This window comes from Triturus cristatus, chromosome 1_2 (assembly GCF_964204655.1).
Source record: "Triturus cristatus chromosome 1_2, aTriCri1.1, whole genome shotgun sequence".
Taxonomy (NCBI): Eukaryota; Metazoa; Chordata; class Amphibia; order Caudata; family Salamandridae; genus Triturus; species Triturus cristatus.
In genome coordinates, this window is record NC_140580.1 from 478,345,275 (window position 1) to 478,489,453 (window position 144,179).

At 44.0% G+C, this 144,179-nt stretch overlaps 1 protein-coding gene and 1 pseudogene across 1 annotated transcript; one reads left to right on the forward strand and one right to left on the reverse strand.

The window, feature by feature from the left end:
• Positions 1-10,227: 10,227 nt before the first annotated feature.
• BNIP3 (BCL2 interacting protein 3) lies at positions 10,228-102,738 on the forward strand. Its single transcript, XM_085606203.1, has 6 exons — positions 10,228-11,047; positions 68,435-68,612; positions 72,924-73,008; positions 87,263-87,369; positions 87,459-87,608; positions 101,370-102,738. Exons 1-6 carry the CDS (start codon positions 11,002-11,004, stop codon positions 101,413-101,415), a joined length of 612 nt encoding a protein of 203 aa, XP_085462329.1. The 5' UTR covers positions 10,228-11,001; the 3' UTR covers positions 101,416-102,738.
• On the reverse strand, positions 35,342-35,688 carry LOC146867517 (large ribosomal subunit protein eL39 pseudogene; annotated as a pseudogene).
• Positions 102,739-144,179: the final 41,441 nt, after the last annotated feature.

Consider the following 144,179-nt stretch of genomic DNA (forward strand, 5'->3'; position numbering starts at 1 on the left):
ATAACAATTTACAACAGGAGCACTTGCACTTAAACACTGAACAGCAGTGAGAAAGTGCGCAGAGACACTAAACCAGTAAAAACGGAGTCAAAACTGGGAGGTCAGAAAGCTAAAAGACATGGGGAAACACGCCAAAAGATGCCAAGTCTAACATCCATAGTTATGAGGAAGAGGTCACAGCAGCAGAATTGCATAATCCTAGTGGCCTTGACCTTAGTCCAAGGGTGTAAGCATTCTGTCAAACATAGGTGCTGCACTGGAAGGGAGCCTTCCAGTATAAAAAATATCCTTTAAGACCTTTCCCATTGTATGTGTGCTGTACATGTGCAGAGTTTGAAAAATATGGAGACTTTTAGAAGTTGCTTCACTGTTACCCCTGCCTCAAGAAATCGCCCATGTACCACCCATGGTACAACGCTTTGATGTAAAGCAGCGCAAGGTAGGGCAAACTGCTACTTTTCGTTACTGAGGACAACTTTCCTACACAAATCATGATTTGCTTTGGACAGTATATTCTACCACTACACTGTGCTAGGTTTCTGTCACTTTTGTGATGCAAACTCAGCGCAAAGTGTTAGTAACTCTGGATAAGAATTTCTAAATAGGCACTTGTCAATTTTATTAGGACGATTTGTGTTCTTACTGCAAGCTAATGCACATGGGTGTCTTTTAACACCAACCAAAGAGGAGAGGGGTGGCATTCTTTTGTGGTTTGCATTAGGGCCCATGACACCCTTACCACTGATTTTGGTAGCTTGCACACCGCACATGCTTTCACATTAAGTTATTGCTGGTTTTCAGCGCACGGAGCCTTAGCTGCAGTGCACAGAGCACCTTAATTGCCGCACATAGAGGGAAAAAATTAGAGGGAACATTGATGGAACCCCCTTTTTCTCAGTCCTGATTGACTTATCATCCCGAAACTTTCCAGGAAGAACCCTAGCTAAAAAAACACTTATTTCGAACGTTTCATGAAAATTCGACAAATGGAAGCAATGGGATTAGCCAACAACAACAAAAACAGGCATTGGCACAGCCAATAGGTCTTGCTTTTGGAACCTTATTAGTATTTAGCTATGCAGCACAATATCCTTGGTGCAACAACATCAACTATTGCATGGCTAACCACTTATAAGGTCCCAAAGGCGAGACCTATTGGCTATGCCAATGATTGTTTCGGTAGGCACGGGGAGATTAAGTGAGGTGCCCAGAATTACAGGATGTTGAGCCGACGCCGGGACTCGAATTCAGTTCCCCAGCTCCAAAGTTGGCAGCTCTGGCTGTTGGGAAAACGTCAAAAATCCATGCTTTGCTGCTCACGTGTCTGCCTGTACAGAAAAGCCCTCCAGACTAAAGTGTCAGCACTGTCTTCATAAGAGAAAGGAACAAGAAGGCTGTGTGGCTTAAACGGAAAAAAATGCCTTATGTATACTTATTTAAAATCTATCCACAATTTCTAGCAAACACCGGTAGCATTTGGAACGAATGAGGCGGGTCTCTTCAACTCCCTCTAATATATTAGGTTTTCATACTGGCTGAAGTCAGGTGGGGGCGAGGGTTGTCTTATGACTTTTGCAAATTTTGCCGGGACAGCAACATGCGGTCATACTTTAAAGTCTAATTCTATTAACCTGTCTGATAAGTCCATGGTGCATGGACAGCGAGGTTGCTCTTTCGAAGCTAGGCCACACTGTTTTAGGGGGAGATGTCTAATGTTTAACCGGGACGGCGAACCCCAATTTGGGTATTGACTTCTTTACTTCACTTATGTTCCAAATTGTATCTGCATGACCGACGATGTGAAACCGCATTCCGATCTTGACTGCTATAGCTTAATTGTATCATATTACGTACAGGTCCCTGACATAGTTTATGGTTGTGAAACATTTTAATAAAAAAAAGTTTTAGAAAAATATGTAATTCTGTTGCTGGACTTTCCTTTTGTAAATCATTGTCACCAAATGCCTTGGTCTAATTGGTTGATGTAAAGCTACCAATGACGGAAACTCCGAGAATGCGCTGTTTTAATTAATGACCATCCAGGAGTGTTTCACTTAAAGCATTGCCTCCCACAAGTGGAATTACTAAGTTTTATCAACTTAAAAATGTAAATTTGCGTAAGAAAATTTAAATTGTAATAGTCTTATTATTTCTACACTAGTGTAACGTCCTTTTTCTTATTGCCCATATCTGAATACACTGGGAAGGCAATGGTATCCATTAAGTATATGTATTCTGGAACATATCCTGCAATCTGTCAGCTGTTGGCGGAAAGAAACCTCGAATCTCAACTATTGAAATATGAAAAAGGTGCATTAAAAAAATATTGTCTTAAAATCAGTAATGGCATACAAGATGGCGAAGTCTAGCAGGAACCTTCAGTCAGAAAGACGAAACCAAGGTGAGTCATCGCAGTAAGTAATCAAAACACCAGCAATACACCTCTTCATGCGAGATGATCAGTCGGTCCTGTCCACATGTGAAGGGTGGTTATTGCAACATTTGGAAGCCAGTAAGCTCTGTAAACGATCAATGTGAAATCAAGTGTAACGGTGGAAACCACAATACACCGAAAACCGAGGAGCCCTGCTTCAAGGCGCTGCAACAAGAAAAAAAACAGGCAGCCGCAGCACCCGTGCTTTACTTTTAACATTAAAAGTAAAGCGCGGGTGCCGCGATTATACCAAAAGTATAGTAATAGAAAAAACATCTATTTCTTTACTTTTGGTATAATCGCCGCACCCGCACTTTATATTTATAGTCAGTTTCTCTTTGTTCTCTCAGGCAGAGAGTGTCTGGGCTTAGCCCAAACCAGTTCTGCCCTCTCTGGCCCAGCTTCTCAGCAGGATGTAGAGACAGCATTGTTCATGGCAGACCAGACATATTCAGATGCAAGGAAATCACCTCCCACTACTCTAAATGCAGCCCAGGTCTATTCAGCCCAGACCTGACTCATCCAGACTCTCTGTAGCCACTACACATACCCAGCCCCTGTCCCTCCAAAGCCAGACAGTCAATACTCAAACCCAGCAGAGACATGCAGGATGGCTAAGCAAGAAAATACCTACTTTCTAAAAGTGGTATTTTCAAACCCAGAACATAAAAATCATCCTTACTAAAAGATGCATTTTTACATTCTGAGTCCAGGCATACTAAACTCCATTTCTCTATCTTGTCCCAATGGCAAGTTGTGCTTATAAGATGTTATAAGTATAGCTCCCATTCTTTCCTATGGGACAGATGGCCTTACAGTGGAGAAAAACGAAATACACTGTAATTCACCACCAGGACATGTCACACACACCAGTACATGTCCTAACTTTAACATAAACAGCACCCTGCCCACAGGGGTACCTTGGGCCTACGTTAGGGGTAACATATGTAAGAAAAGGGTAGGTGAGGGTCTAGTAAGCGGGTGCACTTGCCAGGTAGACATGGCAGTTACGAATCTGCATGCAGACCCTGCAGTGGCAGGTCTGAGATACCTTTTCAGGGCTACTCATATGGGTAGCACAATCAGTGCTGCAGGCCCACTAGTAGCATTTGATTTACAGGCCCTGGCACACTCAGTGCACTTTACTAGGAGATTACCAGTAAATCAAATATTCCAATCATGGAAACTGCAATCCATAATAACAATTTACAACAGGAGCACTTGCACTTAAACACTGAACAGCAGTGAGAAAGTGCGCAGAGACACTAAACCAGTAAAAACGGAGTCAAAACTGGGAGGTCAGAAAGCTAAAAGACATGGGGAAACACGCCAAAAGATGCCAAGTCTAACATCCATAGTTATGAGGAAGAGGCCACAGCAGCAGAATTGCATAATCCTAGTGGCCTTGACCTTAGTCCAAGGGTGTAAGCATTCTGTCAAACATAGGTGCTGTACTGGAAGGGAGCCTTCCATTATAAAAGATATCCTTTAAGACCTTTCCCATTGTATGTGTGCTGTACATGTGCAGAGTTTGAAAAATATGGAGACTTTTAGAAGTTGCTTCACTGCTACGCCTGCCTCAAGAAATCGCCCATGTACCACCCATGGTACAACGCTTTGATGTAAAGCAGCGCAAGGTAGGGCAAACTGCTACTTTTAGTTACTGAGGACAACTTTCCAACACAAATCATGATTTGCTTTGGACAGTAAATTCTACCACTACACTGTGCTAGGTTTCTGTCACTTTTGTGATGCAAACTCAGCGCAAAGTGTTAGTAACTCTGGATAAGAATTTCTAAATAGGCACTTGTCAGTTTTATTAGGACGATTTGTGTTCTTACTGCAAGCTAATGCACATGGGTGTCTTTTAACACCAACCAAAGAGGGGAGGGGTGGCATTCTTTTGGGGTTTGCATTAGGGCCCATGGCACCCTCACCACTGATTTTGGTAGCTTGCACACCGCACATGCTTTCATATTAAGTTATTGCTGGTTTTCGGCGCACGGAGCCTTAGCTGCAGTGCACAGAGCACCTTAATTGCCGCACATAGAGGGAAAACATTAGAGGGAACATTGATGGAACCCCCTTTTTCTCAGTCCTGATTGACTTATCATCCTGAAACTTTCCAGGAAGAACCCTAGCAAAAAAATCATTTATTTCGAACGTTTCATGAAAATTCGACAAATGGAAGCAATGGGATTAGCCAACAACAACAAAAACAAGCATTGGCACAGCCAATAGGTCTCGCTTTTAGGACCTTATAAGTATTTAGTTATGCAGCACAATATCCTTGGTGCAACAACATCAACTATTGCATGGTTCACCACTTATAAGGTCCCAAAGGCGAGACCTATTGGCTATGCCAATGCTTGTTTCGGTAGGCACGGGGAGATTAAGGGGCATATGTATCAACATCTCCATTTGCGATTCTCAAATAGCGATTTTTTGAGATTCGCTATTTGAGAATTGCAAAACGGGATGTATCTAAAAATTCGCACAAATTTTGCGAATTCTTAAAATTCCTTAATTGCGATTAGCAAATTGCAAAATCGCAATTAAGGAATACCTTCCCATTCATTCCTATGGGCCAGGAGGCCCATAGCAATGAATGGGAAGTCTTGCTCAATTTGCGAATCGCTATTTGCTAATCGCAAATTGAGAATATTTTCAAAGGTGCTTTATTTTTAACGTTAAAAGTAAAGCGCGGGTGCCGCGATTGTACCAAAAGTAAAGAAATAGATGTTTTTTCTATTACTTTACTTTTGGTATAATCGCGGCACCCGCGCTTTACTTTTAATGTTAAAAGTAAAGCGCGGGTGCAGTGATTATAACGTCATCGCGATCACGATCGCTGTGAAAGCGAAAGTGATCGCGATGACGCTCTCCTGAGTGCTGCTGGCTGGCCTAGCGCATGGCGGCTGCGCGCGTGCACGCTCACATGCACGCAAGCGCTAGGCCAGCAAGCAGCACGTAAAAAAGCGCACATACAAAATGTCTCTCCGAGCCAGCGCATGCGGTGGGCTCAGCAAGACCTAAAAATTCGAATGTAAAGGTAGTCCTGACTTTAGCTACCCAGTGGCTACTTCCACTGGTAATACACACACACACACACATACACACACACACATATGCATGCACACACGCACACACTTTTCATGATTGCCGATTGTAGAGAGCCCCGCCAGTTCTATCTGTGGGCTCTTAGGTGCAGAGTCAGATTGGTAAGGCGGACACTCAGGCAATGGGCCGGTATCTGATTTGCAGCTGTGGGTCGCTTTTTAGGCCAGCGTGGTGGCTGATTTGGGCTGTGACTGTCTGTTCAGATGCCACCAACGGCGAAGTCGGGGCCTGAGCGGCCTTTCTGGAAGCAGATGGGCCTCTGCTACCACCCTTTTACCAAGGCCCAGGGGTGTCACTCCCAGTATCTCCCCGTGACGGCTAATTAATGTATGCAGAATGAGCAGGGCCAGTGGCCCCGTGCAGAAGTGGCCTCATTTATATTCAGGTGTGGTTCATCATTGTGAACTAGTCCGTGCACAGAGTCCTGGCCACATTTTCATTTTTTTTTTATCTCAGTGGAGTTAAGAAAGCGTGCCTCTTTTAGAGAACCACTTCCCCTCATTTCATAATACTTAAAATATTACAGCAGTGTTTTGAGAGAAGGCGAAATCCGCACATATGGGGCACTTTTTCTTAGCGTGCCTGGGCATATTGTGATCCCAATCCATCCCTGTTTCGTGCCAACAAGCATTGGCATAGACAATAGGTCTCTCCTTTGGGACCTTAAGTGTTTAGTCATGCAACAGTTGCATAACTAAACACGTATAAGGTCCCAAAAGCGAGACCTATTGGCTATGCCAATGCTTGTTTTAACTGCTGCAATCTATTAAAGCCTCACGGAGAACATCAAAGCGGCCTGCGAATCTCAGTCCTGATTGACTTATCATCCTGAAACTTTCCAGGAAGAACCCTAGCAAAAAAAACACTTATTTCGAACGTTTCATGAAAATTCGACAAATGGAAGCAATGGGATTAGCCAACAACAACAAAAACAGGCATTGGCTCAGCCAATAGGTCTCGCTTTTGGAACCTTATTAGTATTTAACTATGCAGCACAATATCCTTGATGCAACAACATCAACTATTGCATGGCTAACCACTTATAAGGTCCCAAAGGCGAGACCTATTGGCTATGCCAATGCTTGTTTCGGTAGGCACGGGGAGATTAAGGGGCATATGTATCAACATCTCCATTTGCGATTCTCAAATAGCGATTTTTTGAGAATCGCTATTTGAGAATTGCAAAACGGGATGTATCTAAAAATTCGCACAAATTTTGCGAATTCTTAAAATTCCTTAATTGTGATTAGCAAATTGCAAAATCGCAATTAAGGAATACCTTCCCATTCATTCCGATGGGCCAGGAGGCCCATAGCAATGAATGGGAAGTCTTGCTCAATTTGCGAATCGCTATTTTCTAATCGCAAATTGAGAATATTTTCAAAGGTGCAAGGGTGTCATGATGACACCCTGATGCACCCCTGAAATCAGCATGTGTGCGCATATGGCGCACATACATGCCCTAAGGGCATGTATGTGCGCCACATGGCACTTTAAAAAGTGGCAAAAAGTGCATTTTTCAAAGAAATCGCAAATTACCACCAACTTGAAGTTGGTGGTAATTTGCGATTTCTTAAGGAGAAATCGCACAACTTGGGTGCGTGTTACATAGCATTTAAGGAATCGCAATTTGCGATTTCTTAAATGCTTACGCAAACTTAAGAAATCGCTAAATTAGCGATTCCTTAAGAATGCGCTGCTGAAATGCCTCATACATCTCATTTAGCGATTTTGTATTCACAAATGCTGGTTTTTTGCGATTCGCAGAGTTTGCGAATACAAAATCGTTTGATACATATGCCCCTAAGTGAGGTGCCCAGAATTACAGGATGTTGAGCCGACGCCGGGACTCGAATTCGGTTCCGCAGCTCCAAAGTTGGCAGCTCTGGCTGTTGGGAAAACGTCAAAAATCCATGCTTTGTTGCTCACGTGTCTGCCAGTACAGAAAAGCCCTCCAGACTAAAGTGTCAGCACTGTCTTCATAAGAGAAAGGAACAAGAAGGCTGTGTGGCTTAAACGGAAAAAAATGCATTATGTATACTTATTTAAAATCTATCCACAATTTCTAGCAAACACCGGTAACATTCGGAACGAATGAGGCGGGTCTCTTCAACTCCCTCTAATATATTATGTTTTCATACTGGTTGAAGTCAGGTGGGGGCGAGGGTTGTCTTATGACTTTTGCAATTTTTGCCGGGACAGCAACATGCGGTCATACTTTAAAGACTAATTCTATTAACCTGTCTGATAAGTCCATGGTGCATGGACAGCGAGGTTGCTCTTTCGAAGCTAGGCCACACTGTTTTAGGGGGAAATGTCTAATGTTTAACCGGGACGCGAACCCCAATTTGGGTATTAACTTCTTTACTTCACTTATGTACCAAATTGTATCTGCATGACCGACGAAGTGAAACTGCATTCCGATCTTGACTGCTATAGCTTAATTGTATCATATTACGTACAGGTCCCTGACGTAGTTTATGGTTGTGAAACATTTTAATAAAAAAAAGTTTTAGAAAAATATGTAATTCTGTTACTGGACTTTCCTTTTGTAAATCATTGTCACCAAATGCCTTGGTCTAATTGGTTGATGTAAAGCTACCAATGACGGAAACTCCGAGAATGCGCTGTTTTAATTAATGAACATCCAGGAGTGTTTCACTTAAAGCATTGCCTCCCACAAGTGGAATTACTAAGTTTTATCAACCTAAATATGTGAATTGCGTAAGAAAATTTAAATTGTAATAGTCTTATTATTTCTACACTAGTGTAAAGTCCTTTTTCTTATTGCCCATATCTGAATACACTGGGAAGGCAATGGTATCCGTTAAGTATATGTATTCTGGAACGTATCCTGCAATCTGTCAGCTGTTGGCGGAAAGAAACCTCGAATCTCAACTATTGAAATATGAAAAAGGTGCATTAAAGAAATATTGTCTTAAAATGAGTAATGGCATCCAAGATGGCGAAGTCTAGCAGGAACCTTCAGTCAGAAAGACGAAACCATGGTGAGTCGTCGCAGTAAGTAATCAAAACACCAGCAATACACCTCTTTATGCAAGATGATCAGTCGGTCCTGTCCACATGTGAAGGGTGGTTATTGCAACATTTGGAAGCCAGTAAGCTCTGTAAACGATCAATGTGAAATCAAGTGTAACGGTGGAAACCACAATACACCGAAAAGCGAGGAGCCCTGCTTCAAGGCGCTGCAACAAGAAAAAAACCAGGCAGCCGCGGCACCCGCGCTTTACTTTTAACATTAAAAGTAAAGCGCGGGTGCCGCGATTATACCAAAAGTAAAGTAATAGAAAAAACATCTATTTCTTTACTTTTGGTATAATCGCCGCACCCGTGCTTTATTTTTAACGTTAAAAGAAAAGCGCGGGTGCCGCGATTGTACCAAAAGTAAAGAAATAGATGTTTTTTCTATTACTTTACTTTTGGTATAATCGCGGCACCCGCGCTTTACTTTTAATGTTAAAAGTAAAGCGCGGGTGCAGTGATTATAACGTCATCGCGATCACGATCGCTGTGAAAGCGAAAGTGATAGCGATGACGCTCTCCTGAGTGCTGCTGGCTGGCCTAGTGCATGGCGGCTGCGCACGTGCACGCTCACATGCACGCAAGCGCTAGGCCAGCAAGCAGCACGTAAAAAAGCGCACATACAAAATGTCTCTCCGAGCCAGCGCATGCGGTGGGCTCAGCGAGACCTAAAAATTCCAATGGAAAGGTAGTCCTAACTTTAGCTACCCAGTGGCTACTTCCACTGGTAATACACACACACACACACATACACACACATATGCATGCACACACGCACACACTTTTCATGATTGCCGATTGTAGAGAGCCCCGCCAGTTCTATCTGTGGGCTCTTAGGTGCAGGGTCAGATTGGTAAGGCGGACACTCAGGCAATGGGCCGGTATCTGATTTGCAGCTGTGGGTCGCTTTTTAGGCCAGCGTGGTGGCTGATTTGGGCTGTGACTGTCTGTTCAGATGCCACCAACGGCGAAGTCGGGCCTGAGCGGCCTTTCTGGAAGCAGATGGGCCTCTGCTACCACCCTTTTATCAAGGCCCAGGGGTGTCACTCCAAGTATCTCCCCGTGACGGCCCATTAATGTATGCAGAATGAGCAGGGCCAGTGGCCCCGTGCAGAAGTGGCCTCACTTATATTCAGGTGTGGTTCATCATTGTGAACTAGTCCGTGCACAGAGTCCTGGCCACATTTGCATTTTTTTTTTATCTCAGTGGAGTTAAGAAAGCGTGCCTCTTTTAGAGAACCACTTCCCCTCATTTCATAATACTTAAAATATTGCAGCAGTGTTTTGAGAGAAGGCGAAATCCTCACATATGGGGCACTTTTTCTTAGCGTGCCTGGGCATATTGTGATCCCAATCCATCCCTGTTTCGTGCCAACAAGCATTGGCATAGACAATAGGTCTCTCCTTTGGGACCTTAAGTGTTTAGCCATGCAACAGTTGCATAACTAAACACGTATAAGGTCCCAAAAGCGAGACCTATTGGCTATGCCAATGCTTGTGTTAACTGCTGCAATCTATTAAAGCCTCACGGAGAACATCAAAGCGGCCTGCGAAAGTGATCGAGATCAAACATCAAAGCTGCCCCGCGGCCGCGAAAGTGAAAGTAATCGCGGGCGCGCGCCCCCGCACATGCACTGTGGCTCTAGGCTGGCCTGGTAGCACTTTTTGGAGCCCTCACAAAATGTCTCGCCAGACCAGCGCATGCGCTGGGTAAGGCGAGACCTAAAAATCACTGAATAAATGGCATCCCAGAGTTGCCTACGTGATAACCTCCTTATAGTATACTGAAGTAACAAACCGTAAAGTGAAAGGCATATTCGGGCCGATTCCCTGGAAGAACGAGAGGCCAATAGAAATCATGTTTCGTGTGCTGTGAACTGCAGACGAACTGCTGTTGCATCCCACGTGACGCCTCCCTACGGAGAAACATTGAAAGCTGTGAATAGACCTGTCCGAAGTTCATGAATATGAAGACTTTAGAGTTGCGGCCATACTGTGACGGAACATTTCTTGTTATATGCTAGTAGAAACACTGTTCAACACTCAGAAAATGGTCCACTCGTATTTAATTTTTCAATCATCTTTTATTTTTGAACATATATTGATATGATATATAACGCTCCCATTATCCTCCGTGTCACAAAACATCAAGAAATCCGGTCCATTTTTTCCACTGAACTTCCCAGACCCGCTTTGCAGCGCTCGTCTGTTTTCGCGTCACGGGTAGGCGGAATCCAAGTAGAGCCAATCAAGTCACAGCCTGGACACGCGTCAGTGTAGCAGTAAATTGCAGTGCAGACAATAACAACAACAGAAGCAGCTTTGTTGGCAAAAAGAACTAAGAAGTCGTGCTAGGAGCAGCAGGACAAGCAGCCGAAGGAGAGAGCTCGAGAGGGGACAGCAGCATGTCGCAAAGCGAAGGGCCAATGTCGCAGGAGGAAAATTTACAGGGTAAGAGTTTAGAGTCCTTCCCCCCACCCTCTCCTTCCAGCTGCAGCCTCGTCGTGTTTGAGGAGGGCGTTTGACACGTACATCTTCCTAGAAAGTGTGTTCGATGGATTCTGTTTATTGAAAGACAGACATTACGTGATAAACAACAGAGGCGGCCCATACTACAATTAGATTGTAGTGCCCGACCCATTGCGAATATCGTTTTTGCAAGAGGTGTAGAGGAAATATGAATATCTACGCTGTGATAAAAAGAGAAGTGCAAAGGTTATCTACAAGATGCCAGCAGGAGGCCGGGCCTCGGGCGTAGGATAAACAAACTACATGTAACCGCAGCAGTCAACGTTACATGCGTAGTGGAGAAACTGTGTGCATAACTGCGTGTTACAGTTACAGGGTGCAGAGAAAGAACGGTGCACACTAGTGGCGGCCCTCAACATTTTGCAATGTCGAGTCTGGAATTGCACAGCGCGTGCGGTGCGTGCATTTAAAATATTTTCGAATTACCTACCACACCTCTGTGCCTTCCAAGCGCATAGTCACTTAGGCTGTGATGATCCAAATGATAAAAAAAAATGGCCTGCTAGGCTATAGCTACTTTTCAGTATGGGGAAAGCCAAAGAAACAGCACAAGCTCCAGCAATTTGTTAATGAATATATAGGTATATGCGCATACAAAGTCAGATTAAAACATTGTGTGTGTCTCTCCTGCCTTCAACAGGTGCAGCATATACTACCCGAGATGGCCTTCAACAGGTGCTCACTTGGTTTACAATGTGAATGTTGGTATGCTTGCGTCATATTTGGATTTGCACTAGAAAAGAGATGGTTAAATAAAAGCTCATTTAAATCCAGAATCCAATAACTTTGAGATCTGCCTGTATCCTGTTAGCTGCCATTTTGCAATATAATTGTAATTGCACTTGTATAGCGCTTACTACCCCTGACAAGGCATCAAAGCGCTTTTTCGGCGAGTAGCACCCATAGAGGATTAGTGTTGAATTAGTATAGTGAAACATGCAAGTACATTTTAAGTGGTGGATAGGTTAGTCAGTTATTTGGATTCGGAAGGATAGCCGAAGGATAAAAGAGGAAAAAAAGTTTGTATTTATATAGCGCTTGTTACCCCGATGGGGTATTGAAGCACGCTACTCCGGAAACCCATAAAGGATTAGTGGTGAATTAGTATGGTGAAATATGAAAGTAATTTGAGTGGTGGATATTAGTCAGTTATTTGGAGTGAGAAGGATAGCGGAGGGATAGAAGGGGAAGAAAGGTTTGCATTCATGTAGCACCTGTTACCCCTGATGTTTGTTGAAGCGATTTTCTGGTGAGTAGCATGCTACTCTGGAACCCATAAAGGATTAGTGTTGAAAATTAAAATAGTGAAATATGAAGTAATTTGAGTGGTGGATATGTTATTCAGTTATTTGGATAGAGAAGGGTAGGTGGCGAGATAGAAGAGGGAAAGAGGTTTGTATTTATATAGTGCTTGCTACCCCTGATGGTGTGTAACCATTTAACTAGGTTTACCTTTATGCCATACCAATGTGTGCTTCTGTATTATTTTTTATACTCTTTGTATTTATTCACATTGCATTTTGTTTAGTTAATAAGTTGGCCTTTTATCCTTGCACATTTAATTTGGACTCTTGTAAAGACGAATGCAGACAACAACACATCTCAATTGTTAAAGGGGGCAAGAGCCAAGCCTCCATAAGAGCCATCATGTGAATCACTCAAAAGATGATCTAGGACAAGATTTATTAAATAAGTTGCTTGTAGTTGACACTTGTTTAAATTTACTACATTACTCTCTATTTTACTGTTTATGTAATAGATATTTTTGGATCATTAATGATAATGAAGGATGTTGATGTAAAATTATTTGCCCATGGTCACACAATGTGGCCTAATGTGGAAGCCAGGATTTCAGTTTAGGATTTTTGCCTGTGCAGTCTGCAATTCAGCCTCTGTAGTAATTTTCTCCTGCCTCTAATGTTACAGGAAATGCAGGTGCTTTGTAATAGACTTCCAGAACTAAACTAGCATACTTTATTTCATACCCTCAATGAAATTGACTTGCTAAGTATAAAATCACACCCGATCTACCTAGCACTGATTGAAAAATCTTTCTAGAAACAAATTGGATAAACTGGGTGTGATATAATTACAAATGTTTATCTACGAAATTATTATAAGGCACTCCAGAATCCAAGCACCCCAAAACTAAATGGAATAAAAAAATTAGATTGTCTTGTACCCTAATAGAACAAGTTAAATGTAAGGAATTGCGGATCAATGTAGTCTTTTCTTGTTCTGTGTATAATGTAAACTGCAATGAAGAGGACACGTGCATTTCAGGTGTAATTCATGATCCTGCTGTCACCGCAGCGCTCTGTCTTTTTCCAAGATGCTGTTTGCTCTTTCAGGCACAGAACTGCAAAAAATAGATGTCTGCTCTTTGGATAATCGTCTTCCAATTGTTCTCAGTGCCAAGATAGAACCGGGACTTTGGCCTGATCCAGGCTGAGGGCTTCCACGACTTCCCCACCTATCCTCTTTGGATTGCAAATAGTCTTTTTATAGAATGCAAATGTCATAGAGATATGAGCAAAAGGAAGGTGTGCCGATTAGTTATGAGACAATCATCCTTACTCACTGTGTACTAATTGTGCTAGTATCACATGACCCATCATTATTTCGCCAATGAGCATGCCTAAATAACACTACTACTGTAGGAATAAACGTAACATATCAAGGTGAATGAGTCATTAAGAGGGTCTGACTGGCCTTTAGGGCAATCGGGCGGTGCTCGATGGACTGGTCTGACTGGTTAGCGTGTGGGCTATATTTTTTTTGCAGTTGGTGGCGCTGGTTTTATGGCCAGATAGGCCGGTTTTAACTGTTTATTTCCGTTATATTACCATTTTGTTTTAGCTATCTGCTTTGCTAATGGGAGACACTTTTTTTTTTATTTGGGTGCCCGGTACTATTTTTTGACCCAGTCTCACCCTTATCCTTAATCTACCAGCATCAGCCTCAGTTGCAGCAATGTGTTCATTTAAAGAAAAAAAATCAAAACTTGAAATATTGCGCTTTTCATATATGTTCACACGTATTGACCGATAGGTGGCACACATCTTACTGAAGTGGCAGACGGTGCTTTTATAAAGTTACTAAATGACTGCATTAAAATGTATGAAGTTGATCCAGTGGTTATCCAAGCATCACATTTTAAAGTTTTGCCTTCGACTGCTCTCGCTTGCGAGAGATATCGTTTACTAGAAGGGGGCTTGGAACCAGCCCATGTCTTACCATTTGTGTGCTTTATTTTCAATCTTATTTCCTTTCTTCTGATTTGGCTACACGTGTCAGCTTAATTCTGGGGCACGGAACATGTTCTTATTGCTTCATCTTGGTTGGTGTGCTGCTGGTGTTGTGATTGACGTACCAGCTTTTTTTTCTTCTTCCCTGACCTCGTTGCTTCCTACCCCAACACTCTTGACTGTGTTTCTTCTTCCCCCCCCGACTCCCATCCCACATTTTCCATGTTACTTCAATCCTCACACCCCAAACCATCTTATCCATGTTGCTTCCTCCCTGGCCTCTCCCGTTGTCTGTGTTACTACTTCCATCTCATCCACACCCTCTTGTTGTCTGTGTTGCCCCCACCCTATCAGAAGAAACCAAGAAAAAAGCACTGCGAGGTGGCCTGCGCTGGCCACTTACAGTATCGATCTTTTTTCCCCCCAAGGCATGATGATGGAGGTTCACCAAGCCCCCTCTGCTGAGTGATCAAAATAATGCATGATCACATCCCAATGGCATTCCAGCTGTGCTCACTTTCGCTAAAGCCATCACATTTGATCATCTTTAACCGTCGATCCAGTAATCATTGGAGCTTCATCTCCCAGTCTGTGCTTATGGACTCATACTCATGTACCCTCAAGTGTAAACCACAATGCAAGTAGTCCTATTCTCCATTCATGCTGTGACTTGGCATTGGAGCGCTGACACCTTCCTCCCCCAAGTGCTAACAACTCCATGCTGGAGACGGAGTTGTCACATTATTGCACAGTTGCAATTCGATTACAGTGTTGATGCTTTTTCGTTCCTCATTTGTGTTGGCATTGCTTTATTTCTCTAATTTATATCACTCTGATGTATTGTAAGGCATGCTTATTTTTCTCTTACCACCCCCCACCCTCGTTGTCTGAGTTGCTTCTCCTCCCCCAACCCTACCACCCCCACCATCGTTTGTCCAAGTTGCTTCTTCTCTCCCAACCCCACCCTCTCAGGGTCTGTGTTGCCTTTCCCTAACACCCTCACCTTCCCATTTTCCGTGTTGCCTCTTCCCTCCCATTGTCTGTTTTGCCCTCACCACCGACCATAAGAATAAATAACCATTTGCAGTGCAATAGGTCTCGCGTTTGCGAGAGTTTAAGCTATTGGTATTGTGAATGTCAATGCCTTTTATTTATTGTCTTGAAAATTAACACATAAATAAAAGTCATTGTCATGTACAATGTCAATAGCTTAAACTCTCATAAATGCGAGACCCGTTTCATTTCAAAGAAGTGGCCGCTATTGTCCCGGGCTGCTTTGAAAGTGAAGGCGAGTATTGCGTGCTGAATGTTGCAGGAAAGCATTTCGTGCCTGCAGTAGGAGAAACCCATTAAAGAAAATAGTGCTTACAAACTAAATAAGACATACCGTGTAACAACAGAAGTAAAAGGGACAGTCCTCATTGGAGGTTACAAATGAAGACAAGATGGTACTAAGGAGGGACTAACAAGCCTATTAACGAATCAGAAGCTAGCATTTACAAAGGACAATGACACAAGCCAATGAAAAATATGGGCAGAGCTTCAAGTTCATACTCAAATACAACGCTGCCCAGGCTCGACCTAAAAAGCTCTATGATGCAGCCAATGCTGGTTGCGTCATAGTGCATTGTTTTAGCATCCCTTTCACTGTTGTTCATGTTGCCCACCTGCCATAAGAAAAAAAGTGCTATGATGTAAGTAGCGATAACCTGACCATAGCGCTTTTGTTATTTAAATATTTTTTAGTCCTGCTGCGCAGCAGCCAGGCTGCTCTACCACATGTCTAAATGACAACAGCAAAGCCAATAGCTCTGACATAGGTGAAAATGATTGGCTTTGCCAATGCATATTTCGATAACACCATTTTTTGCAAAATATCATAGTCACTGTTTCAAAGCCCAGAGGCTGTAGAATTTAAAACCCCTATGGCTAGTTATTGTAATGGGAAATCATTCTCTGCTAACTTGCCTTTTTTATGGGTGTTGGTGGTATGAAGGGCGGACAAGAAGAACCACTCGTGTGTCATGGTGATTTGAGTTGTCCATAATATGCAGACGTAAATTCTGACGAAATTTACTTCGCCTACTACAGAAGTAAACAAGCATTAAAAATGCAATAGGTCTCGCCTTTCATTAAGTTAAAGCCATTTGATTTACTGTACAATACCATTAGCAAAGCAAATGGCTTTAATTTAATCAAAGACGAGATCTATTGCATTTTCAATGCTTGTTTGTTAATGCCATCCGTTTCCTCCGACTTAGCAAAGAGACTGATTTTAGAGGGGCTCAACACCTCAGTGAAGGCAATAACTCTTATTATTCCCAGAGTCTTAAGCCTTCACTGACGCAAAAGTGAAGTGCAGAGCTCAGCTGCAGACAGACTCAGAGTTAATGCTGCCACATAAGACTGCGGTCTTTGTGCATTTTGTGTTTTTTTACCATGTGGAAGGATTCATGCGGATGGATTGATCTGAAGTTGTCATTTACACTCTAGTGTGTTACCTTGCCTTATAGGCTAAACTTGCAAACAGCTGCTATTGTGCGCCGCCTGTCTTTCGTACATTTATGCCAGGAGATACGGGCTGGCTATTTACCCCGGAGCACGTGCACTAAGGGGATGTCACGCAGGGTTTCACACGCATATTGCAGCCGCTAGCTGAGTCTGGTGGCAAAGTTTAGTCCTTTTCAAATATTCTTAATCTGCAGAACTTATATCACTCACTGCCTCTGGTCTCAGAGCCGGCTTTAGGGCAGTGCGACTGGTGCGGCCGCACAGGGTGCTGATCTTTGGTGGGGGCGCTGACCTTTGGAGGGGGCGCTGACCTCAGGAGGGGGCGCTGTGTTTAGCTATAACCTATGATTGGAGAGATGAGGGCACGTTTGCCCAGTGGTAGTGAGAGAATCCTAGGAGGTAATCATTGGGTGTGGGGGCGCCAAAAATGATTGTTGCATAGGGCGCCACCAGAGCTAAAGCCATCCCAGTCTGGTCTTCTCTGCAGAAGTCGCAAAGCTTCTTGCTCTCAGCAATCTGGTTATTCATATTTGCGTCACGTGCTCACAGATGGATGGATAACTTCAAAAGAACAGCAGATTGAGGTGTTCACACAGCAGTCATCTCAGATGTGCCTCACCAAACGGAAGCTTGGAAGCAGAAGAAACTACTCAATGGAGACAGATGCCCTTTTTAGCACGGACCTGGGAGGCGCCTCCCCAAACAAGGGAGGAGAAATCCCAGCACAGCAGATCGAGTGAGGAAAGTGCGTGGTCCTGGTGCTCACGAAAGCACTGCCAGTAAAAGATTCTGCGATGGGTGAAGCACGGTGGAAAGAGGAGGAGAAATCGCAGCACTTACACATAATCTCAGAGCCGCTCTGGGGCCTCTGGTTTAACCACAAATGTGTTGAAATCACCAAGCATTGCTAGCCGTAGACGGGGGCAGCACGGATAGAGCAGGGACGAGCGGTGGCCTCGAGGATATTAGCGCTTAATGCTATGCTAGTACAGGCGGACGAGGGACTGCTGGACGGGAAGCCGTAGAGGACATACAGAGTCAATCCACACACAACAAAAAAGCTTTGAGACACAGAGACCGCATGGCAGAGAGAGGCAGGGGGAAAGCGAGGGCCAGATACAGTCGAGAGAGGGCGGAGCGCTTTAGATCGTGCATATAAGCACCCGCAGTGAACACATCTCACAATTAATTATCTTCCCAATCAAGAGCTCACGGGAACAACGATGGCGTCGGCCTGTCTAGATGGGCCGGCCTAAAAGTGGACCAGGCGGTAACCAAAAACCCCGGTTGCCAATCACGCGCCGTCATTTAACTTAAACGACGACGTGAGCCAATTGAAAAGAAGGGCGTGGCGTAAAGCCCCCTTCTGAAATCGTATTGATTCCAAAAGTCCCTCACATGGCGAGGGCAGCGCATGCGCGCTGCTAACGCCAGGCGAGACCTAAAAAGGGCCACGATCTCAGAAGTGACCTTTAAGCACAGTTTGTGTAGTTCTTCCTAGTGAAACTTGGCACACTAAGCATTATACAAATTAACCAATTCGTGGGCAGTTCAGGCATTTGGTATGGTTCTCTATTAACCTCATGTTGCATGTCAAACAAAATAAAGTACAGGCACCTTGAAATGCACCCATATCTCAGTTTCAGCTGAATAGCTAATTTGAGAGGTTTTTTCACCCATTGTTGCACCACAGTCTAATTTAAAAATAACAAGTGGATTTTGCCTGTGGAACACGTAATAGTTTAATCTATCCGTAAATATAAACTGCAATTGAAAGGCAGCATTGGTGAAATTTACATCCGAGACTCTTCATACCCTTCATTGGTACCAACCCTTCCCAACAGGGCACTTATGCTCTTGCTGTAGTGTTACTTACAAGCCTCCATAGCACGTCTTGTCTGGCCATATGAGAGACAGTGAAACCCCTCGGGAGTCTGAGGAGCTTGGGGCTGCTTAGAGGACAGGACGGATGGAGGGATCATCACATATTATACAGCCTGTAAAACATTTCTGAGGAAATTAACACAATTTCCTTGTAGACACTATAATGTGCACTCCCTCACTCCCAAAATATGGATGTAGTTGCACAGGATCGCCACACTTACTCAATATAATATGGGGCTGGGATGACGACATTTCCGGGGCTGCTTTTATTTCCCTTTCCTTCACTGTTAGTGGTGCTGCTGGGCCATCGATGGTCAATATCGACTCTTAGTAGAGCGACCATACTAATTATATTGATACTTCTGAATGGGACTACCCCCACACTTTTCTGCAGGACATGTATATCTAGAAAGGAGAGGACTTCACTTTTTGGAAGCACAACTCTACCTCAAAATGTGGACACCCTCAAAATGTACCTAATTCGCTTCTCTCACAGAGTACTGGATCGAAGATGGTGTTAAACGTATATTTCATGAGCAAATGTGTCCGCATGTTAGGGCACCTCCCATAACAAATTAGCTGAGTAAAACAGTTCACTAAGTCATGAGGCCTCACGATTATTGAGTCAATTAAAAGTTAAAGGGTTTAAAATATTCTAAGTCACAATGAGCAACAAAATCATCAGAAACTTGGACTGCATCCCTAGCAGAATAGGGATGTGTTCTTACTTGCCCCCAAAATCAAGGAGGTTTAATGTCAGTTCTTACTTGGGAAATTAACAATGATGCAAATTAATTGTGGTGTGAGCAAAAGTATCATTTCTTTTAGCAAATCAGAATGCAGGAATTATTTATGTCATTACCTTAACAAGATAAGCACATCCCAATTCTTAAAAAAATATTCAACACTCTCTATGTTTATGTGATCTGAGTTATTTGAACAAATATGAAACACTTAACAATAAAACTTTCTCTCGGTGAATGGATCCAGTGAAGGAACTAATGAGATAGATACGTGTTGCAATTTTACATTCGCACTATATAAAGTCCATCATAGCCAAGCAATACAGCAATGGAAAAAAATAATATTACTTCATTTTGACTGTGTGCGGCAGAGCTTGTGAGGAGAGGAGGTGCGTGGGAGTGAGGTGGGGAAGTAGGAGTGAGTAACAGATATGCCATCCATCTTATCTAAGATCTCAGTTTACAGAGAATTGTTGCTTAACTAAAACACAATAATAAACAGACTTACCACATCGTAGGAATTTCATTTCAATTGCAAGTATGCCAATTCAGTCTATATACTAATTCAGTCTGTATATGTAAAATAGTGTGTAAAGAGGCATACTAATCGTCGTTATTGATGCACAAAATATGAACTAAAAAAAAAAAAGATTCCACAACCTCCCAGCAACTTTGTTGTTCTCAGTGAAGGCAGTTCTCATGTGACTTTACGCCCCTTTTATAGATGTACAACACATATCAGCTGGAGAAAGATCTTTGTCTCAAAACTCGATGCATACCAACAATTTTTTTATGTGCATTTAGAGTTAGCAACATACACCTGTATTATAAATCTTTAAACGTTTATTTTGCAATTCGGTGTGTAATTATGTAGGACGCATGTTGTAGACAGACCCTCTGCAAAAACAAACTTGTATATTGTGTGCTTCATGCCCTTCCATGAAACATAAGATAGCATAATTTGAGAACCGGCCTACCACATCGCACTCCCTTTTAGTGTTTTACACCTCCTTTTTAAATCCATCCAGCCACTATAGGGGAACCAACCGAAAAGAAATAGCCCATTCTGTGCTCCCTCCTCCATGCCCCAGTTGTCGCACTGAGCAGTGTCTCCAACTGCCCCGAGAAGATCTCATTCGTTCCTCATGGCGGAGAGCATCTGTGAATTGGGACTGTGACTATTAACCCTTGATAAATGGTCTGGGCACGTGACCACACCATGATGACACTGTGTGGAGCAACAAAGGCCCAAGCCAGACCATCTGTGAGGAGGATGCGGTGCTGCAGCCATAGAAAGAGGAAGATTCTACCCTCCGGGGTTAGCACTTCACGCCATTCGTACTGAATCCTGGCAGTATCCCACCGCACTGCAGAGTGACGCAGTAGGATACTGCTGCAACAAAGAAACCAGTTCAGTGGATCTCTGGTGTCGAAGGCCTGTGAAGCCAGGGGCCTTGCCTGAGCCAGCACGTGTTGCAGCGTGTTCTGTTCCAACCCATGGCCTTGGCTGGCTGTGTCTCACACAATTAACAAATGCACTTTATTATAAACAGATCAGTCCGTTCCGTGCTGCACACAGTAAGGCCAATGAGATCTATGAAAGAATTGTAATTATAATGCACCTCTATCTATTTTTTTTACTTCTTTTTACACTTGCATTTGATATACGGAATGTGTACTTTCCCAGACTGCATGACCAAAAAGAGAAAATACAGAAAGTAGATCGTCTCTTGAGTGACTCCTCATTGTGTCAGTAATAACTGCAACCAAAAATACATGCAGATTTACTCGCGATTGCTTTGTGCAGCTGCAAGTGTGCACGTGTGTCTGCACTGCAATGCCAATGTATTTTTTTTTTTTTTTTAATAATCAAATTTATTTGCATTTATAGTAAACAGGCAAACAAACTGTAGATAATTGCACAGTGAGTCAAAGTCCAACTTTAGGAAATAGCCCAAGTTTCAGCCACAATATACATCTTTCAAGTAAGTCCCGGCATTAGAAGAACAATAAAACAGTATAGGAGAAAGAGCAGACACATCTTTCAAGACAGTAGATTCATCCATTTGCCCCGTATCTTATGAAATGTCTCGGGACATCCCCGGGCCTCAAATAGGGGTTCTTCCTGAGCCGCACACCAATCCACCCCTCGTTGCCACTTTTGTATGGTAGGAGGTTTGGCCTGAGCCCAGGCCGCGGCGATGTCTCGCTTGGCCACTGCCACCGCTGTACCCAGGAAGCGTTTGTTGGCTCTGGAGCCATCCAAAACTCCCAGCAGAAGGCGTATGGGATCGTGAGGAATCTGCCACCCTAGAGTCTGTGTAAGCTCAGACTCCACGCCTGACCAAAATGAGGTATGGGCAGGACAAACCATGCAATAGAAATCGGCCGGAACTTGGCCACTGCGTGTGCAGTCTGGGAAGGCGCACATCCCTGCCCTATACAGGCATACAGGAGTGAGGTAGGCCATGTGAAGATAATAGAGTTGGATGAGACATAGTTTTGAGGAAGTAGTCAGAGTTTTGGGGGCCATATGGGCATCGCGCCAGTCTGCTTCCTCCAGGGGATCCACCCAAGCCTCCCAGCAGGTTCACAGTGAGTCCAGGGTGGCTGGGCCGTTATTAACGAGGGAACAGTATATCCGGGTCACCCACCCCTCTGCCCAAGTCTCCCATCATAACCTGAGACTCTAGCGGGCTGAACTCAGGAAGCAAAGTGCCTGATGAAATAAGTGTAGTGAGGGCATGGCGGAGTTGCAGATACCTGTAAAAATTGGGTGGTGTGAAGGGATTGACGGTGTTGCAGATCCGAGAAGGCCCTAACATGATCGCCCACCCAGACATCTCCAAGTAACGAGATCCCGATCCGGTCCCACTGCTGAAAGCCCTCGAGGGGCGATGTTTCACTCAGCCACGTGCCGTGCCACAAAAGTGTGTGTTGGGTGAGTCTCTTGTTTTATCCCGTGTAACGTAGGGTGGAGCGCCAGGCCACTGGAACCACCCTATTGACAGGGGGAATTGTTTGTGGGATGGGAGCCCCGTAGAAATAGGCTTGGATTTGCGGAAAGTCCATCCTGTGGAGTTCGATCCGATAAGACGGGTCCGACCAGCCGCCAGTGAACCAATCTTGAACGACAATAAGTCTGGTGGCCAAGTAGTAGAAGTGAAGATACCTCATTCCCATACCACCTTCGAAGGGAGGAACCTGGCATCGGGCCAGGGCTATACGTGGCCTCCCACCTCCCCACAGGAACCTGGTAATTACCCCATCAAAGTCTCTGAACCAACTACCCGGAAGGTGAAAGGTGACGTTCTGTAAAATATATAGAAAACGAGGGAGAATCATCATTTTAAAGAGTGCCCCTCTGCCAAGGGGATTGAGAGGGAGAGATTGCCATCGCTTGAGATCTTGTTTGGCTTTTGTGATCAGGGGTGTATTGTTGAGGGCTTATTCCAACTCGGGGAGCAGAACCACCCAGATCCCGAGATATTTGATCGATAGCTTCCGTATGGGGATTCTAGACTGCCAGTCAAAGAAGGCCCTTGAGGGATGGAGGGGGACCAAAGTGGACTTCTTTGGGTTAAATCGCAGGCCCGAGGCGGTCTCGAAAGCCTGGCGCACCTCCAGGCAACGCGGGCTGGAGCTCTCCCGGTCGGCCAAGAAAAGCAGGACGTCATCCGTGTAATCTTATCCACCTGGTGAGGGTCCCAGGTCCAACCTCGGATTTGGGGTTTGTTGTGTATGAGGCAGGCCAGGTGCTCCATTGCCAACACGAACAGGAGCGGCGAGAGAGGACACCCCTGATGCGTACCTCTCAAAATTGGAAATGTCTCAGAGAGGGCACCGTTGGTCAAGTAACTAGCTTTGGGATCGGAGTACAAGACCAGGATGAGGCGTCTGAAATAGTGGCCGAACCCCATCGTAGTGAGAACATCCTCCAAGTAGCCCCAGTCAACCGTATCAAAAGCCTTCTCAAAATCAATGAGCAAGAGGGCCAGTCCCAGTGTGAGAGAGTCCATTGGTAAAAAAAAAATGGAACACATAAGTAGTAGCTCCATCTTATATTTTTGTCACAGAACGCAAAATAAATATGGAAAAATACAGATATAAATGAAAAAATATAAATTGTGTGCCCTAGTTATAGTGTACAGTACTGATATTCAGTTAAGTCATGGTCTTTGATGCCAAGGGATATCGAGTGGTGTTCTTTTATTCCATTAAGACCCTTGCCTTAATTAGTGTAGTGTTATGTTACTCCCACGACCTAGAGCCACTCTTTTCTTTTGACTTTTTTCCCCGATAAAAACTCATCTACCCTTGCTAATCCCTTCCCATTCGGAGCCCACCTTCCAATTCTAGTCCCGGTCTCATTAAGGACCGCACGGTGATTTGCACATGGTCAACAGTCTAGTGTCAATGCCCTCTTTCTCGGAGGAGAAGGCGACGCTTCTACAGATTGCATGTTTATATAAAATTGTATGAACCTTTACCTCTGACATCATGGAGAAGCCAGGACATTGTCAACGTAATATTTTAGGGTCTAATTGTTTGTTCTTTGTTACTTACCAGAGGGGTGGGGTGCATGTGGTCAGGTTTCATAGTAGCGCCTGCAGTGCACTGCACTGATGCCAATTATTCCTGCATTGTCAGAATTGCAAAGTGATTTCATTGCCATTAGAGAGCGGTGGTAAAGCCAGTTCCACTTCAATAGGATACCAGTCAGCTCACCTTTATTATTTGTGCTGTGAAGGAAGAATGTTTGTTTTCTTGTGAGATGTGTATATACAGGGCTTTAAGTGGGGGGAAAAAACTGGAGGTGCTCTAAAAGGGGTGGGCAAACCTCAAAGGGGTGTGGCCTATCTATGTAGGGGCGTGGTCAAAATAAAGATAACTATTGTAGCAGTACCCCCTGTTCTGACAAGCCGTCAGCTCTAGGACTCCTCAGAGTGTCATGAGATTTGGAATTCCCCGCTCAGGCTTGCTCTCTCCCCTCCTTATTCCAGCAAGGCTATGTATAGATAACGCCATACACCCTCCCCAGTACCCCAAGACCGGTGTCGTCATCCCGGGAAATGCCCAGGCAGACACCTCCCGTATAGGGTGGCTTCACATGAGGCTGAGTGTACTAGAAGCACTGCTCCCAGAAGGCAATGCGGCTTCACAGGGGTGAATTTTAACGAAGCCACCACCCCCGTCAACACATGCCACAGAGCCCTCCTACAACGTGGCTCACCTGGCATGACATAATGGCTGTAGGGACTAGTGTCGCGCACAGGAACAAGCCGGCCCGGCAGGGGACGGGGAAGAACAGTGCGGGCCTCCATCTGGGTGGGAGAGAGGAGCAGAGACTACTGTCCTCAGCGAGGCCGTTCAGGACCCTTCGGGCCGCGTAGGACAGTCGAATTATACGGAAAGACACCGACATGGCATCTAAAAGACCGGCTCACAACTGGCCCTCAGTCACCGGCCCATCCCTCCCTGCCTGAGTGCCTGTCTTATCAATCCGTCCTTGGCTGACGGTCATTCCAGACTCAATAAGCAGCTGGAAGCCGATCATTTCTAATCGTACTTAGTTTCCCGTTAGTCCACCTGCAGCGTGCACAGTACACTGAGGGATGGGGTCTATTTCAGCCTCTATATTAGCTGTCACCACCCCTGCTTACACATTGATGCAGACAGTATATCCCCCCTCCCACAACCCTGGTGACTGGATCAGCCAGACAGATTCCAGGTCCTCCAGAACAAGCGAGAAGCACCCCAAGAAGCCGGCCCCTCCTTACTAGACAGACTGTAGACATCCGGAGAGGATCGGGCGGGTGACTGGAAGAAACAGATATTTATTCATTCACTTATTAAATAGGAAAGTGCATTAGATGGTAAAAGTTGTAAACCCTTTTATTCTGCTTTATAATGTAAGAGCAGGACGCAATCAGCACCTCAGGGGTTATGGCCGAGAATAATGTTTAGTGAATTTCATGCTCTGATTGTTTTTTTTCATTTACATATACATTGGTTGAAAGCTGTAAATTGTGAGTGTAGCAGCTGAAGGTGATGTAGCTCAGAATAAAAGGGAAAACGCCACCCCCCCCCCGTCGTGTGTGTCAGCCCGGCTGGGACAGCTTCCTGGGCACACACACAGCCGCACCCGAGTACTTAACAGGTCTTTAAAAAGACCATTTACTTGTTAACGAGGCTGTGTTGTTTTTCACCCCTTCTTAGAGCCCCTGCAGCTCCACTCTGCATATTGCTGGAAGAGTCAGCCCCCCAACCCCGAAATTTATAATAGCCCCCCCTGAAATTTGGCTCTAGTTGCGCCTCTGCATGGGGGTACTTGTGCCGTTAAAGAATACATTCCACTTTTTCATCTTCACACGACATCCGAGCATGCACACATCAATGAGCATGCTCTTGCTGCAGTCCAAGAAAAAGAAAAGAAAACAGACTACCTCTGCAAGGCCCGAAAATAGAGCCCGATAGAGACTCGTTTCAAGGCCCCCAGAAAATAACTGCCGGTGCTCAGACTCGGCCCACTTAAAGCCCTGTGTATATACATATATGCAGTTCTGTAGTTTCAGACTGGGTTTGATGAAAGAAAACTATTACTTTCAAACGATGTGAATACAAAACAATAAATATAAGATGGCTTATTATGGGCGTTTGTACTTCTTACTTCATAAATGTGTTCTAATATTTAGCAGTCATTTTCGTAATGGTATGTCGCCAGCAGGTCTGGACCTAGGGGTTTTGCTGTCCTAGGCAAAAAAACAGAAAGCACATCTTTATGTCACTTCTCACTTCCTTGCCGTATATTTTGATGTGGTGACTCCTAGACAAAGCCAATATGCTTGCTTTATTGAAATAACACTCTCTGATATTGTGTTGTTGTACTTGGTATGGGTAGGGGGTATTTTGATTATGAGGGTCATGACCCACTAACGGTCAAATGTGAATCAATAATGTCTCTAATGGCATTTTCACCTACCCGATACATATATTTGAAATGTAATGCATATTACGTAGTAGTGCATGTGTAATAAAAGCACTTTTATTTTTTCAAAGAAAAAGCACTGACTGGAAAATGATTGTGGATTGTTTTTGTTGCGTGCCACCGAATTGGGATTGCTAGCCCTAGCCCCCTCCAATGAGTAGGCCTTGGACTGCTCTGCTTTGCTACCCTGAGAGAGTCAAGTGCTGCTTGGTTCCCAGTAAAGGAGACAATTGTGGGCCTATTACTTGTGCGGTACTCGCATCCTGTACAACTACAGCCCGATGTCTTACAGGAAACCTGTGCCCCTCATTGAAGTATTAAGAGCCTCGATTTGGGGAGGAGTTTGGCTCATCTCTGGGAACATTGGAGGTATCCTAGCTGCAAAGATGCGTGGTTCCTATGACCTCTTTCTGACCTTCTGTTACTGAGTGGACTTCATTCCTATAGCTGTGCTCTGGCCGCTGAACATCTTGATCAGGCTGGTATGAGTTGACTGAGCCTTGACGTGGATGAAGGGGAGCATGCTCCCCAGGATATCACCAACATGTATGCAGACTCCCCCCTCCAGTGCAGCTGGCATCACTGGCACTTCTCGGCACCCTGTCACTCATCTAGCCCTCCCTGCTAAGGTTGTGATGAACTGGCTGCGGCGAATCCGATGTCCCATGGCCACAACCACTCTGAACTGTGTCTGCACACCCGACAGCAGGTGATCACCCCTTTATGACCTGGTGCTCTAGAGACGAGATCCCAGAGCTGACTCTGAAGCCCACTCACCAGCACATAACAGCTCCTGCAAGCATGAGGAATAACAACGGTCTGTCATTGCCAAGCAGAATGCCAGAATTATCAACCGCGCCAGAGCCAAGCCTGTGCTTGTGAAAACATCCCTGCAGGCCTCTGATCCTCCTGGTCTCCCCCGCTCCCTCCCTGAGGTCCTCACTGGTGTGTACACTTACATACCACCCTGGAAACCGAGATTACAACTGTGGCCCGTTGATGTCAGTCTGTTGTGTTGTGAAGTCTAAAGTGTCGGAATGTTTGGGAAATGCCGAGGCCTGCCTCAGCGACCTTGAGAAATCAGCTACTTCCCTTAAGTGGCTGTTGGCGAAAGTCAGGCAGAAAACTGATCATTAGCAGAGGGCGCAGAGGAACGTGTTCAACCCAGCAACTGCCAGTGGCGTACCAAACACCCCCGCCATGCGGAGGGGGGCGAACTCTGAGGGCTCCCTCCGGCACTGGCAGGCCTCTGGCCAGAGAGCTTCGGACTGGATCCGGAGCGTGGGGGCCCTCTGCATGTACAGTGCAGGGGGGGCACCCTCCACTGAACTGACCTGTAGTGGATGTGCTTAAGAATGCGGAGGCAATGCCCTGCTGATGTTTGTACTTGGCATAATCCTGAATCACTGCTATGAACGGATGCATACGCCCGTGGCAGCTTTGTTCTTCATGTCTCCATGTGTTTGTTTTCAAAATGCCAATAAACAGATTACAAACAAAAAGAATGCAGCGCTATAGCAGACATGCTGCTCCTAGTGCACTGGTTCTTGGGAGGTGATGCCTAAGGGCCTCACCATCTTCTTCTCAGGAGCATACCCACACACAGGGCCACGATACTACAGCATTTACCCCTGCACTGCACCCGTGTGTATTATAGCCTGCATTCTGAAGTATTTGCACTGGTTCCAAATCCTTTAAATGGCACATAGACATGACTGCACATCGCTCCCAATCTTCCAGGTCTACAGGCAGGTAGTTCATCAACAGTGTAAATCCTTTAACAAGGTTAACACGAGGTGTGAGTAAAGCACATGCCAACTTTCCCAGCCAAGAGGAAAGTCATAATGGATTGCCCGACACCTTTATCCTTGAACCCTGGGGCTGCATGTTAGTCGGTGGGAAGCTGAAGGAGTCCGACCTCAGAAGGAACCGCTGGGGAAGTGAAAGAAGAAGGTTGTATCTGAATGGGTGCGAGGTGAAAACTGAGTAGGTAGTTGCTGTCTTCATTGTGCGCTGATGTACCTGAGATGGAAGCATCCCTGAAACTGACACTGGTTCAAAATCTGAATTTTTATCATAAAATGTGGATGAGATTATGCGAAACGTGTATAATTGGGAGGCCATTCGGGGTCTGAATCAAGGCTTCTCAATGCTGAACATGGAGCATGAGTCTAAAGACCCGTTTACACTTACTATTTGTGAAAGTTTGCATTGGTGGAGGGAGCAGGGGTGACAAACTGTGTCAAATAAATATAGGAGGGGTTAAAGAGAATGAGGAGGGTTGCCCTTTTTGGACCAACTGTTTTGAGCTCATCCATTGTGTCTTTGAAAGAAGAATCGGTCCCTTGAGTTTGGAGGAAACCGACCGGAGCGTTAACCAAGAATTCATGGGCTTTATGTAATCATTAAGTTCCCTGAAAGCTGCCTTTTTCAATCGGCTTACATAAGACGTATGCATTATCCATCAGTTTGTAGTTGTAAGAGTTTCCGGATCAAGCTTAGGCTTCTTCGGATGAGGTTTGCGGTTCAAGGTGTTCAGACCATCTGAGAAGATTCATCTTCAAATGAGTAGTTGAGCGTGGTGTGAGCTGAAAAGATGTGAGAGACTGGCTAGAAACATCTGCACTGCTGTCAGTGAGGTTGGGTCAGCTTGTGCTCCCGAAGTCCGCTTGATGAAGACTTGGTCATAAATAATATCTGGGTAATGGAGTGGTGTGGATGGTCGTTGTGGAAGAGGGGTTCCCACTTTTGCTCCGAGTGTTATCTAGCCTGCTCATTTTATTCCTGGATTTGAAGGCCAGATGAATAGTTACCCAGTGCATTGCAAAATTGCTGAGCGGTAGCTGTTTTAATAGTACATAGTTTATAGGTTGTGCGATACAGATGGGAGCTTTGCGGGTTCCTTTGAAGATCACTTGGAATCAGTAAGGCGGTTGGTGCAGTGCCTCTTTTCCTATTTCTTCTTGGTTCTCTTTAGTCTCAGTTGTTGGTTGTACAGTGATAGTCAGATGGATCAGCACTTGGCTACCATTTGCAATGAAGAATGCAGTTCACTCACCTGAGTACACTGAGTTCTGAGGTAAATCATTTGTAACCTTGTGAACTACAGGGTGGGTGTTGGAGCTGCAGCAGCACCAAAGAGTCAAAGGCACCTGAGGTCCAGAGGTTGAGTATTGCAACAGTGTGTTTTGCTCTGTGTTACTTTGAATCAATTGTCTGCTGTGGTGCAGCCGAGGGTTTCTTGTGATCTGACATGGGAATAGCATAGCCCAGAGCTTCCCATACATTTTAGAACCACGACCCAGCTTTTAGAACGGCAAACTTTTACGACCCATCTACCTTACATGAACATGAGGCGGGGGATTTAAAAAAAAAAAAATATAACTAAAGCATCATGTGGGCGCACATTGTCATTTACAGGCAGCACGTCTTCCATTGAAATGGCCACTACATTAGCACAGACATACAGTTTAACTGATTAAAACTATATAGCACACAAAGGATGATGTGCGGAAATCTGGTTTCTCTGAATATTTACTGTTTGTACATTACCAAGTAAAGTGTCTTGATTTTGATTTGATCCTATAAAATCCCTGCTTTCAGCACACTTCAGAATTACAAAAAAGCGTGTTTCATTTTTGCTTTCCGAACTACTGACTGCTTAAAATTCATTTACAGGTATTTACATTTTATTGTGTGTTACTAAAAATAGCATCCTACAGTCTGTGCTTTCACAGTCCCTGCACCCCAGCTAGATTGTCACATAATGCACTTAAAAAGTACTCTCCCTTTGCAGTCAGAGAAAGAAAGTAAAAAAAATAATACGACTCAATTTGTCAGAAGACAAACCTGACATTTGAAGTACTGGCAAATGTGACAAGATAACACCTTTTTCAAAAGCATCTTTATTTATTGCTCTTGACTTCACCGACCCACAGTTTGGGAAAGGCTGGCAGAGCCGATTGATTGATTAGGTGTTGGTGTAGAGCCAAAGTCAAGTGGAAATTCCACATGTGAGCATGTTAATTCATTGTAAGCAGAGCCTTTTAATGAGTCATCTTGATAGAGAGGTGGGCGGAACAGTAGTAATTCTAGAGTAGTTGGTAGGGCGGATCTATTTCAATGGCTTGAAGATTAGAGTGGAGGGCGTCCACAGCATGACCAGTTGAATAGACAGGCCCAGCCACAAGTTTTTGAAGGTTGAGAACTTTCTGACTGGGTATGATCATACTGAAGGTGGCACCATCTGGAATTCACAAGCCAGATATTGAAGTCCTGTAGGTGCAGTGGATGAAAACTATGAATGCAAAGGACTTGCTTAACAGATCAAGGATGGCAGAGTTAGGTGGGGGAGGTCTGTAAATTAATATGAAAGAAATTATTGAGAAAAGGTTGAATTTTACTTGAGTGATTCAGATTCTGGCTGGAAGTATGCAACTGATAACAAAGTCTTATGGAGGACAGGAAGCCCTTTGGCTCTTTTGTTGAATCAGTTCTAAAAAAATCATATTTTAGTCGTGTTTGGTTGCTTCGTGAATGGCAGGAGCTGAGATGTCCATAAGCTTCGTTTCCGTGATTTCTTTTATTTGTGTAATAAACCTTAAGCAGAAGTGAGAATGGCTTAAGAGAAATTTTCCATTTTGCTCACATGACCTAGGCCCACAACCCCTTCACCTGTTCCCTGATGCCCATGTCCATTATTGGGGGAATAGTTATTTGTGTTGAAACTCTTTTCAAATTGACTCCAACTGTACAGAGCCAGGCGTGGACCCCTCTTTATCGATCACATAGTAATGGCCCCAGAAACATATTTTTATTTTTATTTATTGCACCTGGATGAAACTTTCTTTGGCTAGATTAAACCCTTGCCCACTATAAGCAAAAGAACCCTGAGTGTGAGACTCGTTTGGGAGCTTATGGGAGTCTTAAATGTGTTTGGCTAGGAAGAAAGTTTTTAATACTATGGATCAGATGTGTCTTAACAAGATTTGGGAATTCTACTTAAGTGTGCCAGAAGAAGAATAAATGTTATTGATCGGGTAGGGTCAAGAAGGAGGGTGCTGCATAGCTGCAAAGCAGACTAATATTCTAAGGGACACTTTCAGATGCGTGAACAAATATTAATGAAAAAAATCGACTGCCTACACTATAATAATATAGATACGCCCAAATTTGGGTCTAGGTTACAAGAGAAACCACAGGCCAACCCATCCTACCTACAGGGGTCCCCCTTCTATTGGATACTTTCAGATGCGTGGCATGGCTTTCACCCGTATCCACTTTTTATGTGTGAACCCATCTGCCTTTACCCACAGTGAAGCCCCTGCAGGCAGGGTAACGTTAGCTAAAGAGCCAGTCCTGCATGAATATTTGGTCTGTGATATATAGGTCTGACTGCTGTTAACTTTGCCTCTGTGTAATTACTGTTCTCAGACCCAAACAACCCATTAGCCATTAGTTTTCATCCTGTTACGTGTGGCATTTCCAGGGGTTCTTTGTGTTTACCAGTGTCTTCAGGCCTTATGCGTGACACCTCGAGCGGCACTTGGTCGCAGATCTCATTATTGACTGAAACAAAGCTCTCTCCCAGCTCCATGTGTGGATCTAGAATTGTTTTCTGTGCCTGCCGGGACAGTCCTGGTTTTACAGTCGCATAAACGGGGCTTCAAAGCCCAGAATACAGAAGCAAATGGTCTGGATGAGCTACTAACCCATGGGAAACTAGTCGGCTGTGGAACTTAAGTATCCATAGCAGTATTAAGTATTTCCCCCCCCCCCAGTGTTAAGTATTTCCCCCCCCCCCCCCCCCCCAGTGTTCTACTTTATTGTTCTGTACACCTGCTCCCTCTGTGTGCGGCTCTTAAACTCTTATCCATATAGCAAGCTGCACCCTAACCACTAGCATTTGAAACAAACTGTACCAGAAATGTACCTAGCTTGAAAATGGCAATTGAGAGAGCTCTTGCGTTTCCAAATGAAATGCTTGAGGATCTCATCACTGCAGGTATTTACTTTACATCATGGCAGCTATAATCCTGAATGAATAATTGAATACAAGGACTATAGGTTGCAGACTGCAAATAAAAAACCTGGACATGTTACATTAGTCGTGGGTGGAATCGCAAAACGCGAGAGCTCTGTTGCTTTCTCAGCAGTAACTGACCAGAGTGCAGCTTCTTTAAGCACCAGGACACGCATTCAATCACCTCCTCCCTCCAATGGATGCAACAGCGTTTCCTCCTGCCTGCTTTGGAATGTCCTGCATCCGGGCCCCTTCCACCCTCCATCCTTTTAGGCACCTGCGGCCTTCCCGCAGTCAGAACTCACTCTGTTCATGATCATTCAATGGAAGGCCCTTCATGCTCATGCATTTGTACTCCCTCCACTCTCTTCAAGCTCCTATATCATTTTCCCCTCCTTCCAGTCTCCTGCGAAGGTCCTCCCAACCCTGGTTGCTAGGACTGTCTCTCCCACCTCGCGTCTGCAGTGCCCCTGGCCGTCGTGCTCCTGCTTACTGGCTTCTCCAATATATCCCCTTATTTCAGTCTTGCACAACTCCCACCTTTCATGCTTGTGCCCCATTTCCTTCATTCTTTGCCATGCATCACCCCTCTCCCAGGGCTCCTCTATCCTCCCTCCATTCAGCAACGCTGTCAGCTGACTCTATGATACATTGATCACTCTCAGGCCAGACTATTTTTTTTTATTTAGTCAGCACTACTAAGCTTATGTTCAAAAACTACAACTCTCACGATGCTTATTTTTGCTGGCTAAATAGTTAATTGTTTAAAGTTGTTTGGATTTCTGTGCTTGATGCCCCTGCAGCGCGGCCACTGTTCCTGCTCCGGAGCAGTGCATGCGACACTTCTGCATTGCAGCTCCCCCTGCAGGCTGAGACAGACTCACTCGCTGCTTCAGTTACAAGGTGAAAGCAACAGCTGCGGCTTCATCATTGTTTCTAAATATGGCACGGGAGGCGCTAATTAAAATCTAGCCCATTCCACACTGTCTCTTTTCACCCACAGGCCCGTGCTTCGCCCGAGTAAAAGATTGGTTCATATTTGTTTCTGACCTGTGTGGCAGCAGAGGCTCGTTTCTGCTGAGTTATATTTATATGAGAGCCCAGTTCAGCCGCGGTGGGCGCCGACCCAAGGTGCAGTATTTATGGCGGTCGCTGCTCTGCGAGGGTGCGGGCGTAGGGGGGAGCTGGGTGATTTGGCTGCAGGTTCTGCAGTCTGCCTGTGTCGGGTTGCACCATGCAGAGGCCGTTCAGTGCTTCCATGTAGGACCTTCTGGTAATCGGTGGAGCCCTCTGCTGAGGGGGCGCAGGTGTAGGAGGAACGTTCTCTGCTCGAGACCATGTCCCAGAAAGTGCAGCTGAGGTTTCACAGAGCGCACTGAGCGCGCGTCATCCGGGACCTTTGGGACTGTTGCTAACCAGCAGGGGTCCTGGAGAGAGTCTAACCTTCAGAGCCAGGAAACAATGAAACTCCGAAGGAACACACGATCAGCGGTCATCAGTTGTCATGCACGACACACTTAAGGCCAGGCAGTAACGCGTGGAGTAACTTAAAATGCGTTACTCTAACCTGTGATGCGTACAAATTGAGGGGGAGGTGAATATAACCTTGTAGGGTCTAATTCGGAGTAAGAATATTTGGAATGTGGAATTGTTTTAGAAAAACGAATATTAAATGAATAAATCCTGAAATAAACAACTTCCCAACCTGAGCCATATTGGAGCAAGGGAAGCCTCTGCTCTAACGCTCTTCAAGCAGGGCCTGCTGCGGCACTTAGGGAGGGGGAGACCTCCTGGGTTTCCCGCACAATTATTTACAGCTGTGCTGATCCGGAATATTTTCTGCGGTCTTATTAAAAGTTGTACGTGTAGGTTTGCTCAGGTCCTTATTTAGGGAATCCGTGTCTGCCTTCATATGGGCATCTGAAAACTTATGCCTGCGTAGGTATGCACCGGAGTGCAGATAGTTTGTGGATTGCACCATTTATCTAATTAGGCAATGGCTTCAGTTTGGCACGAAAGGGCCCTGCCTCTTTTCCCGATTGAAAATTCGTATTTGGGCTGCTTGGGCATTTAGTTAAGGGACTGTTTTGGGGTATTTATTTATTTTATTTAAAAAGTTTTGTATAGCGCAAACATGACTCTTGAGGGTATCAGAGCGTTTTACAGAGAATTGCGACACACATAAAGGGAGACAATTGTCGCAAACAGCAGGAATAGACAAAATCGAAACAGGTACATAACTCCATAATAATGGAGGGGATGGCAGCATTGTCCAGTTCTTCCAATTTGGGGAGAGGGACACGAGATCTTCACATGGGCTTGAGCAGGCACACTAATATAACTGCTCAAAACAGTCATAATTGAGTTCAAGAACTTAAGCTCACATAAAATGTAGTGAGATCAAATTCTTCCTCAGTGGCGTCACGATGTAACAGCTTTTTCACAGCGTGCAGCCAGAAAAAGTAAACAGAAAGAAAGTTCCACATAACAGCGAATGAACACAGTAAACGGCTTGGTTACTGACAAGAGACCCCTTTTAAGATAAATCAAGTACAAGAGATTTCACAAACAGCGCAAGCACTGTGCAGGCGAAACCTGAAAATAACTAGGCAAACCTAAAACTGTATTAAAAAAAGCTATGGCAATTTTAAATGATAATTAAAAAACACATTGTGATTGATGCTGAAAAGCAGAATTAATTAAATGCAGTGGAAAGATAACAGACAGGACTCTGACTTCTACAAAACACAATGAAGTCAAAAAGCAATAGCTAAATTCAGCAAAAGGACTTCGAGACAAGAGGGTAACCTGTTTGTTTATTTGATCATCAGTATTGACTTTTTAAATCTGCAACAATGCAGATATTTACGCCAGTTGTTGTAGCCAAACATGTTTTTCAAGTCCTCAAAAGCAAACATGAGTACAGGCATTGGGAACCTGCCACCAGAATTACACTTGGTCTTTGACTGCAGACAGATGAACAGGAACCAATTTGCAATCCATAAGACCTGCTTTTTTTACAATCCCAGCGTGGTCCTCCTCCAGTGTCATCTCTTGGAGTTGTACCTGATCTTGTTGCCGGTTTTCATGCGGATCCACTGCGGGATAGGTCTGTTCTGTTTCTTAGCGAGGAACCGCATAATCTTGAACATTTTGTGGGAGGACATGGTGAATAACTTACACCCGGTCACCGCAATGGCGGATTGGAAAGAGGATGGAAAGGAGCACATAAAATGCTGTGAAACCAGATTGTTGCAATAGCTTTTATTTTGTGTATGGTAGACTATAAAAATAAATTCAGTAGTTTGAGTTATGTTGAATCTTAAGTGGAGGACTCATTTAAACTAATGTGGGTCTCAGTTTTGTTCACTGATGAGCACCTCAAACTCCTTGAAGGATTTTGTAGCGAGAATGGCAAGATGTTTTAATTTCCCTAGAGTAACATGTTTATAGCTGCATTGACTTACTGGGCTGCATATCGATTTGAGACGTTACCAGTTACTGCCCTTTAACTGCTTTGGCAAAGTACACATTCACTGCATTTATTTTAATGTAATTATACAATTTTGTGTGCCTGAAGACCCCGTTCTTCTGGTTATAAAAGAGTCTGCATACTTTTTAACCACGACCTGAACCCTTAAGAAAATGTTATAAAAGGATATATTTCGTGCTAAGGTGGAATTCACTCCAATCACATGACCGCGCATAAGGCTACGCAGGGCGTTTGGCACAGGGCACGTGCTGGTCAGCTGCTCTCCCTTAGAAGTGTGTAAAGGCGTGAAGGGTACGCTAAAGATTGCAAAACAACGTGGATTACTTCAACACAAAGGCTTTTCCGTCTGCATCATGTTCTTTTCTGTTCAAGGAACAGCATATGGTCATAGATTATCACAGGTTAATAATAAACTGCAGATCTAACTTGCTTTCCCGGAACGGCCACTCGAGAGGCAACGCTCTTTCATTTGCCGTCAATAATATTTTCACAGTTTTCAGACCAGTGTGTGCCTCACTCACCCTCCCGCCAGAGTGCTAAACCCCGTCCAGGCGGCGAGCACTCCCTCCCCACTCCCCCATGTTTGTTGCCATCGCTGCGCGCTTTTCCCTTAATTAGTACTTGACCACTTCTTGGTGCCTGAAAAGGTCGCAGTTTTATTTTCACAACAAACATTTTGTTAACAGGAAATCTTCATATTTCAAATTTCAACACTCATGGTCTTATTATAGTCCTTCAATGACCATGTTTCATTTTTATCCATTGTTCGTCATTTTTTCTATTCGCATTCTGGACCCAGCCGCCTCAATTGCCTGGGAGAGGAGAGAGGGGCCCCAATCCCTGTGTTTCGATTCACGGGTCTAGGCTTCAACTTGCTACCGATTTGGCGGGTGTCCCTTTCTGGGCATGCCCGGGCTGCAAGTGCCGTCCCGCTCGTCCGGTCTCCTTTCGGGGCCCTCCCTTCTCCCAGCGGTCTCTGCCGTTTGGCATCCCAAGGACCTTACTTGAGCATCTACTCTATTTTCTTGCGGCGGGGTCCTCGTCATCTTCTCCGTCTGTACCCCTGCCGTAAGGCATCCCCGGGGTACTGCGGGAGTGTCATCTTTGTTCTTTGTCTGGCGGCACGCCGCCCAATGGCTCCCCCAGTGCCCCTGCCGTGAGTCATGACAAGGACACCATGCGAGCCTTTCATCTATCTCCTAGTAATTTTGTTCTCTACTAGGTTCCTCGTGTCAGCTCCGCTACCCTTCCCCCCTACGGCTGCGACGCCCGTATCCTTAGGTGTGGGTGGGTGGGCTTCTCTTCTTCTTTTGCGGGGGGGGAAATTCGAAATGTGGTTTCCCGGGCCGTTGGCCCTTCTTAACCCCCCCCCTTGCCTATCTTTCTCGCCCCCTGATTGGGGGGGGGGGAGCTTCCTTTGTTTGTGGGCCTATCCCTGCCCTCCCCGGCCTAGCCGGGTCTTCTAATTGCGGGGGGCGTGGCGTGGGGGGGTCCCGCCGCCGGCCGGCGTTTTACCCGGGCCTCCATCGGGTCCGGCTTTGCCTTCCCCGGCCCGGGTCCTAACCCCGTCCAGGCGGCGAGCACTCCCTCCCCACTCCCCCATGTTTGTTGCCATCGCTGCGCGCTTTTCCCTTAATTAGTACTTGACCACTTCTTGGTGCCTGAAAAGGTCGCAGTTTTATTTTCACAACAAACATTTTGTTAACAGGAAATCTTCATATTTCAAATTTCAACACTCATGGTCTTATTATAGTCCTTCAATGACCATGTTTCATTTTTATCCATTGTTCGTCATTTTTTCTATTCGCATTCTGGACCCAGCCGCCTCAATTGCCTGGGAGAGGAGAGAGGGGCCCCAATCCCTGTGTTTCGATTCACGGGTCTAGGCTTCAACTTGCTACCGATTTGGCGGGTGTCCCTTTCTGGGCATGCCCGGGCTGCAAGTGCCGTCCCGCTCGTCCGGTCTCCTTTCGGGGCCCTCCCTTCTCCCAGCGGTCTCTGCCGTTTGGCATCCCAAGGACCTTACTTGAGCATCTACTCTATTTTCTTGCGGCGGGGTCCTCGTCATCTTCTCCGTCTGTACCCCTGCCGTAAGGCATCCCCGGGGTACTGCGGGAGTGTCATCTTTGTTCTTTGTCTGGCGGCACGCCGCCCAATGGCTCCCCCAGTGCCCCTGCCGTGAGTCATGACAAGGACACCATGCGAGCCTTTCATCTATCTCCTAGTAATTTTGTTCTCTACTAGGTTCCTCGTGTCAGCTCCGCCACGCTCCCTACGGTTTTTCGATCGGAGGGAGCTCCCCCCTTAGCTCGACCTAGCCTCGCGACCTACTTGCCCCCTCCTAGCTCGAATATGCCCACGATGATCCGCGTGAACTTGTCTCTTCCTATCCCCGAGTGGTGTACCCCCTCCTCCAGGTGTTACCCCAACTACCAGTTTATCGGCCCATGCTGCCTGACGTCCACCCCGGGGCCTTGCAGGCTTTGGCCCTGGTGGTGTGTAGCTCTCTTCTGGATTTTTCTATGCCTTCTAGCTTCACCCTCTCCACTATGCTCAGTGTGTGGAGCAGGTATAATGGACTAGCTTTTCGTAATTGACACTAGGGGAATTGGTTTGCCCATCTTTGCCACCAGGCTGGTTGATCGGTGGCGTGTGCCTCAGCGCAAGTTGCAGGAATATGTCGTTGTGCCTTTGACCGTAAGCGAATGGTTATGCCTCTCGCGGGCAGGGCTTGCCTGCCTCAATTCGCAGCAATCCCTCACTATGCAGACTAATTGTTTCCTTGCTCTCTGGAGCCGCACCTGTTTTCTGTCTCCAAGCACGTCTCTACTACCCTTCAGCCGCTGGGGAGGCCGTATACCCCACTTCCCGTTCGTTTACGCGGTATTTGGAGCTGTATGGTCAACATTTGCTCCCTTTACCACCTCCGCCCTGCTTTTTTCCTTAGTTCAGTCGGGCGTTCCTGCGGTTGGCCATTTTGCTCCTGTGGGCCCTGAGTGGTGCGTGCCCCGATGAGGCCTTGCAGGATGCCGCCCTCCCATCGCCAGGCCTTTTTGCTGGCATCTGGCCTTGGCTGTGTATTTGTTCCTCCGGTAATCTGGATTGTTATAGCCCCCAGGCTGTCTTGGTACCTTTCTGCTGTTTTTCTAGGCCAGCCTGGTGTACTTTTCTTACGGGGGCCCTCCTCTACCCAAACGGTAGCTCTTGTCCCGCCCTGTCCGGGTCCTGCTCAACTCGAAATGTCTAGCATTTAATATGACACCCAGAGCTGGGTTGTCCTACCCACCTCGGGAAAGCCTCGCCCGCACTGCCTGTCTGCCCCCACTATACCTGGTACCACCACTATGCTTATTTTCCGCTCTGATGTTTCTTGCCAACTTGCCTTTTATCTGCAGTGACCTGCCACTCCCAGATCTTTGTTTAGTACGAAAGAAAATCATACTGTTTTACTTGTGTAACTGAATACCAAGGCCCTGGAACATCGTCTGAGAAAAACATCTCTCAAATATTGTTTACTGCACTATTGCCTCATTGGATGTAGAATTTCTATTAACTGCAATGGGGCCATATATATTTGTTAACCGTATCTTGCACACCAAACTTCTGTGAGATGATCCTCTTACAGCGATAAGCCGGTTGCGCATCCGCTGGCCACTGTACCTCCGGTTTGTTCTAGCTAAGGAGGGTCTCTCAAGAGCCAAACCCCCCCTAGGTACCCCATGTAAGTGTGTTTATCGCTGATGGTTCGGTAACTCAAACCGGTGGTACAGGTTGCTTCTTTCTGAATGGAATTCTGTCAGGTGCTGGGACTTGTGAGGTAGTTGGGTCATTTGTCATGCTGTGTCAAACCAGCCTCGAATTTGATTCGCTTCACAACCAGGTGCTTCAGCGCTGACCTTGTTAAGCGAGCCAACCGTTGAACCCCTCTCTTTATCTGCTGGAGGTGGATGGATTGGTTTGGCCTTGCCCCTCCGGTGGGGCAAAGCGGGGTGGGCGCCTTGCAGCATAATGCCGCTCCTGACTGCGTCGCCCTCTGTTTGAGACACATGCTTGCCTCCCCGTGCGTACGTGCGTGGTGCCCAACCCCACTCACTTTAGCTTACTGGGCTAACCGCGCAGCGGGTTAATATGCCTGCTGCAAGGCACGTTTACCAAGTACATTACAGACTGTGTATGATGTAACCGGGTCCGCCGATTACTGCTTTCGAAAGATACCTCCTTTCGTTACTTGCGATTTATCCTTAAAGTCCCCATGAGGCATAGCGAGCTATTAACTTTCCTCCCAGAACTGCATAACCCCCGCCATATTCACCTTATTATCGCATCCGTTAATGTCACCACAGGGTTTTCTTATGGCTATAGATCGATTCTTATCTTTAAAGACAAGCTCCCGCCTATGCTGTTTCTTTTCGACTCTGCGTGCGTGCTTCTCCACCCTGCGCACTCTTAAACTATACTGCCTACCGGTCTGAATGACCTGTGACTCCTACCCTTTCCGTCCCTTGGCTTATGTGTCCTTTCCTAAACGCGGATTTGCTCCTATGATTGATTGCCTCTGACACAGCATTCATAACCGCTGTTCGTGACCGCTATACCATCTCCATTCCTTGTAAGTCGTGTGCGGTGTGCTCGGGCCCCTATCGTGGTACGGTAGGGCGGTGCGACCGGTGCCACCGCACCGGGTGCTGGCTTCCTAAAGGCGCCGTGTTTGAAGGTTTCCGCTTTTTAAGCACCTGCTTTACGCTTTTTAAGCACCTGCTGAAGGTTTACTCTTTTTAAGCACCATCACCTGCTGCAGCGTTTCTCAGCGTGTCTTCCCGCCGGCAATTACCCAGCCTCACATAATTGTCAAGAAAACTCGTGTGATTAATTCTCTTCTTGCCGAGAAAACGGTGCTTTGTAACATTGAGGATTTGCCTTAGGGGACGGTAGTGCAGAGGGATAACACGCCTGCTGCAAAGCGCGTGTACCAATTAGATTGCAGACTGCATATGATGGAAACCGATCAGCAGACTGCTGTGTTCCAACGAGCCATCTTTTGTTACTTGGAATTTATACCTTAAACTCCCAATATAGAATAGTGAGCTAGTAACTTTCATCCCGGAACTGCATATATCCCGCAACATATAGCTTATCAGAACCTTCATTACTGATGCAAAAGGGTTACTTTGGCTAGAAATCCCTTCTTATTATTCAATACAAACTCCCCACTATTCCGTTTGTCCGGCCCCGTGTGTATGCTTCCCCACACCAAGCGCTCTTAAACTATACTGCCTAACTTAAAGTTCTTGGTCTTGTACCTTTTAAGTATCCCCTAACTTGATGTATACCTGTAATTTAGATGGTATTTGTTCGCTGCGCCATCCCCTTCAGGATTTCAAAGAATGTTTGTGGGGATTCCTAGCGGGGGAGATCAAGGCAGGAGGCGGCAGTCGCAAATCATTAAATCTTCAGTAGTGAACAGTTAGGTGGCCAGAGATGATTTGAAGTTACTGATAAGGTATAATTGGGAATCTTTACACAGCACCGTATTTGGAGAGCACGAACTTGTCTGTCCTGTTGAACAGGTCAACTTTCAGAGCAGAATACGTTCTAAGTGTGGCATATTTATACAGTCTTTCAACATGAATTTTAGGGACTCACTGAGTTTGATAATGCGTAGATTCCAGTATAGAAAATGTGACACCTTAAAGGATCTTCGTGCAGTAATCACTGATGGGTTACTTTTGCCAGCAATCGATCCCTATCATTACGCACTCTGTGATTCTGGGCACATCGCTTAACCTTCCTATCCATATAAACAAATAATGGTGGCCTTGTGTATCGGTATATTTAGCACGATGTATTATTGTTATTCATGTCAATCTTCGCAAATCTAGTTCCCCCGGAACGCTTGCGGTGAGCTCCTTTTTACAAACGGTTCGCGTGACCCCCCCTTGATACGTAGTGCGTCTTCTTTAAAACTTTTCAGATGTATCCTAAACATAGTTTATACGCGAGGTTCCAGTCGAAAAGTTATGCCGGGAGGAATGTGTTTATGTTACATGCTGTTGTTGCTAGGTGCGTGGATACCTCGACCCGGAATGGGAGCAGCGCCCTCGGCAGTAAACTGGCGGCACTGCCGCCCCAACACGGAACAGCAGCTGCAGCCACCAGAAGCGTCACTTCGTTCTAATTTTTCTGCACATGCCAGCGAGGAGTTCTTTGACGTCAACGTCTCCACTGCCTAGAGGGTCACTTTTAAGAGGCAAAGCGGGGGGGGGGCGGCGGGGGAGAGGGCAGGGGACTAGTGTGGTTAGTTTCTAGTTCTAGTGTAGTTTCTTCCCACATTGAGTCGGCCGTACCCCTGCTTCGCGCAGCCCCGCTCCTTACCTTTTTCCTTTAATCTTGCTTCCGGGCTCGCTAAGGGGGCACTGCCGCCCGCACCCGTCTTCCTCCGTTCGGGGGCACCGCCGCCCGCACCGACCCCCGCGTGGTTCGTGTACGCCAGTTGCCTGCTCACAATCTGCTCCTGTTGCTCCGGGCACCGCCGTAGTGGCTCCAAGTGCCCTGGAGCCTCAGTCTGTGGTGGACCCTGCCCGTACCCTCGCCGACAGATGGGGCAGGGGTGAATGGCCGCATATTTTCCTTCCGACCAACGGCGCGAAATGCCGTGTAGCGTCCTTGCGTCCCCTTGTCCGGTCCGGTCTGTCAGCTTCCCCCGGCTTTCCTTTCTGCCTCTTCAGCTTGGATCATCCCGTCGCCTGGAGCCTGTCACCTGCAGGGGCCTTTGTCCGGCCGGTCTTTGGCGCGAAAGGTCGATGATCTCCGCTCGATCTTCTCTTCTTCTTTTGCGGGGGGGGAAATTCGAAATGTGGTTTCCCGGGCCGTTGGCCCTTCTTAACCCCCCCCCTTGCCTATCTTTCTCGCCCCCTGATTGGGGGGGGGGAGCTTCCTTTGTTTGTGGGCCTATCCCTGCCCTCCCCGGCCTAGCCGGGTCTTCTAATTGCGGGGGGCGTGGCGTGGGGGGGTCCCGCCGCCGGCCGGCGTTTTACCCGGGCCTCCATCGGGTCCGGCTTTGCCTTCCCCGGCCCGGGTCCTTACTTGTCCCAGAACAACATTGAATGGCTTTTGTAAATATGTTTGGAGATGTAGCCCTAACTATGTCTGGCTTTTCACCTCACTAATAGAAAACCTTAATTTATCCCAGTTTAAGTTGTGTTACATCGGTGAACTGCTTCAAATACCCAATCATAATACGAAGTGTGTTGCACTGTTGTGAAAGGCTGGTGAACTATTGTGTAACTTTGATTTTAAAACGCCTCTCTTTCGTCCGGAAACACCTCCTTTTTCCTATCTGAAAAATGACCATTTTAGAAGTAGAGAAGTTACTATAGGGAACTGAAAATACTGAATGAACAGATCTCGTAGAATACTTTTTGCACTGTGAAACACTTGGGGCAACATGTACTTAGCTTTTTTCATGTTGCAGTTTGCTACCGGAAAAAAGCCTTTTTCTATGTACAATGCCCATCTTGGGATTCACTAACTTATTACCGAATTGTAAAATGGGTTAGCGATTCGGTATTCGGAAGGTGGTATTTTAAGGGTGCTTCTTCCTATTCTCTCAATGTTTTGCAAGAATGTCTTGCTGCCGAAATGCGGTTGCAAAATATTTGCATTTTACCACCATTTGAAGTTGATGGTAACCCAATGGCAAACGGTGAGGATTCCGCAGGGGACCCCTTCTCCTTTGTGTATGTATGCAATAATGTTTTTTAAGAGCAGGCATTCTTAAAAAAATGAAAATAATACTTTTCATGAAACGCATCCCGTTTTCCTTTGAGAAAAACGGGCTGTATTTAAAAAAGAAAAGTTGCTTTATTGAAACTCAAACACAAACATGGGGGTCTGCTGTACCCAGCAGTCCACCATCCCTGTGATTTTAGGTCTTGCTTAGGCAGCGCTTGTACTGTCTCTTCAAGACATGCTGTATTCAGGATATGGGCATAAAGCTCCGCCTACATTCCGCCCATCTTTTTTATTGGCTCCTGTCCTTTGTAAATGGTGGCTATTAATTGTTTTTTTTAGGCCTATTAGTCCTTCCTTAGTACAGACATGCCTCTTCTTATAAGCTCCCATGTGGACAACCCTGTTGCATGTGTTGTTACACCCTAGGTTTTAATTACTGCCTCAAGGCACTATTTACTTAAGGCCTTCAGAGAGGACACTCACTTGGACCTAAACTATGTTGACAGTGGTTACTTTACTCGCTAGTACATCTCACATTTATATTAGACTTCCTATAAATTTCCCTTCATCAGCTCCACATAGAGTACAACCTAATCCGGAATTAATATAATAATTATTTTGTCTAATTTCAAAGCTACTAATTGTATATAGAGACATAGCTATTTGAATGTACTTGTGAAACTGTCTTGCATGTATTGCATTATGGGTAGGGTGGATTTACCATATCTTCTGCAGGGTGCAGTACCATATGCGACCAAAAGTTTTTGATGCTCACTAGGGACCTCTAGGAGCAGCTTGCGGTACTGCACCCAGACATGCAGTACTGGTGCTTTGCTCACTAGTGACCTCTCGGAGCAGCTTGCAGTACTGCACCTAGACATGCTGTGCTGGTGCCTTGCTCACTAGGGACCTCTAGGATTTACTGAACCATCCTTATCCTTTGGATTGTGCTTGCGATATTTAGATTACTAATGTATAGACGGGAGAATTTAAGATTGTTTTCTGAGAATGAGATACTGGTGTTGTTATTCTGCATCACTGCCACTGAATTGCTTGTCTGTTTAATTCTAGTAGTAGTAAAGCTTTATTTCGATATAGAAACATATCATAAAAGCAAAACATGACAGCATAAAAACAATGGTCGAAACAAAGCAATTTACAATTCGTATTACCATTAAAAACATTTCATATTTACACGAGATAATCTTAAAATTTATAAAAAATGAAAAAGGGACACTTTACTGTATCGTCAGTTGTTTAGCAGATCTTATGCGCCAAGCCCAGCCTAGGAATTTAGCCAAACAAATGGCAAAAAAGGGTCTTGTATCTGAGAGCAGTATTCTTATAGCTTACAGATGTGAGCGAGTTCCCAGGCTCCTACAAAGAGGCTTCAACCACCTCCGTCTAGGGGCCATATAGACTCGACCCTCAAATAGAAAGTGTGCGACAGATTCGATTTTTAGCTCGCAGAATGGGCAATAGGGTACAGTTTGCAGTGGTGGTTTCCAGGTAGAGGTAAACTGACATAAAGGTAAGACCCCAACCCTGAATTTAAAATATAATGCCCTATCATGTGAACTGTGAATCAGGTCCAAATATGGTTCTCTGGAGGGGATATCTTTAACCATCAAGAAGTTGGCAACAGATCTTGGGTGATTCGATTTACCAAGTCTCTCGTTATCCACCCAAGACCAGTAAGCCTTCTTCAGTTCTTGTTTAGGAGGTGCTGTTTTATTTTCCCACGCAGCTCCCAGACCGAGCTTGTATAATGCCCTCTTGACCTCTCTGAGCCAGGCGATCTTATGCCAGCCAGGTAAGGACAGTACATCTTTTAGGGCGTCTGCATAGCTGTGGAGTTCGGGGACGTTCCAAATTCTAGACCATAGTAGTAAGGGGCGTAATTTAGCTTGCTCGCAGATTGGACGAGTACCTGCGTCCAGCAAGAGGGGGATTGTGGGGGTGCTCTGGGGTAGCCTCATCAGATCTTTGTGAAATTTATTTTCTAGGTGGGCCAAAGTATCCACTCTCTGGGTACCCCAAAGTTCTGCGCCATACAGTGCTGCACTCACAACCCTACCCCTATAAATATCAAGAAGTGCCCCAATAGGTTTTATGGAGGAAGCACGCTGCTCTTTAAGTAAAGCACCAACAACCCTCTTATGGGTTAGAAACACTTTTTGGTGATGGGCCTTCCAGCTCATACTATCACAAAGACGTATGCCTAGATAGTCAAATTCTTTGACCCGTTCTAATGTGACAGAGTCTAGAGTGGGGGGTTTAACAGATTTCTTAGGGGGGTTGAGGACAAGAAATTTAGTCTTGCCAATATTTATGGCCAGTCCCTTGGTGTCACAGAAGGCCTTGAAGCTGGAAAGTAGTAACTGTATGCCTGCAGGTGATTTCGAAATCAGGAGGGTGTCGTCCGCAAACAGGAGCGTCGGGATTTTCCTTCCAGCCAGGGATGGTGCATCTGCAGGATGTTGAAGAAGGTGCTCCACCACTCCATTGACGTAAAGCGAAAACAGAGTGGGGGCAAGCACACACCCCTGGCGGACGCCCCTGTCTACTGGAATACACGGGGTTTTTTCTCCCTGGGCACCCCATCTGATTTGGGCAAAGTTGTTTTCATGGAATTTTATCAGCAAGGCCAACAAATAGGGAGGTAGACCTAACTCGTCAAGGACCTTCCACAATAATGCTCTTGGAACCAGGTCGAAGGCTGTTTTTAAGTCTATGAAGACTAAGTATAAGCTGCCCCCTCCTAGCACCACTACCTTCCAATAGAGCATTAAAAGGCGGAATGTCTGCTCGACGGTGCCTGTCCCTGATCTAAAACCCGCTTGGAAATCAGACAATATCTGATTTTCATCCACCCACTCCAGAATCCTGCCCAATACCACTTTCCCCGCTACCTTTTGCGTCGAATCCAGCAAACTGATGGGGCGGTAATTGGCTGGGTCTTCCCTGCTACCCTTCTTGAAAATGGGGACTACTTCAGCGCCCCTCCAAGAGTCAGGGAAAGACCCCCCCAACATAACCTCATTAAGAAGAGCAGCAATTAATCTGCTCCAAAATGGGGGATTATTTTTTATCAAGTCGCCCGGGATCCCATCAGGTCCTGCCGCTTTGTTAGAAACAATACACCTGATTGCCTTCTCTACTTCCAAGGTGGTAAATAGGACTTCATTTGGTGGGAGATCTGTGGAACTGAGCCTTGGGAGCGGGTCTGGTTGCGGAGGCCCTGTCTGAGCCGAATACAATTTCGAAAAGTGGGCAAACCAGGCAACACCAGGGATATTACAAGTCAGTTGTTGATCAATGGGCTTGTCTCTTGATCTTAGCAAGTCCCAGAACCCCTTAGCATCTTTCCTTGTGCTCGCCTCCGTTAGGTCACGCCAAAAGTTGAAATCATAAGTCCGCTTGGCCTCAGTCACAGTTTTCCTATAAAGTTTCCTTGCAGACCTGATGGTAGCTTGGTCTTTTCCTTTTACTGCAGCAACAAGATCACCCTTAGCAAGTCGACACTTGGCTGTGAACCACTTTTCACTTGTTCTCAGGGCCCCCTTTGAAGCAGTTCTGGAGCTGGGTTTGGGAATGATGAACAGCCCACTTAGTGCCGTTACAGTCTCCGTAAATAACGATAAAAACATCTTGCTATCGCTATTCGTGCTATCAAGCCTAGATTCAGCCTCTAGTAAGATGGTTTCAGCTTGTGACATCCTAGCCTCATCCGCTGAGACTCTTGCCCATTTAAGACGTCTGCCACAGTTTGAGGGAAGAATCTCATGTGAAGCTTTCCATAACTGATTAGTGGTTTCTTGGGACCCAGTTTGCCAGGGGACAGAAATGGTTAAAGCGAGAGGGTTGTGGTCGCTGTCACAGGTCTCCATAACCTCCATGTCTTGATGATCTGGCCAGAGGTTATAGTTGAGCATAACAAAGTCAATTCTGGATGAGTGGCCCGTCCTATTGTATGTATGGGCACCCATGGGATCTGATTTAGAACGCCCATTCGTTGCTCTCAAGTTATGCTCCATGCAAAGAGCATTTATATCGATCGCCTTTTGTGTCCATTTAGGGATCGGTTCGAGGTTCAAAATAGGGATGCCCCTCCTGTTATCCTCCTCGTTGGTATCCAGAATATCTTCTTTGGCTAAAGGCTCAAAACAGCAATTAAAATCGCCTGCCAGCAGGACGAAAGAGTCGGCGTCACAGGCAGACAGGTAGTTACTTAAGCCTAAAGAGTTTAGAGATCCTCCATTCCTATTGCCCCTTAAGTAGAGATTAAATAGTTCTAGTTTACTTCCCCCTTTGTAGTGCACTGTTAGCCATTGAAGGTCAGGTGTTTCGGTGGTCCTTTGAGAAACACTGAGGTCTAGTGCTATGTTGATCCAGATGAGAAGACCACCGGATGGGCGTCCTTTAGAACCTTGGTGACATACAGCCGGAACATAGAAGGTCGAAAACCCCACTCTATGTCTAGGTTCCTGGCACCATGTTTCCTGTAGCAAGCAAATGTCATAGGGTGCCAGGAAGGTGTTCCATTCCGGGTTATCAAAGTTACGTGCAAGGCCAGCCACATTCCAGCTTAAGACCCTCAGTGAAAAATCGCCTGGGGAGGCAACTCTAACAGGCAGGTCGATCTCCATTGGATTAGATTGTACTGGAGGAGGGGGGATCGAACAGGGGCTGTCTGGCCTCGTTTCCACTCTTTTGCAATCTAAAATGGCCATTTTGATCGGTTCCATGGCCCGGGGCAAGAGAGTCAGAAGCCCGGCTTGGCTAGTTGGAGGGCCGTTGGTTGGATTTCCAATTATGTCTATAACATGTGGAGACAATGCTTTTTAGGTCTCGCGAGCCAAAGGCTCGAAGAGACATTTTGAATATGGGCTTCAAAAAGTGCTACCAGGCCAGCCTAGAGCTACAGTGCATGTGTGCGGGCGCGCGCTTGCACTGCTTACTTTCACTTTCTCGGCCGCTTTGATCGCGATCACGATCACTTTCGCGGCTTTGCTGCGCAGACCCAGCCTCCTCTGCCGGCACACCCACTGTTTTCAGTGATTCACCTTCAACGCCACTTGTTGCTTCTTACTTTCCTACCCTTTCTCCTCTACCTTCCTCTCCTTTTAATCTGCCTTCACCGTATATCCTTTGCTCTCCTCCCTTCCTTCTTTACAACCTTCCTTACTTTTTTCATCCTTCCTTCATCCGCTTTCTCGTCTATGCCTTCCATTCTTAAAATGTACGCGGAGTCTGCGCAGTGTCTGCGGGGCTCATGCGCTTCGTCCTCTCCAGCATCAGAGCGGTCTGCTTCAGACGGAGAACGGCTCTCACCCTCTTTGTCCACCTCCATTATTGTGCGTGGTTTTTGACATCCGCGTCACCACCCATTTGGCGATTCCTTCATATTTATCCTTGGATATCCCTTGTTTCCCTTTGTGTGTTTTTTTTTTTTGGTCAGTCCCCCCAGGGCACAAGCAGGCATCCACTTCTGTCTTTTTTGCTCCGATCAGCTGTCCTGACAGAAGTGGATGCCTGCTTGTGCCCCGGGGGAACTGACACCAAAAACCGTATTTGGTCAACTTTTTGATGAGGAACAGGGAAGGGGCCTTTCATTGCTGTTATGATGTATGTTACTTTATATTCTCTGAGAAGATTCGACATTTATTTCAGGGAATGCAGAGATTTTTTCGAGGAGAAGTGAGCAATAACAGCGCTCCTTGTCAGTCTGTAACTGGGCGTTCATTATGAAAGAATTTAGATTATCCAGTCGCGATTCTATCTTCTTCACGTTCTTTGCCAGGGACTGTAATATTACAATCTGAGAGTCCATTTAGTCAGCATGCACCATTGCCACCTAGCCCATGGTTGTTAGTGTGGTGTCAATGACCGACCACCAGTTCTGTATCTGCAAGTTCATGACTGGTGTGTCAAAGGTGGACTTTTCGTTGTTAACCACTGAGCCAGGGTTATCCACCCTATCTTTCTGTACCAAAGGGGCTTTGTTGCACCTGAGAGATTCTGAGTCCAAGCGGGATCTAGGCTCCTTCTGAGACCCTCAAGTGGGTGAGTGATGAGATTGTTAATTTTTCCGTTTCGTTGTTTTTAATTTATAACGTTCATGACCACTATTACTTGACTGGAGGCCTAGTGGGTCCGTTACCGATAACAATTCTTCATCTCTTATGTACGGTTCCTCAGGTCTAATGAAACTAAAGTCTGTGCCATTGTGTTTTGATTAGGATTGCACACACACACACAACCACACACACACACCCCCCCCCCACACACACACACAACCACAACACACAACACACAACCACACACACAGAGAACCACACACAAAACCACAAACACACACAAAACCACAAACACAACCACATACAACCACAACCACACACACAACCACACACACACACAATCACACACATACAACCACACACACACCCCACCACACAACCACACACACACAATAACACAAACACATAACCACACACACAATAACACAAACACAACCACACACAACCACAACACACAACCAACCACACACACAATCACACACACAACCACACACACACAACCACACAACCACACACAACCACACAACCACACACACACACACACCACTCACACACACACACACCACTCACACACACAACCACAACCACCCACAACCACTCACACACACAACCACCCACAACCACACACAAACCCCACAACCACACACAACCACACACAAACCCCACAACCACACACACAAACCCCACAACCACACACCCACAAACACACACACAAAACCATACACACACACAAACCCCACCACACAACCACACACACAAAACCATACACACACAAACCCCACCACACAACCACACACACAATAACACAAACACATAACCACACACACAATAACACAAACACACACACAACCACAACACACACAACCACAAGCACACACACACACAATAACACAAACACACAACCACACACAACCACAACTACACACACAACCACAACAGCACACAACCACACACACACACAGAACCACACACAAAACCACAAACACAACCACTTACAAACACACACAACCACACACACACACCACCACACACAAACCCCACAGCCACACACACAAAACCACACACACAATAACACACACATAATCACACAAACACACACCCAACCACAACACACACCCAACCACAACACACAACCAACCACAACCACACTCAACCACACACACACAACCACACAAAACCACACACACACACACCACCACACACACACACACACAACCACACACACAACCACACACAACCACAAACACACACACACAATAACACAAACACACAACCACACACACAACCACAAACACAAAACCACAACCACAACCACACACAACCACACACGACCACAACCACACACACCCAACCACACCCACACACAACCACACACACAAACACAACCACACACAATAACACAAACACACAACCACAATAACACAGAACCACACACACAACCACACACAAGCACACACAATAACAGAAACACACATCCACACACACAACCACAACTACACACGCAACCACAACACACACACTACTACACACACAATCACAACACCCACACACAGCCACACACACAACCACAAACCGTTTTCTGGCTGTCAGCATAAATACGCTGTCACCAAACACGAGGAACACCTTGGGAAAGTTTGTGAAGTCACCCCGACCTTGGAAACCCCTTGTTGTAGCGGAGTGTGTGCTGTACACATGGCAATACCTTGACACCGCGGACTGTTGCAAGGAATGCTTTGAGCCTCGGAGGCTGACAGACCTCAGTCTGTGCATTAGTTCACCCCGTCTTGGCACTGCATAAAAACAGGATGCCCACTGTCCAACATGAAGTGAGACATTGTGATCGGGGCTGGAGATGCTGTTTAGCAATCTGCTTAGAACATTGTGTTTCATTTAGGGCATTAAACATAAAGGAGCACTGGCAATGCTGATAAAATGGATTTCATTTTGAGTAGTGACTAAAACTTTTTTAAAAGCCTGCTGTACTGAAACAAGCATTTGCAATGCAATAGGTCTCGCATTTGCAAAAGTTTCAGCTATTGACATTGTTCATGACAATGCCTTTTTAATCTATTTTATAAAACAAACACATAAATAAATGGCATTATCATTTACAATGCCAATAGCTAGTGTTGCATTATTATTAACAATGCCAACTGCTCACACTTTTATAATGCGAGACCTATTGCATTGCAAATGCTTGTTCTAGTTGTGGGCATGCTGGGAACATAGAAAGTCAATCGACCTCCTCCAGGCCTCCAAATCTATTGTAGGTTGAAAGGCCATTCCAGTGTAAAAGAGTATTCTTTTGCCTCATGGGATGGGTGTTCCATGGGTGGTGCTGCACCAAGGACCAGTTATCCGCTTGGGTATGCAATTGGCGTGGGGGGTAAAAATAGGATAGCGGCCTTGGTATGACTAAAGAATCTTCACTAGTTGGCCAGGAACAGATATGGTGCGCCGTATGTGGGTCTTCAAAAGTTACAACTACACAGTCCCCTTGCTTAGATTTCTTGGTGGTGCCCACCCAGGGTATTCTACGGACCATCATTACTCGGCTTCTTTTGCCATTGGGAATCGGTCTGTTGACGTTAAGCCAGTGCATAGTTTTATTTTTCAATGACCAGTGGTTTTCGTGTTGGTCAGTGCCAATCACAGGGACGCCTGTCATCACGACCACATAGTCATTTGCCTCTGGTGGAAGGTCTATATAGCCTCCTCTAAAATTTTCTTTTGGACGAGGACCCTGGGTTTCGGCAGGCTGGGGTCTGGCGGATGCTACCAGGTTTGGATTTACTTTTCCAGGCTTAGAGTTCCGTGTGGGAATCTGCGGTTTGGTAGCCTGAGGTTTAGCGGTTATGGAAACTTGATCCACAGCCACAGTCCTCGGCTTAGGAACAGGCCTTACAGCAACAGGTACTGGTGGGGGGTGCTGCTCAGCTTGCAAAACAGGGGCTGGCGAAAGTGGGTCAGATAAGGACACGCCCTGGTTTTCGAGACTTCTCAGGCCAAGAGTGGCCAGAGCAATAATGCTCTTCTCCATCTCGAGTAGATTGTTTTCTATCCTAGACAATCTTAAGTCGAGTGGTGAGAGAAGTTTTTTTAATGTTTCCCAGACTTGATCTATAAATTCCTTATCATTCCTTCCCTGGTCTTGTACCTGCGCCCCCTCGTCTACTGGGGTGGTGTTGGCTGGACCCTCTCCCATACTTTGGCATACTGACTGTGTGCTCGAGGAACCCTCAGGTAAAGCATTACATGCCTGAGTGTTGGTCATTGTGAGCTGGCGGGAGACTGCGACCTTTGCCTTTATACGAGAGTAGGCTGAGCGTGATTGGCGTTTTCTTTTGGGTTGTGCACCACTAACACGGGAAGTAGTTGGGAATACTTGGGAAAGGGGATTAAGAGTGGGGGTCTGGGCGTGAGAAGGTGCAGCGAAACTTAGCTCTTCTGTAATGCGTGATTGTTCTAAGGGCGGAGTGAAGGTGGAAGTAATCGGGGGCTGGTGTAAATCAACCTGGGTGGTAATACTATTTGGGCGGGCAGGGCGTGCTGGAGTGACAGCAGAGGCTATATGTCCTAGGGATGATTTTTTCGAGAGGGCAATTACCTCGGACAGCCTACGTGCAGCTACCAATTCTAGGGATACCCGGGTTTGAAGTTTAGATATTTCTTCATCGATGGCTATATTTGTGCGGGTGATGAAGTCGTCCATAGGGCCACAGATTTGTGAACCACCTTTGGAGGCTTTGCTACGTGTCATCCTAGTACTCATGGTGCTTACGATGAGATCAGGGTCGTCACTCGACTTACTAACTAGGGAGCTTCAGTTTAAGCTAACCTGTCTCAGCACGATGATACAATAACAAGCAGGTTAGGAGCAATAAGGGGGGTGGGCCAGGGCCGTCCTCTGCCGTCCTCGAACGGCCTCAAATGGCCCGCTCTTAGCCCGGTCTTCGCCCCAGCCGTTGCCCCGCGCGCGTCCCGCGTGCGCGTTGTCCACACAAGCTATGAAGGAAAAACAAGAGGAAGGGGCGGGAAGAGGACCAGCTGCGGCCGATCCACGCCGCTAGGAATGCTGGTCCTCGCAGTCCCGCCTCCACCCCTGTTGACCAGATGACAGCTTGCAAGGGGCGCGTTGGTGCTCAAAGCACGTGAAGGGAGGCAGAAAGGATGTTCCCCAGAGAGAGTCTAAGCCTACGAGCGGCACCCGCGAAGCGGGGGCCGCGAGGCGTGGCGAAGTGGCCAGACAGCAACAACACAGGAACAGCGCTTCTTTGCAGGAAGGGTCCCAAGGCTCACTCACTCCACACAGATTTTAAAGAGGAGGAGGAGGGGGCGGGAAGAGGACCAGCTGCGGCCGATCCACGCCGCTAGGAATGCTGGTCCTCGCAGTCCCGCCTCTACCCCTGTTGACCAGATGACAGCTTGCAAGGGGCGCGTTGGTGCTCAAAGCACGTGAAGGGAGGCAGAAAGGATGTTCCCCAGAGAGAGTCTAAGCCTACGAGAGTTTAATTCTGGTTTGCCTCAATTTCTTTAGGAGACTTGAACTCCCAGTTGTAATACTATATCTTTACAGCATGCTATTGGGAGTTATCCATTTTAATTTGATACTAATTTGAATTAAACATTCCTAAACTTATCTACCGCTTCCTGGTCCTCATTGTGTAGCTAAATGTACTGAAGAATAGATGAAATTGAAGTTATGAATACAACCTCTCTCTCCCCCTAGTTAGACTAAAAAGGTCAATCGGAGGACGAAGATTACGTAAAGGGTGGGCCCAGAAAGTGGTGGATAATGAGCATAGCCCTGTGAATGGGCAGGAGCGAATTTAATACTATTGGTATGAGGCCTGCCAAACTGTCCCTAAATGACTTGTAGAAGTCTGCTGAGAACCTGTCGGGCTCTGGTGCCTTATTGTTTGAAAGTGATGATTTGGGCAGCTTTACCTCATCAACAGATAGGTCTAGTATGATCCTTGTGTCTGCATTTATTTTTGGGAAGACAATCTCCATGGATAAATATTTCTGTTGATAGTTTGGCACCCGTTTTCTTTAGAAATACTCAAAATGAACCAGAAGATGGCGCACCCAACAAAAAGTCCTCCATCCATGCTGAACTCCATCAGGGCTTACAATCATTTATATTCCTGTGTACATGCCTTCATAAAAGGTCCTTTTAATTGATTGATATTTCAGTGTTTTGCAGCACAATGGTCATTCACGCAGGCTGGGGTCAGAATATTCACCAACCTGGACTCCTGAATCAGTGTCCCGTCTCAGCTCCAATACATAAGCTCTCCATCTGCAAATCTCCTTATATCATCATGGTCTGAATGAAATACGTTGGCTGTAATCCATCGCTGTTGTTATGAATAGGCAACAAAGAATTTTCGAATAAAGGAGAAAATCCATATAGAACAAATGATGGAGGACTTTTCGTTGGATGTACCTTCTAGTGGTTTATTTTTAGATGTATATTTGTTTGCAATTTAAATACTCTTCCCATCCATTGTTGCGTTGAAACTTTTTGAACTTTTGATGCTAGATATTAACTGAGGTAAGTTTGCTCCCTCCTGTGAGCTATAATGCACCTTGTCTGCTTTAGTTCCCTGGAAGTGTTGTGAACCTGAAACTGTAATTGGTAGAACCATCAATGCAACACTTATTGTTAGCCAAGGTTTTTTGTAACAAGAACTTACCTTCCAAAACTACACAATAGTATCCTACCAATGTCTGTCTACACCTCTGTTGTTCCTCTACCTGGTTCATTCCCAACACACATCGTCACTCCCACTCGTCGAGGCACTAAAACGTGCTTTGAGCTTGAACCCCATCTTCACCCACGTACATTGATTATAATCAGTGCATGGGATTTAAATTCTTCCTTTTTAAAATATTTCTGTTATGTAGACCACTTACACGCCCTTAACAAAGAGTGCACGCTTTTTTACCCTGTGTCCATTATCTATAGTGATATGCCAGTTCCGCAAAACCGGCTAATTTACGGTAATAAAGGATCGGTGTTGATTGATATGCCAGGTGTGTCTGTAAACATTTGCTACTTAAGTTCCATCTGAGTTCTGATTCTCACCTTCTCTTTCTTTCTCCGTTTAGCGCATGTGTCGTTAATTATCACATTACAATCCCTTGACACCAAGTCCTGCGGGAATTACAAGTAGAGCAGATCACTGTGACCAGATTGGTAGTTATCTTGGAAAGATAAGAAGATCTCCCAGAGCACTGAAATCAGTATATAGGATAAAAGTAAAAAGGCAGTAAAATAAAAATCTCTAAACTTGATGGAGCGAGATACTGTTGATAAAAAATAATTTATCCTTACACTCTTGAAATGAATCACCAAAGTCTGTAGACCAAGGCCTCTTACTTTTTTAGGTCTCGGCTCTAGACGGCGCGCATGCGCTATCTCGAACAGAGACATGGTGTATCTACTGCTGTGGTCTTCAACCCGCCCACAGGTTTCCCATTGGTGGCACCATTGTCACTCCATTTGTCTTCCTCCGCATTTGTTAAGGCATGCATATGTCATGCCTTTTACCGAAGTTTAGCCCTCCCATAGCAATTGGCCTCACTTTCATGAGTGCTGGTTACGGTGCACTTTTTTCCCGATGTCCTTCACTTAACCTTCACCTTGATTTGTCCTTCACTTCACCTTCACTTATATCGGACTTCCCCCACTACTGTGCGTCTCGTCCTCGCTGAGTCACCCACCCTGGGATTGCACCACTTTACCTGGGACTCCCTCTCATTATGTTTATTACACATGCAGAGGCATTTAGAACGAGACTGTGTTTTAACTACAAGCTTAGGATCACATTAAGCGAAGAGGTGATTGAGGACTATCTTTGGATGAATTCAGCATTACTGAGGTTTAGTAGTAATCTTCTGTACTATAGAAAGGCATTTCTGGGATTTAAATTGTTATATGTATTTAATAAAATAATTTAATCAATATTCGGGACTTTCAATTCTAAGTGTCATATTTCAAACTGTGTTTCAAAAAGTGAGCAAAGCTGCTCAATAATGGCTCCTCCCTTCCTTTCTCTAGTTGCTGTAACGGGCACAGTGACATTTCAAAATGGTGGCCACGCCAGCCACACCGCGGAAAGACTAATTTAATTTCGATACTTCTCATTGAGTTATACATGACCCCATGCCTCAGCTCCCAGCCTGTCAGCTGACGCAGCACAGGGGCGTACTTTGGGGGTGTGCAGCAGTTGCAGAAGAGGCGGAGCCCAACAGCTGTTTCTTCTTACCATGGCTACCATGCACTGCCTCTGCTATACAGGCTGCAAATTCTTTTTCCACAGAATCGTGCTGGCAACCCTAAGCGGAATGCCCATGAAGATTTGGAGAATCAGGGCCAAAGAGGAGAGCCGAGGCATCTAAGGTACAACAGCAGCGCCTGTAGCACAGAGGCACATATGCAACAGGAGGTCGCGTGTGCTGCAAAGGGCGCAGGAGGAGGTTCAATATCTACCCATGTAATGAGTCTGGGCTGTGTTAGAGTTGTTTGTCAGCGCAAATTAATATATTATGCACTATGTTTTACATCTACTGAGCTAGTGGTTAGTACAAACCTCGTGGAACAAGCAAAAAACCTGCTAATGGGTGTTATTAACATTTCACAATCCAACTTTTGGAATCTGGGATTGTATGGTGCTGCAGAGGCAGCATCAGTATGTTTTCATAACTGTTTTTACGCACTTTTGAAGTGTGCTGTCTTTCTTAGAGGTACATATGGTTGGTATAAATATTTCAGGATGCAACTTTTAACCTAATAGAACTATGATGTTTGCTATGCTTAAAAGTTTCATATTAAATATGTTCTTAAAAGTTTCATATTAAATATGTTCTTAATCATTATGTGCCAAGAAGGTGCATTCGCAGTGGAGCAGGCCTGGGCATAGTTTGCGGAGTTTTGCTACGAGGAACTCCGCGAAGGTACAAAAAAACTCTGCAAAAGTTCCACGAGTGGCGGAGTGCAGTTCGAACTGCAGTTTGTGCTGGTATTCCTGCCGCTCGGGTAGAAATTCTACCCGAGCGGCAGCTCTCGCTCACAAACTTAGCGTTCGCGATCTTACCATTCGCGATCGCGAGTGGGGAAAAATCTCTGCTGCATATCGCGAAGTGGAGTTCTCTGCACTCCACGAGCGCCGCGGAGTGCAGAAAACTCCACAAACTAATCAAAGTTCACTGCCCAGGTCTACTGTGGAACAGGTCTGATTTACTCCTCTGAAAGCATGTAAACTTTTGAGTGTTCTGCTTTGCATCATTGAACAAACATTTTGCAAGCCCTGGCTTTTCTGTCTATGTTCTAGCTTTAACTTATGAGAAAGCATGCTGTGTTTTATGGTAAAAAAAAAGAAAATTGCCTTTTCTCAGATTTCGTTTTTTGACCATTGGGGGCTTTAATATTTGTTGTGCCAAAATGTTTTTGTTTTGTATAGCCTAATGTGTCAGCTTTGATTGTGGATTTGTATCCTATTTGGCACAGTTTGTTTTTGCTTTTAAGAGTTGTCCCGATAAAAACGTTAATTAGCAAAGCAGCCTTTGTTGACCTGGGAGGATAGAGCACGTGAAGCTACTGTTCTAGTTAGCAACCAGTAGCATTCCCCTGTAAAGTGGGGGAAAGGTTACTCTAGTACACAGCACCAAACCCCTCATGACTTTGCTCCTCCTCGACGTGGCTACTGTGCCCCAGCCTGCATAGTTTATGCGCTGTTGAACAGGGCCAAAACAAAGAAGGAGGGGCTGGGGTTTTTGAGAGGTCTGCACACGGGTCTCGCCAGTGGTGAAAAAATAAATAGAGTGTACTGTTCCAAGCAGGGCACCATCTCCTTGAATCAGCATATGAATTATTCTGATGCCATGCCAGGACGAAGGCACATCCACTAGTGGGCAGTGCACTGAGCTGTACAGTGGTTCAATTTTTAAAGGCATGATGCAGCTGCTGTCTCTGAAGGAGGAACCTCACAGCAGATGTTGATTTCTTGCATTTCACTAAATGCCATACAGTTCCACGCCACACAATTCAACTCCACGGGTTTCCAATCCACACCACATATTTCGACAGAGAAACACATAATTCAACTCACAAGCACAAATACAGATCGCACCACATACATCCAATCCACACAACATATTTCCATATCATGCCACAAAATGTAACAGCACAACACATAATTAAACTACACTACATACCGCTCCACAAAATAGCAATCCACATAATTATACTGCATGACACACAATCCCAGTACACTCAAAACCACATAATTGCTATTCACAGATTTCTGCTGCACACCATGCCACACAATTCCACTACGCATAGCTTCACTCAACACCACACAATTCCACAACAAACAATACAGCCCAACCCACATAATTCCACCACACACACAGCCCACTCCATAACACATAGCTTAAAGTCATTCACAATGCCAATAGCTCTCGAATTGCCGAGACTGATTGGCTATGCCTATGCTTGTTTTGTAATGTGGAGAGGATCCTCGGCTGGCCTTGCAGCTGAGACTGCCCTGATTGTTCAAGTTGTTGGTTTTTTTAATTTCTATGCTCTCTATGGATTTATCTAGATGTGACCTTGCTGCCCAAGATACCATTAGGTAAACATGCACATTACCCCAGGTATTTTTTGTGTATCATTGTTAACGAAATCCGAGATTTATTTGTATAACCCAGTGTAGCAGATAGTTTATTTACATCTGTCCTTGAGTTTCATTAAACTGCAAACGCACATTTCGCTCTGTTTTGTTCTGCTTTTTCAAAGTTGAATAACAAAAGAGACCAAAAGAGATATGCTGTGAACATTTATGCATTATTATCTTATACTGTCAAGTGAGGTACTGATAAAACAGTGAATATGAAGTTACTAACATGCCTATATAAGCCTCTGCTGTGGGATATATCACAGAGTTTGTTTCTTTTCTATCAAAGTGGAAATGACAATATTTGCAGTAAGGGTTTTCACCCCAAAAGATTTTTCATCAATAAAAAAGTGCCTTGTGGGTAAAGAATAAGATGTACGGATTAGCTTGATTCTGTATAAGCAATTCATGCTTTGTCTACATAAAGCCAGTTTATTATAGAAAGACTTTCTGTTACTACCAAACTAAGGGATAGAGGCTCATTTTTATTTTTTCGGTCTCAATTACAAGACATGCGCTGTCTGATGAAAGACATATTGTGGGCTTACCAAGAACATGCAGGTTGTTGGAGCCCGCCCGTTGCTTTACCTTTTGTTGGCTTTCCTTCCAATCACTCTCATTTGCCTGCTTCTTATCCTTTCCTAGCTTGTCAATCTTGTGGTTGTACTGTCATGAAGCATAGTCTCTTTACCATATATTTTCTTTTCCTGTTTTCTTGACTTCTACTGCTTGCTTTTCATACACAATTTTTTTCTTTTGGGTAAAGCACCCAATGGGAGTGTGCGTGTTTTTCCAGCTCTCTCTCTTATGTATGTCTCTGTCTCTGCACTCCATGTTGCTGTCTGTTGCCCTTGTGCTTCTACCCTGCCCGCCTTCCCCATGTTGGTCCACAGTTGCGTCTGTTTCCCACCCTCTGTGTTTCTTCCCCCAGCTCCTCTTGTCTGTTGCTTCTCCTCGCCACCCCGACCTCTGTGTTGCTGTTATCTAGACAGAGGCGGCTGGTAACATTTGAAAGTGGTGAGGCGTAAAACAATTGTCGTACAGCACTGTAGCGAGCGAACCTGAACCATCTATGGGGGGGATTGAGGGGGTTCTCCCCCCTAGAACATTTTGAAAAAAGAGTGGGCAAATGCTGCATTTTCAAGCAAATTTGAGAAAGCAGGAAGGTTAATAAAGCAATTGTGAATCTGTTCTAACAAACACAGTGACTGGCAAAACTGTCTATCGCTTGTTCTGCTGACATACTAGTCGCGCAAAAAGAAACCAATATGCTATTGGGTGTAAGGTTAGGTTTGTGCCTAAAACAAGAATATAATCATGCACACATTGACACATGCCTCAGTGATTTACGGCACAAAAAGGGCGGGTGCACACACTGCCAACCCTTTCAACAATGCACAAAGTCCACACAATGCCTCCCCCCTGCATTTGCCCTGCGCCTCGTGACATCACAGTGATGTTAAATCAATAGCGTTCCATTCACAGGATTCTGCTTCTGCTTATGAGCAGAAAAACACTCCACACATTTTTAGGGCCGGCCTTGAAAATAAGCGCTAGTTGTCACACCAGACTATTATTTTTCAAGCAAATTAAACATGAGTAGAGGTTTTGGTCTGTGGACTTTGCTCCCACCCACCACAATATACTGCCTAGGTTAACCCACTAGCTCCCCTCACTTTGACTGACTGCACAAAGGCTCTGCAAATCATTTGAATTCGCCTAAAAACAGTCTTATGTGACGAAATTGGCTTAAAGTATATTATTTTGTTTATATTAACCTTAAATACCAGCTGTGTATTTTTCCTGTGCATGTGGTGCCCAATTAGATGCCATTTGCTTGCAATAAATAAAATATAGAAAAATACCCACTGCACCTGCTTGCGAAGGCCTGACGTATTAGCTTTGCCCGTGTGTGCAATGTATGTCCTCAGCTGTGTCAAACACTTTATAATTTTTGCATTTCGAAAAGGGCATTAGAGAGGGATATGTGTCATGTCTGAGATGCCGGATGGGCTCTCCTTTAGCTCAAAACTGATTGACGGAACTAGGGCTGGCCCTGGGCCATACATTCGGCTATAGCCTAGTGCAGCTCCCCCACAATATGTACCTGATCACTGGGATCCATCTCAAAGAGACTGCTCTGCCATCATGCCAAGACACTTCCATGCTGGAACTTGATGAGGGTCGAGTGCATGACACCCATTTGCCAACCTGCCTTGGGTAGATGAGATTGTGCACCTTCTGACCTCTGAAGATATCACCGTGTTGACAGTTTACCCCACCCTAAACCTCTAAATAACCTCCTATTTGCTGCGGAGACAGTAGGGGACAGGGCAAGACGTGACACTGCACAACGAGAATAGGGCTCGCACAGTCTGGTTTGCATTTGCTGTCTCTGCCATCATGACCCCTTAGGTCAGCAGTGGCAACATCCTGAAAGAAGTTCATGGTCGTGTAAGCCTGATCTTTCTCTGGGAGTCTTGCCACTCTGACCCCACACTGTTTCTTACTATTTAGGAATCCATACCATGGTGGGGGGGTAAATTATCAGCTGCTGTTCCACCCAACAAGTTTTCATGGCTGCTTTTGGTTCACTTTCACTGGGTTACTGTGCTGTTTCTGAACACAAGGAGTCCCCGTGAAAAGGTAGTCACTGGCCTGCCACCACTGTGCTGTTGGTCACCCTGTCAGAGGTATCATGGCCATCATCAGGACTATGGGGTTATGAGGCCGGTGATTTATAACCCCTGGTATGATGTGCTGATGGCCATTTCCATGTTTACAATTTGCTGTTTGACATTACCCTTTAGAAGATAGTGTGCTGTTTGTCACCCATCCAGAGTTATGGTGTTTTAGGTCATTACTTTTATTGTTCATGTGAGCTATTGGTCACCTCTCCTACAGCTTTACTACGATTTAAGTCCCTCATCGTGGAATTACTGTGCTGTTGTATACCAGCCTCTATGGTGTTGCTGTGCTATCTGTTCATACTGCCATGAGCCACATGTATGTCAGAGACCAGACTGTGCCAGTAGTCGCCCTGCTCCTCCATGCAGTTTCGGCACAGTGGACTTTCCCAAGAACTGCTGATGAACGTACTATATCAATGTACTGTTTTCAAGGAGAAGCTGCTATTATGCTAATCCAGACGTTGCATATCTTCTCCCAGCTGCGCCCTCAGTGCTCCTTCCTCCCACCCCAGACCTCCTGGTTGCTCCTCCCCAATCAGCGCCCTATGTGTCGCTTCTCTCACCCACCCAATCCAACTCATTATAAAAATAAAACTCTCATCATTTAGGCATGCGCATGCGGGGGGCCATGCCTACAAATGATGCAATCGCTGCTTCATGGCACCTTTTTAATGTATTTCCTTTATCTGTGCTGCACAGCATCAGTGTTGCCATGCAGCATGGCTATAAATACATCGGCAAGGGCAATAGTTCCCAAAGGCCAGGCCTATTGCCTTTGCCAATGCTTCTTCATATCAAGCCAGATTGAACCACTGCACAACATTTTCGGATGATGTGCTTTCAATGAAAGCAAGTTCTTCCTTCCAGTTGTGCCTAAAGATACCTCTAGTCTAATATTTCAAAATCTGATTCTTTTTAAGCAATAGGAGAAACAGTTGCAAGGAAACTTTAGTGAACTGGAATGTGTGTTTCACTCACTTGAAAACAAAACCTAGATATTACACCAGTGGAGGACCTGTTGCGTTAAAGTTACATTCTAGAGGCCCTGGGGGAGAGAATTGCTCCTGTGTAAACGTGTGTTTATTTATCCCCGGCAGCACTGGATTCTGTTTCCGAGCTTGGAACAAAGGGTGTTCACAAGGTCTCGCGTGCGAGCTGGTTACCTTTCTAGAAATTCATTACACTTGCGCCATCTTGTGGCACCTCCTTCACAACATTCATTTTTTTTTCATTTTAGCATCACTGTTTCACCTCCTTAGAACCCAGCCTGCTGTAATAGTCATCTGCACAGTACATTAATCGTTCTGCTTTATGTTTGCTGGGTTCGGTAAAGCCATCGCTTCTCTAGTGATGCGCATTTTGCTTAAACTCGTCAGCTTCTCTACTTTGCATTTATTCCAGAGGAAGGAATAGCGCCAACTCCACCTTCCAATCGTAGTAAGCCTTTCATCTACGCAGTCTATAGCCGTTATTTATTTTACTACAAGTGTTGTTTACTTATTGATAACGGTCTGCACATACCTGCACTCGACATGTTATCGCTGCAAGATACTGACTGCTGTTGGAATGCTAGGCTAAACTCAATCCTCTGACCTCACCCGGATTTCCATAGCGCTTCATGGTAGTAAATGATGCATATAAACAATTACTCAATTTATTGTTATCAATTTATTGTTATCAATTTATCGCACTCCAGGTGGTTCGAAGGCTCAGCTGGGATTTGATCTCATGGCTTGCCCCTTCCTTACCAGACTGTAAATGTGATAAATATTTACCTGTGTAAACTATTTCTTCGCCATCCCATGAGTCTATTTTACAGCTGGAGAAGAGTGCATGATGGTGCCTGTGTATAGTGTGACTGCACACTTACGAGTGATCTTGAAAAGTAGGGATTCAAATATATGGCAGAGCGATAAATTACACAAAAATCAGAAGGCGCCCACCGAATTGGAGTCACTGTCCTGACTATTAGCACCCTGGTTACGCTCGCTCTGCATGTAACCAGAATACTTTGAGCTATATTTCCAGCTTTCTGAAACAACAGTTTCACAGGTAGGATAAGCGAATGCAGCAGAGGCTGTGCACATACATAGAAAAATATATTGTTGTGGCTGGTAGTCCTCTTCATGTATTAATGGCACTATTCCTTGCTAGGGCCTGTTAGGTCTCAATTTAAACATGAGCCCAACCCTTGGTAGTTGTAGCACAGAGCAGCCAGGCTTAACTCAGGAAGCATTTATCAGTACCAAAATAGTTAAAAAGTAGAAACCACAGCACAATAAAAAATCACTCTCCAATTTATAAAAATAGAGAACATTTTAATGAGCAAATGGACACCAAAACAACAAACATCTGATGTAGGAAACCGGAAATATGAATTTCAAAGTTTTAGTTGTCTATAGTGCCAAAAAACTTAAATCGACTACCATGGATACGTGGCTGCTCTAGTCTGAGTCAAAGTCAAAAGTTAAGGTTGAGCATGATGGAGCACAGGTTGGATACAGGGGCTATGTTCATCCTGGTAGAAAGTTTACCTTCTGGCTTAGTCTTTTTTCTAGAGAAACAACATCAAGGTCGTCAGCTGGTCTAGGTGCTAGCTGGATCATCAAAAGTGGCTGGCTGAAGTGCAGGAGCTTGGTGGGAGTCTCCGCTCCCGCAGGAAGTTCAGGGCTCTCGACATGGATAGCTGGAAATCTCCAAGCAAACGAAGTTCGGGCCCAAGAATGTTTCCTCGTCATTGAGGTGCTGCTCAGTGGTAAAATCTTCTACTTTCTGACTTAAAAAAAACTTTTCGGGAAGTCAAGGTCCATTCAGCAGGTCAAAACATCAAGTTGAGTCTGACTGGCAGTACAACGTCCGTGGCTGAGCTCTGCCGCCATCCGGGTGGTAGCCTCTGGTTCTTTTGCAGACATTTCTGAAAAAGTTTATAAGTGTCCAGTCTTGCAATTTTGGAGGAGGAAAAGGTACACTCTAGCCAGCCGCCTAGGGTCCAGGACCTTTTGGGCACCACTTAAGGGGTTATGACTCAACCTCGAAGAAGCCACTGGCAGGGTCCAGGGCAAATAAAGTTGGAACTGGTTAGCTGCAATCAGCAGAGATTTATGCCTCTTGCAGCTTTTTTTTGTCTGAAGCTGGACAGGAGGCTAACCAACTCTTCTGATTCCACTGTTTTGTCATGAATACAGGTGGGGAGTAGGTCCAGCCTTTGAGGTGTTTCCCCACTGGTTCAACAGCAGATGCAGTCCTTCTCTCATTGGCAGGTCCAGAGGTGATCTGAAGATGGTATTGAGGGCGCCACTTGTATGCCCAATGCCAGCCTACAGTATTGGGGGGTGGCAATCCTTGCAACTCCCTTACAAATAGAATGAAAGATTTCAGGGATGTCCATATCCACTATTGCAGCACTTACAGTGGGTTTTACTGTAGCCTATCCCACAGTGCCCCTCTCTACCTAAAACCAACATGGCAGAACCTTGCATTATGCAGAGCTCTGGGCCCTGAGGTGTGTCCAGGGGAATGAGAAGACTCCCTGTGCAAAACAGTTACGAAACCAGTTTCCCCCCCACTGTGATTGGTGCCTCTCTGGCTACTTGGACAATGACAGGGCTATGCGTAGGTGTGAGCTACATCTGCCTGCAACACGAGATGCCCCTTTGAAGCTTGTACAGTTGGTGGGCACCTCTCCCCAGCCAAGGTCTTTTATTCTGTTTCCTTTGAGCCATTTGCACCTCCTTGCTGGGGGGCAGTAGTCTGCCAGGTATCAATTGGGGATGAACTCTGAGAAGGCTAATAGAGCCTTTAGGCATGAAAACGCCAACTTTTTAAAGTGCACTTTTTTAAAAATAGTAATGTAAAATCTGACTATCATTAGATTGTTTTTTTTTTTTTTAGTTAACTCTAAATTATGTTTTTAGGGGTCAGAGCACATGCACTGGGGTCTGGTTAGCAGGGTCCGACAGTGCAGAGTTCAAAAACCAACAGCACCAGTTAAAACCGAAATGGGGGTGATCATGCTTTTTCTTACAATGGTTAGAAGTGAATTCACATTTAATCACTTTTCTACCATGTATCATTCTGGTATGTATGGTGCTCAAAATCATCTGCCTCTGCTTTCAACGGCTATGCAGAGCCAGAGGAGTAATGGCGCAAATAAATCAAAAAACTGGCCTCAAATCACCCAACCCACCACCCTCTGTGCCATCCCACCACCTCCTCTTCCAGAACTGTACTGTGTGCCCTTTGAGAGTACAAAGCCAGCACATCACTGAGGGGCTCTCTGAGAGGTTTGTCAGCACAGCCTGGAATCCTTTGATGTTGCAAAAGTGGGTTTTAAATTTTGTTACCCACTATTGCCACATTATAGTAGATTTAGAAGCTGGAGTACATGCTAGTGGCTCTCAGTGAGAGTCATACGTCAGAAGCCTAATAAAACATTGTAAAATATATACTGCGACCCTTGAATCAATTATTCAACTATATGGCAGAAAAATTAAATAATGTTACATTTAGCTTAGAAAAAAACGAAATCTAGTCTTCTGCTGAATTTAAACTCGTAACCTGCTGATTATTACTGTGTTTATGACCACCCACCAATGGCAAGCCCAAGTGCTGGCCTGACCAATAAGTGATTGTTCCTTTCATTGTTGTCCCAGTAATTATTGCACACAGAAGAAAAAGAAAAGTCAGCACTCTCATGAGCCTGGCCCTCATTACATCATGTGATTCTCAAAGCCACCATGATTAGACTGCAGAGCTTGACTCCAGGGTGCGCGAGGCAGGAACCACAAAGCTCCCACAGCCGGAAGGCAATCACGCTGACTCTAGGGGGAAACATATTAAGATATGTGTGGAGACAGTGTGGCGGGAGGCTTGAGGTTGAGGAAAAAAAGAAGTGAAGAGAGTGTTTTTTTTCTTTAGTGTTCAAATGTTTTATTGTGTCTGGATAAAAAGAAATAGAGTTACAGAGCAACACCGATACATAACAATCAGAAAATTATGTATACAGTACAGAATTAAGAAGTTAAAAAGAATTATGTGACAAGCAATACCTGGACTGGGATGAAAAAGCTAGAATATTATCATATAAAACTGATCAGTTAAATATCATGACAAATAACAGGTATTTCAAATTCATTCAATATTAAGATGGGACAGATGGAAAATCCTCATATGTCACAGTAAAGTCATGTATGATGAAACGTGTATCGCTTGGTAAATAAAATGTTTTTTTCTTTAAGTGAGCTGAATGGGTAGAGACAAAGCTATGGATGAGCGGGGCAAAGGCAGAGGGTGTCAAACTAATGGGGAGAGTGAGGGACAGGAAACAGATGAATGGGGAGGCGGAACATGTGGGTTAGAGGACAAGAAAACATGCACTTCCAGAGTGCAAAGAGTAAAATGAAACGCTCTATGAACGGCAGGAAGATCAGCAGTAGAGGTATACTAGTCACCCAATCAGAACACTGTGAGACTGAGAAGATCCTGAGTGTTGGCACACATATGAATAGGGCGGGAAAAGAGCCATCAGGTTAGGAATGGGCAAGGTAGGTAACCAAGAAAGCCATCCAATCAAGATGAAGCAGCTAACCTGAAGCTCTCTATAAGTACATAGGAAACAATAAGTCTGGGCAGCAGACAGCTAAAGCAGTTGTATTCCCAAGAACTAAAAATGAGTGTTTATGTGCCTGGAAAAGTATGCAAGAAATGGATTTGAGCCTTGCATGGAGGATATGTTTATTTGTATTCCATGCAAGTTGAATTGAATCATGTATATTTTTTTCTTGTGGGGTTGTTGCACTTCAGAAAGTCTACAGATTTATTTTCAGCTTTGCGCATTGTTAACCCATTTAAAATATAAGATCTATACTGGTCTAGTAATTATAACTTAGTTATTATTTTTCTTTTTTCCTATTAAAATATTTTTTAGTTGAAAACCTCAGATTTACGCTTTGAGGACCTGTGGATCTTGGAATCTCTATACTAGTGTTAGATATACTTAATGTGGTCCACTCAAGCATTGATATGGAAACCTTAGATTCCCTCAATCTCATAATATTGATAAAACGTTATCGGTGCATTGGTTAAATTTCCTGATAAGCATAGGCTGTGAGACTACATTCATAGGTGCAGTCCCACTTAACACATTAGTGTGTTTTGTTTTCAGTAGTGTGCGAATTCATGTGGTATATCGCCCATATTTGACTGTGTACTTTTCTCCTTTTAATTGTACTCAACAGGTTCTTGGGTGGAGCTGCACTACAGCAGCAATGGCAGCAGCTTGAATGGTCAAACGCTCGGCCAAGAGCAAGTGCCAGCCTCCATTTCCCTTTATAATGGTGATATGGAAAAAATACTCTTAGATGCCCAGCATGAATCTGGCCGAAGTAGCTCGAGAGAGAGCTCCCACTCTGACAGGTAAGTGTGCCTTAAAGCTGCTTCATCATGTTTAGAGTTGAATATTCGCCTGAGAATAACCTTAATGTCCTATCCATGCCTCCTACCAAAATTGTCTTCTTAGAATGCCTACTACATTCAGCCTTATTTCACCATATTTCAGTGACTGAGTCGCTATCGAATATGTCTATTGCTTCGTTGCTAGCCAGACTTCTCCCATGGCTTCTTCCTTCTCATTCTCTAAAATGTCGTTTCAATCTTTAACATACCTGATTAATTTCCGGGGAGAAAAATATTTCTCCGTTAATTCGTTTAAAAAAAAAAAAAATCTTGTTTACCTCAAGATGTGCAGTCGGACCTTCTCATTCATCAATAAAGATACATCCCTTTGAATTTTTAATTAAGATGTTGATCAGATTATTCAATAGATTTATGATTTTATTTTCACTTTGAAGGTTTTCTAAAATTCTCTGTCAGAAAGTATGCTAACATGAAATGTTTGTAGTAAAAATGTCCTTCAAAAAAACATACATTTTAGAAAAGACAACTAGCAAAAAGGTGGAAAATAAAAAAGACCAACAGTAGAAAAGACCGCCCAAGGACCATTTCTGTGGTGCACACGTGCATTTTGTGAGCCGGGGAATAAAAACTCATAGTTTGTTTCCCAGTGGGTATGTGTCTTTGGAATGGATTGGTATGTGTAGGGGTTCCCCAAATCGGTATTAAAGATTAAGCTTTTTTAAAGCTTGTATGTCCCTAGAAATAGCAGTGTCATTCTGAATGGATCGAATGCGGTCTACTCCCCGATTTCTTTTTATGCAAGGTAACTAATTTAAATTCGAATAACACTTGTAATTAATTGATAACATTTGCAAGCATTTCAACTAAATGCATGGCATTGTACCAAAGGCAGAGGAACGGATAGTAGTGCAGTGTTTGCTGTTGTATTGCCGAAATGCTGCCATGTTTTATTGAAAATGAAAAATGTATTTGCTCTTTCACTTGTTATTCGGTTGCCTTTTCTACTGGCGTTTTGTAAGTATGTGCTCCAAAGTGCCATGTTTCCTGTAAAGGCAGTGCCGGGTACATTTGTTTCACTTTCAGAAACATGGTCACATGAAAGTGAGAATGGTCAAAAATGCCCTTTAGACAAAAAAAAAATATATATATATATATATATATGCGACTTTGTAGCTTATAGTATATTAATTAGACACCAGTATAATCAGGAGAATTTAATCAGCTACAATGTTAAGATGTTTGCACAGGTAAAGGCAAAATACTTTTAGTTAAAAAAGTTGTTGGGCAGGGCATAAGCCCGGTGGATTCATCTGAGAGTAAGGAGGACATGTTATGCTTCAGAGACCTGCACCTGCACGTAGGAGACCGGAGAGCAGTGTTGCTTACCCAGTGTCTCTGTGCCAGGTTGCATAGCTGTCTGTCCCTCAGTGGTTCTTCAGAAGTCTTATAGAGACAGCCCTTTTCCTGAACACCCTGATGCCAGGGGTAAGAGGTTATATTATGGATGTGGGTGCAGAGCATCTGTCAATAATAGCATTGTTTCCTACTTGGTATTGCAGATATATGTTATTCCATTATATGGTTTCTGAGCTGTTTCTCACTCCTCTGATCCCTGTAGCCCTAACCCTGGGTGCTTATTCCAAGCTTTGCTTCAGAAAGGAGCACATGGTAAATAGTTAAATCCTCCTAACTAGGTTTATTCTTTCTGGCCCCACATTTTACCTCTTACTTATTAGAGTCAAGTGTGAACTTCTAGGATGTGTGAAATATAGAAGAAGCCAGAAGTTGGGAGACTTCCTTTTCCATTTTTTTCACCTTTGCGAGTCCTTATTTCATGCGTTTAAAGCTGTAAGATATTATGAAAGGGGTAGTGGAAAACAATCAAGGGGAGAGATGGAAGACAAGAAGATATCTTTAATATAAAAAGACTTCAACAGCCACCTCAACCCTAGAAGGCTGTGAATGCGTGTGCAGAAGCACATTCTGGAAAGATTACAAATAAACTGAAGTTGCGGAGCGGTTCCGTCATGCGCATCGGTTGCGCTGTGCGTATGACGGAACCGCTCCGTCATGGCCCCACCCGCTCAATAGAACCATCAGCACAGCGCGGTAATCCGCGCCGCGCTGAAGGGGTTAATGAACATTAGTAGCTGTTCATTAAGTATTCATTGGTCTGCCATGCAGTGCATGTAATTGAAATCCTAGATTCCTAATGATATCAGAGGTCTGCACAACAGTATTTGATCCTGTGTGAGGAATTCTGTTCAACAAATTGGCGTCTTCTCTAGATCATCCTACCAATTTGCTTTTGATAGAGCGGAAAGAGTCCAAATTTACTCTCTGGTACAAGTTTATTCTTTTACTTACAAGAATGGACTCCTACTCCACAAAATATTTTCTTATTCAAGGTGACATATCTTTTCCACCATATATGAATGGAAGCTAAAACAAATCAATCATCAACATAATTTACAGTTTAAGTTCAGTCAATGATGAGAGCTTTAAGTAAGTTTCAAAAGTTTTATTCTCTTTAAGAGATTAGTAAGTTATTTTTATTTGCTTTTTTATTTAATTAGGAAATCAGAGAATCTGTTTACAGAAATCATCAAATAAGAAATATGTTATAATAATCTTCAGTAATGCAAAAATAAACCACATGTTCCATAAAGGAATTAGTCCCTATTCTATCTAAAAGGAACCTAGCCTAACAGAACCCATAAAGAGTTCCTGGAAAAAGAGCAAGACCAAAGGAGCATCAAAATCGAATTCGGAATATAGTAGGCGAACCCCCATAAAGAGTAGGTCTTGAAACTCAGCAGTGTCTCTTCTCTTCACAAGTCTTAATTGCACTCGCAGTATCAACTGTACAGAAAAAATCAGGTAATTGGAGAAACAAATACAGCAGTAGCTGCACCCATCAGGGTAAAAGGGATAAAGAAATTATCACCTACAAAGTTTTGGGCAAAAGCAATCACCGTCAGCAGTAGCGCACAGCAGATAGCTCTGGGTGCAGGAGAAAAAGTGGAAGAATGGCAAAAAGTTGCACTAACTAACTTGAAACACACTAATATAAAAGACATGAGAACATGCTAACAACAAAGTTGCTTATCTGGTCGCTCTCATCCATTGAGAAGACATCTTTCGACAGTAAGCAGCTTTGCTCTTCCTATCCCAAGGCAAACATATGGAGTTCAGGATCCATTATCAATTTGTATCCAACTGTTTTAAACATCTGTATAACTGAGACTATTCCATCATTTGTTTAATGTTTCACAGAGGAACAATAAACTACGCTAAAGACAGAAACATTTGCTTGTAAAGCTCCAGTTAGGTAATGGCATTCACATTCCTTACAAACGTATGTTTACTGTTACAAAGTGCACGTCCCTATTCAGTATTATATGAAATGTGATAAAAGAAGGAAGTTTAGCCTAGTTCATCGAGAATATGTAGCTTAAGAATGGAATACATTTTATGAACTCGGCACATTCTACATTTATGACAAATCAAAGCAAGTCATATTAAGGTCAATGTATTGAATACTTTTGTGCATGGTTCAGCATTTTTTTAAAAACATTTATTTGTTAAATGAAAAATCTACTTGCGGCCTACCAATAAAATTGAAGGCCTGGATCATTTTACGCAATTTGTCTACAATGCATCTCAAAAATCGTTTTTCGTGTTAATACCCAAGTCAAGTTAGTATTGTCTTTAATTAATTTCATATGCAAATATTCTACTTCAACACTTTTCTCCAGTACCTACTCATTACACATATCACTCTCCCCACTCATCCTTGACTTATCTTTCTCCAGGTCCTAGACATGAGAAGCTTTCTAATTATGAATTATCTTTTAACCCTTTGACCCGATATCAACATATGTCCACATAATTTTTTTAGGTTCGTTATTTTGACATAAGCTTGGATAGAGATTAATAGTACTGTTTTCCTAGTCAGAATTTTTTTTCTTCTTCCTAGATAGTGTTATTAACTGAAATTCTGTTACTGGAAACTATACATATCCTAATACGCTAGTGATTTATAATAGTACAGATCTGATGCTTTAATGTTTTATTCAATTGTAATTTTTTTAAATCAGGATCAAATCTCTGTGGTAGTATCTGCTAGCATTCGACTTACCCATAGGATTAACTTCTATTTCAGTGACTGTAATCACAATTTGATCATGTATTGAATTTCTATAGAATGTATACTACCAAATCTGCAGTTGGAGGCAAAGAGTTTCAGATAATTGTGCAAATAATTATGCTCAATTAAAACAAACTAATTTTTGTTTTGTCTTTGTTAAGCCCTACCCGTCCGCGGACACCACAGAGTCTCCAGAGATCTTCTGGAAGTGATGCACCTAGCAACAAAGAAAAGAATAGCTGTCAGGTGAGCAAACGGCCTACATACAGATGTTAATTGGTGAATCTTTGACTAACATGCTCTTATTGTATGTACTGTAATTATGTTTATACCCAAACCCTGCAACTTCCAGTGTGTTAGAGGAAACTATTTAAAACCAAAAGTTAATTGTAGGTGGGGACCAAAAACCTCTGGGTATTGTTCAACAGAAGCACAAGCTCGTCGGGGACTTACTGTGATAAGTATGTCTGAAGCAATCCAGATCTCAAAGAAGATGCTGAGCTTAAGCTTGCTTGTGCCAAAATGAAGTCAGGTGCCGGGTGTGCTCCAAAGAAGTCAAGCCACTGAACACTTCCCAAACCAGCTCTTGTACAAGAATCCCGAGATCACGGATGTCTTAAACTATACCCGGGAAACAAGACAGAAATCCTCTTAACATGTGGGGGGAAGGAGCCTACTGGGATGTGTCCTAAAAAAGTGGGACCAAAGCAGAACAGGAGAGATATTTTTTAGACTCCCTCAGGAATTGAACATTGATTGGAAGTTCCTGTAAATATCTGTTTTTATAATTGTGAGTTAGGTGGCTGGGAAATCACTGTAATGTCAACTATACATTTATGGATTCAAACAATATCATTGATCAATCTTTAAATCTTAGAAAAAACACAGAATGATAGCTGAAATCTGTGAAGGACAGTGCAAGTTTCATTGTATTTCACAGAGTAGAAAATCTATTTTTGCTGGAACCAGGAGACTTTGTATCCACATTGTTTGCTAACTACTTGCTACATGGTTGTTTGGTTTTACATTCAAGGTTTACCCAGCTATTATCACTAATCCTTCTATATAATAGCCATCTTAACAGTTGTTGAAGTCATAGAATAAAAGCTCCCTCATATACATGAGAAGCCTAAACAACTTCTGACTTTACTTATTTTGATTTTTGGTATCTGTGATGAAACCCTCTTAGTGCGCAGAGTTGGGTGAATTGGACCTTTGCCTTGGCAGTTCTCTGGAGACTGAATAATTGTTAATTTTCGAAGGCCCTTTGTAGCCGGTGCGATTCTGGCACTAGTCAGGGATGGTCATGTAAAACCAAGTTTGTTAAAGATTCTTCCGTTGGGAAATTTCTACAAACATTTGGAACATAATACCCTGTTGACCAATTGGAGTCAAGCCTCCCCCAACTTTCTTTTCTTTCGCAAGGTGTGTTGCAGCCCCTGAATGGGAACTGATTTATGGCACTTGCAGGAATGGAGAACAATGACTGACAGGGTGAAAGGAAGTGTCATTGTACAGTAGCTGATGCAGTCGGGGACTCCGCTTGCATGGATACACCCTCAAGCTACACAATCTCTCAAGCTACACAATCTCTCCCCCCCCGGGTCAAGTCAGGTACCCTAATCCAACGTGAAAGCCTTGTACCCCTATCCTACTGGTCTTCCCAAAGTCCCTGCTCTCAAGGTCCAGTATACATGGTTTCCCAAGCGCACCCAAAGCAATCTTGCTGACAACAAGCATGATTTGGCTCTTTTCCCTTCCTGTAATGATGACCATAATTTGCGTTTCTTAATCTGGAATATTGCAGGGTTGGCCGCCAAGCTACATGTCGAGGACTGGTGTGCCTTGGTTAACATATTTGACATTGTTATCCTACAGGAAATGTGGATACCTAATAATATGTTATGACGAATTTACTTGTTATAGCCTTGCTTCATCTCCTCTCCCTCTGGCCATGCCAAGGAGGGTTTGACCGCGTTGTTCAAAATAGATATTGGGTATAAAAGTATTCCACTCCCGATGGGGAAAGATACCAAGTAGGCCTTCAATTTAAGCTGGGGAACACATTTTGAGATTCCTATGATTAATTTGTATAATAATTATTTTTCTAACAGGGATAACCAAAATCTGTAAGAGTTGTTTACCTTTGGAAAGACTAACAGATAAGAAAGCATATTTAGGGGGTGGCATTAACTTAATCATGGCTGGCGACTTTAACGCCAAAGGGGGGACAATTCCCTCCCTCTCCACTGCTACCTTTGCAGCATCCCTAGATGAAGATATACAGAAAGGTGACACAGATCATAAAGGCTGTTTGTTGTACACCTTCATGGCAACTCACGATCTTTAAGTGCAGTCCCATCATTGATTACCTACCGTACTCTGACATATACAAGTTGGGGCTGTGGTTCGGTAATTGACTATGCATTTGTCTCCCGGTGTATGCTTCTCCTTATCCAGGGGGAACAGTCATGCCCATGATCTATAGTGACCACAACTCACCAGCCTTACTATTAAACCACCTGTTAAAGGCAGGGGTCTGTTAAGAGATGTCAGCAGGTTTTAACCCCTAAACCGGTCCCAGGATGCTGGTTTACCGTCCAGGGAAGACCTGGCTTGGCAGTCTGGGCTGGACTGTTTCCATGCGGCACAGGGTCAAGACTGATTTGCATATGGCTGGGTCTGAGCTGGAGTAGCGAAGTAAGCTAAAGAATGACCATGGATTAAACTCAGATCTGTGACGGGGTGAGTGTATGACAAGTTTCAGCGCTATGTCCATGTGTTTACTTAGCAGGCTTTAACCACCAAAGGTGCTGAGTGCAGGCTAGTTTGGCACTCTGAGGATATGAAGCTAGCAATGGGACAAGTTACCACTGGTTGCATGGCCTTGGTTGTTAGCTGTTCCGTAAAGACTTCTGACCCAACCGTTGTGGTAAGTAGTTTCCCTGAACTAACTTAATACATACAAGTTTATGATGACCAAGCCTATTAGGCGTAGTGTAACTAAGAAATTAATGGTTTGACAGAGCGTGTACAGTTGCCAGTTGCCAATGATAATTTACGCAATGCATTGAAAAGAAGCCCTAGGGACCAGGCTCTAATTAGTACACATATGAAAAAAACGTATTCCCAAACTTTAAAGAAAAGAAAGAAGGAGCTCAAGGATGAGAAGTGGGAAGCCCTTGTAACTGCCTGTCAGACTAAAACCCCATTACCTTCTGGAAGGCCATACTGCTGGCCTTGCCACTTTGGCGTTCTATGACCAAGTAAGCACTCATATCAGCACTGATAGCTGGGCAGATCACTGTTTTGAACTATATCGGTCTAGTACCGCTACTCAAGAAGGAACATTGCGCCCGTCTCCCCCCCCCCCTATTCCTGTGGATCGGTGGGGTCCTCCCGAGGGGAGCACATAATGCTGCTTAGACTTCTGCTGCCTTGTGGGTTTGTTTGTAGTTTTTCATTAAAAAATGGAACCGCCATTTGGGGGGTCTGGACGGTGTGGCCGCGAACGCTTCCTTCGACTTCTGGGACCTTTACCACTTGCCGCTTGTGTTTTATAACTGTGTTTTATGGTCCCATTGCTTGCTAGCGGCCGGCCTGAAGGTTGTAGACCCATACTTGTATATCTATTGCATTCTGTAATAAAGGTTTCAAAAAAAAAAAAAAAGAAGGAACATTGTAAGGTTACCATCTCCCTTTGAATTTGGGCTTCTCCGTTGAGTAGGTCTCTGAAACCATCCAGAACAGCCCCTCAAAGAAAGCCCCTGGGCCGGATGGGATCTCTATGGACCTTTCCTAGGAAAACCCAGGTTTTTGGTAGCCCAGGATTATTAATGTTGTTAATTCTGCATGAAAGCCAGTGGTCCCGCTAATCTGGTGTAAGCCCATAGTTGTGCCAGTATTCACAAAGGGGAATCCCCACGTGAGGGTTACCGGCCAATTTCACTCCTTGACTCAGTTACCATAATAGTGGGGAGATGGTTATTGGACCGACTATTAGAGTGGATAATTTAAAGAAACATCCTCTCTCCAGCTCAGTATGGCTTCAGGAAAGGCCTGGTCACTACTGTACAGTGCATAAACTTGCATCTCCTTGTGTCCAGGTATACATTTGCAAAAGGGGCCCCCTACAGTTGGCATTTATGAACCTTACAAGAGCCTTTGACAAGTGCCTTTGACTGCGTAAATAGGTTTAAACTTTGGGACAAGTTTATCTCCCTAGGTCTCGATGCTGACCTGGTTGCCTTTTGAGGCACCTTCATTGGAATTTAATACCATCTGTCAGGTTTGGGGCTCACGGGGAGTGGAGATCACTATTTTCAGATAAATGGTGAGTGTAACAAAGTACTGTCAAGCCCCAATGTTATTTTTATTATATATAAATGACCTGGAAGTTAATTTGGTGAATGCCGGGGCTGATGTGCCACAGTTTAAAAAAACAAACCTGCCTGTGCTCCTCTATGCGGATGATGCCATATTGCTTTCCAGAACAGCCAATGGCCTCAAGAAGTTAATCTCCAGGTTTGTGATATGTATGAAAGAGCTTGATCTCAAGACTAACTTTACTAAAACCTATACCATAGTCTGCGGCCCACACAAAACAAAACCCAAAGCCTACACATTGAATTAAGGGCAATAGAAAAAGTAAGTCAGTTCCCATACCTTGGGCTGATATTTGACAATGTGTACAACTGGGCCCCGAGCATTAGGCACAAGACAGACCTTTTTATGCGGGCTGTGGGCACTATCTTTACATTAGCTGACTTTATAGGGAAAAAACACAATCGCACCCCTTGTGGAATTAATGAGGATGTGTCCCCCTACATTGACTTATGGCTCTGGGGCTATAGAGAATCCATAGTATGCAAAAAGAGGACAATAGTGTCTGTAGGCGTCTGCTTGGGGTTCCTCCTTCAACTTCACATTTAGTTTCTCATCAAGAGCTAGGTCTAGAATATGTGATTTTGTAAAACTCGCCCTGCTCCTAGTGTGGTGCTCAGTGTACATGAACGAAGAAGCTGACCTAAACCAAGCAATTTTTTTGGACTGTTTCTCCTTCACAAATAGGTCACAAATCTCCTGGTTAAAATCTATCAGAGAGACTTCCTTTGCCTTAGGTTGTCCCTATATTTATGAATTCCCGTAGTGCATCACGTAAGAGGGTAAAGGTTGGGTTAGGGACTGTTTCTTGTCCTCCAGAAAGGCACAGAGGGAGGACTTTGAGGTCATGAAACCAGCTGTAAAAGATTATTGCCTTGTGCAAACGACTATGGAGGTGGCACCTTTCACAAACCTGGTGCAAGGCACGTGGAAAGAATGCTGCTAACCCTCCTGCGGAAATACAAATTTAGCAAATGCAGAGTGGCCAGGATTACCTTGCAATGGTATGATATTTGTAAAAATGTGAGAAGTTTCCTGAAAAGCACACTTTATTTGCGTGAATCTCTGCTGTTTTAAATCTTGTCCTCCGCAAATTCTATAACATATTGTGAGCCTTTCTCAACATACATACATAGGAATGCTGCCCTTTCCTTTACAAGATTGTATTCTGTGTATTTGGCACAGCAAGATGGCTCTTTTTGCCTGTCTAGTTTTTTATTTGCTTGCTAGGTTTTAGTGGCTCTCTTTTCGTTTTCAATAGCAGTATTCATAACGTCTGTGTACCTTAATCCCCGTGGTTTTAAAAAATGTTTTATTGAATTTTAACAACGTATTTCTTGGATTTATTTAAATAAGAGTATTTATGACATCTTTGTACCTTAACTGTGATGTTTTTTAACTTTTATGATTTTTTTTTATCTGCAATTCATGTTTTTATTGTCATCATGTATTGTGCTTATACAATGTAAACCTTTATGATCTTCTATTGTAAGATCGAAAAAAATATTTTTTCATGTTGGTTTTGCCTTCTCTTTAAGCCCAATGACAATTCACCTAGAAGATGGGGTTTTGAATATGGAACTCTTTTAGAGAAAATATGTTATAGAGCTGATCTGGCATTAAAATCTAGACAGGATATTCATTTTCATAATTTGTTTTTGTTGTGTGAATTTTGCCCTTTTAAGTGCAGTTCAACAAATGGCACAGGTACAGTCTTCCCCTGCTTGCTTCTGTGATTATCTAGGGGTATGTATGTAATCATGAGTAAAATCTAATAAAAAATAAATGTATTCCCAAGTTATCTCTTGTATTGACAATTTAATACCAGAATTATTGAGATGGCCCTTTTGATATATCTTGTCAGCTTTCATTTTGAAAAGGTTTTATTTGTAGATCAATATTCTCTCTACCTCAGCTGTATAAAGTATGCGTACTTCAGTTAATTATATTTCTTATTTGAGCAACTACGCTAATATGCGATCTGTATATTCAAGAGCTCATTTATTAAACTCATTAGTAAAGACTATTACTGACTGGATAAAAACAAAATGAGGAACCTTTCAGAAACCTAGATACCGTACCCTTCACTTGGGAAATGTGTTAGGGTCTTAACCATTAGTCCTCATCATTGCCTTTGCACTAGGGTATCCGGAATATATTAGCTTTAAATTTGGGAACTGCAGTGTTTTTAAATGCTCTGAGGGAAACCAACAACCTAAATGGCCAAACACACTTTCTTCAGGGCTGACTGCTACCATGTGTCCTAGATTCTGTGCAAATTGACTGAATGAAGCAATATTGTTTCCCCAAAATATTTGAACTCTTCTTCTTCAGTAAGGTGTCTCTGCAAGTGTGTTTATCTTAGGTGTAGCAAAATTAACTGATTTCATTTTCAAATAAGCTTTAAATGCTTGTCTAATTATCTATACACCTATTAATATGAGAACCAGACCATGGTGATTTCTTCTCTCAAATATTCTACCAAATATGCTCGGTCTACTATGGATGTGTATGTTACAATTCCTGAAAGCTGCAAGGTTCATAGCTGCATGTTATTTAAAAACAAAAAACACAGACAAATGATCTGAAATAGCAATCCATATAATCTCTGTTTTATGGGTTATATTTTTAGGAAGGATTTTTTAGTTAGAAACTAAGTAAGGTTTGGTGTAGCTGGATCAATCTGCCATATGTCTTGAAGAGCAAAAGAATCATAGTTTTCAAATTCTTATCCACCTAGTATCTTTACAATTGTTATTTTTTATTTATCACTAATGAGTTCAAGAAACATTAAAATCCCATGGAAAGTGCTGTAATATTTTGTGGCTCCTCAAAATAAGTCTTAGGTGATCTTTCTTGGGAGGAATACATACTTTCTTGTTAATATTGTTGTGTCTTCTATGATGAATTTAGCTTTTAAAAGAGAACCTCATCATAGCTGATCACATCAAAGGTATTCCTGTAAAACGTTTGTGAAAAAGAATAGCTCTTGGGCATTGAGCCACAAAAGCTTAATGTTTCAACATCAAATTAAGCAATGAGGCCATCATTTCCAATCATATGTGTCTCTTAATAAAGTGAATTTGTTGCATGTGTGTTGTAGATACAGCCCTCTTCTTTGTTACAAGAGGAATAAGAGGAAAGGTATAGAAGCATTTTGTGCTTTGTGGAAGTAGTCATACTAATGATTTTTCAGGAAACAATTTCAATAACTTTTTAATATGTTTTATCAAGATTTAGCGCACATTGCTTAACACTGTGATTAAAGTGACTAATATCAGGTAATTATAACAGTGCAGAACCATTTTGTAACACTGCCTCCAGCCCAACTATAAAGCCATTTGATAAGTTTTCTGTTATGGGACACATGATGAAAACTACATGGGATAGAATATTTGGGAAAGAGCATCATAATTATATCATGGGTCATCTTTCCGTGTCCAGGCACCATCATGCTTCCACGTCACCATCATGGTTCCTAGTCACCTTTCCTAAATTCATTGTACTTGTGTTGTGCTATTGCACTGCACAAACCTCCAAAGTGGATTCAGAATAAAATATTGTACGCTTTATGTGGAAAGTAGGAGACCGGCTGAAAGCGTGCTGTCAGTATTACTTTAGCGTGTGCTCCCATTCACATTTGGGGCATGCACTTGATCTGGACCAGGTCATTATTTAAAGCCACTCTTGAGAGGTTAAACGTTTCCTTTGTCCTCTGTAGTTTTATAGGGCATTCCTTAGATCATCTATACGTTTATATGCCCGTCACTCAGTTTATAGCAACAGAGCTCCTAATGATCCTGAAGTTCCTATGAACAATACACAGACTGTTCATCACATCAGCCACAGCAAAGTACTATACTAATGAATGAATGAATGAATGAAATAAAATGTATATTGCGCAACTAAAATCCGAAGGCATCAAGGCGCCTACAAAACAGATCAAAAACAGAAGGCAGAACACAACTACAGGTATGACCTCGCAAAAAGACATATCAGTGAGGCCACCAACAGAAGCAGAATGATTTTCAAGAAACCTCAGGCGCTGTATCAACCCCTATCTACTCCACAGACAGGTACAGGGACATCAAATTCATATTCACTGCAAAAATATAGAAGATTCAACAGCACATCGAGCCTGCTTCATCTCATATGCCAACCCCTTCCTGAGTATCCTGCAATGGTCATCCTTCATAGCCCCATCTCTTGCAGATCTCTCCAACATACTCATCTTGCCTCAAAACCACCTCTTATGAAGATGTCTGTGGGGATGCTCTCTACCTGTTCTCACCATTGTCAGTGCCTCCCTCACTCAAGGCATTTTCCCAGGTGCCCCCAAGTCAGGCCAGATCCTCCCCACTCCTAGATAAATTTACATTTTACCCTGATGAGCATACCAACTACCATCCCATCACTCACCTACCATTCATCGGCAGGGTCATTTAAAAAGCAGTCTATGGTCAACTCCGAGATCACATTAATGCTAACCATCTCCTGCACGGCTACCAAACTAGCTTCACATTCTCCTGCAGCACAGAGGCTGCTACCTTCCACATCCTAGATGATGCCTTCCCGAGCACGAATGAAGATTACCCCAGCCTCCTGATATTACTGACACTCTCAGATGACATTTGACCCAGTCGACCATCCTACACTTCTAATCACCCAGGAGTCTTGAATAGTATTCACCAGAAATGCCCATGATTGGTTTGCCCCATACCTTTCAAACCAACACCAGTTTGTTCCCAAAAGATCCCATCGCCTGCCTGGTCCCCCAGGGTTCCATACTTTCCCCTGTCATCTTCAGCCTTGATGTAGAGTCTTTTGGTGCTCTTCTCAAATATAGCCACATCAAGATTCACAAATATGCCAGTGACGCACAACTCCACTTATACATCTCCTCTTCTTCAGACATCAAACACCTCAAACCCTGCCTGCACATCATCCAGACCTGGATGTCCAGCTCCTCCTACCTGAAGCTCAACCCAACCAAGGCAGAATTCCTACTATTTGCCAAGTTACAAACTAGAAACTGTGCAAGACCTATCCAGGGTCTGAAGAAATCTGATCACACCACCCCACCCTGATGGAACTTTATGTTCTCCCATAGCTGGCCCACACCAGCTTCAAATCCAGCTGCATCATTTACAAAGCCATCACAATTAGCACCCTTGCTTATTTTTCAGACAAGTTTACCATCTCAAGTGGTTCTCTGCAAACCTGCAGCCAGGATACTATCAGATTGTAAAAACGAAACTTCCAGGCAGCAGGCCTTTTCCATCTATGCACTAAGGATCTGGAACAGCAACCCCGTATTCATCAGGACTGCTCAAATTTAGGAAAGAGTAGAAGATGCAGCAATTTAAAGAAGACAATACATTAATAGTCGATAAACCAGCGACCTCTTCTGTCACTTGTTGACTTTATGCTTATTTTGGCCTTTTGGCTGGGTTTGTGCTATAGAAATACCACATGCAAACACAAAATGCAAATCTTTTTAGTTTCGATTTATTTTCTTCCCTTTTTTTGTGCCCATGGCACCTAGATTTCCCTGAGGTTGTAACCGTTTTCTGATGACTGACTTTTGGTCTTCTAGGAGATGGCCAGTTGATGCAGACTTATTGGTTGACAGTAAGGCTCGGAATCTGTGGTGGCAGCTGAAGTTACAAAATAAACAGTAATGAAAAGATACATTTCTATTTTTGGGAAAGCGTACAAGAATGTAGTATGCACAATTTTCAGAAGGAAATTTTGGGACCTCATAGAGAGATGTATTGTGCTGTATAATGTGATAAAAGTAAATAACCATCATCAGATTTAGCTCGGATCAGGGCATTGGAGTATATTGGCAGTGCATGAAGTACAGGGGGTTCTGCCAGCAGAGAAGATAGAAATTGATTTTGTAACTGGTTGCATGTCTTCCGAAGCAATGTCCTGCAGGCAGAGAGGATTGTGATCTATTGCTAGTGAGGTTTTTAGCCCATGTAGCACCTCATAATCAATACAAAATTCATACTTAAGTGAACGCAGCTGAAACCTACCAGTTAGGTGGGACCAGGAATGCCATGGGATTGGTAATATTGGTAATGGTACAGGAAGGACCAGGAGTGGTTATGGTGGTCAAAGATATGGTGCATCTAGTAGTGTATTCAAGGGTTCTCGCATTGTGTGACAGGCCGTAGGAAAATGCACCTTTCCTAACAAGTTAAACTCTGCAAAAAATGGGTCTGGACAGGGCTTTAGACCCGACATTGTTTCAATAACTCCATCAGCATTGTGGCAAATTTGAAAGTGTGGCCTGTGAGAAGAATATGCAAAAATGTCCTATGGAAATACACTGAAAAAACGTTCTACATAGTTCCGAAGGTTCATGTCTGAATGTCAGAGTGGCATTGGTATACTGATGCCGAGGCAAATCTGCACCCAGAGCCCAAAGATCGAGGTAATCCCCAGTACATTTGAGGATGCCGGCTAAAGAAGACTTAGGTGCAGTGTCTTCAGCACTGGAAGATGGCTGGTTAGGATATCGAGTCTTGGGTCAGAAGAGACATCAACAGGGTGGAAGCATCTTCAACATAAGAGGCAGCAGAAGGCAAGGTAGGAAACACCTGGAAAGGAATTCTAATCTTCATCTGCCTCCTCACCAAACACTTTTAGCATGGGGATGTGAAACTCAGTGGAGCAAGCTGTTTCAGGCAACTCATTTGAAGGATGTTCCACTGACACAAAATGCTAGCTTGTTCCATAGTCCTTTAATACCTGGACTTTCACATTCCTAATCTGCAGAACAGGGGCAGTTTACTGCACTGTTGGAATAATACCAACTCCAGATTCTCTGGCGAATCTATGCATGCACAAAGATGCAGTAGACATGGGTGAGAAACACCATCTTAATAGAACACCTTAGATTGCAAAAACCTGAATCACTATACTTGACATGATAGCAGGCCATTTCTTGATGGGTGGCTCTTAAAGTGACGGACACAATTCCCAAGAATAAAACGCCTGTACTCTGTCAGCGCACCACCAGTCATAGAGGGAGTTTGGGCACTGTGTGAGGTAAGAATTGATGGACACTTTGATATTCCAAGAGGGCTGGGAATCAATGCTTTGGTTACAGACCGAACATCTCTATGATATGTTTTTCTGTGTACAGGGAGTATGGACATTGAAGTACTCACTGGAGATGTCTGCGCATAGTGTCTTGAAATGGATATTACACAGAGTCCTCAAGCAGCCATCTGCGAGACAGTTGTACATGGTTAGATAGTATGTGAACCATTGGCTGCTCCTAATTTTGCAGTCTTGAAGCACTGATCGTTTAGGCTAAACTGCAAGTAATAGTCACATATCTTGTTATGCATGATGGCAAATGTACACCCAGCTGTTGAGCCCTAGCCAGTGGCAGAGATCTTGGTGCAATTGCAGAGTAATATTGTATGCATAGCCCCTTGCCCCATATGTGTTAGTACTTGATCTTGTATTGGGGAGGCAATAGCACACCACTGTCTGGCTCCAGTCATATCCGCTTGCACATGTAAAGGGTTTCTGGTCATCTCTGCACTCACTCATAATATTTATGTTCAGAATAGGTTTTGTAGCCACGTCGTACGCATTCTGCTTGCTAACATTGTGTTAGAAGAAATTGGACGTGCTGGAGTAGATGTGCCTTTGACCGAATGGTATCAGTCTGTGGTTTGCATCTCCTTGATGATGAAGCACAGACTCATCGAAGCAGTGCACCATTTGTCCATTTCGCAACTGTTATTCACCAAGAGGAATTCCTAAGACCTATGAGCTACGCACACCCCTCCAATAACAAAACCTGAATGGCATTTGGTTCCATTCAATTATATAAGCAGTCATGTGTCTAGAATGTCATCTGCTATATTTCAGTTGACAAATGCTGCCCAAAAATAGTGACTGTCCTTTGTCCTAGGGTGCCCAAATGTGCCATGCTTTTAAGCAACAGAGACCTCGAGAGACCCCCCTACAGCTTAGGAGTAAATCAGAAACGTGGAAGGAAAACAAAGTTGATGAATATCCTTGGTTGGGTTACATTTCCAACCTTCTGGAATGCCATTACCAGCACGGGAATGGTCAATGCCACATTTAAGTGATGCAAACCTTGTCAAGTGAACCCTTGGCCCATACCTGATGGAGCTCATTTCGAGATGGAAATAAACAGAAGTTTATTTCTCGAATAATAAATAATAAAGTCTTGAATAATATAAATGTCTGTTTCTGAATTATGCTTAGCTTGTCAAGAAAGCTGTGCATTTCAAACTTTTTGGCTTGTAGTGGTTTAATTCACAATGTCTTACCCAAAAAGTCAGAAATCTAATCCAATGGGTTTTCGTTTGAGGTACATTTCAACATTTTTAGGGATTCACAATGAATTCCTGGAGTACTCTCATAAATGCATCCATCAGAAATCCAGGTGTATGTAAAGGCCGGTTGGACATTGCGGCCTTTAATTTTCCTTCTTCAGAGTGAAGATGCATTTCCCACTGGAGAATCCCATCCTTTATAACTCGCAGTATATCTACATGTTTTTTCCATTGCCTACATAATTTTGTAAATACCCACAAGTATAGTGATTTGAGGGTTTTTAATGCATTTTGCAAGGGTCTCCTTCCTGTACAAGGATCCTGCGTCAGTATGTGGAATGCATTGTTGTATAAAAATTAAAAGGATGTCCACATAACTGTTACATCCCTTAAGTGTTGCTTAAACGTTTCATTAGTGTAGATTCATGATATTACGAAATTCTACGGCCTTGTGGCTGAGCTCCCTCATCCCTTAAACATTATAATCTGTTTGTGAAGTTATCTCCTGAGCAGCAAAGCAATCCTCGACAAACACGTATATAGTCTGATGCAGATACAAATACCAAGCAGCAAAAAACAAACAAAAAATATGTATCCACATCAAATTTAAGTGAAGTAAAAAGTAAGTAAAAAAGGGAAAATGAAAATAAAATCTGATCAGCGTTACAAAGGGAAGCGTGAAGGCAAAATGTCTGATTAAATGCATAAGTAAATGGTGCAAAATTGAAAATAATTAGAGGAAAAGTCAAAAATGTTACTGCTGTGATCCCAGTTCACTTGGTTGAAGTGGATCTCCATGTTTTTTGATCGGTGGTATTCGAACATGCAAGTGAAACATCAAGTACTAGATCCTATGATCATCCTCCAGATTCATCTAGTGTTGGTAACAAAATTAGTCATATTAGACAAAATTCACTCCAAGCAGGTTTTGTGAGCAAATTTGCATCGAAATATACTGACTAAGAGCCTACTTGGCATTTGCAATCACCAACATTAATACAGTTTAGTTATAGTCAGGCAATGTAGTCTCAGTAGTTGCCTAAGATATTCGCTGCACTTTGCACTAGATGAACCAGACTCCGCAGGGTCCTAGTCATGATATGCAGCTAAATTACCCACCTAGGCCGTATAACTGGGAAACGTACAAATATTTTTGGAGCAGAAAGTGAAGAAGTCCCAAACTAGATGATGTGATCAAGAACAGCAACAGTAGGAGTCAGTTAACAGATCGGGGAGCCATTGTGATATTGGTGTGATTACCTGGAAGACAAGAGTTAGAAGTGAATAAAATAACCCCCCCCCCTCCCCCATTACAGAGAGAAGGATCCTGGATATGATTGTGCAAAATTGATTTGCTACTTTGTGATGACTTTGGAGTTAGATGCCCTCTGACATCTAAGTTCAGGTTGCCCACAAATGAGAAATACAACAGTGCCTCCTGGTTAACTGCCCTTGTTTGAGAGATATTGTTGGCTAAAAATCGTCATATTTAGTCAAACATATGCCATGGACTTTTGCTTGGAAATATTAGTAATATGGATATATTCCACCCCTTTTGTTTGCCATTGATTTTGAAATAAAACCACTAATAATGAGTTTACAGGATAGGCGGCGGGAGAGCGGGGGCTGTACTACCATGTTTGTTTTCAGCTTCACCTCGCAACAATTATTTTACTTATGTTGCTACTGAAGATATATTTTTATGTTGTGTTTTTGTAAAAAAAAAAGTGTGCCATCTTTGTGTTTTACACCAAACAACACTGACCAATAATTTCCTTTTTTTTTAGTCTGAGGAAGATTTTATTGACAGAAGGAAAGAACTTGAAAACATATTAAACAAAAACTCAGACTGGATTTGGGACTGGTCTAGCAGACCAGAAAACAACCCACCCAAGTAAGTATTTGAAAAGATTGATTTTTCTTTTCATAATAAATATGTTTTGCAGTTTACATGTCTGAGAGCCGTCTTTCTTTTTCTGATAGGGAATTTCTCTTTAAACATCCAAAACATGCCCCTGCTCTCAGTATGAGAAACACTAGTGTTATGAAGAAGGGAGGCATTTTCTCTGCAGAATTTCTGAAAGTGTTTCTCCCATCCCTGCTTCTTTCTCACTTGCTTGCAATTGGATTGGGGTGAGTAAACTTGTTTATGAAATAAGAAATCATAACTAATACCGTTTTTTCCTAGTGGTATTCTGTGTGTCTCTCTCCCTCTCCTTCAATACATGTTAAAATCTGCAGTCTATTGAAACTACAGTATCTATGCTGAAGATTTTATTAACCATTGTAGAAAGGTATTCCAGATAAATTGGAAGTCAGATACAATCCAAGAGGCTTCGTAAATCAACATATGAAGTTTTATTCCAGAGGTGAATAAACCCACGACTTTCCATACACAAGTTACCGGTCAGAATGATTACTTAGAAACATTTCATTCTATACGCTAGAATCATAGACTCTACAACATTCTAATATTTAAAGTTACATGTAAATAAGATGACAACTATAATCACTACATATCACACATCCCCCTTTCCTACATAATAAAACAAAGTTACACAGAAGTAAACATGACCATTAATAGTAAACAAAGTCTTCATTTCGAATTGGTGGAGCTCTAATCCTAGAACTATGCCTAACATTCTTGTTGTCACCTGATCCTCCAATCTTCTCTGGAACAACTCTGTTGTTCAGACGAAAAGAATGAGTCGACATAGAACTATTGTCACCTTCTCCCTCATTTAACAATGGAATAGTCAGAATGATTACTTACAAACATTTCATTCTATACGCTAGAATCATAGACTCTACAACATTCTAATATTTAAAAGTACATATAAATAAGATGACAACTATAATCACTACATATCACAACCATTCAGTAAAAATATAATTTTGCTGAGATTCATATTTTGTGCATTTTTATACCATCTAGTGAGTAGGTTAATAAATCTTCTTGTGCTATTTTAAATGTATTTCATTTTGTGCATCAGCTAAAGGAAGACTTGCTTATCATGACATTATGTGCAAACTCAGAATGCTTCAGTACAGTTGCCGTATTCAGATTATTACAGTGTATGTAAGGAATAGCTAAATGTGCACAATGTTTTTTGGAAGTAAAGCACCATCAGTTATCAGAGCAGAGAGGCCAGTGGCAGGAGGAGACAATAGGAGTTGGTGACAACAATGGAAGAGGAAAACTGAAGGAGAAAGGTCCTTTCATATTGTGCTTTGAAAGTGAAAGGGTCGTAGAATGCATACTTTGCGGCATCATGTAATCTCTAGTTCTCGTCTCATACTCTAATTGGGTGAATGATGATGGATAACACTCCATTTAGGGTTTGCCTGAAATGCCATAATAACATGGACAGAGAGATACGCCAAGGTTTGTAGCCTTTATCTCGTGAAGGACCATAGATTAGTTCAAAGGATGGCAGCCACTCAAGAGCTTCTAACCAAGGACCCTAAGGGCCGTAGAGAAGCAACAAATGTCTATGCTTTGGAACAAGAAAAACATTACTCGTGGTGAGATGGGTTTTTCGAAAATGCAAGTTTTAGGCTCAAATCTATATTGCACAGCCTATGACTCTAGAATAAGCTCAAATCTATATTGCACAGTATGTGAAAATAGAACAGGTTCATGTTTATACTCTCTTGTTATAGGTAAGTAATTTGTTTCTGTGTCACTTGGTTTGAAACACCTAGAATATGTGTTGTAAAGATTTGGCGTTGTATTTCGTGTTAACAGAGCCATGTTCCATGATATTTAGTATGCGAATTGGCCCTTGTTTTAATCACTCATCTCATACAGCGGGAGGCAGGCCTACCAGGCCCTAGCCATATACACTTCTGACCCCCAACAACTATCCATCCTGAGTTTAATTTCAGTCAAAAATTGGGAACAGTAAACAAATCTAGATAAATGTAGATGGAAAATGTTTCTCCTAGAGTAAGAAGAAACTATTACTATTGTACTCTGTTGTGATCACCATCCCCCCAACCCCGATCAAATCAGTTTGGTGTCCTGGACGATTGGGCAACAGTCTCTTTGTCTGGCCACAGTTCACCCTGATGCTGGAAGGAAGCATCCCCAGTGACTGCCTAGAGGTTATTCATCGAAAAATAATTAATTAATGTTCAATGGAAACTGCCACAAGGATTTTTGTTTCAAGGTAAAACCTTGTGCAGTATCTTTCTAAACTGTTCAATTTTCCTTTCGAGTTATTTCAGTTTATCTTAGGCTTCTGTTGATTCACTGCCCCCACATTGGTCCTGAGAACAGGTCCTGTACACTTTAATCTTGGCCGGAATCCCTGATCTGGCTCCAAGAAATACACATCTGCGGCGTGAGTCTAGCATAAATATCATGGCATTGATCTTCAGTAGAACCTGATTCATTAGTGTTTCTGTGGGAGGGTTCAAATACATGTGGCACGGGCTTGGTTGTCCGAAACGCATCCATAATGGCAGTGGGAAAAGAGATAGGACCAAAGGGTAGAAATTAAACAGAGAAGGCACTCTACCTACCTCTAATAATTCCACAAAACTGAAGGTAGAAATTCAGAGAAACATATTTCAAATATTTAGCATTTCAATCCAACCCAAAAGGCTTGCGGCATATCAAAGATATTGATTGATGCCACAGTAGAAATAGCTGCGAGGGACCAGAGGAGACACCGGTCTAGAAATGAAATAGGAAGAGACAGCGACCAAGATAGTGTGGAACACAAAAAAGAAAGCGGCATAGCGGGAGGCAACAAGAAGCTCAAGGAAACTTAATCCATCAAAGAGACATTTATTTTTTCAAAGTCTTGAAAACACCAACTGAGGCTATATCCATTGTAAACCATTGGAGACAGAGAAGGCTTCATGCATGTCTAAGAAATTGACGTGCAAGCCTTTGAGGGAATGAGAGGAAAAATCATATGAACAAAACATTCATAACAAGATCAAGTGTTAAATGGGTACGAACTGAAAGACTAAAAGTAACAAATGTGATCTAAAAAGCTACATGAATATTTAAATGTGAGGCTGTATAGGCAAAAGAAAGAAATCAAAGGAAATGTATAGGCGAGTTAATGAGTAGGCACTAACTCAAGAGACAAAACAAAATCAAAGAAGACGCATACAGTGTACCAACTATGCACCAGGAATAAATGTTTGGGTCTGATTAACCTCATCTCTATGCTTTTCGATATCCTACTTTAGGACTGAATGCAGAAATATATGCTCTGTAAGCATTCCAAACAGGTGAAATGAAATAAATACCTCTATAATAGCTTATTGAATGCTTATGAAACCTCCAAGAGCACCATGCTCACAAAAAGGCCTGAAGTACTTACAGAATACCATTGGTACCAAGAAAAATGTGGTATATCAAAACCAGCTGTTTTATTGCAAAATGATAGACACCGCAACTGTTAAGTGACGTTCAGCACACTGCATTCTCTCACACCCAATGCAGACTGCCTGGTAAAGGGGTAACTGCTGAAAATTGTTTGTAGAAGAACAATGTTGTAAATGCACAGCTCTCGCTCAGAGCAGTAACAGTGATATTATGTAACAATCAATAATTTCAACAAATTTGATGCAAAGACATGGACAGTAGACAGCAACCTTCATGAGGCTAAGAGAGGGCCTGAACGTATTACAAGCAGGACTCACAAAACAAAACAATGGTGCTGGTGCACTCAGATACTGTAATGCCATGGTGCTATGGTGTAACCACTTTAAAGGAAAGGGAGTTGGAGGATAGGGAGGCAGGCTTTTTCCTCCTCTTATAATATATCTAACAAATAAGGAACCAAGAAGGATCCTAATAAAGCCTACCTGGACAAAGATAGGTGCTCCATAATTAATAGAGTCCTACACTAGAAAAGACCTTTTGTTTTTCTAGAGTCCCCTCACTCACCTAGGGTTGCCCCAGGGTGACATGCTTCATCATAGGGGTTCTCCCAGGCATCTACTGCCTGGGGCGTGCTGCAACTTGGCGAAATACGCAGGAGCACTTATATTTTTAACCCTAATTTTATTCTGCTCCTATCCGGTAAATGTAGATTAAAATGGGGCTAGTAATAGAGTACAGTAACGTTATGTGTGCCTGTCCCTAATTACTTGGTCGACATGTTTCGTGGTTACCCCAACCACTTCCTCAGGACCGCACAAGGACCAGCCTTGCGTGTACCACTCCGAGTTGTTACAAACAAATCACTAATTTGTATTGTTATTAAACTATTTGGTTTGTTAAATATATACGATACCCATAATACCAGGATTTCTTTCGAAGTATTGGGTCGTAGTTTTTTTCAGGAGGGATAATTCTAGATATTTGTCTAGAATGCACCATCAGCTATTGGACCTAGTGGCTCCCAGGAACACCGCGGTGTTCCTGGGAGCCACTAGGTCCAATAGCTGATGGTGCATTCTAGACAAATATCTAGAGCCTCCCTGCCCCAGCAACACCATGGAGTAGAATTATCCCTCCTGAAAAAAACTACGACCCAATACTTCGAAAGAAATCTGCATTTACCGGATAGGAGCAGAATAAAATTAGGGTTCACTATCCAGGTAATTTTTATTGTTTTTCCTTTTTTTCACTCCACACAGCACAGCACAACACATCACCACACATAGTTAAAAATATAAGTGCTCCTGCGAATTTCGCCAAGTTGCAGCACGCCCCAAGCAGTAGATGCCTGGGAGGACCCCTATGATGAAGCATGTCACCCTGGGGCAACCCTAGGTGAGTGAGGGGACTCTAGAAAAACAAAAGGTCTTTTCTAGTGTAGGACTCTATTAATTATGGAGCACCTATCTTTGCTATGGTGTAACCGACGAACCCAGGGATTAAACTGGCTTTTGAAAGCCTAATAACTAAATGCAAAGTGAATAATAATCTACACTTGCCAAAAGGCTACTACTACTCTGGGTCAGTGGATACATTCCTCAGTATGACTTGAGCTCTTCTGCCACAATCCAAAAAGTCCTAATATTAGGGTGATTGAATGTTCGAGTTGACAAAAGCAAAAGTCCTAGTCAATATTTTGAACAGATCTAGGGTTTTCAGTACTAGTGTTGAACTTGCCTCGTGAGCAGCTGTGCGCGAGATCTGATCTTCAGATTATATTTAGCGATGTAGGATTTGTGAGGTGAATCTACAACTCTGAATTTTATTGCGTGGAGCAGCTCAATCTGTGGAAGAAACGATGCACCATCAACTGCTGCCCTCAAACGTCAAATACGTCATGAGAGGTAAAAAAACACCTCAGTCTCAATCATTGTGAGGTTTTCACTTGCGCCCCTGACAAACTGGGACCTTACTGAACTACAAAGAACCTTGTTCAGTAAATGACAATGAAACCACAGGTGTTTAACAGCAAGCAGAATAAAAAGAGAAGATCCCTGGAGCGCTTTTGTTAGGTACCAGGTCAAGCAAGACAAAATGCTTTGCAAATTCCACACAAAGATCTGGTAAAAAGTAATACATATCCAAAGGAAATATAACTGCAGTTGTCAAATTACACAAACATTTAGGAAAACTCTTACATTTGTCATGATTCTATCCGGTTTGAAGTTATTTAATAATATTGAAATGTTTAACTTCAGTATCTAATAAAGCTATGAGATGTGCGATAAATGGCAGAATTCTGTCTTCTTTGCTTTATATGAGCAGCCTTTTCATAATTCATGCATCTCCCTCATAAATGAATATAAAGAAACAAAGCAGTAAGTATGTACTATGAAATATCTGAATTTTATAGTTATTGACATTTTCAATACATTTCTTATGTACAGAATGTATCCTCATGTGAATGTAAAATTGAAAAGGAACAGTAATGATATTGTGTTTTGCACAATCAAAGAAAAAATATGCTCCATCCCTGTTACAGTATTCTGAGTCCCGATGCACCATTTTCTTCTACATGTGGAAACGTGGCATCTATACATGGAAAACTCAGATCCTAATTCACAAACTCATGATCCGCCAATTTGCAGAGATGTTAGGACTTTGGAAAATCAGCAAGATATGTAGATACTTATGGACGGTGAAGTGAGTGTTTATTAGAGGAGTGTTGTGGAAGTAGACCATTTAAAATGTGTGAGTACCGACAAAGTTATTACGTTGAATATGTTCACAAATATTTGGAATGCCTTCTCCACTCTTTCATGCAGTTCTAAACTTCTGCCTGGATGATCTAGGCATAAATGATGCAGAAAATATATTAAAAGGCTTGGGTATCCCTACTATTTTTAAGGTTTGCGGAAGAAATGACATTTTTTGCACCTTTTCCTTGTGAAGAAAAATGTTCGCATTTAGCCCAACAATATACATGCGTATTTTCCACAGCGTGAAGCATCTGCATGCATACAATTAGGTTACTCACAAATAAGGCATTATCACTGGTGGGCATTCATAAAGCACTGCTTGGCATAGGCATATGACTAGGCACCCATAAAGTATGACGTTTGTGTGTATCCAGTCCATATCTGAAGACAGGGCTGCTGTCAGTCGTCTATTTTTCCACAAGGTTCTACACTGTTTGCTGTCTTTCACATTTCCAACCCTGTATATCACAATGCTTCTCTGTTCTTAGAACTCGGTTAGTATCTTCAAATGGAATTCTTCAATTTTATTTGCCAAATTAACCTATGTGGATTAGAATCTAATGTGTGATGTAGAAAATGTGCATATTTGAATATCAAATCGAAGGATCTGCTTTCCTAACTCCAGGAGAAACCTCTTACAAGGACTGCCAAAGTTTTATTACTAACAGGTTGTCTTTCTTCTCAATCCAAATTTCAGTAATCTATTCTCTGTGCCAGCATGCAATTTCGGATTGCTTTTGTACCTAATCCTTTGAATGCCTCCCACTCCCTTTGTCTATGGCATTGGAACATAAGTAAAGTTTTGCTAACTATGCGATGCAAACAGACGCCCATCCACTGGCAATTTTCGGAATGTATTACTGCATAGTTATTATTTAAGTTATTGGAGACATACTCCTAGATGGTTATGTAATCTAAAATCAAAATCCAATTTTTTAAAGTCCAAAAACTCAAAAGCTTCTACTAGAAGGAGCAATACGTAAGTACTTGTGAATGACGAAGTAACATATGCTGTTTTTAATTCAAAAGGGAAGCTAGATTCCTGATATGAAGCGTGAATAAAATCTGAAGTAATTATAATCATATCAGATGGAACCCCATCTATAAGGCTTGAGGTGGCATCAATCAGATTTAGGTCCTGGCATTGTCATTGCAGGAGACCAGAGGCAAGCAAATCTTCATCAACCAAAGATGCTCAGGTCTAGATTTTGTTAGGGTTGTTTGTAATATTGCTGTGTGCCTGCGGGCCTTTTAATTGTAAGTAAATAGACCCTGTACTGTACGTGACTTTGTACCACGAGCTCTCACACAAAACATTAGTAAATCTAACCACTAGCCTTAATCCATAAGTTTGCAATTATCTTTAAGAACAGGAAAAAAGCAATACTTCTAGGGGAAAGAGGATGTTTTAACATTCTAGTCTCAAGAACTCCACTTCTCTTTCATGGTCGCTAAAAAGTAAATTTCACTTCTTCAATGGAGTAGTGAGGTAGCGCTTCCTGTAGCCCATGTTCCCATGAGGTGAGTGGGACCTTAATGTGCTGTTCATCACTGCCTTGCATATGATTCAGCTGGTCTTGAAGACAATGCAGTCATGGATGGCCAGTGTAGATTGATCAGGTGGAGGAAATGTGGTCTTCAACATTTGATGAGACATGAAGCTTGGTTCCATTATAGATTCAGGTTTTCCAGCCCACACAGAATGCCACTGTCCTGGTGAAAGAGGATCAATGTGGAATCATAGTTCTGAAGCTGACAATGTGAAGTTAGGTTTTGATTGTCTACGATAGTGAGTATTTCCCATTTCCTGCCCTTATATAGACTTCTTTATATTTCAGTGACTTTATGGTGATGTGCCATTCTGTCCTCCAGGTCTTATAGAACACTCTTCCTGGTCAGTTTGTATGGAGAATCCTCATTCCTGGCTAGAATTCTGTGTGTGGTATAAGATATGCATTAAATAAATTTCCAGAACTTTTACCAGGTGATTTCTTTTTGTAATGTTAGTGTGGTGGTACCTATAATCCAGTTGACATTTCTTTAAATTGTGAGAGACTATGCATATTGAGCCACTTCACAATTATTGCAAAGAATAGCACATTGTTCAAGCTACCTAGCCATTGTACTTCCAGTTTATAAATAGTGTGACTCTGTAAATGAATTGTGATGCATATTCACAGTGGTGTGTTGAAGGAAAGAGGGAACTACTTTTATGGTTACCCCCATTTTATGCTTGATGTAATGCTGTTTCTGACTGGAATCCTGCTAATCAGGACCCCAGTCTATGTGCTTTCTCCCCTAAATTGGTATGGTAAGTACTTAGTTACATCCCAGATTCGACACTGGTGTACACTTGTCAGTCCCTATTATATGGTACTAATGTACCCAGGGCATAGGTACACCAGGGGTCCCCCATGGGCTGAAGCATGTATAAGCCACCCATAGGAGAACACTCAAGTTTGTAACTACAGGCCTGCCATTGCAGCCTGTGTAAGCTGGTGCTAGCACCTCTTACGAGAGATATAGGTTTCCCGATATCTAAGGTCACTGCACTTAAAACCTATAGTTCACCCCTAAAGCAGGCCTTCAATCCTGAAGGCAGGGTGCTCGGTTCTAAGTGTGAGAGTGCCCCTGCATGAGTAGGGCACCCCTACAGCCTACGGACTCCATTCTCCCGGGTTGTAAGTGCGAGGACCATCTCGAAACTGGCTGTAACAAACCCGATCATGTTTGCTAACAAACATGTTGGAATCATACTCCCACACCATAAACGTTGTGGGAGGTATGATTCCCTGCACTGTAAAGCTCCTCCGGGAGGCCCACAGTGCTCCTGGTACCAGTGTTCTAGACCTGTACCTCACAACATGGATGCTGCCGACCAGAGACACGACACGATTACGCCCTCCTGCCGCTGAGCCAAGCTCAAGAAGGGGAGGCAGAACAATAGGTATCCTGTCACAGGGAGGTGTGACCACCTCCCAGACAGGGTTTAGTGTATTGGGGCTGGGTGGGAACTCTTGCCAGCGCCACTCAGTCTGCTTGAAGGGCACATTTGGTGCCCTTCATGCATAGTCTAGTTCCAACCAGCTCAGGGAGCCGTTGGTTCCCACTCTGGTGCGAAACTGTACAAAGGACATGGGAGTATCCTCCCCACTGTCCGACCCCTCCCCTGGCAGGGAACCCTGAATCGTCCCAACCCTTTACTTAGGGTACTTAAGGGCTTGTCCCTAGATTTGTCGTGGGACAAGATTCATTCCAAGACACCACTTCTACTTCGATCGTCTGGGCACTCTGGACTCCGTTCTTGGCATCAAGGCTGCAACCGAGAAGACTCCTGCTGCTCCTGATCTCATCGCGCTGCAGCATCCGTGCCTGTGCTCCATACAGGAACCTTCCAAGGCCTGTGGGTATCCAAGACACTTGAAGGATTCTCCCTTGAAGTGAAGGAGTCACTTATCTGCAGACACCGCAACTAAGCTGACCGGTTTGCTGATCCTGGGCTCCCACAGACTCTGAAAGGCTCAGCAACACAGGGGGTGGTTCTACACTTCCCTCGAGGCCTGCCCTGTCCTCTCACCAAGTTTGAGGCCAGTATCCCTCATCGGAGCTGCAGGAACTGAACCCACTGTGCACCGCGTTGACTTGCTGTTGCAAAGGCTTGTTGGCTTCCTTCCATCAAGTTCTTCAGGCTCCAAGTAGCTCCCACCTCAAGCACCTCTGTGACCAAGATCTTCGTCCTCACCACATCTCTTGCACCATGGGCCTGCATCTTTGGTGAGCTGCTCGAGCTCCTCTTGGGACTCCAGTGCCTCTGGCCTGTGGGTCCTGTTGAGGCTCCACTTTGGTTTCTGTGGGCTCCCCTGATTGTGGTGAGTCACCTGGACCTTGCTGGTTCCAACACTGCCCCTTCTTCACTTTGCACGTTGTTTGCAGTTGCCAAGGCTTATTGGTGCTCCCGATGAACACCGACCCCTTAACTCTTGACATCTGGCATGGGACAGCTCATGAACTGCTCCTTGTGTTGCACAACATCGCCTGGTCCTCACAGCTGCAGCTCAAAGCTCACCTTTTTCCCTCCTGCAGCACCCGACATCGTTGGGCACAAGTCTTCCGTGCCTCCTGGTCACTTCAGGTGGCCTAGACTCTGTCCCCGGTGCTTGCAGGTACTCTTCACCTCGAATCCACCTTTGGGTTCAACCAGACACTTTCGCCTTCTCCAGCAGCAGCATCTTCCTGAAGTCCCCCATTGAGTTTGACAATGGTTTCCAATGCCAATTCACACCTATGCACCCGGCTTCTCTGGTGTAGGTATCCTGGTTCCTAGGTTATCCACGGGTAATGTGGCTCTCCAACCTCTTGTCTTCCACGGGGTTTCTTCAGGGTCCCCTTGGAAGGGTTCTTCTTCTTTAAATTTGCAACCGCAGCTTACCTGTGACTTGTACTGAGAACAGGTTCGTGTTCCCACTCTGCACACGACCTCCTTGGGGCTCCTAGATACTCACCATGGGAGGTTCCTTGGGTCCCCGGCACTTGTACATCTTCTGGGTATAATCTTGACTCGAACCGTGGTTCGCATACCACTATTTTAGTATATGGTTTGTGCCCCCCCTGGTGACCACTGTGTATTCTGTGCTACTTACCTGTTTCCATTGAAAACTATTTTGTGTATTGTGTGTGTATCTTCATCTAGGAGATATCTACATGTGTTAGTGAGTGTCTTATAATAAATACATATTGTTATAAATACACTGTGTGGTTCTTTTTCTCTTAATCTATACCAATGAGATTATGTTCTGGTAAAACAAGCTGCTTTACACTCCTTCTGGACTAAGCCTGAAGGCTGCTCTCCACAGCTACCACTTAGCTTTCTAAGGTTGCCTAAGAGCACTAAAAGCACCATAAGGGTTGTCTGGATTGGTGCAGGGTGCCCACTTACATAAGTGTGCATCAAATACCAAGGCAGCCTCTCACATGTGTCCACCAAAGTTTGCCCCAGCACACACATCTTTCTACATCTTCACACAATTTTGAACCCTCTTAGTTCTTCCTTGACTGGAAGTAGCAGTGATCTCATTATAAAAGGCAACAACGCATATGTGTGCACCATAATAAATTGTACAATGTTTCAGATCTAGAAGACATTGGTGGGTATTCATTCACTTAAGCATCACTATTATGCACCAGCTTGTGCACAGGGCTATTATTTATCTGTGATTCCACATGCCTCCTTTCGTAGGCTAGAAAGGATCTATAGAAAGGCTTTAGAATTTTGCATTACAATTAGAGTGTATGTACTAGTCTGGAGTGTATTGATTTGTAGGGTGATGACAACATAACTCATGAAATTTAAGGTTGCACAGAGTGCCTTTTTCCAGCTTATCTTTTAGGTAAGAACATTTTTGTCTGTTAAGCAAGGCTTGCAATTTCCTCATGTACCTTGGAAAAGTAATCGTCATCTGCAAGTTTCTCATCCATCTACATGAAACTGGGCACATGATGGAATTCAAATATCCTTATTCTAAGCTTGAGAAACAAGTATTTAATGGATAGTACCAACGTTTTTCACCCAGTAACCACAAACAATGGTTAATGTGCTGTACCGCCTTTACCAAGAAAGCCAGTATACTTCACCATTTCAAGATTAAGGATTGCTATCGTCTTTAGTAATGCCCCCAAATTTATTTCCAGATCCATGCTACTACATTATTTTACCAGTAACATTATGGCTGTCCAAGTTCTTTCCGAAGGCTTCAGATTCACTGTCTCCTTTTCTGTTGAAGCCATTGCATTTGAATCTGCCATAGGAAAACATAAGGGATTTGGTATTAGTGTCTCAATCGTAGGACGCTAACCTTTACATATTTAATTTTCAGGGCTCATAGTAAATGCTTCTGTTTACGATCCCATCGTCAGATCCTGAACTATTATATCCTTTACCTAGCATTCTAAGATCAATTGTTGCCTGTACTTCAATCTGGAAAATTGCCCAATTGTTCCACGGGGTTATGCTCCCCTCAGTGTCAATCCCAGAATAAGCTGTCCACGTCATTTGTGGTGTGGTGTGGTGAGTACATCCACCTTCGTCACCAGTTTGTCATCAAAGTAATATGTTGGACCAGTGTCTAGTTAACAATCAGTACCGTTCTTTGTGGGCCTTCATATTTTGAAGCAGTAGGATTGTCGGTCTACATTTCTTGCTTCATCACACATTTGTAAAGTTTTGATGTGGCTTTAAATAGTAAATACATCACTGTAACACATGAACACAGTTTGTCTTTCATACTAAGTAGGTCGGCATAGTTTGGTGAAAGAGAAATAATCTATTTCTACCATAAGGGATGAGATCCAAAATAGAATTGAGATATACATGAGAAAATTGAGTGACTACAACCGGGAAAAGCAAACTTATCATTGCTTGCGTACATGGTGGTACTTCATGTTCCTATGAAAGGCACCACTGGACTTGTATCGTAGTAAAGCTGGAGCTGTGGCGACACATCAGTAGGATGCTCATGACCTTCTAAGTGCCTTTTAGGAGTAGAGAATTCTTCTTTGTCCTCCTAAATGGAAATTAAAGTGACCTATATTGATTGACGAATGGTTATTAAATATCTTAGTATAATTTGTTTCTGATGTCCAGGACATCTATAAATTGATTGAAGAGGAACGGGACAAGCTTTACTATAGCTAACCTATTTTAACAGTCCATTGAAATAGATCTTCATTGTTGGTTGATGCTACCAAACCATTGCATAGAAAGATCAATAGCTACTGAAAAGAAGCTACACTGAGGATATGATACTATGTGTTTCTCTACACAGTGTGTGATGTCCAAATAGCAATATGGATACAAAGCTTACCTGTTCAGAACATACAGCAGGACAGTGTGTGTGTATTCTCTTTTGACTGGTAAAGAGGAAGGATTATGAGTATTTGCAGTATTTTTTGGATTTCCCTTCAAGTGTTCATCTGAGCAGAGTTGTAATAGCACATTGGTAAAGAAAGGTGCTGAATGATGATGACATTGCAAATATCTTAATGGAGGGGGAGTGTTTTTATCATTGTTCTTTTTATTCAAATGTATGTAGATATGGTGTATCCGTGTGTGCAGAGGGACATTCAATAAGACTGTTTCATTAGTTAAACCTATTGATAATAGCTTAAAAACGGAACTTGAGGAAATAGATGCCATTTTACTTCAATATGTTCTGCAGTAGAAGGGTTAAGGTTCTTAAGTTCAGTATGATCATGTTAATGGCTTGCATTCAAGAAGGAGACTATCTGTGCTTAGTAGTTTTTCTGGTTTGTGATTGTAGATAATATCAGTATGGGGTACTTCTTTTCCAAGCTTACAAGAAGTACCACTCTAGCTTATGACCGTGACAGGGTCTTTGGTTCTTTTTTCCTTCTGGTGAAGTGTCTATACCTTGTTGTCTCGTTGATCAAAGCTCTGCACTGTCTTCAAATGGATAGTCTGAATCCATTAAGTACATTGCTCAATCCAAGGTGTTCAATGAGACTACACAAAAACTGTAGTTGTTTGGATCTGCCCTAGATACTGGACATGTCTGAGTACTGTAGTACACCAAGTTATATTTTCAAAGCTATATCATCATATTTAAGTGCTTAGTCTGAAGGTCTAGTCAGCACAAATGGCGTCACTGACTGAACTGAAACTGTACATCAAAATTAAGTTTGCATACGTATCCTCTTCGTTAATGATTTATATTGTGAGAAGCTGAATTGGTATGTGAAAATTAATATTTGAATCTTATCCCTTTTATTAAGGATTTATATTGGAAGACGCCTGACAACCTCAACTGCCAACTTTTAAGTGAATTTTAAACTCTTCCTATGAAACATCGAGGTCTAAACCCAAGCATGTGACGTGAAATGACAAACCGAAAAACCTCCTAATCCTGTTAAGGTTGTGTGATGTGCTCATGTTTTTTTACTGTGTATGCTCTACACTTAGTGTATCACTGGAAGTAGAGAAAAATCGTAGCAGCCAAATAAAATTGTACAATTGTAAATATTCACATATGTAGGATTAGTGTAGAAAGCATGTTCTAGAGTGATCAATATCTTCAACAGAAACAGAAAGTATCCTTTCTTTAAAGTTTGCTTGTCGTAAACATCCAAAGCTCATTTCTGCCTCAGGCAGGCCATGTATATCTTCAATGAAATGTATAAGATCATTATTTCTGAATGTCGAATTACATCCATGCATAATACCCAATCAACTGTGCTTTCTTTAAATTTACCAAATTTAAAAATGATTGATTTTAGTTTGGCCAAAGAAAAGCTATGTTTTTTTTCTTCACAGTTGATTAACTTGACTGAATAGTTTTGATTTTAATAGTAGTTGAGCATGTATTAAAAGTAGCACTTCTTTAGTATTTCCTTGTATTATTTTAGTCAAGAAAGGATTCTGCAGAACAGTAACAATGCCCCACGAGTGATTTGTTGGTAAATATTCAGTTATTAATTTTCTTTGAAATAAAAGAAAAATGAATGCAATTTGTTTGAATAAATGTATCTAGAGAAGCCAGATTACATTGTTGATTATGAAAATGTACAGGAGTTGACGGCCATTGTATATTTTACATGAAACACTTCAAAACAAATTGTGGGATTGTATTCATCAACTTATCAGTCACCTCTAGTTCCTCACTATTGTCTGTGTTTCATTTTTCTGAAGGGAACGAAGCATGATGCTGTGAACATGAACCATCAACACGACTTTGGTCCTATATAATTTGATAATTTGTGGCTGTTAATTGTACAGCTGGCATTTGGTCATGTCCCTGTATTTCTGGCGTTATTAAATTTTAAGTGCACATATTTATAAAGCATTCTTTGAAATATTATATACTTCAACTGTTAAAACTAAACCGAACTCTGTGCCACCACCACTCAAAATACTGCTTTGATTTTACGAAGAAAGTGTTCTATGTGTTTTTTGTGTCAGGCTGACGTATGTCTGGACATACAAAAACGTGTGAATTAGTTTATGCTCTGATTTTGCCTTCAAAGGTTTGAGTTTTATGATTAAATAATATAAAAGAATCCTTTAATTTTATGTTTGTTAGCAAGCAGTATATTTAAATACGATGGACCTGTTCAACATTTTAAATAAAATAGTTTCTTTGTTCAATACATTTTCCGATTTTATTATTATTTTTTTTTTTCAAGCAGATAATTTGAAAATTGTACTTAATTGCTTACTGATCTTGGTAGTATGGCACTTTCAGTTTTCTCAGCTTCCTACAATTTTACTAAATAATTTCACAAACTGCTTCTAAATAAATGCTTGCTTAAATATACTTAAACTTCCTAAATTTGAAATGAAAACTTGAATAATCCTCTTGTCCAGAATCAATTTTAGTCTTTCACAGGTTCAAGTACCAGAGAAGTGTTTTCTCAGTTTTAGGTTTTGTCATAGAGACGTGCAAGCTCCAGGAAGCAACTGTTTGTGATGGATATGAGTAGTAGTTGAGTTCATCATTTCTCAATACATCTTCTACAGAGTGCACGTCTCTGCCCACTGCCATAAGCTGGGCAGATGCACCAGCTAATATATACATTCTAACTTCACCAGATTTTGTGCCTTCCTCTAAAACAACCTCATCCTTGACTGTTTGATATAGTGAGGACTTACAGAGGGGGCAATAACTGTATTTAATTTATTTCTGGGCCCCTTTTTACATCAAGATGTGCTGCAGAACTGGATCTGCTCCTGCACTGAACACAGAAAAGTGAGGAGCTCCATAGTTAAACTGTCGCTGACAGCTGATCCTGGATTGAGTGGATTTCCTGGATAAGACGTGCTGTAAAGTTGGCTCTGCTTCATCAACCACTATTGTATTAACCACTCCATGTGGATATGCAAAAGCTGCTTAGCTGGATTTGTCCCTACCAGTAACTTCTAAGTGTTTTATGTAGAGATGGAGATGCATGTTTTTTTGTACCTCAATAGATAAAGAATAGAATCTTTTTGCATTTATGTATCTTAAAACCCAGAAATATTAACCATGTACAAGTCCACTGAGTTCAAAAATATATCATATACACAACACATACTGGTGACCAGGATCATTTAGAATAAAGGTACAGCCTTTTTTTATATTTCCCTTTGATCGCTCTGAACTCAGAGCTAAATCTCTTTTGAGATTGACCCACCAAGAAAAGCAATAGAACTACTGGTAGAAGGCAGCGGTAGCAGGCATGTTTTGGAGAGGGAGACATAGGGAGAGGTTGTCTATAACGAAAAGGAATGTGAAGTCATGTAAAATAGAAAGAGAGAGCGAAGAGGTCCTATAAATGGATGAGCGCAGGAGAGAGAAAGAAGGCATGAGAAGAAAAACCACAAAGAGCGATGATAACTAGAGGATGTGGCTTAACATATAGAGTGGCCGACTTTGAAGCTGGGGAACCAGGTTCAAATCTGGCAGGAGGCTCAAATATCCTGTGATTCTGGGCAAATCACTTAATCTCCCCGTGCCTAAAAATGAAGATGTCTGTACCTTCGGGTAGAGCATTCTTGAGAGGCTGCTAGTCGAGCGCTCAGTGCTTATTTTAGCTGCATTTGATTTTTCCCTTGTGTCCGATCCCCCCCTGCACCTGAACCACATTTTTAGAATCATTTTAGGAATCTTCAAAAAAACGGAATTATTTTAAAATCATCTTTAGAATTATCCTACTGAACGCTCCTACCCTCGTTTGGGCTGTGAATTCATTTCTCTTGGTCCCTGATCCCTGGGTGCTTGTTTAGACCAGGTCCAGGGCTCGATCCCATTTTGGCGGCCATCTTAGGTGGGGTCACATTGGACGACCGGTCTAGTTGCCCTATAAAAGGAGGGCTTAGCTACCAGACCGGAGATAGAGCATTCTTGAGAGGCTGCTAGTCGAGCGCTCAGTGCTTATTTTAGCTGCATTTGATTTTTCCCTTGTGTCCGATCCCCCCCTGCACCTGAACCACATTTTTAGAATCATTTTAGGAATCTTCAAAAAAACGGAATTATTTTAAAATCATCTTTAGAATTATCCTACTGAACGCTCCTACCCTCGTTTGGGCTGTGAATTCATTTCTCTTGGTCCCTGATCCCTGGGTGCTTGTTTAGACCAGGTCCAGGGCTCGATCCCATTTTGGCGGCCATCTTAGGTGGGGTCACATTGGACGACCGGTCTAGTTGCCCTATAAAAGGAGGGCTTAGCTACCAGACCGGAGATAGAGCATTCTTGAGAGGCTGCTAGTCGAGCGCTCAGTGCTTATTTTAGCTGCATTTGATTTTTCCCTTGTGTCCGATCCCCCCCTGCACCTGAACCACATTTTTAGAATCATTTTAGGAATCTTCAAAAAAACGGAATTATTTTAAAATCATCTTTAGAATTATCCTACTGAACGCTCCTACCCTCGTTTGGGCTGTGAATTCATTTCTCTTGGTCCCTGATCCCTGGGTGCTTGTTTAGACCAGGTCCAGGGCTCGATCCCATTTTGGCGGCCATCTTAGGTGGGGTCACATTGGACGACCGGTCTAGTTGCCCTATAAAAGGAGGGCTTAGCTACCAGACCGGAGATAGAGCATTCTTGAGAGGCTGCTAGTCGAGCGCTCAGTGCTTATTTTAGCTGCATTTGATTTTTCCCTTGTGTCCGATCCCCCCCTGCACCTGAACCACATTTTTAGAATCATTTTAGGAATCTTCAAAAAAACGGAATTATTTTAAAATCATCTTTAGAATTATCCTACTGAACGCTCCTACCCTCGTTTGGGCTGTGAATTCATTTCTCTTGGTCCCTGATCCCTGGGTGCTTGTTTAGACCAGGTCCAGGGCTCGATCCCATTTTGGCGGCCATCTTAGGTGGGGTCACATTGGACGACCGGTCTAGTTGCCCTATAAAAATAGCCCGTTATGGCTCCGCGCAGCGGACGCGCGCAGGGGGCGCGCCGGACTTGCGCCGGAGTTTCGCCAGAGTCAAGCCCGTCTGTGCCCGTCCGGGCCCAGACGGGACCAGGGCCATTGGTTATGCCCGACTCGAGCCCCCATCTAGCCTCTTCGGTCAGATACACGAAGGAAGAGCTTTTATCTTATAGAACACCAAAGCATGTCACATGCTGCTATACCGCTAAAGGGGGAAAACGTTTCAGGGGATGCAGAGTCTGCCAACCGGATTTAGGAGTAACTATCCCCACTACCCTGCGTCGTCTTGCCCTGCTGAATTGCAGATCCCTTCCCTGCCACGCTACGGAGATTAATTCCCTTCTCCTGGACCACAAGGTTGAAGCCTTGTTTCTCACTGAGACTTGGCTATCTGACGCCTCGGGTCCGGATGTGGTTACAGCGCTAGCGCCGGGATATTTGATCTACCATCTTGACAGAGGCGCAGGGAGGGGGGGAGGCTTGGCCATTATCTATAGGGAATCACTGGGCTGCAAAGCATGGGAGGCAGGGGTGAAAGATTGTGAGAGCTGCCAATTTTCCCTTAAATTCTCCCCTACCTGCACGTTGACAGGCCTCCTAGTTTATCGTCCACCTGGGAGTGTGGGGGAGTTTACATCTTCGCTTATGGAAACTACCACTCTCCTGGCCTCAGCTTCGTCCAACTTTATTCTGTTGGGAGATCTCAACTGCCATTTTGATGAGGCAACTGACCCAATGGCAACTAATTTAATGAGCGAGCTGACCGCCCTGGAGATGAATTTGATAAACACCGGGCCCACACATGTTAAAGGGCACCTTTTGGACCCCTTTTTTACGAACATGAGGGGTTTATTAGCTATGCCCCCTCTCGTTCTTCCCTGGTCTGACCATTCACTGATCATGGCAAACTGGGAGGTAAAGGAAGATGATACCTTCCCGTCCAGGAAATTTAGAATAGACAGGGCATGGTCAAGGCTCCCGGTAGAGGCCTGGAATGCCCGGTTGGAGGGCTCCCAGCCTGAGAAAGGTCAGGATCCAGTGACTGCAGACGCTATGATGAGGAACTGGCTGACCAACGCAGTGGACCATGTGCTTCCACTCAAGAAGATGCTTATTAGGGATAAGAGAGTGGGGTCTGCCCCATGGTACTCCCCAGAGCTTAGAACCCTGAGAAAGAACTGTAAACGGGTGGAGAGACTATGGAGGAAGAACCCAGAGACAGAGAGCAGGGAAAAATACCGTAGGGAATTAAGGACGTATAAACTTGCTATACGCGCAGCAAAGGCCTCCTTTTTTGGGGAGAGAGTGAGTCATGCTGCGTCCTCATCCAGGGAAGCCTTTCTAGTGATGAAGGAGCTTCTTAAACCACAGGATCCCATTCTTGTCCACGACAGACCACAGGAAAAATGTCTGGAATTGGCCACTTACTTCAAAAATAAAATTGACACCATTATTAGTTCTCTCCCTCCGGTGATGGGAACCCCGACTTCGTCTGAAGACTTAAGCATGTCGGAAAATTTATTGACGTCTTTTGGCCCCGTAACCTCAGGCGAAGTACTGAAGGTCCTCGGGAGCTTGAAGAGTGGCTCGCCTCAAGACCCAGTCCCAATGCGGTATTTAAAGCAGGCTGCCCCATCGATAGGAGAGCCTTTGACCGATTTGGTCAATCTCTCCTTCGCTCATGGCACGGTACCGCCAGACTGGAAGAGCGCAGTCGTTAAAGCGCTTCTGAAGAAGCCTGGCTTAGATCCACAGAACTTAGCCAATTTCAGGCCCATCTCCTTGCTACCAGGGATTAGTAAGGTTGCCGAGAAACTGGTTAACCGCCAACTGTCCAACTTTCTCGAGGAGAATGGTCGGTTGAGAGACTCCCAGACGGGATTCCGACCGGGTCATGGAACCGACACGGCCCTGCTAGCAGTTGTAGAGGAGGCCAGAAGCACTTTGGATACAGGGGGGTCAGTGGCAGTGATCCTCCTGGACCTAAGTGCGGCCTTCGATACTGTCAACCATGGAGTGTTGACACAACGCCTAGCAGAGACAGGAGTCACAGGAGCGGCCCTGGAATGGCTGGCCTCTTTTCTGGAGGGGCGTACCTTCGAGGTTTGGGAAGGCAACGCAAAATCTCCTCCCTTTCCACTTCACTGTGGGGTGCCTCAGGGCTCATCCCTAAGCCCCACGTTATTTAACGTGTATATGGCACCCCTTGAGGGTGTGGTGTCTCCGTTTGGCTTTAAGACCATAAGCTATGCGGATGACACTCAGCTAGTGGTGGGTCTGACACAGCTGGAGAAGCAGCCTGAAACGCTCCATTCATGCTTAAGAGAGGTGTTTGACTGGATGACCAGGTCATCGCTCAAATTGAACGGCTCAAAAACTGAGCTGATGATCTTGGGCCACTCAAACTTCGCCCTCTCGCCGAGCAGCTGGCCCAACTGTATGGGCACTCCGCCTGACCCAAAGAAGGAAATTAAGAGCCTGGGGGTCTGGCTGGAGCCTGATCTGTCCTTTAGGACACACGCCAAGAAGATCGCTGGCGTGTGTTATGGACTGCTCCGCTCGGCCCGTAAGGTTCTCCCCCTCTTACCGGAACTCTCCCGGAAGCTGTTAGTCCAAGGTCTAATCATCTCACGCCTGGACTACAGTAATGCACTCTTTCTCGGAGCACCGGAATCAACGTTCAAAATCCTGCAACAAGTGCAGAACGCGGCAGCCAGGCTGCTGCGGAACGTTCCGGCCAGGCAATCAGCCAGGCCCGCTCTAAAGGCACTCCATTGGCTCCCGGTCAAAGAGAGAGTGACCTTCAAAGCCCTCTGTATTGCTCACAAGAGCATTCAGGGGAAAGGACCTGCTATTCTGAAGGACATGATTCGGCCCTATAAGCCCACCAGAGCCTTACGCTCCGATAATAAACACCTCCTTCAGATAAAGAGAATTAGGAGAGCCCGTTCAGGTGGCAGGAGCTTTTCCATCCATACTGCACACGCCTGGAACTCCCTCCCACTCTCACTACGCTCTGAACCAAACCTGCTCAGGTTCAGGAAACATTTGAAAACTTATCTATTTCCAGAATAATTCTAAATCTGTTCTGCTTCACACAGGCAGCTTGCTCTGATTCTCTATAAGCGCTGGGATGCCTCTGGGTAACCGTGCGCGGTACAAAATTCGTTAATAATAATAATAATAATAAGTTCGCACAATATAAAACTGCAAAACAAAAAAAGAACATTGAGAAAAACAATATAGATGAGGACAAAGAAAATAGAAGATAGTATAAATACAGTGAAGGCGAGAAGGGAAAGCATGGGAATGGGAGTGCCAAAGCGGAAATATGGGGTTTTAAAAAGAATAACAGAAGATGGAGAGGGAGCAAGGGGGTGTAGAAGTGGAGGGAAAAGAACTGGAGAGAAAGAAGAAAAATGGAGATTGAATAGAAGAAGTGAGACAAAGAATAGGAGAGGCACAGATGTAGAGAAAGACAGGATAGTGGACAAAGAGACATTAGGGATAGATTGTGAGATTGATGGAGGTAAGACAGGATAAGTCTTTGTGAAAATTAAAACACAACACGTCAGGAAGCCTGAAGTCAAACTAGTGTTTAGTGTAAAATAGTAAGCAGTACAGCAAAAGATCAAAGACTACTGTCATTTCAAATGACCATGGTTCTTGCTAGAACACAGTCCGTTGGACCAAAAGGTAAAAACATAGAAAACTACACCAGTATATATTGGGTTATTTTTCAACACAGCTCGGTGAAGAATAATCAAGCGACAGACACTTGCTCACAAAGTAGAGATGATTCATTATGTGACAAAGATTTGTCTCTCAGTGAAAGCGTATCGGATGTGCAAGTCATAGGCTCTCCTCAAGGAAGTGCAAAACAGCCTTAAGGTGACGACATAATTCTTATACACAGTATTAAACTCAGTATTCTCACAAAATCCCACTTCCCCTTGCCAGGTTTGAAAATGAGTTTACGCTGTTAGAAAATGTGCAACCCTGAGACTTATTGCTTCTTGGAATCATGTTATTTTGCAGACATATTCAGTATTACAGGAAGCTTAAGGCTAATACAACACAAAATCCAGATTTGATTAAATGTTTGATACATTCCGGATTACATATGGGGTTACCGACACTGTATTGCACAGGAGTTTATAAACATAATACAGCGTTTATTTGTTTCCACAGCCATCCTTTTCTCCTGAGAGGAAAGGAAAAAGTTTGGTTCAGTAGAATACAGTCTTGCCATTTCTTTATTGATTTCATTATCTCTTCCCTCACCATGCAGAGAAGTAGCAATCGTTAAATTATTGGTGTGCCTTGATTTTTGCAAACACACTGTATGACGACAAGATCTGTCTATTGACAATGTAGATAACAACCACAATCAGTATAATACCAATAATGGAGTTGAATATCTGCATACCCCAACAGCTGAAAGCGTCCTTCAACCATGCCCAGATGCCGTTGGAACTCAGGTCAGGTTTGCTTTGTATTTCGTGTTATTTTTTTTTGCACTCTCCTTAATGTTATCTATCTGCTTACATATGCTTAGAGAAGTGTTCGGGAGAGGAGTGCATCATTTGATTCCTACAATTGCTCTGAGCCCCCTTTAGTGTCTAAGAAAAAAAATCTAAATTCATCCTATTTTGAATCTGCATCTTGGCGTGGGCATCTAGCTGCTCTGTTACTAATCTCAAAACTTGTGATTGAGGTTTTTTTCAAAACCTCCTTAGCTCATATAAGGCAACATTCATTCTGTACATGGGATTTGGAGGAAAGCATAAACTGGAGGTAGTTTAAACAGCCCGGCTACCCTTTTTACTAAGGGATGATCACTAAAGTGCCTTATGGCTGGAACAATATACCAACAAATATACTTGAGCCATTTCCTTCCCTTTGCTCGCAAATACATCCTTGCTTGACCATTGCAAAATTATTTATGTCTGACATGTTGCAGTTGAAACGATTAATGAGCTTGTTTACGGCCTGGGGAAGATGAAGAGGAAATGCTGGCACACTCCAGCCTGCCTTGTCATTACAGTGGAAGGTTCAGCTTCTTTCGGCATTCTAATAATTCTCCATTCCCTGGAGAAGATGGACCTCACTACCAGCCAGATGTTCAAGGCAACAAGATAGATACCATGCCAGACCCACAGAGGGATCAGATATCCTGAAGAAGGAGATTGCGGACCTCAGACAGAGGCAGTAACAATGAGAGGGTATGGGGGCAAAATCATTCAGTGGTAGAGAAGACATAGGAGATGGGCATGCAGACTTTGACCCATCATCATGGAATGAGTCCTCAGCAGGGGTTTCAACAGATAATGTTAGGATTGGCAAAGACTGGAAGAAGCGGCAGCAAAACCATTTTCTCTAGGAGATCTGACTTGTTTACAGTGAGAAGAGTGAATACAAGTACCCAGGCATCAGCATTTGACAATTGTGTTTGTGACAAGCAGAATCTGATAGGGTCCTTGCAACTGCGGCTGTATGGCAGTCTACCTCAGGTATACACATATATATACCCAATCACTAGACTGGATGCAATGGCAGACCTCATTTGGACACTCCAGTAAAGTAAATTGTACCTGTGAAGGGAAACTGTAGAGTCATTCTATAAGATTTCTCCAATATTGTAAAACATAATTATTAAACTGCAGATCAGCTCAGCAGCGAAAACGGGGGGTTTTGAGGGTAGCATGATGGGTCAGCCCATAACCATTTCATATAGGTTTAATTTTGTTTTCATTGGGAAGGGATAATCCTCAAGGACCACAAGGCTAAAGTGAGACCACCATGCCATTTTAACTTGGTTTCATATCTTAGCCAACTTAGTCTTCAGAAATACTGCTTTTCATTTTATCCACTAACTCTCTGTGTTGGACACAGTGGAAATGCTAATCCATTCATAGAGCTTTACAGATTGCTTGCAGAATTGTAGACACAAAGTGTGTCCCCTGGTCACTACAGATTTGGCTTGGCACCACAAACCTAGGGATAACGTCTCTGAGTAATAGCTTAGCTACAATAATGGCTTCTGTGCAAGCACATGGGTATGTTTCTACCCATCTTTAAAACATGCACACCGTGACAAGTACATAGGAGTAGTTTGCATATTCAGTTAATTGAATGAGGTCATGCTGGATGTGGACAGTGTGGTTGGCCTTAACCCCTAGCATTGATTGAGACATTTGGTAAAGGATTGACCCTTTGGCTTTAGAATCAAAGACGGGTACAAAGGGGATCATAGCATCCCTGCCAACATGTGCTTTTTCATGGTAAAACCCGGTACGTTTGATGAGTAGAAGGTTTGGTGTGTCCACATGCCCAATCCTGCCTCAAGTCTCATTTACAATGTTGCTTGATCCAGGATTGCATTTCATTTTTGGAAGTTTGCTGCTGCAATTGAGGTGAAGAAATCAAAACCTTCTCAGGGGTTTCACTGATACACCTGGTCCTTTTAAACCAACAAAGAAGAGATTGGCACAGAAGCTGTAATATAAAAGACATCTTTTTTATTAACCTCAGATGAGGGAGATTGCGTCACACAGTAATCTCAAGTCACTGTAGGAGGCATTCTAAGGAGTACTGAGAACAGGGCCTTATATACCTACACAGGGGCTCAAAAGAAGGCGGTACAAGTACACATGAGAAGAGTTACACACATAGATGGTCATACAGAAAATGCACAGTCAACAAGTAGGAGGAGCAATGAGTTGCTGACATCAGTTAGAACAGCCTGACAGTTCTATACTAGGAGCAGGTGCATTCTACTAACTAGGCCCTTCTGAGCATGTGCAAGGCTCTGGAAGAGGGAGAAAGCAAATGGCTAGCAAATAGCTAACTAAAATGGCTGCCAAGTACAAAATGGCTTTCAGCTCATGCTAACAGATCCCTGTAATCTTTAACAGATGGTCCTTTTAGCATGAGCTAAAGACATTCCCATGATCCAGTAGGAACACAGAAAATATTTGCACATTAATTTTCATAAATCTATCAATATCCTAATTCATTGCTAGGTGGGCATTTTACATTCTAAACATTTCAGTAAGCGGGTATATATAAGGTATAAGCAGGAGTACAAAGGGAACAGAGCTTTGGGTCATACAGATAGCAAGAGAGAGTAATGACTATAATCACAAACAGAATTATTAACTTTCTAGTCCTAAGCAAATCCCAGAACCATCTAGTAAAAACATTTTCAAGGCTCCTATGTATTTCAGTGACCATCCATTTCAACTTCAGAATAGCCAACAGCACATATCTAATAAAAACATCTTCACTAGACTTTTCTAGTGTTTCCTTTATGAGGGCTAGAGTATCATTCATTATAATCAAGGAAAGGGTAAAGTAACATTTGTAAACTGCTCAGATGAACTTTTCTCTCACAGAATAAACATTATTCCTAATGCAACTATTGAAGCAGTCAGACATATTATTACAAAAATAATCCTGGATCCAGGGGACCAGGAGGACCAAACAGGGCCATAGGAATTAGGACGAAGAGCTGCAAAGGGCTGCTCCTCAAAAATGGGACGTCTAAAGGGGCAAATTTTTAACAAAAAAGAAGTCGTCCTTGGGAAATTGAAGCCTCTGTACAACCAGCCAGAGAGGAGTCTTCTCCCTGTGTCCGTTTGAGCCTCACAGGCAGGCTCTTGTTGTTCCCACGGTGGAGCTGCACAACTCGCAACTCGGGAATCACGGCCCAGTTTCATTGGAAAAGTTTCTTCTTTCAGGATAGGGCAATCACCCACCAGGGCAAATGCTCTCAGCGATCCTGTCCAGTGTCTCCGGCAGTGCACCAGTTTTCTTCACTTCAATCTAACAGGCAGCAGAGACACAGCACCTGTACCCTGAACTCAAGTCCTTCCCTAACTCCTGTATTGCTCTGCTGGTACACTGCTCTTTGTTGGGGCCACACATTGCATCCAGTGTGCCCAGGTATCTCTTAACCAACAAACAAAAGGTGCATACTTGCAGTCACTTTGGGACCAGGATTCAGAGGCCTGATGCTAGGATCTCTGAAGCAACCCTTGTTTCAAAGGGGGTTACCTCAAGCAAAAACAACCTTGCCGTTCTGATCGGTCTGTGACTCTCTCAGCTGGGCATCAAAAACTTGATCCACGATTTCTCCTTTCCGATTTGTGACCCCGTCTTTCGCCCAAGACAGTGACAGGGGTACACACTTCACATCCCAGTGCTTCCGGCCTTCTACCTTCACTGAGGTCCTAGTTGCCAGCAATGCCTGTGCTGGTTACCTTCAACTTGGACTGGTGCTGACTTCCCAAGCTAGCTCTGATGTCCGGGCCCCTCTGGCAATGGTTGTAAGGCAGCAAATATCTATTGGTGGACAAAAGAAAAGGTCTTTGGGCAAGGCACAGAAATAATCTATCAACAGAGAGGATAGTCTCAGAATACTTCCTAGTCTTGGGACGCCCCATATATTAGCAAGGCACCCAAGAAGCACTTCATCTATGTGAGAGTTAAAAAAACAAAAACAACCTGGGCCTATTGGCAAGTATAAAAGGAACTCTTTGGTGAACTGACAAGAGTAATACGTCACCCAATTCCAAGCAGCCAAGGAAGTCTGTGTTCATTTACTAAGTTCTGAGGAAAAGAGAAAAACAATACAGACATACTCCATATCCTTACATCTGTGTATGCCTATATTATTCATCTGAAGACCCTCAATAAAAAAGGAAATGTTCTACACTTATACTCATAGACTTTGCATTACTTGTACAGGACTGCAGACACTTCTAAAATGATTTCTCTTAATAAAAGCACCTACATTGTACGCGTAGGACCATGCTCTCATGTTATAGGAGCAACAGGAAAATCTAAAACTGCTAATTTAACAGGGATTTCTATTACATAAAGAACTAAAAATGTCAACATAATGGGTACATACATTTTTCCAGCAGAACATATTGTGACAAACAAACTATAAAACAATATTTTCCTCAAAAATGTTTGCTAAGGATCACATGGGCATCTTCCCTGCATTCTACTTTTCACAATCCAAACTATGCAACATCAGCTCTAATAAGGACTGTCAGTTTATTTACACATACTAGCTAATAATAATGATGTTATCACCTGAGAATTGTAAAACAAAGAATAACCACAGATAGTTCCCCTTAAAGATCAAATAAGGGAACAGCAATCTAGACTACTCATCCATGCATAATTTCATCAGACAGGGTGGGCAGTAACACAGCATATTTATTTATTCATTTAATTAATGCTTACAATTTTTAAAACAGTATTGCTGAATAGCCAATTAAATGTCTCATGGCAGACAGTTTAGAGCTTAGTGAGAAAAAGAGAGAGAAAACATAAATTTGCCTACCCTTAATTTGTAGAGGAGCCAGCCTCCTTCCCCCATTTTGACAGTAGGAAACCTGAAACGAGGTTTCACTTCTGTCAACACTATCAACCCCTATTTGTAGCACCTGGGCATAAACAAAGTTATAGGAGGTAAATAGCACATTGAACTAGCTAAAGAACATGAATAACCAACCACCAATTCCTTTAGCAAATGTACAAGTGTAACATGAGGGCGCATGAATTCAAACTAAATCCCATTGCCTTATTTATCTCAGCTTTTGCACAGTAATCTTCAAACCAAAAAGCATTAGTGCTGTATATATGGCAAAGCTATCTGTTAATCAAAGCTCACATATACCATTATATTGCCCTTTGTTCATATCAGTGCACAAAAACTTGCTTTTGCCAAAAAAAAGTAAGCAAAACCTCTGTTTCTCTCCCTGCCCTGCCATCTCATATTTCAAAATGTTTCAAATGTCGAAATGTCAAAGCAAGCCTTGCTCTGAGCCCTGCTAGGCTTCTAAATGTAGAACTTCGACCTTTAACCCATTATCAGCTGTCCCATTTTGTGTGTAAGGGTTTCCATGCAGTTCTCCCAATTCAAAGTGACCCTGGAGACTTAGGGGCTGAAAAGCAGACCCACTCCATTCCTGTCTACCAGCAATTCAGAGGTAAGCTTAATAACTTCTGCTAGTTTTTTGTACATATTTATGTTTGTAAGCAGTGTGCTGAGTGCTTGTCTAGCAGTATAGATGTCAGCTATTCATTCTATACTTACATATGTGCATTTACTGGAGCCTAAGGCAGTTTAAAAGCTGCTCTGAGTGAGAGAATTGCTTGTAAAGAGTGAATTTTACCCAATTTCGGCTTTGATGTTTGGGGCACTTAAAAATGAATATCCTACAATGTTTTTGCATAATAGTCATCCCTAGAATGTCCTCTACATATCCCAGAGATGGGGGATCAGAAATGTATAATGTATACCCTTATAAAAATGAGTTTTGTACGCATGGGTAAAGTGACATTTCACATGTAAGTTACCCCCTATTGCGGTACAGCACTGCTTACATTCAATTTTGATGCTAGGAGGTCATAGTATCATTATTAGGCATTATAAAGATTAAAAAACAAATTTAATGCACTTAACTTTAATAAAAAATGTTTTATATAATCAAAATATATATATATCTTTTTAATAAATCCAATCATTTTGATGAGTCCACATATGAAAAGCAAGCTTCATCCCTTGCCTATCATATTTAAACGCATTCAGTCATAACCCTAAGCACAGAAGCCTAACTTGAAACATGAAAAATCTGTGCCACTTTATTTTATAAAGGACAGTCATTATTTAACATCTAAACCACAGATGTGCTTATGTAAAAAGGCATTAAGAAAGGAAATCCCTACTGTCAATCTGTTCTCTGTTATCCAAAATAATGAAACTATATTTCTAACTTTTAAAACAGCAGTCTGAAATGCAGGGTTTTACCGAGGTTGCACTGACTTAAAATCTTGATGACTCAGCATTTTCCCCTCTGTAGCCTGCAGTCAGAAATAGCCATGTGCTGACACAGCTGTTACTTGTGATCCGCAGGCGTCGAATTCACACGCCTTTCAAGCCAGCCTTTCAAGCCAGCACAAATCTATCTTTCTGTAATGTGTGTTTAGTTCAACAACAACCATATCACTCAGATAATGTGAATGCCTTTTAACACCTAATACATAAGGATAAATGCTGTGACATTTTGTATTTTATTTATTGCAAAACACACAATTTCGTTTTTGAGGCCTTTTTTATTTCTATTCAATGTGGATTCTAATTGTATCTTTAGCATTGTGGCAATTTGCACACATGTATAGTGTCTTACCCTGTCAATTTTAATGATAGCGTGCAGCTATTTAGCATATATTATATAATTTATTGCTGGATTATTTAAAAATATATTTTATTGATATTTTGCATAACAGAATGATAACAAAAAAAGACATTTTGAGCTCATTCCAGACATTTTCAGAAGGGGGTCATACACTCAGAACACACAATAGAGCACGCTTAAGGCTAGCCATTCTTGCACCAAGAGCGCAATCGCTACTTACTCACACAAGTACCACTAATGATAAACCACATAGACATTTAAACACACATTTAACCCACAGATCAACACTTAGGGCAGAAAGAAAAACAGCCCACAGACTGTACTTAAACCAAACCATTTGTAAATACTAATTGTAAGTCATATTTACAAGAAAATCTCTCAAAAGTAGTTCAAAAACAGCCCAAAAAAAGACTTTTCCATTTTCAAGAAGCCAAAAAACACCAAATTCGCCAATTTGGCTGGCAGAACTTCAAAAATCGCCCTGCATATCACCACTTATGAATGTTACTAAGTGCACAGACCAGGATCCTTTCTATGTACATATTTAGTTCCTCGGGGTACTAGTCACCGAGGAAGAAATACGTTTTTTTATACCTAATCCTAGTTAGGTATCCCCTCTAGGGGAGCCGGCTGATTTCATACAAGTTCCAAAATGGTACCTCCAAGAAAGCAACACATTCCATGATGTGTGCTAAGAACAGGCATGCCAAGAATATTGCAGCATATACAATATTATACACAAAGTAGCACTTAACTCAAAGTGTGCCGTTCAAGTTTACAAAAGTTTGTCATTACCAGCCTACATAAATTGCAATTCATATATTTCCAAATTCCAAATGTTGGCCAATTTCCATACAATTCCAAAAAGCGTCGCAGCAAAAGACCTTACCAAGCACAAAAATCTCCAATCTCAGTGCCAAGTTCTGAGTGACCAAACGGTCGTTTTTAGAATACTCACACCAAAAATGTTCTCAATCGGGAGTGGTAAGCAGTTGGAGGAGTCAATTTAGTAAGACCAGAAATATACTGGGCTGCAGAGACAGAAAATCTCAGTTTAGAGTACCTTCTTACTAGAGTCCTGTTCTGTCCTCCTCAGTAGATTCCTGTCTCCCATCAAGATCACTCCCTTGGATAGCCACTTCTCTGATGAGCCTCACAGAGGGCACCAATTGAAGAAATCAAAACCTTCTCAGGGGTTTCACTGATACACCTGGTCCTTTTAAACCAACAAAGAAGAGATTGGCACAGAAGCTGTAATAGAAAATACATCTTTTTTATTAACCTCAGATGAGGGAGATTGCGTCACACAGTAATCTCAAGTCACTGTAGGAGGCATTCTAAGGAGTATAGAGAACAGGGGCCTTATATACCCACACAGGGGCGGTACAAGTACACATGAGAAGAGTTACACACATAGATGGTCATACAGAAAATGCACAGTCAACAAGTAGGAGGAGTAATGAGTTGCTGACATCAGTTAGAACAGCCTGACAGTTCTATACTAGGAGCAGCTGCATTCTACTAGCTAGGCCCTTCTGAGCATGTGCAAGGCTCTGGAAGAGGGAGAAAGCAAATGGCTAGCACATAGCCAACGAAAATGGCTGCCAAGTACAAAATGGCTTTCAGCTCATGCTAATCGATCCCTGTAATCTTTAACAGAGGCACATGTTTTAACATTGATACCGGAAATAAATCCGTTTTCACATTATACATAGCAACATCAGCTGTTTTAAATCAAGGGGCATTTAAAAAAGCTGAGTCAGCTAAGACGTTGCCCCCTGAAACAACGTCATGAGGGTGCTGGTCAGCAGCGCACTACACTTCTGCCACCTTTTCCAGCACTTTCAAGGCATTTAAAAGATATAGAACATACTGCTAATTTTATAGGGGTACTTGCCGAGGTCAGAAAAGGTCTTTGCATCCACAGGAGCCCAGAGTCATGGATTACTCCAAATGATTCACTGTACACAGTAACAGTCTTTTCTGTAACTAAGAAGCAATGACCTCTGCAACTCACGCTGATATCACTGCGAGTAAATTACAGCTTTCCACAATTTGATATACTGAGCAGACATTGTAACCACCAACTAGAGTACCTTTAGCATTTCTAAGACCAGATGCATCCACAAAATAAATTAGCTCATATCAGGAGCACATCAGTTAAATAAACACATGACTTAGTAACCTGGCAGTAGCTAAAACACATCAGGTGGATTGCCATTCTCACTGGTAGGAATCAGAGAAGCAGGGTTCAGGGCAGGGCAGGGCAGCAGACTAAGTATGACCTAGTGAACTGCCCCAGGGCCAGACCCATTTGCCTCCCCCTGTTGGAGTGTGGCGGATAAGTCATAGGGTTCGGTAGATTCAGGAGGATGTCAGCTTCGGGCAGTGCCATAGAAGGTGAAACGGTGTTCATTTTAACCCCGCCAACACTCCTTGGAGCGTCCTGTCTGCCATTTCTGAAGCCTCTCGAGGTGAGATACCAGTAGGAGACAATCTTATATGCAGTCTCAGTACCAGCCATGATGTGCGCGGTGTGTTGTGTCCTAAAAAAATGTATCCCCACTATTTTAGCAGAGAGATTTCTGCCCAGTTCCGCCTCCCAGTGAAATTGTCCCTTGGAGTTATGGGTCCTTGCCCAACAAAGCATAAAGATCAGTCATAAGGCGTTTCTTGTTGGCTAGGGTTCAGCCCCAATTTCATCAAGCTTATTAGCCTGCTTCATACTGAGCCCACAGCTCATCCAAAAGCAAATGGTTTACTGTCCGAACCATTCCCTATAAAAACGTGGAACCAGACAGGGCTGCCCCCTCTCGCCACTGTTATTCGCAGTGGCGATGGAGCCTCTTGCTGCCAGAATACGTCAACACCACACTCCTCGTGGGCTGGGGTTTACAGACAGAAGTCTAATAATTTCAATGTACGCCGATGATATTACACTGTTCATTCGGAAACCAGACGAAAACTTAAATCGGTTGTGGCGGGAAGGTCTCCAACTCTGTGGAATGTCTGGTATAAAAATCAACAGGTCTAAATTGTCACTCCTGCCTCTAACTGACACCCCACTAGAAACTGAACTAGAAACTCTGCTCACATGGGCTGATGGCTCATTAAAATACTTGGGCATATAGCTGTGTAGAGACATGCAAGAAATCTGGTGCATGAATTTTGGTCGGCTGTTAGACGGGCTGGAGCGCAATTCAAAGTACTGGTCGGCTCTGCCCTTGTCCCTGGCTGGTAGAATAGCCATAACAAAAATGATTGTCCTCCCCTAGTTCCTATACTTATTTGCAAACATCCCCATCCACCTCACTCCAGCCTTCTTTAAATCCCTCTGTTCCATTGTAATAGCCCTGGTGTGGGTCGGGAGGCAGCCACGGGTAGGTTGGGAACTGTTGACACGTCCGCTTTCACAGGGGGCTAGGGGCTCCTGACTTCGAACTTTATGAACTGTGTGCGCAAGCCCAATACCTCCATTTCTGGGTGCATCCCATCCCATTTCAATCGCATGTGGCAACTGAGAAAGATGTAGCAGACCCCGTCACTCTGCATGTCGCACTATACAAACCCTATCGTAGAACAACCGGTGAAGTGAATGCAGTAGAGACACTGCGCTGGGCCTGGGAGGTTCGAAGGAAGTGTGGCGAGACCCCATTGCTACATGCACCCTCCACCCCACCTGCTTATCACACACTCCTCCCCTCTCTTCAGGACAAGGGTACCATTGCGCGCCCGCAAAATGGGCCTCACTACATTAGGAGACCTCTACCCGCAGGATACATTCCTAGAGACACAGCAAAATCAAGAAGGCAACCCGGTGCCTATTTTAGAATTACTTCTACACTACCAACTCAGAACTACCTACAAAACATTGCACACCTCCTTTCCAGCAGCCCCATGCAACAATGCCGCCATTGGAACACATACTTGTTACGCCGTCTCCTCGTAAAATGAATACCAGGTTATACAACCTAACGCATACAAACACCCCCTTCATCGCCCCAAAGGCTCTGGAGCAATGGAGGGTGGACCTAAATGAATCACCTACAGACGGACAATGGTCATTCTGCTGCTCTCAGCTTCGATATCTATCCCCAAACTACAAGTTGAGAATTATTCACTTTAAGTTCAAACACAGGGTGTATCTCACTCCCCTGCAGCTTTACAAAATGGTACTACGCCCAGACACGAACTGCTGGAAATATAAGTAAGAAGATGCAACTTTCCTGCATGTCGCGTGGACTTGCCCATCCATAGCCCAATTCTGGGAGTATATGCAATTATCCACGTGGTCACAGGTGTCTCATTGAAATGCACACATGGTAACATCAGACACTTCTGCGCCTGCCGCAGAAACATAACCACTAACACAGCCCCACTCATCGCTCCGATACGCACCACCTGCATGCACCTCCCGTAGGTGCTGTACACTCATATCTGTTACACTCTTGTGCCAAAAGAACTCGGTATATGCATAGCTGTGGTAAATGAAATGCCCGATAATGTTTATATGGTCTAATGGACAATCTCACAGCATTGTAATCTGTGTACATGTTGCTGGCAAACCTGCCGTATATGACACCATATTTGCAATAACCTCAAGTGATGTAACTTAAACTTGCTCTGCACTGGTCTACTACTGATTTGTTTAGAACTATAGTCCTGTAATTGTACTATATAGTTTGACACTGCCCAAATGTCTGTAACATTTATATGTCTGAATACAACAATAAAACAAAAAGGACAAGCCATTTCACGAAGGGGGTCATAGTCCATCACGGCCCATGTCTGTTGCCAGATTCCGTCAGCCAATGTCGAAGTGTAAGTATTGTATGGGGTGAGAGTCTGCTAGGGAATAGGCAGCCTTTAGCTGGTCAAAGAGAATAAGTCAATGTGTGTCAAAGAGGCAACCCACCTGCATACAGCCCCCATCCCGCTAGCGTCGGAATAGTTCTGCTTGCATTTCAGGGGGGACGTCAGGGTTAGCCAAAATTGGAGTCATAGGGGAAGGAAAACATCAAACCTGTTTTGACCACCATGGAATCCCATACCTTAAGTGTGATGCCGGTCACCGGGGAAGAGTAAAGGCCCCAGGCCCTATGTTTACGGGGAAGTCAGACGTCTTTCCAGATGTTGTGTAGTGTGGGTTAACCACGCACTATGTACAACGCTAAGTTAGCATAACCTCGATGGTTGTTAGAGAGCCAGCTTGCTGCTTCTGCTGCTTTTGCACGCGACACTGTTGTTACATGTTATTCATTCGAGAACTGCTGACTCGACTTTGCTTCACATGAGAACCGTCTGTTGTTTAACATCCTTAACAGCGAGTAGTGACCTTGGTCTGTACACCGTGTAAGGAACGAGTCTGGGTCACTAGACAGGGCAGGTTGTTGTGTTCAGGTTGATCGTACCACTTTTTAGCCATAACATACATACAGCTGCCAATACCTGAAAGACGAGCCCTTTAATATTACAGAGCAGCATGTTTTCTGTTACATTCGAAACGAAGAGCTGATGCAGGAGAGAGCCTAGCTGATCCTGTGATGTGATTCCACTAAGCTGATCTATAAGGTATGGGGTCCCCCATGCAAGGGTAAGAGACCTTCTATTAGTCTAATAATACCTTATTAGTTGCTAGAGAAAGGAGGGTGGTTGTGTTCCACGGTCATTATTATTATGATTGCTCCTTTTATTTTCTATGGTATTGTAACAATGCTGAGGGTGCTGATCCTAACCATTTTTCTGCTTGTGTTAGCCAAAGTACTGCATCTTAGGACGCGAGGTTTATAAAATAAACTCTTTAAACTTTTACTGTGTCTTTGTTATTCTGTTGTGGACTGATATATAGCTACCAACGGGTATTTTGGTTTCCCACCACTCCTGAGAGTATCTAAGTCGCTTCTTCTGGGTTGTCTATACATTGGGACCGCCGAGCCATATCTCGGATAACGAATGTGACACTAAGCTAGTCAGATAGGGGTTCTGAGGGGAGTTTCTGGTACACCACAATTCTCTGAGGTCCTGGCTTCCTGCGCATAGTTCTGTGCATAAGCAGAATCCCTGCAACAGTTGAAGCCCGCTACCGCTTGATCCATAAAGGACCACTGCTTCTCAGAAAGCAGGCGGTTCGTTTACACCAGAAATCTGAGTTGGGCTGCATAGTAGTAGCAAAGCTGTAGGGGCACCGCCAGAACACCATCTTGTTTTGTGCAGTAGAGCAGATGTTTGGGAGGCAGGTTTTCTTCCCATTCCATTGGAATTTATTATTCTCCAGCTGGAGGGAGCGAATGGTGTGTGAGGGTCGTCCCAGAGGCAAGGTCTGATCCAAGTAGAATATGTGCAGGAGGATGGTCATCTTGACCGCTGCTATTTTGCCTATCCAGGAGAGTCGAAGGTGGCTTCAGGTCGCCAGGTCTCTGCGCATTTGAGAGGCTAGGGTGGCATAATTGGGAGCCAATGTTTTCAGGCTAGACCGTGCAAGCAACAGGCCTAGATAGGGTATGGTGTCCACTGCCCACTCAAAAGGAAATAGGGACAGTAAGGCACGTTTGTGAGGGAGAGTGACTGAGAGGTTTAGGATTTGAGACTTCTGCTTGTTCACCTCGAATCCTGAAAACCTCCCCAGAAATTTTTGTTACCAAAACAGGAAGCGAAAACATCGACTCAGTGATGGACAAGATGACATCATCATCATACAAGCGGATTAGATGAATCCTGAGACATCCGGGTTGTCCCTCAATCGCTGCACCGGAATCTCCATTTACAGAGCAAAAAGAAGAGGGGATAAGGTGCCGCCTTGGCGAGTGCCACATCATGTATGGAATGGAGGGGATGATATACCATTGACACTAACCGAGGCCCGGTGACCACTATAAATGCTTCAGACCCAATTGCAGAACCTATCGCTGATATCAAATTTCCGTAGTGTGTCAAATAGGTAAGGCCAATAGACACAGACAAAAGCCTTCTAGGCATCAATGTAGAGGAGTAAGGCTTCTATCTGTGATCTCTGTGTCTTAGCCATAAGATGTAGAAGGCACTTGGTATTGTTGCCAAACTGGCACGTGGGAATAAATCCTGCTTGGTCTTGCTTGATCAGGCCTGGTATGAGTGGCTTGAGGGGGTGTGCTAATATGCTGGTGAACAACTTTACATCTATGTTCAGAAGCGAAATAGGTCGATACGACCCACAAAGGTCCGGGTCCTTACCTAATTTCACAATTCCAGAAATGGCTGCCTCCAGCATGGAGACAGTACGGGTTCTGGAGTATGCAAAAGAATTATAAAGCTGAGTAACTGGAGGAGCTAAGTCCTGACAGAGGTTTTGTAGAATTATGGGCTAAAGCCATCCGGCCCCGGGGACTTCAGTGGTTTTAGCTGTGAGATGGCCGAATTCCCCTCCTCTATGCGGATTGGTTGTTCCAAGGCCATAACTTCCCTATCGGGAAGGGCAGCATTCTGGAGATAACCTAAGGAATCTCCTCTGGGTCCGTCGGAGGCTGTATAGAGAGAACCGTAGATGGCCTGAAAAGCCGTAGCTATTTCGTCATCTGAGCAGGCCTCAGTTGAGGGACACCTATGGATCGTCTTCACTAATCCAGAGTGCACTTTGCTACTGATGCACTGCTCCAACATGCACCCACATCAATTACTCCCCTTATAAAATTCATGCTTGAGATGCACCAAAGCGTATTCCACCCTGTCCAAGTCTAGGTGTTTGAGAAGGAGCCAAGCTTTCTCAAGCTCTCTCCACACCCTGGGGTCCCCTGTTCACTTGTGTTTATCTTTGAGTACCAAAACAGTCCACTTCAGACTTTTTCGTTTGTCTACTGTGGTGGGAATGGCTATGAGCTCCCCTATCAACACCTGTTTCAGGGTTTCCCAGATAGAGACAACGGAGGTCTCCCTAGTCTCGTAGGTTAGGAGGTAGTCCGCTATTACCTTTTGTAGGGATTCAAGCGTAGTTTGGGACTGCAACAGGGCATCCTGAAGACACCAGCTGTAACTCCTGGGCTGAGTCACAGGCAATCTAAGAAATAGAGACAAAGAGCCATGGTCAGAGAGCGAACACTGCTCAATAGACCATTCTGGTGCAGATGTAGCAAGGCATGGTTCACCAAAAAGTGTATGTATGTCTTATGTGCAGCCAAATATGTGTAGTCCCTAGTAGAGGGGTGTAGTCTGCCGCCAGATGCCCTGCTGTCCACAGTCTGTGAGCCAACGTAGCCCTTTGGGTGAGAAAACCCCAGTCTGGTCAGAGCACTGCGCAGAGCGATCTATGTTGGTGTCCATAACCAGGTTCATGTCCCCACCTAGCAAGAAAGCTGCATCAGGAGTCTGAAGCACCGGGGCCAGTTCCTGGCATTCGTTGGGGGTATAGACGCTTGCCATGGTAAAATGGAAGGTGTCCACCCTAAGTCGCAAGACTATGAGGTAACCCTTGACCTCCACTATCGTGGACAGAATTTCTCCCCTAAAACCCTGTGAGAGTAGGATGGCCACACCACTTTTCTTCATAGGGCAGGAGGATCAGAATTGGCATGGGAACCAATGAGACAGCATTCTGTGTACATCTTTAGAGAGCAAATGAGTTTCCTGCCAGAGGCAAAAGTAACTGCTGGACGATTTGAGAAGGAAAATGACCACTAACCTTTTCATGGGATTGTTAAGGCCTAGCACATTGAGGCTAGTAACCTTAAGGTCTCAGAAAATGAAGCATGAGAGCAAAATGCTTAGTTAGCCCCCCCAGCACCTAAAGCAACGAGGCTTCTTCCTCCACAGCTGACCACCGTTTTGTGATCTGAGTACCAAGGGTAAACACCCATAAAACAACCCCAACAAAGCAAGTAAATAAACAAACAACCAAGGAATGCAGCAGTCCATTAACCATGGAATCATAGAGTGAATCTTGACCTTAGAGGTCAAGTCATAGAGAAACAATCCCTTGGCGACCATATCACTTACTTGAGGGTTCATCTGTCCATTATTACTCTCACATCAATACATATGTGGCCCAACACAAACCATGAGAACAAATTAAAAAAAAATTGTATACAAATGCAATTTTATTCTTTCTGATATTAGATAACATGATTTACCTTTGATTACACATAAAATAACAAAAAGTCTTGTTTTCAAACGAGCATTTGTATTTTAGTGAATAGATACATATTGTATTTCAAACCCCCAACAAAGCAGGGGGTTCCTTTTCTAGATACCCTGGGATTTAAGGCCAGAACTAGTAGTAAATACCAGGGGGAAGAAAAGTCTCATTCAAATTGAGTCCCATGTACCGCCCTGTCACTGCCCCATAACCGCATCTACAAGAAAAAATGCAGGGCATCAAGTGGCCCCTGAATTAAAGAGGCGTCAACCCCATCAGTGTCTCTTGTCAATGAGTCCAATACAGATTTTCTTTCCATTGCCATAGTCTCCGGGTCAGTATGCAGTCTGTCAGATGAGTTCTTGGAACTCTGCCATCGTGTGCACTTCGGTGCCATCTGGCCCCGCGGCCCCATCTGTTGTCCCTCCAGTAGAGGATATTTGATGCCCAGCACTCGGCAGGCCTCCATCAGGGATCAAAGCTGGTGGAGTTTGCTCTCAAACCAAAAGATGATCAAAAATGGATGACCCCAAGAGTAGGAGATGCCGGCATTCCGCAGATGAGCTGTGATCGGGTGGAATATGCATTGCTTCTGAGGGGTAATGGTCGCCAGGTCCTGATATAATGTTGGTTTGTGGCCTCTGAATTGAAGTGGGTGTATATCATGGGACTTACGCAGAATACTCTCTTTCAGGTGAAAATCTTGATGAATACTAAAATGTCTGCAGGAGGGCCTTTCTCTGGGTTTGGTGGTTCCACTCGAGGCATCCAGTCCATCTTTATTTCCAGATCGTCAGAGACCCCCAGGATGTGTCGAAAGAGAGCCCCTACATATTCTCCCCGGTTGGCCAACTCTGCATATGTCGTGACTCCCTTGATGCAAGCATTACTACGTCTTGAGCGATTTTATAAGTCCTTGGTGGGGACCTGAAGGCTAATTTGTTCTTGAAGCCGAAGCGTCTCTTGCTGCAGCCACTCGACTTCTTCAACACAAATGGAGTCCTTTTCCTGAAGAGCTGAGACCCTGTCTCCTACCTCCTCTAGATCTCGGCATACCTCTTGCAGATCTGAGGAGAGGCCCTTTTTGACTGTCTGCAGGTCATCGCACATGGACGCAAACAAGGTTTCCAGGAAGGAACTGTTCACCGGGCCCTCACATCATCATTCTCTGGTGGATGCTCGGAGGTCGACGCTGACGCCTTGTCTCCTGATGGTCCCTCCCCTTGGGCTTCAGCACCATATCGCAGAGAGAGCGGTCCTTCTTTGCCCTGGCCGAAGACATGGCAGCGTGCTCAATGTGTTGAGAGCCACCACAGCCCCCAGAGTGATGGAGATCTAATCCGAGGAGGAGGAGGAGGGGGAATTGGGCCTTCTCAATATGAGTCTTCACCAGAAGCACTGCAGGAATTGTAGATCGAAGACCTGGCCACCACCAATGTATCCACCGACTCCAGCAGTCGCTGCAGAAGGGGGAAGTTGCAGGCTATAAACATAGCCCTTGCCCTGGAGGGCCCACTCAAATGGTTCGAGTCCACTGGGCCTTTGCCAGCCACTCAGAGGCTCTGTTGTCAATCTCCAGTCCCACGGGACAGGGACCGCGTGGCGAAAACACTTACCCGCTGGGGTCAGTCCTATGTCCACTTTCACCCAGTCAGTTCACAGGGCAGATAATGCCAAGCAGCTAGCCATGGGGCCCTAACCAATTCTCCTTTAACAGCCCCAGATGGCCGGGGCACACTTTTCCCTTACAACCCTTTGACCGTTCCAGCAGGGGGGTCCAGGCCCAGGGGCCAGACAAACAGCACAGGTGTCACGCAGGGTCAGGGGAGGCTTGCATCCGAGAAAACAGCTGGTGTATTGCCCCCCCCTCCCCTCTGGTACAATGCTGACAGATACTGTTGCTCCACAAAGTCAATGGGGCCCCTCAAAGGACCTGCCAGGCCCAAGTCCCCATGCCGGCCTGGTCAGCGCCAAAATCTGCTGAGCCTCTCGCAGGTGTCACTACAAAGTCCACCGCTGCACTCTCCCCACAAGGGCCAGATCCCACACAGAAGGCAACGAGCAGCCCGACTGCCACCAACAGCCACTCCCATCTGGGAGCTCAAGAAAACTCCTACAACCTGCTCCCAACTGGGGAAACCCACTGTGATGGCCACACCTTGCACCATCCTTCCGGTCTTGCACTGGGGGCCTTGCAAAGAGCGTTGTTGAGCAACGCGCTGATCTCAGCAGGTGCAGAGGCTACACGGTGGGCTTGAAGCTGGGCACTCATTCTGCTGGGCACCGACACGGAGGCCTCAACCCTGTCCATTACGGTTTGCCGTCCGCCAAATTGTCAGCCACAGAGCTGGTTGCTCGCCAAACTTCAACTTCCTATGGGCAGCCCACGTCTCCAGGGGGGGGGGGGGGGGGGGGGGAACCATGCCGTGCTGATACTGCTGCCCGGTCCGTGGGGACGAAATATCGTGGCAGCTGGGCACTCAATGTTGCTTTATCGGCAGCAAGAGAAGCATGTCCTAGCTGCCCGCATTCTTGGTCACGCCCCCTCTCAAATGCACTTTTAGAAAACACTCCACACATGAGCATGCGTAAGTGTAAAAACCCATGCACACATAGATGTAACGTACTCTTACCCTAAGGTCAGGGTGGTCCGAACAGGGTGGCACCCCCTGTAGTCACACACTGGAGAGTGACAAATTATCATTAGAGACACATGATATCCAGATAGGACTATACTTCTGGTCATAGATATAGCCCTTGATCTGTGATTCTTTCCTGCATTACTTTATATTTTTAAATTTTGTGGAATCTACCGCACACTACAGACACTCGACATAATCAAATAATACATGCAGTAGACCTGGACATAACCAGCCAATCTCTGCTCATTATGACTGATAAAGACAACCCGCAGGTGATTTTTGTGCCATTGGTTCGTCCCTGAAATAAGTACCATACCAAAAAACTGACAAGTCATTCCCTAGATCCACTTAGTTTGTCAGGGAGATGTCCTGGCATGCACACCTATGTTGTCCTGTCTGCCAATTGTCCACAGTAAGAGTGTTCGAGTGGCCGTATTTAGATATTTTTTGTCTAAAATTGGATTCCTGCAATTATCCAATACCTATTTATCTAAGAACTTACAGTAATGGTTGTGTCTACCACTGTGGTTTTCCCCTACTGTGGTGTGGAATATCACCTATGATGAAGTATGCCACCATGAGTTGTGGTAGAGGCGATATGTGCAAAAATCTTCTTTTGATCCAGGTAGAGACCACCCTAGATTTAGGTTTTTGTGACCTGGCCACTCCTGTGATTACATTACCCTACCATTCCCAAAAAGATAGGATCCTGTGAAATAGTTACAGGGTGGAGCAACTTATTGATGTCTAAAAATTCTTTCAGCCGACAGATAGTGCTTGCCAGTGGAAATCTTGTGGCCAAGGCATCACACTCAGGGGAGTAAAAACTGCAGTTTTCCCTTGAAGCTTTTTGCCTGTTATTAGTCAATTCAGTGAGAGAATAGAGTGAGTCCTCCTTGCACTGATCTAGATCAACAGATGCTAGTAGGTAGTAACAGTCAGCATACTAGTTTAGAGTAGACCTGGGAGAAAACCAGCATGTCCAAATCCTTAAGCTTGTGATAAGATTATGGGAGACCCTGTTAATCTTTTAGGAAGGCCATTCAACAAACGTTAAAACCTGTGGAATGTGAATAAGAAGAGATACTGATTCTCTTCATGAATGGGAATGGAAAAGAAAGTAGTACTAAGATCAACGGTGAACTAGTGCGCACTGGCAGGCATTTAGGAAAGAATGGTGTTGGGGACCACAGGGAAACCCAATATCGCCACATTATTGATAGCCCTAAGGGCTTTGATGAACACTGCACAGTTTAGCTTTTGCTGCCTTGCGTATCGGGAGAATCACGGTGTTAAAGCTATCTAACACTAGGTAATAGAACCCATTGCTTAATCAAATCTGCTTTTACAGGACCAAAGCTTTCCCCTGCCTCAGGTTTTAACAGGCATTGAAGTATTCTGGGCAACTTCTTCTGTTTGTTGAACTTCACCTTTACTGGTTCCATCGAGGAAATTAGTCCCACATCAATGTCTTTGTAGACTGCAATGTGGATGGTACCTAAAAAAGTAATTCAGTTCGAACATGGGACATGGCAACAGGGTTTGCTTTCTGTGATCAAGTCAAGATTTCACATAAAAATGAAAGCACCTTACTCTCGTATATTTGAGTAAATTGAATAATACTCCACCTGGGGTACACAATACCATACAATTTAACTTACAGAGGATATCCCTGTCTTGCAGATTTGCTGGAGTAGTGAACTAAGCAAAAAGGAATGTTTATCATTAATAATTCTTAAGAATTCGACACAGTGTGCAACATTGTGGGCAACTCTTTGATGCGAAATAATGACTAGATATGTGGACAAGCCAGAGAGATGTCAAGAAAGGGATTCCGTCGTTTTGAGGGCCAAGCAACTTGTTCCTGTATCAAAAATGCAAGTGGTGTGTTTCCACTGATAACAAAATTTGCGTAAGGGCAGTTTTGATCTACAGGTATCAGGGTATTCATAACACAGTCATAACTTCTCAGACTGTCCTAAGATTCGGGGCAAGGGTTCTGAATCATTTGGTGATACAAAGGTTGGTCCAGGCGTCCTTGCACACTTGAAGTGGTATTGGGAGAGTCTTGATTCCAGTGCCCCAGCTATCCACATGCAAAGCAAGAGCCTCCTAAATCTGGGTCCTCTTATAAGGCCCTTCCCTTTCCCCTTCCAATTCTTACACCTCCTTGATCTCGTCATTCTCTCCTTTGTGGAGTTCCTCGCCGTACTGCTTTAGTCATTCACTCAATGTTTTGCAATTTCAGTAACATCAGTTTTAATTTTTTATTCTCTTCTGGGATGTGACACAGTGGTTTGCAATGGTCACTAATCCTCATAAATACTTGATCTGGAATCTAATACTATAGTGGTCAATTGATTTTTATCATTCTGCAACATATACCTTTCAAACACATTAGGTCTGTCCAAACAATTGGCTGTAGCCTCACCCTGATTTTAGTCTAGTGAGTTTTCACTGGCATATCTACAGAATCTCATTCAACTGCACACCTTTCATTGCATTCAACTCCCCTTCATTCCAAGAGTCCACTCTTGCCCATGGCACTTTCTCCAGCAATCTTTCCCTCATTTCCCTCGACACTAACAATCTCAATAAGGGATTCACTTATGGCCAGTTGGGTCTGTACACATCAAAAACACTATGCAAGTCTTCTCAAATCTGAAGTATATTTTTCTGAATATTGAGGAATTGTTATTTTCTGCTCATGGTTCCAAGGAACATGGTCACAAATATGCCCCCAGCTACTGAGTAGTCCCTCAGAGAAAGAAAGGTGGAAGAGGATGGACCCTCATCATCAGCAGAACGTGAGTGGGTACAAGTGGAAGGCGGTCTAGACGGCCACCCTGTGGTTTCTCATGTTTTTGAGAGTAACTGCTCTCGCCAGTCCCTATGCACTGGGGCAGAATGCACGCAATACACTGTGGTATATGTGGCCTCCAACTTGGTCTCATAATTGCCAGCCAATCGCATTGCAGCGCTCACTTGCATGTTATCTCTTTATACTCCAGCAAGTGGTGGTCTTGTAGCACTGCTCAATTTCCCGGTGCAAGTCTGGCTGCATCCCCAACCCCATAAGCCAGCATGGAGAACATGTCCATCAAATCCTCTGCACATGCATCCTCACTCTCCTTTTGTGGTTCGGTTATCTGGGTGAATAGGGGTAAGGAGGAAGAACAGCTGGAGCATTTCCTGACCTTGTCCCTACATTGGCTAATTTGGTATTCCAAATTCACCTGAGTATCTCTCATACTCCAGATGTAGGATTCATGCTTGCATTTGTGCACTTCCTCATGCCACTGAATGAAAAGCAGCCACTGATTGACACCTATTTTATTTTTGGGGTTAGTACAGCTTCCACTGCCAATTAGCTAATCTCCCTATATCAAAAGTGCAATGCTCCAGAAAGGACTGTTTCCTATCCTTGTTAGTGAGTCACACCCACTCTTAAGTATTTGCATGTGCGCTTACAATATTGATGGTACATAGGATAGGCAGGAGTCTCTTTCAGTTAGGGTTTTCTACTTTTAGATTGTTCAGCCCTTGATTTTCATATAATCCACTCACACTCGAGGAGAAAGGTCAGTAACCCCTGAGCTCACAACTGATACCATGGACGGAGGGAGGGAAGGAACAGAAAGTAAGGTAAAGTTCCTTTCAGTTCTAATTTCTTCTAATTGACCTTATGGAAGGAGGAAAGAGAAGGTATTGCACACTCATACCCCAAGATCCCCAGCATTTGACGATCCTTCAGTCTACACCCAAAGGCTCTCGCAACAACGCAATTCTAATCTTTAAATAGTAATACCACTGTCGAAATCTGGGAATCCATGCAATGTTTACGCACAAGAAGAAATACTCACTTTCCACTGTTTTTAAAAAGTGAATTTCTTTACATCATTTGATGATGTACTTTATAAAGGTATATATAAGGTCACCAGTGGTGTTATCACTGATGACATTTATGATCTTGTCTATGATATCATTTGTGAGGCCATGAACATTTTGGATTTTGTAATATATACTTTAAAAACTACCTGAAATTTGGGTGCCGTAGTGTCCCATGGGTATGGCCTACAGCTATGCTTAGTCAGCATTAGGCACTTTCCTCTTATTCCCTATCCAATAAGTATACTCTTGGCATACCAGTGAACTAAGGTTAGTAGCTCTTAGGCTCAATGTTGTGACCTTTGGCCATGCTCTGTGCTCCATTGCCCTGCCCCTGTCTGATAGGTATGGCAAGCAATTGTGCCCAGCAGGTTCTGGATGCAAGATCTGTCTTTGTGCTCTTTCCACCTCCCATAAATGCAGGACAGTTTATAAGGCAACAACTTGTGGCTATAGACTGCGACCTATGGGAGGAGAGTCTACTGGGCACAACATATGTCCATGCCTATCTTACCTAGAGCAACAACCCTTTGTTATACTTTAACCCCAAGATTGTAATGCACAGTTGGGCCCTGCATTTACTGGAGTATTTCTTGAAACCCTCAGCGGTGCCCAAACGTTATTGATTGTTTGGGCGTTAAACCTACACACTTTTTCAGAGGAAGTTAAAATTCAATACATGTCAATCATTTTGCACGCAATACAGGGCAGAGTGTTGCATTGATTGAGAGAGGTAACATCAGTTCAATAGACCTGAAAGTGTCAGCTTACACCAAGTCTGAGCATTTTTTTTCATGCACATTAGTCTAAAAAGTTCAGCTTCCTTCAAAAAAAGACAAATTAATGTATGAAAAATTGCCTTTTCTACACGATCAACATAGCTTTTTCACCTTCTTCTGGACCTAGACCTCTGTAGCCTTTATCCCTGCCAAACGAGTAAAGTGCCTCTGCTTCCCCCTTCAATATGTTAAAATTGGCTGAAACCTGATTTCTGGAATTAACTTTCCTATCAGGTCATAGTATATGGTGCAGAAATACAAACTTGTCATTTAAAGTTAACTGCCAAACTGTGGAATGCTGCACCTATTGTGCCATCAACTACAGTGGCAGTGATAACAAGACTACTGACCTACCTAGTGTAGCGTGGCGGCAGCAGCAGTTTGAACCCTGTTGCACACATCTGTCAAAATCACCCTATTCACTTATAGAAAAACCTGGTTTTAAATATTAAATAATTTACCCCTAGTCACACCTTGCTGCCCACAAGGTAACGTGTGTTATATTTAAGAGTGGAACATGTAAGGCATTGGAAATTGCATGTGGCCCCAGTGACTAGTCCCACAAGAACACTGGCATTGATCAGGCTGTAACTGGCACAGAGGAAAAGTAAAAATCTAGATTATAAAATGTAGTCTATAACATTTGACCTGTACCAGCTACAGGCTTCATTTAAAGACTTTATATTTAATAAAAATCCAATCTAATAGTGAAGTCAGAGTTTTATTAAATTGACCATTATAGGAGGAACATTTAACTTTTTTAAAGTTACCTTTACCGTTCCTGAAGCTGCTAGAGGCTAACTTGCATTATATCGCCAGCCACTGCCCATTCTGTGCGTGACCAGAATGAGGTGTGAAAACTGCTGCCAGAGCAGAGACTATGGTTTAGGTGTGGAGAAGTATTTGTTACCCTTGTAGTCAGACCAGTTACAGTGGATCCATGAACTTTCACAAGCACATGTCAGGTGACACTTGCAAAGCCTCAGCCCCTATTGTCAGGCTGGCACCAAACCCAGTAGGAGAAAGACTACCCCCAAAACCAGTTTCGAGTGACTACAGAGGAGGAGACTGCCAGTTTTGAGTGACTACAGAGGAGGGGACTGCACACCGCTGGATGGACACACAGGCTCTGTACAAGGGGCAAACATTTTCCTTATCTTGGTTTTTGAGAGTAAGGGGCACAGTGGGATTCTTTGCAGTAGGCCAATTAGGAACTGCTGAACAAAATGTGTAGAGTTTCCCCGGGAACTTTTGACCACTTTGCTTAGGGAGTGCACACCAGCTAGTTTGTGCCAGGTTTAAATGTGGCATGTCCCAGAACCATTTTTACAATACCTAGTGAACCTGCAGAAGATCAGTTGAGTACTGGATCTCTCCCTGACTCTCTGAAAGACTCTTTAAGGGCCAGATGTACAAAGCTTTTTTCAGCTCGCAAACAGCCCAATTCACAGAATCGGGCCATTTACAACCTGAAAAAAGCATTTTTAAATGTACAAAGCCCTATTTGCAATTCACTAAGCTATTCCCAAATCGCAAATTGGGTTTGCAAGTCACTATTAGGAAGGGGCGTGCCAATGGTGATTTTTCCTAATAGCGAGTTGCACTGGTATGTAGGGATGTTTGGCGACTGGCAATGTGGTCTCAAAACATTCGCAGTTACCACCAACTTCAAGTTCGTGGTAACCCATTCAATTGGCAAACGGAAAGGGGTCCTTGAGGGACTCCCCCTTTGTGAATGTGGGTGGCAACATTTTTTAAGAGCAGGCAGTGGTATTATTATTTTAGATGCATCCTGTTTTCCTTTAAGTAAAACGGGTTACTTTCAAATGTAAAAAACGTCTATATTTAAAAAGCAGTCACAGACATTATGTTCTACTGACCAGAGCAGGCCACGATCCTTGTAAGTGGCAGCCATTCCCAATGGGTCGCAAATTGTGACCTGCCTCATGAATGTTAATGAGGCAGGTATCTTGCGACCCATTGGGAATCGCAAACAGTGGAACACACACTGTTGTATATAGCCGTTTGCTATTTCCTAATAGCGAATAGCAAATATTTGCCATTAGGACATCGCAAATGGAAGTCTATGTACATCTGGCCCTAAGTGCCCTCCCCTGAGGGCCTTGGAAGTATACTCCTGTGATTGTGTGGGCACCGGAAGAAAGTAAGGAAAATGTTGAAAACCTTTCCTCCAGCATTACGGAGGGACCCCTGTAATAATGTTTCCCACTGGCATCTCCTCAGCATAGGACTGAATTTCAGCTTTATCCCATCCAAGGCTTCCAGCACCTCCCAAAATATGACTATGTCCCATTCTGCATTTGGACTTAGAAATATTTCAGTGAGAAATCTCCATAGCTCCAGAACTATTTTGCTTTTTGGTGCTATTTCTACTTGAAAATGTATATCTCTGGTTCCCCTTATTGGATTTTTGTTGTTTTAGTGTCATTTTGTTTACCTCAAACCACAAGAACCATGGACAATATCCATGGTGGGAAACTAGAGGCTACAGGGCCTCAAGGGTGAGTTGGCCTCCAATCATATCCTATCTCACACAAAAAAGCGACTCGAGTAAATTTACAATATTTTACAGTTCTACAAAATTTTTTTATTGCATGATTACCAACCTATTCCTTAACACACATAAAAGCTTGACGAGATGCCCTCACCTTGTCAAGGTGTCATCACATCACAGTAATTACGTATGTATAATAACAATGTAAATATAAATGCACTCATTATCAGTAAGCATTGCATTGTTCATCAACACAATTGTCAATAATGCATTTGTATTCGAACCAATAATAAACATGTGTCAGAGTCTCTTTTACCCCTTCAGGCCACATAATGCACCATAGGGCCAACCACTAGGGGTATCTATATTCTCATGCTTTAGATCCGGAAAGGCTCAAATAATGTCAAACAGTCGCCTCAGGCCAAGCTTCTTATTACCGTGGAGATTTATGGTAAAGTATCTTTATTTTTCTTGGGGGACTGCTGCGCTCCCTGCAGACCCCCCCCCCCCTGCCCAATCACACAAAAAATATGTTGGTCGTACCCTTGCCCCTCCGTGGGGCACCACAGGGGAGAGAAATGTTCAAATCAAAGCCCTCACAGGGTGTTATGGTGAGCATGAATATTTAATGAGTGGTCTCCCGCTGTCTGCTTTGGCCGAGCTTTGGTGTTTTTCCTTCTTTATTTCCGATGCACCTGTTTTCTGTGGGACACACGGGAGGCGGCAAGATTAATCTGTGCATCCAGGTGGAAGCAGTCCTCGTCATCTGCTTCCACAGGAACCATACACATTTGGGGAGGGTGAGGACACTTGTGTGCACATCCTGCTCCAGCCACCGGGGTTCGAGGATGGTGTCCTGGACCAAACCAAATGTCAGTAGGGATATTTTCTGCGTCTGGCCCCAGGGCTGGGTGTCCCACCACCCACCCATCTTCCCAGAAAATTAATTAATTACAGGTCCACCACAGGGCTATTTCTCAGACTCAGCAGAGAGCCACCTGCTCGGTGCCGTTTGATTATGTTTAAATGGTCTGTCTTCAATGGTGCATAACACAGGCCCTGTTGAGCTGATTTTCTTCATCATGGGCTCATTTTATTTCTGGTGGCAAGCTCTAACAACCACAAGCTCTAACCACCAGGAGCCATTTCCACAGGTCTTCAAAGGGTTACTCTGCAGGGAGCTGTTTTTACTAGCTCCCTGTGCTAGCCTACTCCTCTGCCTTACCCTCCATTGGCCCCATTGCCTCCTGGTCATCTTGCAGGGCATCTGGGTGGGCAGTGGAGTCCAATCCTTACCCCAACTAGTCCTTGGGGGCATAAGGGGGCCAGCACCAGTGGCCCTTGAGAGACTCATCTAGCCGTGGGCGGGTCAAAAGTCCTTAGTCCATCAAGGGTATTAGGTAGCTTTGCCTTCCAGCTGTCCATGAGACTAGTGTTGTCTATGGCCAGGTCCACGGTCTTGCTCCCCTCTCTCCTGTGCAGGGGTTTAAAAGTGTGGATGAAAAGTTCTAGATGGCAGGTACCCCTGGTCAATCCTAGGATGCCACACCATCCCTCCACCCATGTCCCAACCCTCCTGCTCAGCACTATCTGGAAATCCAATATGGCAGAACCTTTCTTCCCCTTGTCAGAGCTCCAGTGTCCAGCCAGGGGTATGGCTATGATAATGGATAATTCTTCTTTGTGGTCACTCTAAACTGGTTCTGTGATACCTCCCCCACCACTGGGTTTGGACCCATGTTGGTTAGTTGGACAAACGAAGTGGGAAGGCATGGTGTCCAGTTCATCTGCTTGTACAGGGAAGGTCCCTTTGAAGTGTAGCTAACCCTTGGCCACAGCCCCCAGTCCATCCTGACATGGGAAGTCCAGCACCTACCCACACCCAAGCCCTTTCTCCTCTGTCTGGGAGCAATCAACAACTCACCACAGGCAAAGCCATCCATCTGCCAGGTGACAGATGAATATTGATAAGCTTTAGGCAGAAAATTATAACTTTTTACAAGTAGCTGTTGCTCATTAGGCAAAAATCAATTTCACCAATAAATTGGATTTTAAATAACTATGAAAATTAGTCCTTGAATTATTTATTTAGCTGTTACAAATCTGAATTTAGCATTTAATAAATATAACAATGTAGCCCAGTGTTTTCCCATGGAAACAGCCAGCCTTGCTACTGTGAAAATAATTTTTGGGGCTATTTCACTATAAGGACATGTTCAGCATTAACTTTTAAATGCCCTACTTTTAAATGCCTGTAGGAAGGTGGATATCTGACTATGGTTACCCCCAAATTTTTGCCTAGTGTCTAGCTGGTTTTTCGACTTAGTTGGCCTGAGATCCTGCTATTCAGGATCTCAGCCTGCTGTTCTCTCTACTAAATTAACACTATGCACCCTAGGTGCATAACCAATTGGAAGTGGATCACCCTGTCAGCCCCTGTACCAGTGTACACTAGGTACCCAGGGCATTGGTGTACCCAAGGCCTGCCAGGGGCTGAAGCATGTATTATGCCACCCCAGGCTTGGCCTAACAATTTGACACAACTGGCTGATCACTCAGCTGGGGTAAGTTGGTGTAATCACCTCTTACTTAGGTGTAGTATACCTATACCTAACCTTAAATGGGACACCTGGTAACCTATAAGTCACTCCTATGGCAGGCCTTAACAATCCTGAAGGCAGAGTGCTTGGTTCCATGTGAGATGGTGCTCTGGCATGAGCTGAGCCTGTCTGCAGTGGTCGGAACAACTTCCTTCTACTGTTTCCAGATATCGTCATACCATATACTCTTAAGTGCATTATGAACCTCGCGGTTAAATGCTATCTTTGGTTTGGCTTTATCAAAACATGTCGAGTAAGGTGTCATACGAATTGGAATACTAACCCCTCGCCAATTCTGGCGACGGGGTTAGCATTCCACCCTTCTAGAGGGACACGACATGTACAGTACCTGAAACCCGGGTAAAATTAGACATAGCCTCAGCTCCACAAAATGGATGCTGCCACCACAGACACAAGTCTGCCCTCCTGCTGCTGGGAGTCCTTCCAGCTTGGGAGGTGTGGACAAAGGGTTTCCTGCCAGGGGAGGTGCGTGCACCACCCCAGACAGGATTTTGTGTATTGGTCAGGTAGGGCTTGAAAGAAACCAGACATGCCTGAGGCTCACAAGGAGCCTCGGTGCATATGCCAGTTCAAACCGGTCCTGGGGCACACCAGCCCTGGACCTGGGGCGAGCTGGACAAAGGATTGGGGGTGTAACCACCCCCCTTCCTGGTCCCACCCATAGGGAGGGACCTAGCAGGTAGTCCGGCCCCTAGAATCCGCTTAAAGGTAGGAGCTGTGTCCTAAGACTTCAGACATCCTGGAATCAACTTGAAACTAAGAAGAAGACGGGAACTTCGACATTCTGCTGCACAGAAGACTGAAGGAAATCTCCCCTGTGGTCAGGGAGTGACCACCTTGCTAACGCAAGCACCATCCAGCGAATCAATGTCTGCTTTGCCGCCGCCGGAGCCCGAGCCCAGAGACTGACAAGACCTGGACCTCCAGACCTCTCACCGCCCGATCCACAGTCCCTGAAAAAGAGAGACCCGTGGAGGCAACGAGACACGTGGAGCCAGCCATCTTGAAACGACCACGACAAGCTGCAAGTGCAACAACCGAGGCTCCCTCCAAGTTGTGCTTTGGGATCTGAGAAGCCCAACCCTCGAGCAGCATCTGCACCAAAGGTGAGCCCTCCAGCATCTCCACGATCTGCGTGGGGCCCTTCTGCATTTTGCCACTCGACGCGCCTAACCGGTTGCTGGCCCGCTGGCTAGTAGCCATCTTGGCGACGAACTTTACAAAATACACCGCTGGTCTGGTTGCTCCAGACTGGCCCTTGCTCCCCTCCAAAGGAGCAGTCCCTCTGACCTTGCTGGTCAGAACCATCAGCTTATTTCATCTCCTACAACAATTGCTTTTGCCAAGGCTCGTTTGCTTTGATCAAGTCGCCGACACCGCCGACAGCGAGAGCCTGTGTGGGACAGCTCGTGAACCGACTCCTGGACGTCGTCGACCTCCAGGGACCACGTGGCTGCAGAGACAAGCTACACCTTTCTTCCTGTTTGCACCCGACAGTGCCTGGTACCCACCTGGTGCCACGCTGGTCACTGGCTAGTGACTGTGAACACTGTCCCCTCTGCTTACAGGTCTTCAACATCTCCGATCCACTCTTGGATCCACCGTATCTCTCCCGGACCGACCGCCTGCAGCATCTTTGTCCACAGGCTCCACGGAACAGATAGAAGAAACCCGACGCACTTCGAGGCCTATGCACCCGCTTCCTGTGGGTGAGGTAAAGCTGGCACTCCTGTGCCCAAGTGTAGTATTACATCTCTAGTGCCTGTGTTCCAAATCTTGAGTTCCTAGTCCATCCGGAAGATCCTTTTTGCAGTAACTTTGTACTTTTTACGCACCCATTGAAACCTATGGGAGCACGCGTGTGACTATTTGCTCTGCACACGCCACCCGTGGACCTCCTGGTCACTAACTGAAGTTAGCTCCTTGTAGGCCCAGCGATTCTAGAGGCCCTAGGCCTTTTCCCTTTCCTGTTCGTGGTACTTATACCACTATTTTAGTATATGGTTCGAGCGGCCACCAGGGCCTATCCATATAAAGTGCAACTTCTGTGTATTCTACTGTAATCTTGTTTGACGATTTGTGCTCCTGTGCTCATAAAGAGACTAGGGGTTACTTTGAGAAATAAATACATATATATTTTGAATATATATCTGTGTGGTGTCCTTTCATTGGTATAAAAGGGGGTTGCATTTGGTAAAACAGCTGGCTTAACACGCTTCACGAGTTTAGCCTCAAAGACTGCTTAGCCTACGCTACCACTAGGGCAGCTAGTCCGAAAAGGTTGACTTACAACCACACCATAAGGGTTGCTTGGCATGGTACAAGGTGATCACTTTAACTAGTGAGCATCATATACCAGGCCATCTTCTCACAATGCCATACACTTAATCTTTGTGTATAATTAGGCAGACATAGGGGTGACTTAGTAACATTAAAAAGGGAAGGTTTCTGTCATGGGACCGACCGACCGACACCTGGTGGACAGTCCCGACTGACTAATTAGGATGCGACCAAGCACTGTTCGGTCGCATTTCTATACTTTACAATGGGAGCATGTATGTCGGCCGGAAATAAATGCTCCCATTGTAAAATAGGAGGTGCAGTTCATCCCTGCACCCCGCAGCAGGCACCTCAAGGTGCCTGTTGTAGAGTGCAGGGATCAACAGGGTGGCACCATAGGTGCCCCCTCGGCCTCCAACTGGAGGCCGTGCACACAAGGGGGCCTGCTGGGGGCCCCAAAATCGAGGTCAGACAGCCTTTCTGTGTCCAAAGGGCCGGCACAGAAAGGCTTCCGAAACCCGACATCATAATCCCAGGGGCAGAAAGAGCCAGCCTTGGGATTACTAGCTACATTCCTACTGGTGGACAGGCTCTTTGAGCCTGTCGGAAGCCAGTCGGAATGACAGTTCAGATTCCTTTCCGACCGCCTCCATCGTAATGAGGCAGTTGGAAAGGAATCCGAACGGCATATTAATATCCAGTCAAAAAGGCTCTGGTTTCCAGACGGATCATAATAGGGCTCTATATATTTTTCCGGAAATGATGGTTGTCGCTCAAATGTAGCAAGTTACTGGAATTCACAGTTATGGTTACCAACGTGCACAACTCATGCCAAAACCTACGCCGACCACCCTTTTGGTCTCTTTTTTTAGTCTTTCCTTAGTTTCTGAACTAATAGCAAATTATTTGAGCCATGCGTGCTTTGCTTTTAAATTATGGTGTGTATTGGTAAGCATAACTGGCGAAATTACATGGTATGTCGCATTTGAGGTTCGGTCTGATAGAAAAGACCTATAAAGGACTCCATGCAGGGAATCACTTAGCCTGAAATCCCAAAGTCTAAGGGGTCCATTATGATAACGGGCGGATCGCCACCACCCGTCTAGCGGTGGCGATCTACCTGCCATTTTCCACCTCCCGCCTACCATTTCCCCCCACCAAATTACGATGGCGGTGGGGACCCAGGTTGACAGAAAGACCGTACGCCGGTCAGACAGGCGACCGGGCGGAAAAGGGATTCAATATGGTGGCGGTGTCTGCAAGACACCGCCATCCATATTAGGATGGGCGGCGGTGCAGGGCTTTCCATGGCGGAGACCCCGCCATGGAAAGCCAGACGGAGTTTGCTTTCGGGGGCCCATTGGGGGCCCCAGGGGTTGGGGGTGCACTTCCATTTGGATGCACAATGTGTCAGGCACCGCGTGGTGCCTGCCACGTTGTGCATGCAAATGCACGACATGCATATATTGCATTGTGGCGGGTGCTGCTTATAGCACCGCCCACCACAATGCAATATATGCGGGATGCCACCGCCACCGTGGCATCCTAATTTCCATGGCGGGACCGCCGCACCTATGGCAGTCGGTCCAGTTTCCTGGTAGGGTGGCAGGCGGACAAAGTCCGCCCGCCATCGTAATAGGCCCCTAAGTCTCTTCATATGGATGTTGTAGTAAAGGATGTCAAATGTGGCAGATGGATATAACAAAATTGACATGTAGAAGCCATACAGTACTGGTTCTTTGTAGCACTGAGCATGGTCCACTAATCTGTGGAGACATATTACATTCTGTGTGACTTGCACAATAACAGAGACCATGGGACAAGTGGCTGCTGGAAACAGAAAAGATAATCTCAGTACTCCTGAAACTGCAGACAGAGGGTCTGGGCCTGTATTGTCTGTTCTTCATGTTAACCCAGTTAGAAGGTGAACCCATGACTTCTGGATATGGTTGCATTTCAGATAATGAGCAAACGTTTAACATTGGTAGAATATATCATTGGCAATATAGTTGGTGGTGTTTTAAGGCTTATTAAAGAAGCAACACATTGGGACATTACAGCTGTGCTGCAACACAAGCAATTACAGAATTTGAAGTGTCCTTGTGCAGTGTATACCAGCATTTGCACTCTAGTTTGAGAAATGTACATACTTGTGGAAGAGTTCCGTTGTTTTTGACAAGCCACACTATACTGTGGAGGAAGAGATTGGTGCTAGTAATTCTCCTGTTGCCGCTCCTGCTGATGCAACTGCAAAGATGGTGGAGTTTGGTGTAGTTGTCCACCCAACAAATGCTTTGCACTTGACTTGAGGGACACTGCATTTATTGTTATTGTTAGCCTATGCTCTGCTTGCATGCAGAATTTAATGATGGGGGAACACTTCTTCAGCCACTTAGTCCCATGAGTATTGGCAGTGAGTGACGGAGACTATTTCAAAACCTCTTATATTACAGTTTCTAAGAGATCATCCAAGGTCCATTAGAACAACCAAGTTTGTATAAAATAGATATTGCTTGAAAATTGTGTTTGTAAGAAAATGGATTATTCTTTAGGGTGGATGATCACACACTTCAAGGAATAATCACAACCCTTATCAGTTGAATCCTCAAAGTCACTAAATTAACCAGAGCTCAACCCCTTGGTAGCTATGGCACAGAGCAGACAGGCTTAATATAGGGTACTGTATTTGAGACACAAATCCAATAAGGGGAGACAGAGATATGAATTTAAAAACAGTTAAGGGAAAATACTGTCAAAAAGCAGAAAGCGCCAATGATAATCAATGGTTGTTGTAGACCGGAACCTTGGTGAGATTTGAAGCCGACTGTGAGGAGGTGCAGGTTGGATACATAACTAGGTTCATCCCAGTAAAAGTTCTTACCTACGTCTTTTAAGCACCAATTAACCTCAGAAGCACACTTCTACAGACCCGGGACCTCAATGGAGGAACTTAAAGACTCACAGGGTGCCCTGCAGAGGCTAATGGCAATGTCTAGTTGCCACTAGTCAGCTGGGTACTTCCAGGAAAAGGCTTCTTATAGCGCGTGGTTTCCCTATAGCCACACATGTCAGCCAACTGACCTTTGGAGTCCATTTCTTTATTCTGGGTATAAGAGGAAGTGGGTACTGTCCTTCAGGGATCCTCTTTTGTTCACAGACAGTAGACCAATCCTCCTCTTATCTTCCTGAAAGTGTTCTGAAGAGGAGACCGGTGGATGCCACATATATGCCTGCCACTAGCTAGTGATGGCCCTTCTCTAACCAATAGGGTAAATATTCCCAGACCCTGACCTACCTACTTTTGCAGTAGTTACTATTTGTCTAATTTGAAACAAGCCAAAAATGCCATTTCTCAGGGCACTAAACGTGGGCTCTGTGGGCTGGGGGCAGTGTGGAGAGTGTACTTTTGTTTCCAGAGTTTTCCTACATATAACACTAAAATATAATTTGTAGCAGGTATTGTACCCACAACAAACGCCTAGACAGAAGTCTGGTGGGTCAAACGCCTGGTGGAACAAAAGCAGGGCCCTTTAGGAACCAGACAGAGGAGCCACAAGAACTGTCTTGACATTCCGTTATCTCTTTTACGTGTGCCCCAAGTGTTGCATGTGGATCAACAGACATGTGATGCC

What these genes read in the sequence shown, in the direction of transcription:
- BNIP3 (XM_085606203.1), top strand. Translation starts at nt 11,002, where the DNA reads ATGTCGCAAAGCGAAGGGCCAATGTCGCAGGAGGAAAATTTACAGG. An exon ending in GCAGGAGGAAAATTTACAGG is followed by an intron (nt 11,048 to 68,434) that starts GTAAGAGTTTAG and finishes TGTACTCAACAG; the next exon opens with GTTCTTGGGTGGAGCTGCAC. An exon ending in TTGCTTGCAATTGGATTGGG is followed by an intron (nt 87,609 to 101,369) that starts GTGAGTAAACTT and finishes CCTTTTATTAAG; the next exon opens with GATTTATATTGGAAGACGCC.